General features: G+C 45.0%; 1 protein-coding gene across 1 annotated transcript; it reads left to right on the top strand.

Annotated features, from left to right (window-relative positions):
* The first annotated feature begins 26,961 nt into the window (after window positions 1-26,961).
* Window positions 26,962-98,527, top strand: PROKR1 (prokineticin receptor 1). Its single transcript, XM_077292262.1, has 3 exons — window positions 26,962-27,089; window positions 48,495-49,073; window positions 95,717-98,527. The coding sequence occupies exons 2-3, from the start codon at window positions 48,655-48,657 to the stop codon at window positions 96,411-96,413; spliced, it is 1,116 nt and encodes a 371-aa protein (XP_077148377.1). The 5' UTR covers window positions 26,962-27,089; window positions 48,495-48,654; the 3' UTR covers window positions 96,414-98,527.
* Window positions 98,528-144,179: the final 45,652 nt, after the last annotated feature.

Below are 144,179 nucleotides of genomic sequence, written 5' to 3'. Positions count from 1 at the left end.
TTACTATTATCTTCATCATATTCTACTTCTTCATCATATTCTTATTTGTGACAGGCATTCCCGTAGTTGTTATCTATAAAAGTTTGAAGATTACACCTTCCGTTCTGCCTGTCACAAAAGAGTTACATTTGTCCGCGTTCAGTTTGGCCTGCAGCATCAGGCTTTATCCAGGGGCACCACGAGGAGGAACGGACTCACCCCCATACACTGCTTAGTCTTCTTCTGCTTATAATTTAGATAATATTTTTTGCTCTGATATTTAGTGTTATGCTTAATGTTCTTCTGCTCTTTGTTCTGCAGCCTCTTGTTCTTCTGCTTCTCGGTCTTCCAGGTCGTCGTCGTCTCCAGGGTTGTCGTCTCCGGGGTCGTCGTCATCGGGGTGGTCTTCAGGGTCGTCGTCTCCGGGGTCGTCGTCATCACGGTGGTCTTCAGGGTCATCGTCTCCAGGGTCGTCGTCATCACGGTGGTTGTCGTCTCTGGTGTCGTCGTCATCTTAGGGGTGTTCTTCCGGGTCATCGTGTTTAGTCTCTTGAACTTGGAAATGTAGCAGAAGGTACAAGAAGGCTGAGAAAATGCCGAGAACCAGCTGATGGAACTGGAACTCGGATGGCTACCCGAAGGTCCAAGAGCCAATGGAACTACCGAGGACCAGCTGACGTTACTGGAACCCGGTTACTAAGCAGGAGGTACCCGTGCCTGAAAGCACTACCAAGGACCACCTGACGTTGGTGGAACTCGGATACCCAGAGGGAGGCACCTAAGCCAAAGGCTCTGCCCGGAACCAGCTGACGGTACTGGAACCAGGATGGGGAGCAGAAGGTACAAGAGCAAAAGACACTGCCGAGAACCAGCTGACGGTGCTGGAACCCGGATGGGTAGCCGAAGGTCCAAGAGCCAATGGAACTACCGAGGACCAGCTGACGTTACTGGAACCCGGTTACTAAGCAGGAGGTACCCGTGCCTGAAAGCACTACCAAGGACCACCTGACGTTGGTGGAACTCGGATACCCAGAGGGAGGCACCTAAGCCAAAGGCTCTGCCCGGAACCAGCTGACGGTACTGGAACCAGGATGGGGAGCAGAAGGTACAAGAGCAAGTGTCTGCGTGGCTTTTGCAGGACACGATGCCGGCTGCACAGCAGGGGAACAGCTGGCGGTGCTGAACCCCACTGACACATTGGCTGGTGTTTTTCTCTGTGCAGCTAGCAGTACCGGGCCCCAACTGGCGGTGTTGGAGCCCGGGGTCAGCAGGAGGAGGAGATGGAGCAGAGTGTAGGCCGAAGCCTGCACTGGCGGCAGCTTTTGGGTCTGTTGTGCCTGCGTGGCAGTTGCAGGACACGTTGCCGGCTGCACAGCAGGGGAACAGCTGGCGGTGCTGAACCCCACTGACACATTGGCTGGTGTTTTTCTCTGTGCAGCTAGCAGTACCGGGCCCCAACTGGCGGTGTTGGAGCCCAGGGCTCTGCAGGGGGAGCAGAGTGTAGGCCGAAGCCTAATTGAACCAATTTCAAAGGTAACCTTTAACCCCCCCTCAGGGGTTACAAAGTAGAAGAGCCACAGCTTATGCAGCAGTAGTGCTGCACAAGTCAAAGGTTGCTCTTTTAATTTCGCTCCTTGCACACGCTGAAAGGAACACGTATAACATTTAGCCCTTTATACAGTCAAACTGTGTTGGAGGCGCGAGTTCCCTTTGTAATGAGACGCAGCACAGATGTCAAGAATCCCACCTTGGTGCTGGGTGCAGCCTCCTGAGCGTTGTTATTTGCTGTACAGGAGTCTGCGCTGTCGTGTTATCCCCTGGCCTAGCGCTGTTAGCGCTGCCCATGTTCTGGCATTATTTAATGTCGGCCGGTGCGTTTTGCGATGACCATGAATCCCAGCCCCGCAGTGTCTTAACATTGTTAAAACACTGCGGGGCTGGGATTCAGGGCCTGGCGCAGCACATATGTTCGCCTCTCACACTCGGGTCCTTACACCCGCTTCAGACTGTGCGGCGTCATCTGATCCCTTATCGCATGCCACGGCCATGAAGCCGCACAGTCCGCAGAAGGCGGAAGGAGATGAGGGACAGGCGAAGATATGCACCGCTCCTGCCCATCAATCACACCCTCGCAGTCCCAAGAAATCAGACACCGAGGGGCGTTGTGTGGGTCAGGGCGGCCGCAGAGGCGCAGGCAGCCAAACAATGATGCCAGAAGACGGGCAGCGCTACCAAGGGGGTTGCAGCGTGTCATTACAAAGGAAAGTCACACCACCGGGACGGTTAAATGGTCACACAGAGGACACATTTTAGACGTGTTTTCAGTTCCACATGTGCGAGGAGAATACGTTTATGAGCCACCTTGCACACATGCAGCATTACCGCTGTACAAGGTGGCCTTTAAAACGTACAAACGCCTGGGGGAGGGGGGACAGGTTCCCTTCAATTTCAGTTCTTGTGTCTGCGTGGCTTTTGCAGGACACGATGCCGGCTGCACAGCAGGGGAACAGCTGGCGGTGCTGAACCCCACTGACACATTGGCTGGTGTTTTTCTCTGTGCAGCTAGCAGTACCGGGCCCCAACTGGCGGTGTTGGAGCCCGGGGTCAGCAGGAGGAGGAGATGGAGCAGAGTGTAGGCCGAAGCCTGCACTGGCGGCAGCTTTTGGGTCTGTTGTGCCTGCGTGGCAGTTGCAGGACACGTTGCCGGCTGCACAGCAGGGGAACAGCTGGCGGTGCTGAACCCCACTGACACATTGGCTGGTGTTTTTCTCTGTGCAGCTAGCAGTACCGGGCCCCAACTGGCGGTGTTGGAGCCCAGGGCTCTGCAGGGGGAGCAGAGTGTAGGCCGAAGCCTAATTGAACCAATTTCAAAGGTAACCTTTAACCCCCCCTCAGGGGTTACAAAGTAGAAGAGCCACAGCTTATGCAGCAGTAGTGCTGCACAAGTCAAAGGTTGCTCTTTTAATTTCGCTCCTTGCACACGCTGAAAGGAACACGTATAACATTTAGCCCTTTATACAGTCAAACTGTGTTGGAGGCGCGAGTTCCCTTCGTAAAGAGACGCAGTACAGCTGGCAAAAATGCCACCTTGGTGCTTGGCGCGGCCTCCTGAGCATCGTTATTTGTTGCACAGGAGTCTGCGCTGTCGTGTTATCCCTTGGCCTTGCGCTGTTAGCGCTGCCCATCCTCTGACATCATGTAATGTCGGCCGGTGCGGTTTGCGATGACCATGAATCCCAGCCCCGCAGTGTCTTAACATTGTTAAAACACTGCGGGGCTGGGATTCAGGGCCTGGTGCAGTACATATGTTCGCCTCTCGCTTGGTTTCTTACACCCGCTTCAGACTATGCGGCGTCAGCTGATCCCTTATCGCATGCCACGGCCATGAAGCCGCACAGTCCGAAGAAGGCGGAAGGAGATGAGGGACAGATGAAGAAATGCACCGTTCATGCCCATCAATCACACCCTCGCAGTACAAATAAATAAGACACCGAGGGGCGTTGTGTGGGGCAAGGCGGCCGCAGAGGCGCAGGCAGCCAAACAATGATGCCAGAAGACGGGCAGCGCTACCAAGGAGCTTGTTGCGTGTCAATACAAAGGAAAATCACACCTGAGGGACGTTTTAATGGTCGCAGAGGACTCATTTTAGACGTGTTCAGTTCCCCATGGGCAAGGAGACTAAGTTTCTGAGCCACCTTGCACACATGCAGCATTACTGTCGTACAAGGTGGCTGTAAAACGTAGAAACACCTGGATCCCAGGCCCCCAGTGGGATTAAATCAGAAGACACTGCGAGGCGGGCTCTCTGCCAGCGCGGCCGCACAGGCGCAGCCATCCTGACACCAAATGATGCCAGAAGACGGGCAGCGCTAAGTGTGCCTGGCCACGGGATAACATAACAGCGCAGGCTCCGGGACGGAATCAAACAACGCTGAGGAGCCGGTGCGCGGCGCCGGGGGGGTAGGAATGACGGCTGTGCTGCATCACATTACGAAGGAAAGTCCCACCTCCGGGACGGTGTTACGGTATCAGTGGACACATTTTATAAGTGTTAAGTTCTGCGTGTGCAAGGTGCTAAACAAAAATAGCTACCTTTTCCTTGTGCAGCATTACTGCTGCACAAGGAGGCTCTTTCAGTAACAAACGCCTTGGGGGGGGGGGACAGATTCCCTTACATTTCAGTTGTTGTGTCAGCGTGGCGGTCGCATGACACATTGCCGGCTACACAGCTGGGGATCAGCTGACGTTACTGAAACCCAATAACACTGGGTCGTATGTTTTGACTGTGCAGACGGCACTTCTGAGCCTCAACTGGCGGTGTTGGAGCCCAGGAATTTAAATTCAGGTGGTAGAAAGATGAACACAACAGGAGACCTGGATAACGTATACAGTGACGTAATTATTTAATCAGGAGGAGGAGTGGCAAATTCCTGCGAGATCCAGGCCTTGTTCATTTTTAGGAAAGTAAGCCGGTCAACGTTATCGGAGGATAGTCGCATGCGACGGTCAGTTAGTACACCACCTGCAGCACTAAAGACACGTTCCGATAATACACTGGCCGCAGGGCAAGACAGCACCTCCAATGCATACTGGCTTAGCTCTGGCCATGTATCCAGCTTTGAGACCCAAAACTTGAAAGGGGAAGAGCCGTCTGGGAGTACAGCAAGAGGGCAAGACATGTAGTCTGTCACCATCTGACGGAACCGTTGCCTCCTGCTGACTGGAGCCGTCTGTGATGGTGTAGACTTTTGTGGGGGGCACAGAAAACTGTGCCACAGTTGGGCCATACTGGTCTTGCCTTGGGCAGAGGCACTGCTTCTGCTCCCTCTTTGTGCAGAGCCTCCACCACTGCCTGGACGCACTGAGCTGCTTTGGAATGCACTAGCAGCACTTCTCTCAGTTGGAATGGAGAAGATGATGGAATTGACCAGTGTGTCTTGGTACTCCCGCATTTTTCGCTCCCGGTTCAACGGTGTGATGAGGCTTTCTACGTTGTCCCGGTAGCGAGGATCGAGGAGGGTGAACACCCAATAATCAGACATGTTGAGAATGTGGGCGATGCGGCGGTCGTTTCTCAGGCACTGCAGCATGTAATCCACCATGTGCTGCAGACTGCCAACTGCCCAAGAAACGCTGTCCCCTGCTGGAGGCGTGATCTCTGCCCGCTCGTCATCACCCCACCCTCGCTGTACACACTGAGTACTGGACAATTGTGTAACTCCCTCCTCTGGACGGATGTCTTCCTCCTTCATTGACTCCTCCTCATCCTCCTCACAAACTGTCCCCTGCCTACGCGTTTGTGAGGAACCACGTGGCGCTGACTGTCCAGAAGATGATGGAAATGGTGAATCCTCATCCTCCACCTCTTCCACAACATCATCCCTTAGCACTTGCAGTGATTTTTCAAGCAGGCAGATAAGGGGGACAGTCATGCTGACTAGTGCATCATCTGCACTCGCCATCCGCGTGGAATAATCAAAGGGACGCAAAACCTGGCAGACGTCATTCATAGTGGCCCACTCTGTGGTTGTGAAGTCTGTACGGCGCTGACTGCGACTTTTTTGCGCCTGAAGCAGCTGGTACTCCATTACAGCTTGCTGCTGCTCACACAACCGCTCCAACATATGTAACGTGGAATTCCACCTGGTAGGTAGGTCACATATGATGCGATGTTCCGGCAGGCGGTGTCGGCGCTGCAGAGCCGCAATGCGCGCTTTTGCCGTGCTGGAACGCCGCAAGTGAGCACACTCTAGGCGGACCTTGTGCAGCAGTGCATCAAGATCCGGATAGTCCCTCAAAAAGCTCTGCACGACCAAATTGAGCACATGTGCCAGACATGGGATGTGAGTGAGGTTGCCGAGGCCCAGAGCTGCCACCAGATTTCGGCCATTATCACACACTACCATGCCTGGCTGGAGATTCGCTGGCACAAACCACACATCGCTCTCCTGCTTGATGGCATTCCAGAGCTCCTGCGCTGTGTGGCTACGATTCCCCCAAAAAATTAATTTCAACACGGCCTGTTGACGTTTGGCCACGGCTGTGCTCATGTCGGTCGAAACAGGTACACGTTCATCACGGGTCCATGTGGAGGTGGACTGTGACGGCTCCTGCAGCGATGATTCTGAGGAACTGGTGTAAGAGGAGGAGTCAATGCGTACAGAATGGATTCCTGCAATCCTTGGAGTGGGCAGGACACGTCCTGCGCCACTCGCACGGTCTGTACCCGGCTCAACGACATTAACCCAATGGGCAGTGAGGGAAAGGTATCGCCCCTGTCCATGTTGACTGGTCCACGCATCGGTGGTGAGGTGGACCTTGCTAATGACGGCGTTCAGTAGCGCGTGTTTTATGTGTCCCTCCACATGCTTGTGCAGGGCAGGGACGGCTTGCCTGCTGAAGTAAAAGCGGCTAGGCACATTGTACTGTGGGACTGCCAATGACATCAAGTCACGGAAGCTGTCAGTCTCCACCAGCCTGAATGACAGCATTTCCAGTGACAGAAGTTTGGCAATGCCTGCAGTCAGAGCCTGTGCTCGTGGGTGGTTTGACGAGAAAGGCCGCCTTTTCTCCCATGCCTGTACTACCGATGGCTGTAGACTGGGCTGGGAGTGTGTGGATGACTGGGAAAGTGGCGCTGCGGGTGGAATTACAGCGGGTCTCTGGACAACAGGGCCAGAGGTTCTTCCACGGCGATCCTGGGAGGAAGCCGAACCAGCTGCGTGTGAGCTAGAGGAAGAGGCAACACGAGCTGAAGAGGTGGTAGCTGCCGCTGTTGGTTGGCCTACCTCTTCAGTGTGTTTTTCTAACTCCGCCGGGTGCCTGTTGCGCACATGTTTCCACATGTTGGAGGTATTGAGGTTGCTGACATTTCGACCTCTTTTGACTTTTTGATGACACACGTTGCATCTGACATAGCAAATGTCATCTGCAACTGTGTCAAAAAAGGACCAGGCACTGCAAGTCTTGGGAGCGCCCTTTTTGGCTTTTGGAAGAGACATGCTCCTAACGGGTGCCAAAGCGGAGGCTGCAGGATCCGCAGTCTTCCCCCTCCCTCTCCCTCTTTGGGCCGTACGGGGAATCTCTTCCTCAGAGCTGCTCCCACCACCTTCCTGTCCCTCACGCCAAGATGGGTCGAGGACCTCATCATCTACACTACCCTCTGCCCCCAACTGCTCCTCCTGGGTAGTCTCAGCAGCAGAGCACGCACCAGTAAGTGGCACCTGAGTGTCATCATCAGCTGATGCGGCCTGCGATGTGGTGACCGGAGCCACTGGCCCACCCGCCTCTTCAGAGGAAGACAGAAAAAGCTGTTGGGCATCACTGCACCCTGCCTCTTCTTCCATTTCTCCAATGCTGCTTGGCTGGCCCCCTGTTTCCAAGCCAAGAGATTCAGAGAACAGAAGTAGAGACGGCTCCTGTCCTGGGCTCTCTGTCTGCCTGGGCAATTTGGCAGGTGGTGAAGAGACAGATGGCTGCTCTCCAGTGCTCTGTGTCTGAGAGGATGTGGCACTAATGGAAGTTGATGCATTAGCTGCCATCCATCCGACAACAGCTTCAATTTGTTCTTGACGCAGCAGCGGTGTACGGCGCTCTGACACAAAGCTGCGCATGAACGACTGTTGCCTGGTGAAAGTGGGTGCTGATGAGTCACCGGTGCCCGCAGCAGGCACAGAATCCCCACGTCCCCTCCCTGCTCCGCGCCCACGCCCACGCCCACGTGCCTTACTCACTGCCTTCTTCATCTTGGTTGACTGATAAAGATAAGCAGAAAAGTACTAACGGATTTGTGTGCTTATTCCTGAGCAACTCCTCCTAACAGGTATAAGAAACACTAATTTTCTAAAGTGTGGAATAGACTTTAATATGAGCTAATGTGGCCTACACAAATGTAAAGTGGTGTAACTGGTGTGTTTGGTGAACTTTATTATTTATTTCTTTTTGGGGGGCTGAACTGACAACAGATAGAGCTGCAGTCACACGGAGACCGTGCAGACAGACGTAAACGGCGCTGCAAGGCCCAAAAACCCTCCTCTACGTTATCCTATGTAGTGTTTTTCCACAAGTTAGCTGGAGACGGGTGGAAAGACACTAATAGGATTTTTTTAAATAAATTAGCAGCAACCTACACTACTTGAAAAAAAAAGAAAATTGATTTGGCGGTATGACGCAGTGAACAACCCTGAGCTGGAGACAACCAGGCTATGGCTGCTCACAGACTACAGGGCGAGCTGCAATCACACGGAGACCGTGCAGACAGCCGTAAACGGCGCTGCAAGGCCCAAAAACCCTCCTCTACTTTATCCTATGTAGTGTTTTTCCACAAATTAGCTGGAGACGGGTGGAAAGACACTAATAGGATTTTTTTAAATAAATTAGCAGCAGACTACACTACTTGAAAAAAAATTAAAATTGATTTGGCGGTATGACGCAGTGAACAACCCTGAGCTGGAGACAACCAGGCTACGGCTGCTCACAGACTACAGGGCGAGCTGCAGTCACACGGAGACCGTGCAGACAGCCGTAAACGGCGCTGCAAGGCCCAAAAACCCTCCTCTACTTTATCCTATGTAGTGTTTTTCCACAAATTAGCTGGAGACGGGTGGAAAGACACTAACAGGATTTTTTTAAATAAATTAGCAGCAGACTACACTACTTGAAAAAAAATTAAAATTGATTTGGCGGTATGACGCAGTGAACAACCCTGAGCTGGAGACAACCAGGCTACGGCTGCTCACAGACTACAGGGCGAGCTGCAGTCACACGGAGACCGTGCAGACAGCCGTAAACGGCGCTGCAAGGCCCAAAAACCCTCCTCTACTTTATCCTATGTAGTGTTTTTCCACAAATTAGCTGGAGACGGGTGGAAAGACACTAATAGGATTTTTTTGAATAAATTAGCAGCAGACTACACTACTTGGAAAAAAAAAAAAAAAAAAGAACAGTATGAGGCAATGAACCACCCTCCCTGAACTGAATACAACCAGCTATGGATGGCCTATGTGGCTGCACTCAGACTAGAGAGTGGGCTGCACTCACACACACACACACACACAGACCTTGCAGATCGCTGTGAAAACAGCGCTACAAGGCAAAAGCAAGGTGAATAGTAGGTGAACACAGCGGTTGCTAAATTAGCCTTTGGAAAGCACAAAGAAGCAAATCGCTATCTCTAAACTGTCCCTCAGTCAGCAAACAGCGTCCTGTCACTAACTGAATTCACAGCAGAGTGATCGCAAAATGGCGCCAGCGACTTTTAAACTGCAGCATGACATCATTTCAGCAGCCAATCACAGCCTTGCCAGTACTTTCATGCCCTCCATGCTAAACAGGATGTGCCCACACTTGGAATCATTCTCATTGGCTGAATTTCTGCATTTTGAATCTTGGAACTTCCGATTCCGGTATCCGATACGCGGCAAGTATCGGAATCCCGGTATCGGAATTCCGATACCGCAAGTATCGGCCGATACCCGATACTTGCGGTATCGGAATGCTCAACACTACACATGACAAGGCTACCGCTTCCTGGTACCTGGTGGCATAATCTACTAACGTCAGTACGAAGCGTTTTCCAGAGCTGCTGGGCATGGCCATCAGTCCAGCAAGATTCACAGCCACCTTCTTAAAAGGCTCTTCAATAATTGGCCAAGTTACCAGTGGGATTTTGAGGTGCCACCCTGCCTTCCTCACCCTCTGACAGGTGTTTCACAAACAGCATTAGGCTGCCACATCGGCCCCCATCCTTGGCCAGTAGAAATGCTGAGTTAGCCTGGCCTTTGTCTTAATAATCCCTAATTGTCTGACCATCGGAATCTCATGCATAATACCCAACAACTCTTGCCTGAACAGAGTACCACTAACTGTCTTTCCCTAGACCAGGACCTCCAGTGAATCCTGCTGGATTGTTACCTGGCACAGCCGTTCTTGGTCCCAAGCCACCCTCTCGAGGTCTGAATCAGTGGGAAGTTGGGCCACCTGCTCCTTGAGAGCTTTCAGGCTGTTGTCAGCTTACAACACCACCTGAAACCCCTGACTGTATTTGGCCAGTATAGGTGGGACTGCCACATCTTCTGTCAGTTCCCTGGGACCTGTCTTCTGTCTTCTGTCTAACCCGGCAGCCACTTGGTCAGAAGGGGGGAAGCTATCGGACCCCCCAGAGGCCCCTGGGGCCCCGACACTACCATGACGCATGACAGCAGCCACGGCCGTTGCAACTGCATGTAGTTAGCACTTCCCCTCTGCTTCTAACCAAGTCGCCAGTCCAGAATGACTAACCTGACCCTCTGACTCCCAGTTGCAGAGGAACCATGCAATGAGGCCTTACCTGGCAACCCTACTTCTCCTGGGACAGACCCGCCTTCAATTGCATGTTCTTCCTCCGTAGATGTCTGTCTCCTGTCCATCTCCTCTGAGACAACCTCACAGAACAACTGGTCCCAGCATGCCAGCTGACCACACTTTAAGCTTGCTTGATTGATCTCCCCCTGATTGGAGAGGGGCACAGTACATCACTCACACCTACATGCCCATCAGTAGGCATGTTAATCTCATTGACATCAACACGGGTGGACATTATGTAGTTGTCTGGAGGATCAGGCCTTGGGGGTTCAGTGGCCCCATACAGGGACACTAGCAGCACCAAGTCTGTCCCAAACATTTGTGGGAATATTCGAGTATACAGCCACCTCCCACACGCCCTTCCCAGTGCCCCAGTCCAAATACAACTTGGTGACAGGCAGCATCAGTTTGACTTCTCCAATCCCTTAGACAGCGAGGATTTTCCCGGGTACCAAATCCTGTGAGGCTACGAGCTCAGGCCACACAAGAGTCAACTCAGTGCTGGCATCCTTCAGTCCCATGCCCACAGCCTTACCTAGGGTGATGGGCTGAAAGTTGTCAGGGGACCTCCCAACACCCACACACAAAACAGTGCAAGGTTTCTAGGATGGGGACAGGCCCTTCTGGTGCTGGGGACTCATGGCTTTGAAGTGTCCTGGCTGCTTGCAGAGATGACATAGTCAGAGTTCCCCCACCGACATGGAGTCTGTAGCATGGGCAGGTGCCCCCAAAGGCTTGGAGGCAGGGAAAGCAAGCACTGCAATTGTCTTAATCCCTCTCTAGCTGGCAGGTATCTAGGCCTCTGGAGTTCTGTTGCTGGAGTACTCATCGGCAAGCATCACTGTTGCAGAAGCCCCCTTTGGCTTCTGGTCATGGAGATACTGTTTGAGGTCCCCTGGGCAGTTCCTCAAAAACTGCTCGGTTGCTTTGATCTCTTTTAGCTGATGGATTGTGGTGAGCTCCAATCCTGTGGTTCATTGGTTGACTGTTCTCAGTAGGGCCCACATCTGATCAGCCTAGCTGTCTGCAGTACACTGCTGTATACTCGGAAGCTTCTTCCGGGATATCTCAGGGGTTAAGTTATACTGCTAAACCAGAGCTTGCTTCATATCCACATAGCTAAGCATGGTCTAGCTGGGCACATACCCAAAGATTTATAGGGCCTAACCCCTGAGGTGAGGGGTAAAGAACAGGACCTAAATGCCGGCAAGAAAGTGTCCAAATCCCCTCCTTCGTACAGCAAGGGGAAGTTTTCCATCTGTAGATTTGGGACCAAGATCTCAGGGGACTCGCAAATGACTGGGCTCTGTGGCTGGAGCTGCAGTTTAAGCTGAAGCATTTGTCTCTGGTGGTCACGCTAACACTGATGTTATGCAGCTTCCTTGCAACGTTCTGCTGCCATGAGGGTCTCATAGATTGCCTTGTCTCTAGCCAAGGCAGCTTGCAGGAGGGTATCCTACCCTGACTGGCTGGGGGAACAGGCAGGTGGAGAGCGGCCCACTGCATGACTGACTGCCGGAGACTTGATCCTTGTGGAGCCTGGGCTGGACTCCCCCTCTGCTTGAGCAACATCATCTTCCATTTCTCTCCACCATCCATAGCATTAGCCATCTCCCCTACTCTGCCCCTGGTGCCGCCACATGTTATGAACATGCACCTCGCCACCCCACCTGACGTCATTATTACGTCATAGGGATCATGTGGAACTGTCTCCTCACTTGCACCAACTTGATGTTTTGCACCTCCTGGGTACACATAACGTCGGCTTGGCACAGTTTTACACAGACACTCCCTGTCCATATGGGCCCAGGGAGGCACGTGGACTGAGAGGATGTGGCCCACGCAGTCGCTGACATGGCACCATGCTTGCTCACAACCCTGACAGGCTGAGAGGCCCTTTCACTAACACGGGTGAAACAGTCTTATCAGCCTAGTGGGACTGCCATCAGTTCCTCGTTAGATATAAACCCGATCCATTAATGGGATTATATTGGGCCAGAAACCAGCCCCGGTAGCCTGAAAAGTTAAAACTGAGAACACGGGCATGTGGATTCCTGGATCAAGACAAATGAGCAGTCCAAGGTTAAATTATATATTTAATCACATTAAGGGCACTCTAGACGATACACTATATACACAATGGTTATACATATAAAAATGGTCAGATATGCAAATACGGGTGATGTACAAAAGATATAAGCAAATTAATCATGTCAATTACCGATTTAATGTTCGATCATGTGTGCTGGGTAGCATGGAGGCATGGGATGCCAGCTGGTTCCTGTTCCTCGCAGCACGTTACTCGACGTGGTCCCCCTATAGAAGTGAACAGCAAGCATGACAAAGAGAGAGCATTTGGCCTTACACAAGCCTTTTATCTCTTGCTGGTCGCACCCTCTTTGTCTCTGGCATGAGCCTTATAACCCTCCCATAGGTGCTTGTAGCTAAAACTCCAAAATCATATGGTTCTGGTGCCATAGGATCCGGCCGGGTCGCCATTACACTTGGAGACCAAGCATAGCTTTGATCCCTACCTTCTACTAGCCGTTCTGTGTATTTCCCCACCCTGGGGTGCTAGAAGAAATCAAGATCCTTTCTGTCCATTCCAGATATCTCGAAAATGTAACTGGTGTGTGGTTAGGAAGTACAATAACTCCATATTCTCCTTAAATCTCCATATGAAATTCTACCTGACTGGAGGAAGTTTAAATGCAGTCATACAGCGTAGGTACCAGAAGTGGTTATCCTGTGTGATACTGGATACTAGTTGGTGGGGCTGGACCACATGCTGAGCCAGGTGTCCTGTTACAGCTACAAATGCTGAAGGAGGACTGTAAGCTGCCATTAAATCTCCCCATATTCTTCACAAAAACTGTAAATGCTGTCAGGTATGAGCAGTTCTTACGTCTCCCGTTCAGATTATTGTTGTGACCTATGGACTGGGTTATGCAAATCGATTTGCAATAACTCTGACATACAAAACTGAGCAACAAAATTAGACAAGTGTGAAAAAAATGCTTCAAAGTAAGAATGCTTTCAAAATAAGCAGTTTTAATAGTTTAGTTTTCTCAATTAACAAAATTAAAAGTGAATTAGCTCAAGATCTAAATCAAGTCAATATTTGGTGTGACCACCCCTTGTCTTTGAGACAGCATCAATTATTCTAGGTACACTTTCACATAGTCAGGGATTTTGTAGGATTATAGTCAGGTGTATGAGTAACCAATTATCTCAGCAAGTGATTATGATCATCATCATTTTCATATGTAGATTCCATATAACATAGTAACATAATTAGCAAGGCCGAAAAAAAGACATTTGTCCATCCAGTTCAGCCTATATTCCATCAGAATAAATCCTCAGATCTTTGTCCTTCTAAAAAACTTAATAACTGTAGGATACAATATTGTTACGCTGCAGGAAGACATCCAGGCCCCTCTTGAACCCCTCGACTGAGTTCACCATCACTACCTGAGGAGGCAAGGAATTCCAGATTTTCACTGCCCTAACAGTAAAGAATCATCTTCTATGTTGGTGGAAAAACCTTCAATCCTGGTGGAATGCCCTCTTATGACCGCCACCTTCTTTGGTATAAACAGATCCTCAGAAAGATATTTGTATTGTCCCCTTATATACATATACAGGTCCTTCTCAAAAAATTAGCATATAGTGTTAAATTTCATTATTTACCATAATGTAATGATTACAATTAAACTTTCATATATTATAGATTCATTATCCACCAACTGAAATTTGTCAGGTCTTTTATTGTTTTAATACTGATGATTTTGGCATACAACTCCTGATAACCCAAAAAACCTGTCTCAATAAATTAGCATATCAAGAAAAGGTTCTCTAAACGACCTATTACCCTAATCTTATGAATCAACTAATTAACTCTAAACACATGCAAAAGATACCTGAGGCTTTTAAAAACTCCCTGCCTGGTTCATTACTCAAAACCCCCATCATGGGTAAGACTAGCGACCTGACAGATGTCAAGAAGGCCATCATTGACACCCTCAAGCAAGAGGGTAAGACCCAGAAAGAAATTTCTCAACAAATAGGCTGTTCCCAGAGTGCTGTATCAAGGCACCTCAATGGTAAGTCTGTTGGAAGGAAACAATGTGGCAGAAAACGCTGTACAACGAGAAGAGGTGACCGGACCCTGAGGAAGATTGTGGAGAAGGACCGATTCCGGACCTTGGGGAACCTGAGGAAGCAGTGGACTGAGTCTGGTGTGGAAACATCCAGAGCCACCGTGCACAGGCGTGTGCAGGAAATGGGCTACAGGTGCCGCATTCCCCAGGTAAAGCCACTTTTGAACCATAAACAGTGGCAGAAGCGCCTGACCTGGGCTACAGAGAAGCAGCACTGGACTGTTGCTAAGTGGTCCCAAGTACTTTTTTCTGATGAAAGCAAATTTTGCATGTAATTCGGAAATCAAGGTGCCAGAGTCTGGAGGAAGACTGGGGAGAAGGAAATGCCAAAATGCCTGAAGTCCAGTGTCAAGTACCCACAGTCAGTGATGGTGTGGGGTGCCATGTCAGCTGCTGGTGTTGGTCCACTGTGTTTCATCAAGGGCAGGGTCAATGCAGCTAGCTATCAGGAGATTTTGGAGCACTTCATGCTTCCATCGGCTGAAATGCTTTATGGAGATGAAGATTTCATTTTTCAGCACGACCTGGCACCTGCTCACAGTGCCAAAACCACTGGTAAATGGTTTACTGACCATGGTATTACTGTGCTCAATTGGCCTGCCAACTCTCCTGACCTGAACCCCATAGAGAATCTGTGGGATATTGTGAAGAGAAAGTTGAGAGACGCAAGACCCAACACTCTGGATGAGCTTAAGGCCGCTATTGAAGCATCCTGGGCCTCCATAACATCTCAGCAGTGTCACAGGCTGATTGCCTCCATGCCACGCCGCATTGAAGCAGTCATTTCTGCCAAAGGATTCCCGACCAAGTATTGAGTGCATAACTGAACATTATTATTTGATGTTTTTTTTGTTTGTTATTAAAAAACACTTTTATTTGATTGGCCGGGTGAAATATGCTAATTTATTGAGACAGGTTTTTTGGGTTATCAGGAGTTGTATGCCAAAATCATCAGTATTAAAACAATAAAAGACCTGACAAATTTCAGTTGGTGGATAATGAATCTATAATATATGAAAGTTTAATTGTAATCATTACATTATGGTAAATAATGAAATTTAACACTATATGCTAATTTTTTGAGAAGGACCTGTACATGTTTATTAGATAGCGCCTCAGTCATCTTTTTTCTAGACTAAATAATCCTAATTTTGCTAATCTCTCTGGGTATTTTAGTTCCCCAATCCCCTTAATTTTGTTGCCCTCCTTTGTACTCGCTCTAGTTCCATCATGTGTATCCAGTCCTCTTTTAATGCACCCTATGATCCAGTTTGCCTTGACAGCCGCTGCCTGGCACTGGCTGCTCCAGGTAAGTTTATCATGAACTAGGATCCCCAAGTCCTTCTCCATGTCAGATTTACCCAGTGGTTTCCTATTCAGTGTGTAATGGTGATATTGATTCCTTCTTCCCGTGTGTATAACCTTACCTTTATCATTGTTAAACCGCATCTGCCACCTGTCAGCCCAAGTTTCCAACGTATCCAGATCCATCTGTAGCAGAAAACTATCTTCTCTTGTATTGACTGTTTTACACAGTTTTGTATCATCTGCAAATATCGATATGTGTAAACCTTCTACGAGATTGTTAATAAATATGTTGAAGAGAATAGGTCTCAACACCGACCACTGCTGTACCCCAATGGTCACAGTGACCCAGTAAGAGAATATAACATTTTTAACAACCCTCTGCTTTCTATCACTAAACCAGTTACTTACCCATTTACACACATTTTCCCCCAGACCCAGCATTCTCATTTTGTGTACCAACCTCGTCTGTTGCACTGTATCAAACGCTTTTGAAAAATCAAGATATAAAACGTCCAATGACTCACCTTGGTCCAGTCTATAGCTTACCTCTTCATAAAAACTTATTAGATTGGTTAGACAGGAGCAATTCATCATAAACCCATGCTGATATTGTTAGGGCTAGCGGAACGCACCTAATGAATGTATATATTTTATTAGGATAGATGCGTTCACAGCCCGGGGTCCACCGTGCAGGAGAACCTGCTGCTAGCAAATAGCGGAACTAAATGGCGGTGTTAGCTAACTCTGTTACTTCACAGAGCAGCCATGAACTCAAAGCACTGCGCCCTGTTAGACACCACAGAGGCACAGGCTAACTGTCTAAACAAGAACAGTCAGTGGTCTTGCATGCACACGAAACTCCTCGCCGGAGGTGCCAGCATTCTAGGGGCTTATTTCGGCCAGGTCCCTGAACACACAAGCATACAAACTCCTCGCCGGAGGTTCCAGTATTCTAGGGGCTTATTTCAGCCGGGTCCCTGAACACACTCATACAAGACCACACTGGCGCAAAGTACATAAATGAAAGCAATACTAGTGCATGGCCGTGCGGCCATGCGAGCCTTAAATAGTTGCAGCACATACATGACCTTCCAAGAAGGACCAATGAGAGGCTGCCACAGAGCGTGAGCACCTAGAGGACCTTAGCTGCAGTGTCTGATCATGTGACCGTCGATCTCCACTGAGAGATCTTACTCTGGGCATGCTCAGAACGAGAAAAGCAGGACTTAGTCCCAGAAGCGTCTGCTCGCTGCTGCCCAGCACTGACTTCAATGGCAGAAGCAGGAAAAACAGCAGCAACTCTCTGTACAGAGTCAGACTGAGCGAGACGCTGGGACCGACGTCTCCGCTGAGCAGACTCCACTGCGGCAGGAGAAGAATGGGAGACCACAGTGGAGATGGCCCGAGATTCCCCCTGTGCAGAGACGGGAAATCGACCACTAACATTACCCCCCTCCTTGGGCCTCGCTATGCTCGAAGGCAGCAATGAGCTGCAGAGCCCGAATGCGCTCAGCAGGCTCCCAGGACCTATCCTCAGGACCGTAACCCTTCCAGTCCACCAAATAAAACTTTTTGCCACGAACCACCTTGCACCCCAAAATAGCGTTCACCTCGTAATCGTCCGTAGACGAACCCGATGTCCCGGCAGATGACTCGGAAAACCGGGACATGTATACAGGTTTCAAGAGGGACAAATGGAAGGTGTCGGTGATACCCAGGCGTGGCGGAAGGGCTAAACGATAGACCACAGGGTTAACCTGTTCGAGGACCTTGAAAGGGCCCAAGTAGCGAGGTGCAAACTTAGTGGACTCAACTCGCAGCCTGATGTTATGGGTGGAAAGCTACTCTAAGTCGCCGGGAGCAAAAGTCGGAGCGGGGCATGAGGAGGACCTCATTCTCCCCTTGGAGACCTGAATGGCATCCTGAGTGTGGTCCCAAATATCCCATGCTTCCACAGCTCAGTCTGCCACCCTGGAGTCGGCAGAAGACACGGGCATAGGCACAGGTACCCGCGGATGCTGACCATAGTTGAGGAGGAATGGGGTTTGTCCAGTGGAGTCGGCAACCGCATTGTTCAGCACAAACTCTGCCCACGGTAGCAAGGATGCCCAGTCATCCTGCCTGGCTGAGACAAAATGTCGTAGATATGTGACCAAGGTCTGATTGGCCCTCTCTACCAATCCATTAGTCTCGGGATGATATGCGGAAGAGAGATTTAACTCAATGCTGAGAAGACGACAAAGCTCTCTCCAGAACCGAGATGCAAACTGGGGACCCCGGTCACTGACAATCTTGTCTGGCATACCGTGTAGGCGAAAGATGTGCTTTATGAACAACACTGCCAAGGCCCGTGCCGAAGGTAACCGCGGAAGTGGTACCAAATGCACCATTTTGGAGAAGTGATCGGTGATAACCCAAATGATGGTACAGCCCCGAGACTTGGGCAAACCCACCAAAAAGTCCATCCCGACCATCTCCCAGGGCCTGTCTGCCACCGGCAATGGATAGAGTAACCCAGCTGGCCGTTGTCGGGGAGACTTATTTTTGGCGCAGGAGACACACGCCAGAATATAATCCCTGACATCATGGACCATATGTGGCCACCAATACGTCCTTGCCAACAGCTCAGATGTCCTTTTTGTCCCAAAATGTCCACCCACCCTGGACGAATGAGCCCACGAGAGAACCTCCGGTCGCAAATTGGATGGTACAAAAGTCTTGCCCGGAGGCACAGACTCTAGCGAAACCGGAGCTACGGTTCTCAGGCTCTCAGTGGGGACAATAAGCTGAGGCTCCTCTTCCTCCTCCACAGATGACACAACAGAGCGAGAGAGAGCGTCGGCATGAATGTTCTTCTCCCCAGAAAGAAAATGGAGGGTGAAATGGAACCGGGAGAAGAACAAGGACCATCTAGCCTGGCGAGAATTTAACCGCTGGGCTGTCTGCAGGTACACCAAATTTTTATGGTCTGTGAAGACTTGGAAAGGAAAACGAGCTCCCTCCAAGAGATGTCTACACTCCGAGAAGGCCAACTTCATGGCCAGAAACTCCCTGTCCCCGATGGAATAATTCCTCTCTGCTGGTGAGAAGGTCTTTGAAAAGAAGAAGCAAGGATGCTTCCGACCTTGAGCATCTTTTTGGAAGAGGACTGCTCCAGCACCAACAGATGAGGCATCCACCTCCATGATAAATGGTTTGTCTACATCTGGGCGATGTAGGATGGGAGCGCTAGTGAAGTGTGACTTTATGGAATTAAAGGCCTTGGAGACCTCCTCAGACCACAATTTGGGATTTGCTCCCTTCTTGGTAAGGGCAACCAAGGGAGCTACCAACGTTGAGAAGTGTGGAATGAACTGTCGATAGTAGTTAATGAACCCCATAAAGCGCTGCACCGCTTTAAGAGAATGGGGTTCCTGCCAGTCCATCACAGCCTGTAGCTTGGCAGGATCCATAGCCAAACCCTGAGCAGAGATGATATAACCAAGAAATGGCAAGGACTCCTGCTCAAACACACACTTCTCCAACTTGGCGTTGAGGGAGTTTGCCCGTAAGAGGTCAAAGACTTTGCGAACATCTCTCCGATGGGAGTCGATATCTGGAGAGTAGATGAGAATATCATCCAGATAGACTACGACCGAGGTGGAGAGCATATCCCGGAAGATGTCGTTCACAAAGTCTTGGAAAATGGCTGGGGCATTACAGAGCCCGAAGGGCATCACCAGATACTCATAGTGCCCATCCCTGGTGTTAAAAGCCGTCTTCCATTCGTCCCCCTCACGGATGCGAATCAGGTTGTAAGCACCCGGCAGATCTAATTTTGTAAATACCCTTGCTCCCCGTAGCCTATCAAAAAGCTCAGATATCAGGGGTAATGGGTATTTGTTCTTAGCGGTGATGGGGTTAAGACCCCTGTAGTCTATACATGGACGCAGTTCCCCATTCTTCTTTTGAACAAAGAAGAACCCAGCCCCAGCAGGTGACACTGACTTCCTGATGAACCCTCTTGCCAGATTTTCTTGGATGTACTGAGACATAGCCTCCATCTCCGGGAGAGATAACGGATAAACTCGACCCCGGGGAGGCTCAGCACCAGGCAAGAGATCAATAGGACAGTCATAGGGGCGGTGAGGCGGTCTCCGCCACGTTTTTGGAGAACACGTCCGCATGAGAACAGTATTGTTTGGGGAGAGAGGATAGATCTGCGGGTACCTCTGTAGTAGCAACCTGAACGCACTCCCTTTGACACCTACCCTCACAAGACTCACCCCATCCCAAAATTTTGCCTGAAGACCACTCGATATGTGGAGAGTGGTACCGTAACCAAGGTATCCCCAACAGGACCTCATCAATACCCTCAGGTATGACGAGCAGAGATATTGCCTCCTGATGGGATGGCGATATGGACAGAGTAAAAGGAATGGTCTGGTGAGTTATCTGTGAAGGCAGTGTCGACCCATTCACCACTCGTACCGTAACTGGTTGCGCTAGCATAACCAGGGGTATTGCGTGATGTTGGGCAAAGGCGGAAGACATGAAATTGCCCTCCGCCCCAGAATCCACGCAGAGCTCTACTGAGTGGGAAGATGAGCCAATAATAATTGTCCCCTTAAAGGACAATTTTGAGGCAAACGTCGCCGTATCTAGAGTACCTCCACCGACTACCACTAGAGGCTGACGTCTCCTCGACCGCTGGGAACATCTGGTTGCAAGATGTCCAGACTGCTGGCAAACATAACAGACCTTGGATGCCCAAGCGGTCCGGGACTTAGAATCCGCTCGTGACACCTCCCTGGCCTCATGTGACTCAGGAACCAGGACCGGAGATTCCAGAGGTCTGGCGAAGGTGGGAGCCAGCCGAAACCTCTGCCTACACTGGGCTCGCTCTAACCTCCGCTCATAAAAAACGGAGGTCAATACGGGTAGAGACAGTTATTAACTCCTCCAGTGTGGCTGGAATCTCCCTAGTGGCCAGAGCGTCCTTAACGTGATCAGCCAGCCCCCTCCAAAATATGGGGATAAGGGCTTTATCCAACCACTCCAGCTTTGAAGCTAAAGTTTGGAAACGGATGGCAAATTGACTGACCAAGGACTCACCCTGAGTTAATGCCAGCAGTTGGAGCGCCGTATCATGGGTGATTTAAGGTCCTAGGAAGACCTGTTTCAGAGTGCTCAGAAACAACGGAGCACTCTGCACCACATGATCGCCACGCTCCCACAGCGGCGTAGCCCATTCCAATGCCCTGTCCGACAAGAGGGACACAATAAATCCCACCTTAGCCTGCTCTGTGGGAAAACGTGCAGCCAGAAGCTCAAGGTGTATAGAGCACTGACTCACGAATCCCCTACAAAATCTGCTTTCTCCAGAACATTTTTCTGGGAGCGGGAGGCACGAAAATGTCGGAACAGGGGAGGTAGTGGACAAGGTTGCTGCAGCCACGCTAGCAGCCTGTACAGCAACTGCGGAAATATCCACAGCTGAGGTTGAGCTCTCGAGAGCCGCCAACCTACCCTCCAGCTGCTGGATATACCGCAAAGATTGCTGTATGTCCACCATTTACTAGCCGGACCCTGGCGCTAGTATTATGTTAGGGCTAGCGGAACGCACCTAATGAATGTATATATTTTATTAGGATAGATGCGTTCGCAGCCCGGGGTCCACCGTGCAGGAGAACCTGCTGCTAGCAAATAGCGGAACTAAATGGCGGTGTTAGCTAACTCTGTTACTTCACAGAGCAGCCGTGAACTCAAAGCACTGCGCCCTGTTAGACACCACAGAGGCACAGGCTAACTGTCTAAACAAGAACAGTCAGTGGTCTTGCATGCACACGAAACTCCTCGCCGGAGGTGCCAGCATTCTAGGGGCTTATTTCGGCCAGGTCCCTGAACACACAAGCATACAAACTCCTCGCCGGAGGTGCCAGCATTCTAGGGGCTTATTTCAGCCGGGTCCCTGAACACACTCATACAAGACCACACTGGCGCAAAGTACATAAATGAAAGCAATACTAGCGCATGGCCGTGCGGCCATGCGAGCCTTAAATAGTTGCAGCACGTACAGGACCTTCCAAGAAGGACCAATGAGAGGCTGCCACAGAGCGTGAGCACCTACAGGACCTTAGCTGCAGTGTTTGATCATGTGACCCTCGATCTCCACTGAGAGATCTTACTCTGGGCATGCTCAGAACGAGAAAAGCAGGACTTAGTCCCAGAAGCGTCTGCTCGCTGCTGCCCAGCACTGACTTCAATGGCAGAAGCAGGAAAAGCAGCAGCAACTCTCTGTACAGAGTCAGACTGAGCGAGACGCTAGGACCGACGTCTCCGCTGAGCAGGCTCCACTGCGGCAGGAGAAGGATGGGAGACCGGTGCAGAGCACTATATGGCACAGCTATGGGGCAATGATGAACGGTGCAGAGCACTATATGGCACATCTATGGGGCAGTAATGAACGGTGCAGAGCACTATATGGCACATCTATGGGGCAGTAATGAACGGTGCAGAGCACTATATGGCACAGCTATGGGGCAATTATGTACGGTGCAGAGCACTATATGGCACAGCTATGGGGCAATAATGAACGGTGCAGAGCACTATATGGCACAGCTATGGGGCAATAATGAACGGTGCAGAGCACTATATGGCACATCTATGGGGCAATAATGAACGGTGCAGAGCACTATATGGCACAGCTATGGGGCAATAATGAACGGTGCAGAGCACTATATGGCACATCTATGGGGCAATAATGAACGGTGCAGAGCACTATATGGCACAGCTATGGGGCAATAATGAACGGTGCAGAGCTCTATATGGCACATCTATGGGGCAGTAATGAACGGTGCAGAGCACTATATGGCACATCTATGGGGCAGTAATGAACGGTGCAGAGCACTATATGGCACATCTATGGGGCAGTAATGAACGGTGCAGAGCACTATATGGCACAGCTATGGGGCAATAATGAACGGTGCAGAGCACTATATGGCACATCTATGGGGCAGTAATGAACGGTGCAGAGCACTATATGGCGCAGCTATGGGGCAATAATGAACAGTGCAGAGCACTATATGGCACATCTATGGGGCAGTAATGAACGGTGCAGAGCACTATATGGCACATCTATGGGGCAGTAATGAACGGTGCAGAGCACTATATGGCACATCTATGGGGCAGTAATGAACGGTGCAGAGCACTATATGGCACAGCTATGGGGCAATTATGAATGGTGCAGAGCACTATATGGCACATCTATGGGGCAGTAATGAACGGTGCAGAGCACTATATGGCACAGCTATGGGGCAATAATGAACGGTGCAGAGCACTATATGGCACAGCTATGGGGCAATAATGAACGGTGCAGAGCACTATATGGCACAGCTATGGGGCAATTATGAATGGTGCAGAGCACTATATGGCACAGCTATGGGGCAATTATGAACGGTGCAGAGCGCTATGGGGCAATTATGAACGGTGCACAGCTTTCTATGGCACAGCTATGGGGCAATTATGAACGGTGCAGAGCGCTATGGGGCAATTATGAACGGTGCACAGCTTTCTATGGCACAGCTATGGGGCAATTATGAATGGTGCAGAGCGCTATGGGGCAATTATGAACGGTGCACAGCTTTCTATGGCACAGCTATGGGGCAATTATGAACGGTGCAGAGCACTATATGGCACAGCTATGGGGCAATAATGAACGGTGCAGAGCACTATATGGCACAGCTTTCTATGGTACAGCTATGGGGCAATAATGAATGGTGCAGAGCACTATATGGCACAGCTATGGGGCCATAATGAACGGTATGGAGCATCTATTTTTATTTTTGAAATTCACCGGTAGCTGCTGCATTTTCCACCCTAGGCTTATACTCGAGTCAATATGTTTTCCCAGTTTTTTGTGGCAAAATTAGGGGGGTCGGCTTATACTCGGGTCGGCTTATACTCGAGTATATACGGTAGTTTTACTCTCCTTAGCAATGTGCTTCTCTGTTTCCATTTTAGCAGCTTTACTTAGTTTTTTAGATAAAGTATTTTTCTCCTTATAGTTTTTTAGAGCTTCAATGGTGCCATCCTGCTTTAGTAGGTTAAATGCTTTCTTTTTACTGTTAATTGCCTCTCTTACTTCTTTGTCTAGCCACATTGGGTTTTTCCTATTTCTAGTCCTTTTATTCCCACAAGGTATAAATCGCTTGCAGTGTCCATTTAGGATGTTCTTAAACATTTCCCATTTATTATCTGTATTCTTATTTCTGAGGACATTGTCCCAGTCAACCAGATTAAGGGCATCTCTAAGCTGGTCAAACTTTGCCTTCCTAAAGTTCAGTGTTTTTGTGACTCCCTGACAAGTCCCCCTAGTGAAAGACAGGTGAAACTGTACAATATTGTGGCCCCTATTTTATAGATGCCCGACCACCTGCAGATTTGTTATTCTATTGGGTCTATTAGATAGTATTAGGTCTAAAAGTGCTGCTCCTCTGGTTGGATTCTGCACCAATTGTGAAAGATAATTTTTCTTGGTTATTAGCAGAAACCTGTTGCCTTTATGGGTTTCACAGGTCTCTGTTTCCCAGTTAATATCCGGGTAGTTAAAGTCCCCCATAACCAGGACCTCATTATGGGTTGCAGCTTCATCTATCTGCTTTAGTAGTAGACTTTCCATGATTTCTGTTACATTTGGGGGTTTGTAACAGACCCCAATGAGAATTTTGTTACTATTTCTCTTTCCATGTATTTCGACCCATATGGACTCGATATCCTCATTCCCTTCGCTAATATCCTCTTGACTTGAAACACAAGTCATTAACTGAAACAGAAATAGATATGTAGAAGCTTAAAACTGAGTGAGGAACAGTCAAACTCTACTATAAAAGTGAGGTTGTGGAGACAGTTTAAAGTCCAAGGTCATACACTATGGCAAGACTGAGCACAGCAGATGGTGCAGGATGGCTACGATGGAGACAGATGGGGCAGGATCATTGGGCAGATGGGGCAGGATCATGGGACAGATGGGGCAGGATGAAGGGACAGATGGGGCAGGATCATGGGACAGATGGGGCAGGATCTCCTGTGTATAAGGGCACTTATGGTGATATTAGTATTGTGTTTTTTTTATTAATGATCAATATTATAGTATTCAGTCATTATGTGGTGGTAATATGTTGTCCGGCCATGGTGTGGCAGTATTTGTTCCTTGTATGTGCTATTATTTGGTCACTGTTTGGTGGTAATATGTGGTCTGGTCATGGTGTGGTGGTATTTGTTCCTTGTATGTGGTATTATTGGTCATCATGTGGTGGTAATATGCGGTCTGGACATGGTGTGTGGGTATTTGTCCCTTGTATGTGATATTATTCGGTCACTGTGGTGGTAATATGAGGTCTGGACATGGTGCAGTGGTATTTGTCCCTTGTATATGATATTATTGGTCATTTTAAAAATTGAAAAATAAAAATATACCTAAATTGTATTGGATATTTTAACAAATGATTAATAGAATAGAGTAGGGCCCGGCCAAAAGTCTACCTTGTCGTGGTGGCGGCTTAAAAAATCTTTTGACTGTGGACAGTTTGAGGGGTGGCGCCTGGACAGAGTCTCAAGGGGGCCCCTAACATTTTTCCAGTATGGGGCCCCGAAATTCCTAGTGGCAGCCCTGAGTAGGAAAATAGGTGCCTGACATTCATAAAATGCTTTTCTTTGGGAGAATGCACATGGTTTCTCAATAGATGCTTCATTTCTATTCTTTGATGTCCCTGTATCACAGGTAGGTTGACTCTTTTTGTTAGCCATGTGTTGTGAATTCCGTTCTGGAGCTCCCTCCTGTGGTCGCTAATGGTATTTTTGTGGGTTCTGCCCTTGGGCTCCCTCTGGTGGTTTCGAGTGGAACTGCTGCTCCGTTAGGTAGCTGAAGCAGCTGCCATCACTGATCGCCTTGCCTGGGTTTGTTATTTAAACCTGCTCTGGGCTTTAGTTCATGCCAGCTGTCAATGTCTTAGGTTGGATTTGGTTCTCTCCTTGGATTTCTCATATGGCCTGTCCTTGTCAGCAAAAGATAAGTTTCTACTAGTTCTTGTTTGTCCATTTGCTTTGGACACTATTGCTTTGCAAATTATGTCTCTTTTTGTCCAGCTTGTCACTAGGTCATATTCAGGCTAGCTGGAAGCTCTGGGAAGCAGATTTGCCCCTCCACACCGTGAGTCGGTGTGGAGTTCATTTTTGTAAACTCTGCGTGGATTTTTGTAGTTTTTAATACTGACCGCACAGTATCCTTTTCTCTCTGTCTATCAAGTTTAGTATTGGCCACCTTTGCTGAAAACTGATTTCATTTCTGTGTATGTCATTTCCCTCTCCACTCACAGCCAATATTTGTGGGGGGCTATCTTTCCTTTTGGGGTTTTCTCTGAGGCAAGATAGCTTTCTATTTCCTTCTTTAGGGGTAGTTAATTCTTAGGCTGTGAAGAGGTGTCTAGGGAGAGTCAGGAACATCCCACGGCTATTACTAGTGTTGTTGTTAGGATTAGGGACTGCGGTCAGTAGAGATACCACCTCCTCTGAGCTCATCCCATGTTGTGTTTTAGCCACCAGGTCATATCAGTGTGGCCTCTTAACCACCAGGTCATAACAGCCATGGCTAGGTCAATAAATAAGCATTCTATACATAATGGCATTACATGCCCAAACAGGCAAAATGTTGCATCCTTTTAGAAAGAAAAGAAATCTGCCTGGAAAACAATCTGGCTATTGTTTCATTAGCTGCATGACATTTACATTTATTGCTCAGTATGCAGTATGGGGATATGTTTCAGTATCATTTGTTAATTTCTTGACGTACACTGTTACATAGTGTTTCATTTTAATAACAGCCTCTAGGAATTGGATCTTGCTTGCTGGACAATTATATCCACAGTTAATAATAATAAAAATTACCCTCAAGCAGAATATGCTACATGGTAGAATAGAGAAGAAGAAGCTCTCCTACCGTGTATTGATTCCTAAGCCATGCTTATAGCTGTGTGTGACAGAGTTACTTCCAAGTGCTCTGCAGCTCTTCTATGGTGAATTCTGCAAAGACAACAGCAGGGGGCGCCAGCATCTCCAGCTCTAAAGCAGGCTGACCATAAGATTTACTATAGGGAGGTACTTGGAGTTTTCTCAATACACAGAAGCAGAATTTAGAAGCCCACATTGTATCACTGACAAGGGAAGGAGCTGAACAAGAGGAGAGGAAAATCTATTATTTATTTACTCGCAGATTTGTTTCCCATGGATGACAAAGAAACTTTTATCACAGTTATTTTCAGACAGGTAAGGACTTCGGTGTTTGTGTAATTCCCTTCTAAGCCTTTAACTTTGTTTTATGATCAGCTTTGTAAACCTTGCTCTTTTATGGATGGAAAACAGCCACGTGTCCTGCTACCTGAAATCATTCCTAATGAATATTTAAAGAAATGTCTGGGGACAATGTGTATGGATGTACTGTTTAATAGATGACAGATAGCTAGGTAGATAGATCAGTTGATCGATCAATAGATAGATAGATATAGATAGAAAAAGATAAAGCAGCATTCTGTAAGAGCTAAGATGTATGCAAACATTTCATATAAAACATTTGGGCTGAATTACTGCTATATAGAATATACTTATAAATTGAAGGTACTTAGTGCACAAATTGACCAAATAATGAGAGCCCACCTGCAACGACAAGGTGTTCCTTTACTGGGACCTTGAACCTAACATTTAGATAGATATCAAAGGGAAAAAAAGTCAGAACACACAATACTGAGCTTTTTTTCCCACGATTGTTCAATAAACACAAGTCCACCGTTTTTTTACTTAAAGATGGAGCACTGCCCAATTTTGTTTTGCATTATAATTCTCTAGACAACTGGATATTTGTTTAGAGGCGAGCAGCCACATTGCTTTATACCAGTGCTGCTTTAATTTGTGATAGATAGATAGATAGATAGATAGATAGATAGATAGATAGATAGATAGATAATGGACAGATAGATGATAGATAATGGACAAATAGATAGATAGATAGATAGATAGATAGATAGATAGATAGATAGATAATGGACAGATAGATGATAGATAGATAATGGACAAATAGATAGATAGATAGATAGATAGATAGATAGATAGATAGATAGATAGATAATGGACAAATAGATAGATAGATAGATAGATAGATAGATAGATAGATAATGGACAGATAGATGATAGATAGATAATGGACAAATAGATAGATAGATAGATAGATAGATAGATAGATAGATAGATAGATAGATAATGGACAAATAGATAGATAGATAGATAGATAGATAGATAGATAGATAGATAGATAGATACGTAGATAGATAGATAGATATAGATAATGGACAGATAGATGATAGATAGATAATGGACAGATGAAGATAGATAGATAGATAGATAGATAGATAGATAGATAGATAGATAATGGACAGATACATACATAATGGACAGATACATAGATAATGGACAGATAGATGATAAATAGATAGATAGATAGATTAATAGATAGATAGATAGATAGATAGATAGATAGATAGATAGATAATGGACAGATACATAGATAATGGACAGATACATAGATAATGGACAGATAGATGATAAATAGATAGATTAATAGATAGATAGATTAATAGATAGATAGATAGATAGATTAATAGATAGATAGATAGATAGATTGATAGATAGATAGATTAATAGATATAGATAGATAGATAGATAGATAGATAGATAGATAGATAGATAGATAGATAGATAGATATCTGTGCTATGACTGAAATATGACTGTTTTGCCTCGGAGTCCACACTGGTGGAGCGCTGCTATTTCTTTATTTTACTTTTGAATTTGGACTAAGATCACATCCTGCCCGGTGGTAATGGGGCTAAATCTGTTTTTCATGCATGTGCTGCTTTTTCTGTGAAGTATTATGAGACTGATAGCTGAATACATTGTTGGCCTTGAGAAGGACAGACTAGATTTTATTCTAGCTCGTGTAATTTGTGCCTATAAGGCTGGTCATGGTCAGTTAACCTTTAGCTCTAAGGAAAATCATTTCAGCATTTTGCGAGTTGTGCTAAAATGAGGAAGTCTGAGAAACCTATACAGGTCCTTCTCAAAAAATTAGCATATAGTGTTAAATTTCATTATTTACCATAATGTAATGATTACAATTAAACTTTCATATATTATAGATTCATTATCCACCTACTGAAATTTGTCAGGTCTTTTATTGTTTTAATACTGATGATTTTGGCATACAACTCCTGATAACCCAAAAAACCTGTCTCAATAAATTAGCATATTTCACCCGTCCAATCAAATAAAAGTGTTTTTTAATACCAAACAAAAAAACCATCAAATAATAATGTTCAGTTATGCACTCAATACTTGGTCGGGAATCCTTTGGCAGAAATGACTGCTTCAATGCGGCGTGGCATGGAGGCAATCAGCCTGTGACACTGCTGAGATGTTATGGAGGCCCAGGATGCTTCAATAGCGGCCTTAAGCTCATCCAGAGTGTTGGGTCTTGCGTCTCTCAACTTTCTCTTCACAATATCCCACAGATTCTCTATGGGGTTCAGGTCAGGAGAGTTGGCAGGCCAATTGAGCACAGTAATACCATGGTCAGTAAACCATTTACCAGTGGTTTTGGCACTGTGAGCAGGTGCCAGGTCGTGCTGAAAAATGAAATCTTCATCTCCATAAAGCATTTCAGCCGATGGAAGCATGAAGTGCTCCAAAATCTCCTGATAGCTAGCTGCATTGACCCTGCCCTTGATGAAACACAGTGGACCAACACCAGCAGCTGACATGGCACCCCACACCATCACTGACTGTGGGTACTTGACACTGGACTTCAGGCATTTGGTCATTTCCTTCTCCCCAGTCTTCCTCCAGACTCTGGCACCTTGATTTCCGAATGACATGCAAAATTTGCTTTCATCAGAAAAAAGTACTTGGGACCACTTAGCAACAGTCCAGTGCTGCTTCTCTGTAGCCCAGGTCAGGCGCTTCTGCCGCTGTTTATGGTTCAAAAGTGGCTTTACCTGGGGAATGCGGCACCTGTAGCCCATTTCCTGCACACGCCTGTGCACGGTGGCTCTGGATGTTTCCACACCAGACTCAGTCCACTGCTTCCTCAGGTTCCCCAAGGTCTGGAATCGGTCCTTCTCCACAATCTTCCTCAGGGTCCGGTCACCTCTTCTCGTTGTACAGCGTTTTCTGCCACATTGTTTCCTTCCAACAGACTTACCATTGAGGTGCCTTGATACAGCACTCTGGGAACAGCCTATTTGTTGAGAAATTTCTTTCTGGGTCTTACCCTCTTGCTTGAGGGTGTCAATGATGGCCTTCTTGACATCTGTCAGGTCGCTAGTCTTACCCATGATGGGGGTTTTGAGTAATGAACCAGGCAGGGAGTTTTTAAAAGCCTCAGGTATCTTTTGCATGTGTTTAGAGTTAATTAGTTGATTCAGAAGATTAGGGTAATAGGTCGTTTAGAGAACCTTTTCTTGATATGCTAATTTATTGAGACAGGTTTTTTGGGTTTTCAGGAGTTGTATGCCAAAATCATCAGTATTAAAACAATAAAAGACCTGACAAATTTCAGTTGGTGGATAATGAATCTATAATATATGAAAGTTTAATTGTAATCATTACATTATGGTAAATAATGAAATTTAACACTATATGCTAATTTTTTGAGAAGGACCTGTATGTGCTATATGTGCTGACTGATATCCAAGGATCTAGAATAGACAGATACATATAGTAATACATCATAATAACAAACCTCCTAATCTTTACCCTCAGACTATACATTGTGCCAAAAGGCAACCTTGTCTCTGCTCCTCTATACACAGCCTGGGATGAGTAGTAATGACCACATGGAACTTTCTGATAAATGTTCATTAAGTGCACAATTGTGAAGTGCGATAATACATATATACAGCACAGTCCTAAGGATTGGATACTATCCAGTTGTATTTATGTTTCATTATATTTTTTCTTACAGCCAGAGAAAGTATTGGATATTCTCTCTCCAGATTTCTAGATAATAGATCCCATACTTGTAGCAATGACCGTTCTATTGTTTTGCCTGGAAATACCGATAATAGGATTTGATTATGTAGAGAATTGTAACTACCTGCTACTTAATACAATAGATCGCCATCACTACATTTTCTATTATACATACAGTTTAGTACGGTGCATTGCTTGTGACATTTGAGCAGCGTTTCGCTGTGACTGTCCTGTACCTATAATATAACACATCGCCCGAGGGGAGAGTTTTATGAGGTTTTCTAAGTGCTAGAATGCGAAGCTCAAATTGTGTTATGTCGCCAAGTAGATTAAATGGGACATTTTGCTTCACATTTGATTAATGTATTCTGAAGCCTTGTTATAATTATAATGTACAATCTACAAATTATACACAATGTACGAACAAGCTGAGGGCCACGATAAATCCTTCTATACACCACGAAATCATCTAAGTGGCTCCAGGGTTTATAAAGAGCCGGATATCAATCTTCTCTCTCATATATGTATCTGCTAGCTCTCTATGTATCTATCTATATCATATCTGTCTATCAATCTATTTATCTTGGTCCATCCATCCCATATCTTGTGCTTACATATCTCATATTCTATAATTCTATTATAAATCTTTATAGATTTATCATTTCATATCTATTAATCTGTAAAATTTCCAATTATAGATCTATTTATGTATCTATCTATCTATCTATCTATCTATCTATCTATCTATCTATCTATCTATCTTTCATCTACTGTATAGTATACGGCTCTGGCAAAAATTAAGAGACCCCTGCAAATGTTCAGTTTCTCTGATTTTTCTCTTTATAGGTATATTTTTGAGTAAAATGTAAATTGTTCTTTTATTCTATAAACTACTAACAACATGTCTCCAAATTTCCAAGCAATACATTTTGTTTTTGTTTTTTCTGAAAAGGATAAATGGTCAAAATTTAAAAAAAATGGTTTGAGACCTCAAATGATACAAAGAAAACAAGTTCATAATCATTTAGAAACAACAATACTGATGTATTAACTCAGGAAGAGTTCAGAAATCAATATTTTGTGGAATAACCATGATTATTAATCACAGCTTTCATGTGTCTTGGCATGCTTTCCACCAGTCTTTCACACGGCTCCTGGCACAAAAATGTAAGCAGTTCTTCTTTGTTTGATGGCTTGTGACTATCCATCATCCTCTTCATTACATTCCAGAGGTTTTCAATGGGGTTCAGGTCTGGAGATTGGGCTGCCTGTTGTGAAATTGGATTTTGGGCTCCCCCGGTGGCCACTGGTGGAATTGAACTGGTGTGCATCATCCCCTCTGTTCACCTGTTTCCATCAGGATGTGGGAGTCGCTATTTAACCTTGCTCCTCTGTCACTTCCATGCCGGTCAACATTGTAATCAGAAGCCTTTCTGTGCATGTTCCTGCTGCTAGACAACTCCCAGCTAAGTTGGACTTTAGTCCTCGTTTGTTTTTGCATTTTGTTCCAGTTCACAGCTGTAGTTTCGTTTCTGTGTCTGGAAAGCTCTTGTGATCTGAAATTGCCACTCTGATGTTATGAGTTAATACTAGAGTCTTAAAGTTATTTCAGGATGGTATTTTGATAGGGTTTTCAGCTGACCATGAAAGTGCCCTTTCTGTCTTCCTGCTATCTAGTAAGCGGACCTCAATTTTGCTAAACCTATTTTCATACTACGTTTGTCATTTCATCTATAATCACCGCCAATATATGTGGGGGCCTCTGTCTGCCTATCGGGGAAATTTCTCTAGAGGTGAGCCAGGACTATATTTTCCTCTGCCAGGATTAGTGAGTCCTCCGGCCGGCGCTGGGCGTCTAGGGATAAAAACGTAGGCAACGCTACCCGGCTACTGTTAGTTGTGCGGCAGGTTTAGTTCATGGTCAGTTTAGTTTCCATCCTTCCAAGAGCTAGTACTTATGTTTGCTGGGCTATGTTCTCTTGCCATTGAGAACCATAACAGTTTGACCGGCCTCAAAGGGTTAAATTAATTGACAGAGAAAGGAGAGAAAAGAGAAGTCTGCTGAAGATTTTTTTTTTTTTTTTTTTTTTCCCCTTCCCTTCAGTTCTGAGTGTGCTTGTAATTGAATCTCTTGCAAGTCTGCCTATATTGCAGCCTTTCTCTCTCTCTCTCTCTCCTTCTAATCCTGGAATGGCTCTGTGTTCACCTGTTTAAAATGGATATTCAGAGTTTAGCTGCAGGTTTGAATAATCTCACCACGAAAGTTCAAAATTTACAAGATTTTGTTGTTCATGTTCCTATATCTGAACCTAGAATTCCTTTGCCTGAATTTTTCTCGGGGAATAGATCTTGCTTTCAAAATTTCAAAAATAATTGCAAGTTGTTTTTGTCCCTGAAATCTCGCTCTGCTGGAGATCCTGCTCAGCAGGTCAGGATTGTGATTTCCTTGCTCCGGGGCGACCCTCAGGATTGGGCTTTTGCATTGGCTCCAGGGGATCCTGCGTTGCTCAATGTGGATGCGTTTTTTCTGGCCTTGGGGTTGCTTTATGAGGAACCTCAGTTAGAGCTTCAGGCGGAAAAGGCCTTGATGTCCCTATCTCAGGGGCAAGACGAAGCTGAAATATACTGCCAGAAATTCCGTAAATGGGCTGTGCTTACTCAGTGGAATGAGTGCGCCCTGGCGGCGAATTTCAGAGAGGGTCTCTCTGATGCCATTAAGGATGTTATGGTGGGGTTCCCTGTGCCTGCGGGTCTGAATGAGTCCATGACAATGGCTATCCAGATCGATAGGCGTCTGCGGGAGCGCAAACCTGTGCACCATTTGGCGGTGTCTACTGAGAAGACGCCAGAGAATATGCAATGTGATAGAATTCTGTCCAGAAGTGAACGGCAGAATTTAAGACGAAAAAATGGGTTGTGCTTCTATTGCGGTGATTCAACTCATGTTATATCAGCATGCTCTAAGCGTACTAAGAAGCTTGATAAGTCTGTTTCAATTGGCACTTTACAGTCTAAGTTTATTCTATCTGTGACCCTGATTTGTTCTTTATCATCTATTACCGCGGATGCCTATGTCGACTCTGGCGCCGCTTTGAGTCTTATGGATTGGTCCTTTGCCAAACGCTGTGGGTATGATTTGGAGCCTCTTGAAACTCCTATACCCCTGAAGGGGATTGACTCCACCCCATTGGCTAGTAATAAACCACAATACTGGACACAAGTAACTATGCGGATTAATCCGGATCATCAGGAGATTATTCGCTTTCTTGTGCTGTATAACCTACATGATGTGTTGGTGCTTGGATTGCCATGGCTGCAATCTCATAACCCAGTCCTTGACTGGAAAGCTATGTCTGTGTTAAGCTGGGGATGTAAGGGGACGCATGGGGACGTACCTGTGGTTTCCATTTCATCATCTATTCCCTCTGAGATTCCTGAATTCTTGACTGAATATCGTGACGTTTTTGAAGAACCTAAGCTTGGTTCATTACCTCCGCACCGGGAGTGCGATTGTGCCATAGATTTGATTCCGGGTAGTAAATACCCTAAGGGTCGTTTATTTAATCTGTCTGTGCCTGAACATGCTGCTATGCGAGAATATATAAAGGAGTCCTTGGAAAAGGGACATATTCGTCCTTCGTCATCTCCCTTAGGAGCCGGTTTTTTCTTTGTGGCTAAGAAAGATGGCTCTTTGAGACCGTGTATTGATTATCGGCTTTTGAATAAAATCACGGTTAAATATCAATATCCGTTGCCACTGCTGACTGATTTGTTTGCTCGCATAAAGGGGGCCAAGTGGTTCTCTAAGATAGATCTCCGTGGGTCGTATAATTTGGTGCGAATTAAGCAGGGGGATGAGTGGAAGACCGCATTTAATACGCCCGAGGGCCACTTTGAGTATTTGGTGATGCCTTTTGGTCTTTCAAATGCCCCTTCAGTCTTTCAGTCCTTTATGCATGACATTTTCCGTGATTATTTGGATAAATTTATGATTGTGTATCTGGATGATATTTTGATTTTTTCGGATGACTGGGACTCTCATGTCCAGCAGGTCAGGAGGATTTTTCAGGTTTTGCGGTCTAATTCCTTGTGTGTGAAGGGTTCTAAGTGCGTTTTTGGGGTTCAAAAGATTTCCTTTTTGGGATATATTTTTTCCCCCTCTTCCATCGAGATGGATCCTGTCAAGGTTCAGGCTATTTGTGATTGGACGCAACCCTCTTCTCTTAAGAGTCTTCAGAAATTTTTGGGCTTTGCTAACTTTTATCGTCGATTTATTGCTGGTTTTTCTGATGTTGTTAAACCATTGACTGATTTGACTAAGAAGGGTGCTGATGTTGCTGATTGGTCCCCTGCTGCTGTGGAGGCCTTTCGGGAGCTTAAGCGCCGCTTTTCTTCCGCCCCTGTGTTGCGTCAGCCTGATGTTGCTCTTCCTTTTCAGGTTGAGGTCGACGCTTCTGAAATCGGAGCTGGGGCAGTTTTGTCGCAGAGAAGTTCCGATTGTTCCGTGATGAGACCTTGTGCCTTTTTCTCGCGTAAATTTTCGCCCGCCGAGCGGAATTATGATGTTGGGAATCGGGAGCTTTTGGCCATGAAGTGGGCTTTTGAGGAGTGGCGTCATTGGCTTGAGGGGGCTAGACATCAGGTGGTGGTATTGACTGACCACAAAAATCTAATTTATCTTGAGTCCGCCAGACGCCTGAATCCTAGACAGGCGCGCTGGTCGTTGTTTTTCTCTCGGTTTAATTTTTTGGTGTCCTACCTGCCGGGTTCTAAGAATGTTAAGGCGGATGCCCTTTCTAGGAGTTTTGAGCCTGACTCCCCTGGTAACTCTGAACCTACAGGTATCCTTAAGGATGGAGTGATATTGTCTGCCGTTTCTCCAGACCTGCGGCGGGCCTTGCAGGAGTTTCAGGCGGATAGACCTGATCGTTGCCCACCTGGTAGACTGTTTGTTCCTGATGATTGGACCAGTAAAGTCATTTCTGAGGTTCATTCTTCTGCGTTGACAGGTCATCCTGGAATCTTTGGTACCAGGGATTTGGTGGCAAGGTCCTTCTGGTGGCCTTCCCTGTCTCGAGATGTGCGAGGCTTTGTGCAGTCTTGTGACGTTTGTGCTCGGGCCAAGCCTTGTTGTTCTCGGGCTAGTGGATTGTTGTTGCCCTTGCCTATCCCGAAGAGGCCCTGGACGCACATCTCGATGGATTTTATTTCGGATCTTCCTGTTTCTCAGAAGATGTCTGTCATCTGGGTGGTGTGTGACCGTTTCTCTAAGATGGTCCATTTGGTTCCCCTGCCTAAGTTGCCTTCTTCTTCCGAGTTGGTTCCTCTGTTTTTTCAAAATGTGGTCCGTTTGCATGGTATTCCGGAGAATATCGTTTCTGACAGAGGAACCCAATTCGTGTCTAGATTTTGGCGAGCATTCTGTGCTAGGATGGGCATAGATTTGTCTTTCTCGTCTGCTTTCCATCCTCAGACAAATGGCCAGACCGAGCGGACGAATCAGACCTTGGAGACATATTTGAGGTGTTTTGTGTCTGCAGATCAGGATGATTGGGTTGCTTTTTTGCCTTTAGCGGAGTTTGCCCTCAATAATCGGGCCAGCTCTGCCACCTTGGTGTCTCCTTTTTTCTGTAATTCGGGGTTTCATCCTCGATTTTCTTCTGGTCAGGTGGAATCTTCGGATTGTCCTGGAGTGGATGCTGTGGTGGAGAGGTTGCATCAGATTTGGGGGCTGGTAGTGGACAATTTGAAGTTGTCCCAGGAGAAGACTCAGCTTTTTGCCAACCGCCGGCGTCGGGTTGGTCCTCGGCTTTGTGTTGGAGACTTGGTGTGGTTGTCTTCTCGTTTTGTCCCTATGAGGGTTTCTTCTCCTAAGTTTAAGCCTCGGTTCATCGGCCCGTACAGGATATTGGAGATTCTTAACCCTGTGTCCTTCCGTTTGGACCTCCCTGCATCTTTTTCTATTCATAATGTTTTTCATCGGTCATTGTTGCGCAGGTATGAGGTACCGGTTGTGCCTTCCATTGAGCCTCCTGCTCCGGTGTTGGTTGAGGGCGAGTTGGAGTACGTTGTGGAAAAAATCTTGGACTCCCGTGTTTCCAGACGGAAACTCCAGTATCTGGTCAAATGGAAGGGATACGGTCAGGAGGATAATTCTTGGGTGACTGCCTCTGATGTTCATGCCTCCGATCTGGTCCGTGCCTTTCATAGGGCTCATCCTGATCGCCCTGGTGGTTCTGGTGAGGGTTCGGTGCCCCCTCCTTGAGGGGGGGGTACTGTTGTGAAATTGGATTTTGGGCTCCCCCGGTGGCCACTGGTGGAATTGAACTGGTGTGCATCATCCCCTCTGTTCACCTGTTTCCATCAGGATGTGGGAGTCGCTATTTAACCTTGCTCCTCTGTCACTTCCATGCCGGTCAACATTGTAATCAGAAGCCTTTCTGTGCATGTTCCTGCTGCTAGACAACTCCCAGCTAAGTTGGACTTTAGTCCTCGTTTGTTTTTGCATTTTGTTCCAGTTCACAGCTGTAGTTTCGTTTCTGTGTCTGGAAAGCTCTTGTGATCTGAAATTGCCACTCTGATGTTATGAGTTAATACTAGAGTCTTAAAGTTATTTCAGGATGGTATTTTGATAGGGTTTTCAGCTGACCATGAAAGTGCCCTTTCTGTCTTCCTGCTATCTAGTAAGCGGACCTCAATTTTGCTAAACCTATTTTCATACTACGTTTGTCATTTCATCTATAATCACCGCCAATATATGTGGGGGCCTCTGTCTGCCTATCGGGGAAATTTCTCTAGAGGTGAGCCAGGACTATATTTTCCTCTGCCAGGATTAGTTAGTCCTCCAGCCGGCGCTGGGCGTCTAGGGATAAAAACGTAGGCAACGCTACCCGGCTACTGTTAGTTGTGCGGCAGGTTTAGTTCATGGTCAGTTTAGTTTCCATCCTTCCAAGAGCTAGTACTTATGTTTGCTGGGCTATGTTCTCTTGCCATTGAGAACCATAACAGCTGCCCATGACAGGGTTTTTATGTGGTGGCCTCTTAATTTTTGCCAGAGCTGTATATTATATGTTCCAACATTCTATCTCATATTTTTATATCTTTGTTTTATTTAGTCATATCTATCTATAAAACATATCTGTCTTATACCTACCCATTTACAAAAGATAAATTTGTATAGGTTGTGTCATCCCTACATAAATAGTTAAGATAATGCACATCCATCTATCTATCCATCTATCTATCTATCTATCTATCTATCTATCTATCTATCTATCCATCTATCTATCTGTCTATCTACATGTGCTTCTCACAATATTAGAATATCATCAAAAAGTTAATTTATTGCAGTTCTTCAATACAAAAAGTGAATCTCATATATTATATAGAGGCATTACAAACAGAGTGATCTATTTCAAGTGTTTATTTCTGTTAATGTTGATGATTATGGCTTACAGCCAATGAAAACCCAAAAGTAATTTTCTCAATAAATGAGAATAATTAACAAAAAACACCTGTAAACACTTCCTAAGTGTTTAAAAAAGTCCCTTAGTTTGTTTCAGTAGGCTCCTCAATCATGGTGAAGACTGCTGACTTGACAGATGTCCAGAAGGCAGTCATTGACACACTCCCCAAGGAGGATAAGCCACAAAAGGTCATTGGTAAAGAAGCTGTCTGTTCACAGAGTGCTGTATCCAAGCATATTAATGGAAACTTGAGTGGAAGGAAAAAGTGTGGCAGAAAAAGGTGCACAAGCAACTGGAATACCGCAGCCTTGAAAGGATTGTTAAAAAAAAGGCATTCAAAAATTTTGGGGAGATTCACAAGGAGTGGACTGCTGCTGGAGTCATTGCTTCAAGAGCCACCACACACAGATGTATCCAGGACATGGGCTACGAGTGACACATTCCTTGTGTCAAGCCACTCATGACCAATAGACAACGCTAGAAGTGTCTTACCTGGGCCAAGGAGAAAAAGAACTGGACTGTTGCTCAGTGGTCCAAGATGTTGTTTTCAGATGAAGTAAATTTTGCATTTCATTTGGAAATCAAGGTTCCAGAGTCTGGAGGAAAAGTGGAGAGATTTCGAAGCAAATTGGGGTATTAAAACTAAGCTTTTAATGTATACATGTTAAAACCTAACAAAAAAGGTGCAAAGAGTGTTGAAGTGCAGGTGCAAAAAAGTGCAAGTAAAAATAGCAACTAAGCAGTATACCGGTTTCTAGTCTTTATCATTATCAAAATGACCTGCCACCATTTCAGTGGTATGAGGTTCTCAGCTGAGAATAATGTGTACTGCTACACCAAAAATAGCTATCCCCAATTGTTGTCTGGGTAGCTTAAATATATAGTATATTTTGTAGCATATCATCTAGATGGATACCCTACACCTTTAAAGATCCAAATTGCATAGGTAAATACAATGTCAGAGGGCATTCGGCCCTTTAAGCCCTAGCAATAGATCATATATAAGTATAGGCTGTTATTCATATGTTAGAGGCGGTATCATTAATGCAAACTTCTTATCAAATAGCATATAGCCTGGGACCTATTATTTACTTTGTCCCATTCTTAAATACCATATATTCGCTCACTCATAGAGGCCCTGAAACAAAGCATGCCAAGTCTTTCAGTTAAGGCGTACGTTCAGTTTGTCCTCATAGTACGTTCCATACAAAAAAAAATTCCTTACTTATACTCATCTGAAGGTTCGGGAATGGATGCCGATTCTTGCATACGAGTTAAAGGGTCCCAGCCTCAGTGGAGTATATGGCTCATTGCTTTGCCAAGTGGCCTCTATCTATATATATAATCGTCTAAGGTCCATTTCCGTCTTTTTGTCTGTAACAGAAATCCCGCGTCACTGATTGGTTGCTCCAGCCAATCAGAGACAGGCTGGCGCGACCAATCAACAATGTAGGATTTCTGTTACAGACAAACAAACAGACTGTAATGGAAATCCCGTGTAGCTGATTGTTCGCCCCGGCCGGCCGCGACCAATCAGCGACAGACTTTACTATTGATGCTGCCTATGCAGCATCAATAGTAAAAAGATATAATGTTAAAAATAATTTTTTTTAAAAATCGTGCTATTCTTACCTTCCGGCGGACCCTGAAGCCTTTCCCATCCTCGCGATGCTCTCAGCAGCTCCGTTCCCAGTAATGCTTTGCGAAATGACCCCAGATGACGTAGGATCACACGCGACCGCTACGTCATCACGGGTTATTGCTGCAAAGCATCACTGGGAACGGACCTGGCGAGAGCATGGCTAATTCCTGGGCTGGATCCGGGGGCCGCCGGAAGGTGAGTATATAACTTATTTATTTTAATTAATTTTTTAACAGGGATATGGTGCCCACACTGCTATATACTACGTGGGCTGTGTTATATACTCCGTGGCTGTGCTATATACTACATGGCTGTGCTATATACTACGTGGCTGTGCTATATACTACGTGGACTGTACTATATACTACATGGCTGTGATATATACTACATGGACTGTACTATATACTATGTGGATTGTGCTATATACTATGTGGACTGTGCTGTATACTACCTGGCTGTGTTATATACTACGTGAACTGTACTATAAACTACGTGGGCTGTGTTATATACTATGTAGGCTGTGTTAGATATTACATGGCTGTGCTATATGCTATGTGGGATGTGTTATATGCTACGTGGCTGTGCCATATACTACGTGGGCTGTTATATGCTACGTGGCTGTGCTATATGCTACGTGGCTGTGCTATATGCTATGTGGCTGTGCTATATACTATGTGGGCTGTTATATGCTACATGGTCTGTGTTATATACTACGTGGCTGTGGTATATGCTATGTGGCTGTGCTATATACTAAGTGGCTGTGCTATATACTACGTAGCTGTGTTATATACTAGGTGGCTGTGCTATATACTACGTGGGCTGTTATATGCTATGTGGCTGTGATATATGCTATGTGACTGTGTTATATACTACGTGGCTGTGCTATATGCTACGTGGGCTGTGTTATATGCTACGTGGCTGTGCTATATGCTACATGGGCTGTACTATATGCTACGTCGGCTGTTATATGTTACGTTTACGTTTACTGAACAAGTTCTGTCATACATATTCTAGAATACCCGATGCGTTAGAATCGGGCCACCATCTAGTCTACTATATAATCGCCTAATTCTGCCTGTTTGTAACGGAAATACTGCGTCGCTAATTGGTCACAACATAGTTCACTCACGTTAACAAGTTCTGTCAGTCACAGTGCCACGTAGTTCAGTCACGTTTACTGAACAAGTTCTGTCAGTCACAGTTCCACGTAGTTCAGTCACATTTACTGAACAAGTTCTGTCAGTCACAGTGCGAAATAGTTCACTCATGTTTACTGAATAAGTTCGGTCAGTCACAGTGTGACGTAGTTCACTCACGTTTAAGTAACACGTTCAGGCAGTCAATGTGGTGTACAAAACTATTTTAGGTTGATATTGTTAATAAATATATTATAGTGTCGATGTACTTCTTTCGTCCGATGATTTATTTAAATACAGTTAGATATTCATGTAATGGTTTATATATTTTGATGATCTGTTTAATACTTTTGTTCAGTTGTACTAAGTTCTGTGAGCAATAAAATTTAATAATAATGTATATATTTTACCTGGAAAATCCTGTGTATTCATTGCATTATTCTTAAATCTTCATAAATAAACTACATACATATTCTAGAATACTCGATGAGTTAGAATCGGGCAACCATCTAGTAGTGAATAGTGTCTCCCAACGTTTTTCATCATACCTTGAATCATCAGGGGAACCGTGACATCTATCCTGCTGTATGCGAGTGGCATGTTTACTGTCATATTGCTTGCCTTATATCTATTAAAGATATTGGAACACAAGCATTATGCCATGGAATGCTAGCGTCACTTTCTGTACCTGGCACACAGTCGGTCTATCATGGACCACTCGTGTAACATCCGGAGCAGTCATATCACCACGCATACAGCGATGCATATTAAATGGTGACGTGCATTAACCCCTTTCTGACCTCGGATGGGATAGTACGTCCGAGGTCAGAACCCCCGCTTTGATGCAGGGTCCGGCGGTGAGCCCGCATCAAAGCCGGCACATGTCAGCTGTTTTGAACAGCTGACATGTGCCCGCAATAGCGGTGGGTGAAATTGCGATTCACCCACCGCTATTAACTAGTTAAATGCCGCTGTCAAACGCAGACAGCGGCATTTAACCGGCGCTTCCGGCTGGGTGGCCGGAAATGAGCACATCGCTGACCCCCCTCACATGATTGGGGGTCAGCGATGCTTCTGTATAGCAACCATAGAGGTCCTTGAGACCTCTATGATTACTGATCCCCGGTAGCTGTGAGTGCCACCCTGTGGTCGGCGCTCATAGCACATCTGCATTTCAGCTACATAGCAGCTATCTGATGATCGCTGCTATGTAGCAGAGCCGATCGTGTTGTGCCAGCTTCTAGCCTCCTATGGAGACTATTGAAGCATGGCAAAAGTAAAAAGAAAAGTAAAAAAAAGTGAAAAAAATATAAAAGTTTAAATCACCCCCCCTTTCGCCCCAATCAAAATAAATCAATAAAAAAAAATCAAACCTACACACATTTGGTATCGGCGCGTTCAGAATCGCCCGATCTGTCGATAAAAAAAGGCATTAACCTGATCGCTAAACAGCGTAGTGAGAAAAAAATTTGAAACGCCAGAATTACGTTTTTTTGGTCACCGCGACATTGCATTAATATACAATAATGGGCGATCAAAAGAACATATCTGCTGCACCAAAATGGTATCATTAAAAATGCCAGCTCGGCACGCAAAAAATAAGCCCTCATGCAACCCCAGATCATGAAAAATGGAGACGCTACGAGTATCGGAAAATGGAGCAATTTTTTTTTTTTTTTTTTTTTTTTTAGCAAAGTTTGGAATTTTTTTTCACCACTTAGATAAAAAAATAACCTAAACATGTTTGGTGTCTATGAACTTGCACTGACCTGGAGAATCATATTGGCAGGAGAGTTTTAGCATTTAGTGGATCTAGCAAAAAAGCCAAACAAAAACTGCACTTTTTTTACAATTTCACCGCACTTGGAATTTTTTTCCCGTTTTCTAGTACACGACATGCTAAAACCAATGATGTTGTTCAAAAGTACAACTTGTTTTGCAAAAAATAAGCCCTCACATGGCAATATTGACAGAAAAATAAAAAAGTTATGGCTCTGGGAATGAGGGGAGCGAAAAACGAACACGGAAAAAATCCCAAGGTCATAAAGGGGTTAAAGCAACTCTCTCTCTATGTTCGGACCAAACATAATTTAATTCATTCCTCAGGAGATTGCTAGATGGATACATCAAAATAATCTATCCATCAGGAGCATACATTTAAAAAGTTGTGTCAAAACTGTAAAGTGCCCTTACAAGACATTTACAGGTATTCTGAAATCCAAATTCACAGAGAATCTATTGAGTATTGTCAATAGGAGGATGAGAGGCACCAGACCCAACAATGCAGACGAGCTGAACGCTGCTATCAAAGCAACCTGGGCCTCCATAACACCTCAGCAGTGCCACAGGCTGATTGTTTCCATGCCATGCCGCATTGATGCAGTAATTGATGCAAAAGGAGCTCGGACCAAGTATTGAGTGCATTTCTGAACATACATTTCAGTAGGCCAACATTTTAAAATCATTTTTTTTGGTGTTATAAAGTATTCTAATTTACTGAGATAATGACTTTTGGGCTTTCATTGGCTGTAAGCCATAATCATCAATATTAACAGAAATAAACACTTGAAGTAGATCATTCTGTAATGACCTTATATAATATAAGAGTTTCACTTTTTGAAATAAATTAACTTTTTGATGATATTCTAATGTTGTGAGAAGCACCTGTATCTACTGTATCTATCTATCTATCTATCTATCTATCTATCTATCTATCTATCTATCTATCTATCTATCTACTGTATCTATTTATCTATGCATCTATCTATAATCTTCTAGACATCTATCTATTATCTATCTATCTATCTATCATCTACTAGCTATCTATCTATCTATCTATCCATCATCTATCTATTATCTGTCTATCTATGCATCTATCTATTATCTATCTATTATCTCTATCTATCTATCATCTACTATCTATCTATCTATCCATTATCTATCTATATATCTATCTTAGCACTTACAGAGTGCCGTTCCATTCTTTTGTTTGTGTATTGTGCATTGCACCTGTTCACACTTGCTTTATTCTGTATAGAGGGGCTGGTAAGTTTTTGCTATATACTATTAGAGGTGGTAGGTAGCTTCTTCCATATTTGGCTGAGCTCTTCCTCCTATCGGCCTGAAACTGTTGTTAATTAATGCTGGATCCCTCCTCCTCTTTAATTTTGTAGGTGTTTTGCCCAGGAGATGCATGTCTGATACTGATAAATATTAGGTTTAGGGTTCCATCAAAAGGTACGCCTTGTCGTGGCTGGTGGGCTATCATGACTTGGTCAATTTATGAGCTATGTACCTTCATTTTATAAGTATATTCTATATAGCAGTAATGCAGTCTAAATTTGATATATTCAATGTTTTCATACATCTTAGCTCTTACAGAGGCTGCTGTTTTCTTTTGTATCTATCTATTTAGGTCACCATATAAACACACTGTAATAAAATAATTCAGATATTGTATTTTTGCACTTACCACTGTTTTTAAGTTTTGCTCATTCACACTGTTGGGCCACGTTGACACGTTGAGTATTTGGTCAGATTTTTACATCAGTATTTGTAAGCCAAAACCAGGAGTGGGTGATAAGCAGGAGTGGTGACTTGTTTCTATTATACTTTTCTGATCAGATACTGAACGTGTGAACGTGGCCTTAGCGTTCCAGTAGAAGTCCAGAGGTCAATTCAAAGTGGTGAAGAAACATCTAGATCCTGAAGACTTGCAAGTAGGGTTGAGCGAAACGGGTCGTTCATTTTCATAAGTCGCCGACTTTTGGCAAAGTCGGCGTCTCATGAAACCCGACCTGATCCCTGTGCGGGGTCGGCCATGCGGTACGCGATCATGGCGCGAAAGTCGCATTTCGTATGACGTGATTAGCGCCATTTTTTCAGCCAATGAATGAGCGTGGGCAGAGTGATGACATAGGTGTTAGGGGAGTGAACGCCTATCGTCATGTTATCGCTTGTGCGCAGTAGGGATTTGGAATGTGCAATACGAAATTTTCTGTGCTGGGACGGAGGAGGAGGAGGAGGAGGAGGAGGAATTTAAAAAAAAAAAAAAAAATTTCCTTCATTGGGTTTCGTGTTTCGGCCGAAACCCGACTTTTAACGGTGGTCGGCCGATTTCACTCGACTCGACTTTTAAGACAGTCGGGTTTCACAAAACCCGACTCGACCCTAAAAAACTAAAGGTCGCTCAACCCTACTTGCAAGGTGTTCTGTTTTAATTATTGTTGTTAATATTGTCTGTTTTTGTATTACTATTATGCTATTTTTTTATTTTTTCCTATCTGTTCTGTTTCTTATGATGTTTAATTCTTTTAAATGAGCAGAACACCATTTTAGATACAGACATCTCGCTGACGATCTTGTTTACTGTGTTGGTCTGCAGAAAATCAAACTCCATCAGTTCTGTCTGGGAACGATGGAAGAAGCAATAACCTTCCATAGGGTTTCCCTCTCAAAACTATTAATTAGTGCCAAAGCATAGTCCCCAGATTTCTCCTGCAAGCCGTTAGTTTACTGAATGCTCCCATGAATAGGGATTGGAACTATGATGATCACATTCCGTGTGCATAAAGTTCAGACTTAGCCCAAGTTATTAGAGAAGTCTTGTAGAAATAAAGCAAAATCATACATGTTGTTACAAGCCACAGTAATGGCTCAATATTATAATGAATAGCTTCTCTGCGGAATTCAAGCCAATTGTTGGAGTCATCTATGTAAAAAAAATAATTCAATCTGCATCTGTCACCCAAAAAAAGAACAAAGTTTATAGAGCACAATTGTTACCGCAAAGTTAAAGGAATTGTCACCAGTTTTTGAGCCTGTGAACAAATGGAACTACCTTTAGCTCCTGGTTGGTAGACATGTCTTTCTATATCCCAAAGACATGTCTACCAACTCCCGACTGTATACACCAAAAACCAAAAAATACCATTTGATATGCTCCTGCTCTGTACGTACTGTAAATGAGGGTGGTCTGGTCCGATGGACGTTCTCGCTGGGGCGTCAGTGCCTCTTCTCTGCTCCTAATCGCGCCCTCATGATTTGATTGATGTGGACGAATCATCCACATTGAAAACCGAGATATTGCACTTGCGCAGAAGCCTCACTGGACCGCGCAGGCGCATTCTGTTTTGTCCTACTGTGAGCAGAGCATTAAACAGCACTGACCAAGCTCCTAGATTTTATTGATGTGAATGATGCCGATGACATCGCTATGCGCTTGCGCAGTGCTGTTTTATGCTCTGCTCACAGTAGGGAAAATCAGAATGTGCCTGCACAGTCTTGTTCGCAATGTGGATGATGCAGGACACATCATACACATCAATCAAAGCAGGAGGATGTGATTAGGAGAAGAGAGGAGGGACGCACGTCGCAGCGAGATCGCCCACCGGACCAGACCACCCTTATTTACATGCAGTACAGGAGCATATCAAATGCTATTTTTGGACAATACAGGGTAATTTGGGAGCTGATAGGCACATTTGTGGGATGCGCACAGGAGCAGTTAAAGATGGTGCCATTTGTTCACAGGCTCAAAAACTGATTGCGGGTTCCCTTTAATGAGAGACAAAACTTACAGACAGTGGTTAGTGAAGGAGGTCGCCAACACTTTCCCTCTTATCATTGGATTAATTGTCAATGAGTTTCCACTGCAGTTACTTTCATTACTTATATACATGATCAAAGTTAATTTAGGGGCTTGAAAATTTTTTAATTATTAAGACCTAAAAAAAATGACAAAAGATTGGGACTTACAGTTACAATCAAAATAATTCGACTCCCATTGCAAATTCGAATTATTAGCAGAATGTACAAACGTTTTGCTGTTTTCAATAAGCTAATCAAACAAGATTAAGTTAAATTGCTGAACATGAATTACCGTATATAATGAGAGGTTTCAGTAAATTCAGCACCAATTACACTTTTAATGATTACTTCAGTCTTAGAATTATTTCCTCCTTCATGACAAGCATCTTTTAATACTTAGTTGAGCACTTCTGGCTGTTGTGACCTGCTGCAAATGTAATGATGTAATGTATAGCAGCCTGGCGTCAGCTTCTGGCAACGTTCCTGAGGAATCTTAGTCCACTCTTTATAATCATTCGCCTCCAATTTACTAAAATTCTTCCTATTCCAGAATCTTGCTGGACATGTTCAGAAGCCAATGCTTTGCAGTCTTTGAGGAATGCCTGGGATAATTTTCTTGTTTGAAGGTCTATTGAGACCCAGATTCAACTGCCTCACATAAGGCAGGATGTTTTCGTCTATAATTTCCTGACACCTGATAGAACCCATCTTCCCCCCACAAATTGCAGATTTTAAGTGGCCGAGGAAAAATTGCATTTTGTGTAGAATTTAGTGAAGCCACTCGTTATATTACCGTAGGTTTGTTGAGCTACTTAAAGGTAGCCTGTCACAAGATTTTCCCCATATAAAGTACAGCCTCCACCATTAGGGCCTTTATTTACAGCATACTGGAATACTGTAAAAAAGTCCCTAATCCCCATTCGTACATCATCCCCACAGTGTCGTCCATCGTGCTCCTGCACAGGTGCGCTTCTCTCTGCCCTGCCAAGGGCAGAGCAAAGTACTGTAATGCACATGCACAGGCTTTACTTCCAGGTCATTGCCATTCTTTAGCCTTTCCCGGCGCATGCGCACTACAACACTTTACTCTGCCTCGTCAGGGCAAAGATATGTCTACTCAGGAGAGAGATGGGTGACACTTTGTAGATCATGTAGGATGCATCATCTGAAGGGAAGGAGGACAGCAATCATAAGAAGAGAGGAGGCACCGGTTTAAGACCAGAGACGCCCATCGGACCGGACTGCACCATCTGTAAATATAATAAGCGGTATTTTTTGTATCTGCCTACTGGATTGGGGACTTTTTTTTTTACAGCATTCCAGTATGCTTTCTAAAAAGACCCTAATGGTGGCGGTCATACTTTATATGGGAAAAACCTGATGACAGGTTCCCTTTAAATTATTTTTGGTCTATTGTAACTATTATTGGAAAGTTAGTAAATTTTGGTGCTAAATCTAATTTGCACAAAGAGTTGAATAATTTTGATTGCATCTGTACAAATGCAAACCCATTCATTTGTTCGCCCATAGAATGAAACTTATTATGTTCTTTTGGCAAATGATCCTGTCTCGTGGAGGAGGCTAAGTTTACTCTACAATCTAATGCGAGTTTTAAACACCGATTATGTGTTTCTCTGCATAAAACTAGCAATCCCTTTAAGCTGACATTTTTTTTCCTTTATCTCTCATAGGAAAATGGTGGTAAGATATTATGGTATTTGAGTTGCTTGGAGATGTAGCTTGCTATGTCAGTAACTTGTATTTTTCTTTTACTTGTGATCATAGGTGATAAATGCAATTAACTGATGATTTTTTTTGCAGATTATTTTCAGATCGAAACTCATAACTCTGGTATTTCTCATGACATTCACTAAAGAAATGATCTGGAATTTCAAGACTACTCCCAATCATCTGTTATCTCAATCAAAGTGACAACTTGTGTCTTCTTCAACCAATTCTCCATACACTATTTATTGCTCCCATGACGTCTCTGACTATGGACTACAACAAAAATTTAACCCTCCTACCAGATTACAACTACAGCGACTACGAATTAGACGATGATGATGTCACCAAAACCAGGACTTTTTACGCTGCTAAAATTGTCATCGGGGTGGCTCTTGTCTGCATTATGCTGATTTGCGGCATTGGGAACTTTATATTTATTGCAGCATTGGCAAGATACAAAAAGCTACGAAATTTAACCAACCTTCTGATAGCCAACCTGGCCATTTCTGATTTCATCGTAGCCATAGTTTGCTGCCCTTTTGAAATGGACTATTATGTTATAAAGCAGCTTTCTTGGGAGCATGGTCACATCTTATGTGCCTCTGTCAATTACCTAAGGACTGTTTCCCTCTATGTCTCAACCAATGCTCTGCTGGCAATAGCTGTTGACAGGTAGGTCCTACCCATCTTTTCTACAAGCTTTACTCACGTGTTCAGTAGTAATAATCACATTAGGATTTAAAGACTGGAGGTTTACAAGACCAAAACAATTTCATTTCCATATATTCTATTAACTACATAGACAGGTTATTTAGATTGTGAGCCCTGATGGGGACAGTGATGATAATGACTGTAAAGCACTGTGACATATGTTGGCGTAATAAAAGAAAGTAAAGTAAATAAGTTATATGGACATAATGGAGGGACGTTTACCTGTTTGGGCTTGCCCTCTATTGGGCAAGGGGCAGACGAGCATGTTTTGTCATCCCAGAAAATTGGATCACAGATGATCAGAGTGTCAGCATGGTGTTATCCTATTCTCTCAGATGAGGAGAAGAAGGAGAATAAAAATTCTCCATCTTCTCCATTGTGTCAGTCCATGGAAATCGCACTAAAAATTCTCCATCGTGTCAGTCTGTGGAAATCGGACTAAAAATTCTCCATCTTCTCCATTGTGTCAGTCCATGGAAATCAGACACCCTCAAATGTCATCTAAGTGCAGTCTTATAATTTCAATGAACTCATTGACTTGCATGTCCGAGTGAGATCTGAATATCAGATCAAACTCAGAAATGAAGCAATTTTTTTCTTTTGGCGGACAGATTGATTAAAAAAATCACACATGAACACGGTCCCATAGCATAACATTGCTTCTGTGATGCTAGTCACATCTCACGGCCAAGCCGTCAGTCAGAGTGGTCAAGAAGTACAAGGTGAGAAGCCAGGGGGGTACGTCATAAACAGAAGGAAGAGACAAAAGCGTGGTCAGGTAACGATCAGAAGTCAGAGTACCGGGCGGATAACGGGTCAGAACTGAAGTGGTTAAATATGTGGATGTTCAGAACAAAGTCCAATGTCAGGCAACAGATCAAGCAAACAAAACTCAAGGCACAGGAAAGCACAGCACAAACCTCACAAGCTGAATGTATGCCTGGCTTGTTCTGGGAGACACAGCTCAGTTAAGAAGCATGGCAATTAACTAGAATAGTGGACACTTGGAGACAGCTGATGCCTCACAGTCTTAGATTGGATAGTTGAGCTGTCAATCAACACACTGACAGCTCAGCACACACCTGTACTTGATTGAATGGCCAAGCTGTCAATCAAAGTACTGACAGCTTCAGCACGCCCCTAAACTAGATTGAACGGTCGTGCTGTCAGTAGCTGCATCCCGGACACACTGAGGAGTGGAATCGTGACAGCTTCGAGCATGATCTCATGTTCGGTCGAATCGCACCTGGACTGGTAATGTAGTTGTCTGCATGAACCCTTAGCCACCGTAAAGAGTCAGTAACAAAGAATGTCTCTCATTCATTCCAGCTACAACTTCATCTCATGATCACAGTTGAGTAGTGGGGAGTTTGGGAGCTGAACCTGCTTTGACCAGCTCGCCAATTTCAATATAATGCTTTTAAAGTATCGTATTGTCAGTGCAATGTGTGGCAGAAAATGAAAGAATTTCAATTTGTGCAAAGAAAGTTATTATAATGAATTATGCGTATATTCATTTGTACAATCATTATACAAAGCGACTCAATCTCATTAGATAATGTTACCAATAAATAATTTGTAAACCTTTTAAAAATATGTTACCTTAAACAAATAGAATCACTTTGAAGTGACAACCTCTCACTGTCTCCCATCTTTTACACTTGCTGTCCAATGTTATCAACAGGTTTTTGCTATTTAATCTCACCGCAGCTTGATATAGAGGTACAGATTTCAGCGATGGGTCTCTTATTGAGTTGCTTGTTGTAGTTCCAGTAAAATCATTTTTTTATCAGCAGAAGATTATCAATAGAGGACGGGTTCACTTGTGCCATGCCCTGTGTATCCTCACCCCCAGCATTGATTGGCAGCTTTCTGCCTATGCACAGTGTACACAGAAAGCTACCAATTGGTGGTGTGGGTGGGGTTATACAGCGCTCATCATTCAGCAGATATGCAGTAGAGAAAATAGTAATGTTATTAAAACTGCATAAAGCAGACTAGTAATTGATACATAACTGGAGCCAGGGTCTCTGTTCCTACATCATGCTGCTCTCAGATTAAAAAAACACAAACCTGATTACAGATTCCATTTATGTGTAATCTGTCATAAGTAGTGTTGAGCATTCCGATACCGCAAGTATCGGGTATCGGCCGATACTTAGAGGTATCGGAATTCCGATACCGAGATCCGATACTTGCCGCGTATCGGATACCGGAATCGGAAGTTCCCAGGATTCAAACTGCACAACTTTGTACGAAATCAGCCAATGAGAATGATTCCAAGTGTGGGCACATCCTGTTCAGCATGGAGGGCCTGAAACTACTGGCAAGGCTGTGATTGGCTGCTGAAATGATGTCATGATGCAGTTTAAAAGTCGCTGGCGCCATTTTGCGCTCACTCTGCTGTGAATTCAGTTAGTGACAGGACGCTGTTTGCTGACTGAGGGCCAGTTTAGAGATAGCGATTTGCTTCTTTGTGCTTTTCAAAGGCTAATTTAGCAACCGCTGTGTTCACGTACTAATCACCTTGCTTTTGCCTTGTAGCGCTGTTTTCACAGCGATCTGCAAGGTCTGTGTGTGTGTGTGTGAGTGCAGCCCACTCTCTAGTCTGAGTGCAACCACATAGGCCATCCATAGCTGGTTGTATTCAGTTCAGGGAGGGTGGTTCATTGCCTCATACTGTTTTTTTTTTTTTTTCCAAGTAGTGTAGTCTGCTGCTAATTTTTTCCAAAAAATCCTATTAGTGTCTTTCCACCCGTCTCCAGCTAACTTGTGGAAAAACACTACATAGGATAACGTAGAGGAGGGTTTTTGGGCCTTGCAGCGCCGTTTACGGCTGTCTGCACGGTCTCCGTGTGACTGCAGCTCTCTCTGTTGTCAGTTCAGCCCCCAAAAAATAAATAAATAATAAAGTTCACCAAACACACCAGTGACACCACATTTGTGTAGGCCACATTAGCTCATATTAAAGTCTAGTCCACACTTTAGAAAATTAGTGTTTCTTATACCTGTTAGGAGTTGTTCAGGAATAAGCACACAAAGCCGTTAGTACTTTTCTGCTTATCTTTATCAACCAAGATGAAGAAGGCAGTGAGTAAGGCACGTGGGCGTGGGCGCGGAGCAGGGAGAGGACGTGGGGATTCTGTGCCTGCTGCGGGCACCGGTGACTCATCAGCACCCACTTTCACCAGGGAACAGTCCTTCATGCGCAGCTTTGTCGCAGAGCGCCGTACACCGCTGCTGCGTGAAGACCAAATTGAAGCCGTTGTCGAATCAATGGCAGCTAATGCATCAACTTCAATTAGTGCCACATCCTCTCAGACACAGAGCACTGGAGAGCAGCCATCTGTCTCTTCACCACCTGCCAAATTGCCCAGGCAGACAGAGAGCCCAGGACAGGAGCCGTCTCTACTTCTGTTCTCTGAATCTCTTGGCTTGGAAACAGGGGGCCAGCCAAGCAGCATTGGAGAAATGGAAGAAGAGGCAGGGTGCAGTGATGCCCAACAGCTTTTTCTCACTGAGTCTGAAGAGGCGGGTGGGCCAGTGCCTCCGGTCACCACATCGCAGGCCGCATCCGCTGATGATGACACTCAGGTGCCACTTACTGGTGCATGCTCTGCTGCTGAGACTACCCAGGAGGAGCAGTTGGGGGCAGAGGGTAGTGTAGATGATGAGGTCCTTGACCCATCTTGGCGTGAGGGACAGGAAGGTGGTGGGAGCAGCTCTGAGGAAGAGATTCCCCATACGGCCCAAAGAGGGAGAGGGAGGGGGAAGACTGCGGATCCTGCAGCCTCCGCTTTGGCACCCGTTAGGAGCATGTCTCTTCCAAAAGCCAAAAAGGGCGCTCCCAAGACTTGCAGTGCCTGGTCCTTTTTTGACACAGTTGCAGATGACATTTGCTATGTCAAATGCAAGGTGTGTCATCACAAAGTCAAAAGAGGTCGAAATGTCAGCAACCTCAATACCTCCAACATGTGGAAACATGTGCGCACCACGCACGCGGCGGAGTTAGAAAAACACACTGAAGAGCTAGGCCAACCAACAGCGGCAGCTACCACCTCTTCAGCTCGTGTTGCCTCTTCCTCCAGCTCACACGCAGCTGGTTCGGCTTCCTCCCAGGATCGCCGTGGAAGAACCTCTGGCCTTGTTGTGCAGAGACCCTCTGTAATTCCACCCGCAGCACCACTTTCCCAGTCATCCACACACTCCCAGCCCAGTCTACAGCCATCGGTAGTACAGGCATGGGAGAAAAGGCGGCCTTTTTCGTCAAACCACCCACGAGCACAGGCTCTGACTGCAGGCATTGCCAAACTTCTGTCACTGGAAATGCTGTCATTCAGGCTGGTGGAGACTGACAGCTTCCGTGACTTGATGTCATTGGCAGTCCCACAGTACAATGTGCCCAGCCGCTTTTACTTCAGCAGGCAAGCCGTCCCTGCCCTGCACAAGCATGTGGAGGGACACATAAAACACGCGCTACTGAATGCCGTCAGTAGCAAGGTCCACCTCACCACCGATGCGTGGACCAGTCAACATGGACAGGGGCGATACCTTTCCCTCACTGCCCATTGGGTTAATGTCATTGAGCCGGGTACAGACCGTGAGAGTGGCGCAGGACGTGTCCTGCCCACTCCAAGGATTGCAGGAATCCATTCTGTACGCATTGACTCCTCCTCTTACACCAGTTCCTCAGAATCATCGCTGCAGGAGCCGTCACAGTCCACCTCCACATGGACCCATGATGAACGTTTACCTGTTATGACCGACATGAGCACAGCCGTGGCCAAACGTCAACAGGCCATCTTGAAATTAATTTATTTGGGGAATCGAAGCCACACAGCGCAGGAGCTCTGGAATGCCATCAAGCAGGAGAGCGATGTGTGGTTTGTGCCAGTGAATCTCCAGCCAGGCATGGTAGTGTGTGATAATGGCCGAAATCTGGTGGCAGCTCTGGGCCTTGGCAACCTCACTCACATCTTATGTCTGGCACATGTGCTCAATTTGGTCGTGCAGAGTTTTTTGAGGGACTATCCGGATCTTGATGCACTGCTGCACAAGGTCCGCCTAGAGTGTGCTCACTTGCGGTGTTCCAGCACGGCAAAAGCGCGCATTGCGGCTCTGCAGCGCCGACACCACCTGCCGGAACATCGCATCATATGTGACCTACCTACCAGGTGGAATTCCACGTTACATATGTTGGAGCGGTTGTGTGAGCAGCAGCAAGCTGTAATGGAGTACCAGCTGCATCAGGCGCAAAGAAGTCGCACTCCGCGCCGTTCAGACTTCACAACCACAGAGTGGGCCACTATGAATGACGTCTGCCAGGTTTTGCGTCCCTTCGATTATTCCACGCGGATGGCGAGTGCAGATGATGCACTAGTCAGCATGACTGTCCCCCTTATCTGCCTGCTTGAAAAATCACTGCAAGCGCTAAGGGATGATGTTGTGGAAGAGGTGGAGGATGAGGATTCACCATTTCCATCATCTTCTGGACAGTCAGCGCCACGTGGTTCCTCACAAATGCGTAGGCAGGGGACAGTTTGTGAGGAGGATGAGGAGGAGTCAATGGAGGAGGAAGACATCCGTCCAGAGGAGGGACTTACACAATTGTCCAGTAGTCAGTGTGTACAGCGAGGGTGGGGTGATGACGAGCGGGCAGAGATCACGCCTCCAGCAGGGGACAGCGTTTCTTGGGCAGTTGGCAGTCTGCAGCACATGGTGGATTACATGCTGCAGTGCCTGAGAAACGACCGCCGCATCGCCCACATTCTCAACATGTCTGATTATTGGGTGTTCACCCTCCTCGATCCTCGCTACCGGGACAACGTAGAAAGCCTCATCACACCGTTGAACCGGGAGCGAAAAATGCGGGAGTACCAAGACACACTGGTGAATTCCATCATCTTCTCCATTCCAACTGAGAGAAGTGCTGCTAGTGCATTACAAAGCAGCTCAGTGCGTCCAGGCAGTGGAGGAGGCTCTGCACAAAGAGGGAGCAGAAGCAGTGCCTCTGCCCAAGGCAAGACCAGTATGGCCCAACTGTGGCACAGTCTTCTGTGCCCGCCACAAAAGTCTACACCATCACAGACGGCTCCAGTCAGCAGGAGGCAACGGTTCCGTCAGATGGTGACCTCTTGCTGTACTCCCAGACGGCTCTTCACCTTTCAAGTTTTGGGTCTCAAAGCTGGATACATGGCCAGAGCTAAGCCAGTATGCATTGGAGGTGCTGGCTTGCCCTGCGGCTAGTGTATTATCGGAACGTGTCTTTAGTGCTGCAGGTGGCGTACTAACTGACCGTCGCATGCGACTATCCTCCGATAACGTTGACCGGCTTACTTTCCTGAAAATGAACAAGGCCTGGATCTCGCAGGAATTTGCCACTCCTCTTCCTGATTAAATAATTAGGCCACTGTCTACGTTATCCAGGTCTCCTGTTGTGTTCATCTTTCTACCACCTGAACTTAAATTCCTGGGCTCCAACACCGCCAGTTGAGGCTCAGAAGTGCTGTCTGCACAGTCAAAACATACGACCCAGTGTTATTGGGTTTCAGTAACGTCAGTTGATCCCCAGCTGTGTAGCCGGCAATGTGTCCTGCAACCGCCCCGCTGACACAACAACTGAAATGTAAGGGAACCTGTCCCCCCCCCCCCCAAGGCGTTTGTTACTGAAAGAGCCACCTTGTGCAGCAGTAATGCTGCACAAGGAAAAGGTAGCTATTTTTGTTTAGCTCCTTGCACACGCAGAACTTAACACTTATAAAATGTGTCCACTGATACCGTAAAACCGTTCCGTAGGTGGGACTTTCCTTCGTAATATGACGCAGCACAGCCGTCATTCCTACCCCCTTGGCGCCGTGCCCCGGCTCCTCAGTGTTGTTTGATTCCGTCCCGGAGCCTGCGCTGTTATGTTATCCCTTGGCCAGGCACACTTAGCGCTGCCCATCTTCTGACATCATTTGTGTCAGGCTGGTTGCGCCTGTGCGGCCGCGCTGGCCGAGAGCCCGCCTCGCAGTGTCTTCTGATTTAATCCTACTGGGGGCCTGAGATCCATGGACATGCGCAGTGCATATCTGAACCTCCACCTCTCACTCATCTCCCTACGGCTTCTTCAGACTGTGTGGTGTCAGCTGGTCCCTAATAGCATGCCATGGCCGTGACACCGCACAGTCTGAAGAAGCCGTAGGGAGGGGAGTGAGAGGCGAGGATATGCACTGCGCATGGCCATGGATCCCAGGCCCGCGGTGGGATTACATTAGACGACACTGCGAGGCGGGCTCTCGGCCAGCGAGGCCGCACAGGCGCAGCCAGCCTGACACCAAATGATGTCAGAAGATGGGCAGCGCTAAGTGTGCCTGGCCAAGGGATAACATAACAGCGCAGGCTCCGGGAAGGAATCAAACAACGCTGAGGAGCCGGGGCACGGCGCCAAGGGGGTAGGAATGACGGCTGTGCTGCGTCATATTACGAAGGAAAGTCTCACCTCCGGGACGGTCTCACGGTATCAGGGGACACATTTTATAAGTGTTCAGTTCTGTGTTTGCAAGGAGCATAATGAAAAGAGCCACCTTTTCCTTTTGCATCCTTTGTGCTGCACAAGCTGGCTCTTTCAGCTACAAACGCCTTGGGGGGGGTTAAAGGTTCCCTTTAGACTTTCTCCAATCAGGCTTCGGCCTACACTGTGTTCCTCTGCTCCTCCTGCTGTCCCTGGGCTCCAACTCGGCTAGTTGCTGTCCAGAAGTGCTGTACGCACAGTCAACAGTCGCTCCTCTGTTATTGGGGTTCAGTAACGTCAGCTGTTCCCCTGCTGTGTGTGTGGCAATCCCTCCTATCTCCTCCACCACCTCCTCCTCCTCCTCCTGTCCCTGGGCTCCAACACCGCTAGTTGTTGCCTGGTAGTGCTGTACGCACAGTCCCAACAGTCCCTCCTCTGTTATTGGGGTTCAGTAACGTCAGCTGTTCCCCAGCTGTGTGTGTGGCAATCCCTCCTATCTCCTCCACCACCTCCTCCTCCTCCTCCTGTCCCTGGGCTCCAACACCGCTAGTTGTTGCCTGGTAGTGCTGTACGCACAGTCCCAACAGTCCCTCCTCTGTTATTGGGGTTCAGTAACGTCAGCTGTTCCCCAGCTGTGTGTGTGGCAATCCCTCCTATCTCCTCCTCCTCCTCCTCCTGTCCCTGGGCTCCAACACCGCTAGTTGTTGCCTGGTAGTGCTGTACGCACAGTCCCAACAGTCCCTCCTCTGTTATTGGGGTTCAGTAACGTCAGCTGTTCCCCAGCTGTGTGTGTGGCAATCCCTCCTATCTCCTCCTCCTCCTGTCCCTGGGCTCCAACACCGCTAGTTGTTGCCTGGTAGTGCTGTACGCACAGTCCCAACAGTCCCTCCTCTGTTATTGGGGTTCAGTAACGTCAGCTGTTCCCCAGCTGTGTGTGTGGCAATCCCTCCTATCTCCTCCACCTCCTCCTCCTGTCCCTGGGCTCCAACACCGCTAGTTGTTGCCTGGTAGTGCTGTACGCACAGTCCCAACAGTCCCTCCTCTGTTATTGGGGTTCAGTAACGTCAGCTGTTCCCCAGCTGTGTGTGTGGCAATCCCTCCTATCTCCTCCACCTCCTCCTCCTGTCCCTGGGCTCCAACACCGCTAGTTGTTGCCTGGTAGTGCTGTACGCACAGTCCCAACAGTCCCTCCTCTGTTATTGGGGTTCAGTAACGTCAGCTGTTCCCCAGCTGTGTGTGTGGCAATCCCTCCTATCTCCTCCACCACCTCCTCCTCCTCCTCCTGTCCCTGGGCTCCAACACCGCTAGTTGTTGCCTGGTAGTGCTGTACGCACAGTCCCAACAGTCCCTCCTCTGTTATTGGGGTTCAGTAACGTCAGCTGTTCCCCAGCTGTGTGTGTGGCAATCCCTCCTATCTCCTCCTCCTCCTGTCCCTGAGCTCCAACACCGCTAGTTGTTGCCTGGTAGTGCTGTACGCACAGTCCCAACAGTCCCTCCTCTGTTATTGGGGTTCAGTAACGTCAGCTGTTCCCCAGCTGTGTGTGTGGCAATCCCTCCTATCTCGTCCTCCTCCTCCTCCTGTCCCTGGGCTCCAACACCGCTAGTTGTTGCCTGGTAGTGCTGTACGCACAGTCCCAACAGTCCCTCCTCTGTTATTGGGGTTCAGTAACGTCAGCTGTTCCCCAGCTGTGTGTGTGGCAATCCCTCCTTTCTCCTCCTCCTCCTGTCCCTGGGCTCCAACACCGCTAGTTGTTGCCTGGTAGTGCTGTACGCACAGTCCCAACAGTCCCTCCTCTGTTATTGGGGTTCAGTAACGTCAGCTGTTCCCCAGCTGTGTGTGTGGCAATCCCTCCTATCTCCTCCACCTCCTCCTCCTGTCCCTGGGCTCCAACACCGCTAGTTGTTGCCTGGTAGTGCTGTACGCACAGTCCCAACAGTCCCTCCTCTGTTATTGGGGTTCAGTAACGTCAGCTGTTCCCCAGCTGTGTGTGTGGCAATCCCTCCTATCTCCTCCACCTCCTCCTCCTGTCCCTGGGCTCCAACACCGCTAGTTGTTGCCTGGTAGTGCTGTACGCACAGTCCCAACAGTCCCTCCTCTGTTATTGGGGTTCAGTAACGTCAGCTGTTCCCCAGCTGTGTGTGTGGCAATCCCTCCTATCTCCTCCACCACCTCCTCCTCCTCCTCCTGTCCCTGGGCTCCAACACCGCTAGTTGTTGCCTGGTAGTGCTGTACGCACAGTCCCAACAGTCCCTCCTCTGTTATTGGGGTTCAGTAACGTCAGCTGTTCCCCAGCTGTGTGTGTGGCAATCCCTCCTATCTCCTCCTCCTCCTGTCCCTGAGCTCCAACACCGCTAGTTGTTGCCTGGTAGTGCTGTACGCACAGTCCCAACAGTCCCTCCTCTGTTATTGGGGTTCAGTAACGTCAGCTGTTCCCCAGCTGTGTGTGTGGCAATCCCTCCTATCTCGTCCTCCTCCTCCTCCTGTCCCTGGGCTCCAACACCGCTAGTTGTTGCCTGGTAGTGCTGTACGCACAGTCCCAACAGTCCCTCCTCTGTTATTGGGGTTCAGTAATGTCAGCTGTTCCCCAGCTGTGTGTGTGGCAATCCCTCCTATCTCCTCCACCACCTCCTCCTCCTCCTCCTCCTGTCCCTGGGCTCCAACACCGCTAGTTGTTGCCTGGTAGTGCTGTACGCACAGTCCCAACAGTCCCTCCTCTGTTATTGGGGTTCAGTAACGTCAGCTGTTCCCCAGCTGTGTGTGTGGCAATCCCTCCTATCTCCTCCTCCTCCTCCTCCTGTCCCTGGGCTCCAACACCGCTAGTTGTTGCCTGGTAGTGCTGTACGCACAGTCCCAACAGTCCCTCCTCTGTTATTGGGGTTCAGTAACATCAGCTGTTCCCCAGCTGTGTGTGTGGCAATCCCTCCTATCTCCTCCTCCTCCTCCTCCTGTCCCTGGGCTCCAACACCGCTAGTTGTTGCCTGGTAGTGCTGTACGCACAGTCCCAACAGTCCCTCCTCTGTTATTGGGGTTCAGTAACGTCAGCTGTTCCCCAGCTGTGTGTGTGGCAATCCCTCCTATCTCCTCCACCTCCTCCTCCTGTCCCTGGGCTCCAACACCGCTAGTTGTTGCCTGGTAGTGCTGTACGCACAGTCCCAACAGTCCCTCCTCTGTTATTGGGGTTCAGTAACGTCAGCTGTTCCCCAGCTGTGTGTGTGGCAATCCCTCCTATCTCCTCCACCTCCTCCTCCTGTCCCTGGGCTCCAACACCGCTAGTTGTTGCCTGGTAGTGCTGTACGCACAGTCCCAACAGTCCCTCCTCTGTTATTGGGGTTCAGTAACGTCAGCTGTTCCCCAGCTGTGTGTGTGGCAATCCCTCCTATCTCCTCCACCTCCTCCTCCTCCTGTCCCTGGGCTCCAACACCGCTAGTTGTTGTCCAGAAGTGCTATCCGCACAGAGCCAAACACCTCGCCAATGTGTTAGTGGGGTTCAGCACCGCCAGCTGTTCCCCTGCTGTGTATACGGCAACGTGTACTGCGACCGCCACGCAGGCACAACAAGTTAAATTTAAGGGAACCTGTCCCCCCCCCCCCAGGCGTTTGTTACTGAAGGAGCCACCTTGTGCAGCAGTAATGATGCAAAGGGAAAAAGTGCCTCTTTTCGTGGTGCTCCTTGCACATGCTGAACCTAACACTTATGAAATGTGTCCCCTCCTACCGTGATACCGTCCGGTTGGTGGAACTTTCCTTTGTCATGTGGCGCAGCACAGCCGTCATTCTTACCCCCTTGGCGCCGTGCGCCGCCTCCTCAGCGTTGTTTGAATCAGTCCCGGAGCCTGCGCTGTTAGGTTAGCCCTTGGCCATGCACACATTTTGCGCTGCCCGTCTTCTGACATCATTTGGTGTCAGACTGGCTGCGCCTGTGCGGCTGCGCTGGCCGAGATCCCACCTCGCAGTGTCGTCTAATGTAATCCCACCGCGGGCCTGGGATCCATGGACATGCGCAGTGCATATCTGAACCTCCGCCTCTCACTCATCTCCCTACGGCTTCTTCAGACTGTGCGGTGTCAGCTGATCTCTAATAGCATGCCACAGCCGTGACACCACACAGTCTGAAGAAGCCGTAGGGAGGGGAGTGAGAGGTGAGGATATGCACTGCGCATGGCCACGGATCCCAGGCCCGCGGTGGGATTACATTAGACGACACTGCGAGGCGGGATCTCGGCCAGCGCAGCCGCACAGGCACAGCCAGTCTGACACCAAATGATGTCAGAAGATGCGCAGCGCAAAATGTGTGAATGTCCAAGGGCTAACCTAACAGCGCAGGCTCCGGGACTGATTCAAACAACGCTGAGGAGGCGGCGCACGGCGCCAAGGGGGTAAGAATGACGGCTGTGCTGCGTCACATGACAAAGGAAAGTTCCACCAACCGGACGGTATCACGGTAGGAGGGGACACATTTCATAAGTGTTAGGTTCAGCATGTGCAAGGACCATAATTAAAAGAGCTAAGTTTACCTTTTCCAGCATTAGTGCTGTACACGATGGCTCTTTCAGCTACAAATGCCTGGGGGGGGGGGGTTAAAGGTTCCCTTTCAACTTGCTCCAGTGCAGGCTTCGGCCTACACTCTGCTCCCTCTCCTCCTCCTGCTGACCCTGGGCTCTAACAACGCCAGTTGGGGCCCAGATGTGCTAGCTGCACAGAGAAAAACACCAGCCAATGTGTCAGTGGGGTTCAGCACCGCCAGCTGTTCCCCTGCTGTGTAGCCGGCAACGTGTCCTGCAACAGCCACGCAGACACAAGAACTGAAATTGAAGGAAACCTGTCCCCCCCTCCCCCAGGTGTTTCTATGTTTTACAGCCACCTTGTACGGCAATAATGCTGCATGTGTGCAAGGTGGCTCAGAAACTTATTCTCCTTGCCCATGTTGAACTGAACACATCTAAAATGAGTCCTCTGCGACCATTAAAACGTCCCTCAGGTATGATTTTCCTTTGTATTGACACGCAACAAGCTCCTTGGTAGCGCAGCCCGTCTTCTGGCATCATTGTTTGGCTGCCTGCGCCTCTGCGGCCGCCTTGCCCCACACAACGCCCCTCGGTGTCTTATTTATTTGGACTGTGAGGGTGTGATTGACGGGCATGAACGGTGCATTTCTTCACCTGTCCCTCACCTCCTTCCGCCTTTTTCGGACTGTGCGTCTTCATGGCCGTGGCATGCGATAAGGGATCAGCTGACGCCGCATAGTCTGAAGCGGGTGTAAGAACCCAAGCGAGAGGCGAACATATGTACTGCGCCAGGCCATGAATCCCAGCCCCGCAGTGTTTTAACAATGTTAAGACACTGCGGGGCTGGGATTCATGGTCATCGCAAAACGCAACGGCTGACATGAAACGATGTCAGAGGACGGGCAGCGCTAACAGCGCAAGGCCAAGGGATAACACGACAGCGCAGACTCCTGTGCAACTAATAACGATGCTCAGGAGGCCGCACAAAGCACCAAGGTGGCATTTTTGCCAGCTGTACTACGTCTCTTTACGAAGGGAACTCTCGCCTCCAACACAGTTTGACTGTATAAAGGGCTAAATGTTATACGTGTTTCATTCAGCGTGTGCAAGGAGAAAAATTAAAAGAGCAACCTTTGACTTGTGCAGCACTACTGCTGCATAAGCTGTGGCTCTTCTACTTTGTAACACCTGAGGGGGGGTTAAAGGTTACCTTTGAAATTGGTTCAATTAGGCTTCGGCCTACACTCCGCTCCCTCTCCTCCTCCTGCTGACCCTGGGCTCTAAAACCGCCAGTTGGGGCCCAGATGTGCTGGCTGCACAGAGCCAAACACCTCGCCAATGTGTCAGTGGGGTTCAGCACCGCCAGCTGTTCCCCTGCTGTGTAGCCGGCAACGTGTCCTGCAACAGCCACGCAGACACAACAGACCCAAAGCTGCCGCCAGTGCAGGCTTCGGCCTACACTCCGCTCCCTCTCCTCCTCCTGCTGACCCTGGGCTCTAACACCGCCAGTTGGGGCCCAGATGTGCTAGCTGCACAGAGAAAAACACCAGCCAATGTGTCAGTGGGGTTCAGCACCGCCAGCTGTTCCCCTGCTGTGTAGCCGGCAACGTGTCCTGCAACAGCCACGCAGACACAAGACCTGAAATTGAAGGGAACCTGTCCCCCCTCCCCCAGGCGTTTGTATGTTTTCCAGCCACCTTGTACAGCAGTAATGCTGCATGTGTGCAAGGTGGCTCATAAACTTATTCTCCTCGCACATGTGGAACTGAACACGTCTAAAATGTGTCCTCTGTGTGACCATTTAAACGTCCCGGAGGTGTGACTTTCCTTTGTAATGACACGCTGCAACCCCCTTGGTAGCGCTGCCCGTCTTCTGGCATCATTGTTTGGCTGCCTGCGCCTCTGCGGCCGCCCTGACCCACACAACGCCCCTCGGTGTCTTATTTATTTGGACTGCGAGGGTGTGATTGATGGGCATGAGCAGTGCATAAGTTCGCCTGTCCCTCATCTCCTTCCGCCTTCTTCAGACTGTGCGGCTTCATGGCCGTGGCATGCGATAAGGGATCAGCTGACGCCGCACAGTCTGAAGCGGGTGTAAGGACCCGAGTGTGAGAGGCGAACATATGTACTGCGCCAGGCCATGAATCCCAGCCCCGCAGTGTTTTAACTATGTAAAGACACTGCGGGGCTGGGATTCATGGTCATCGCAAACCGCAACGGCCGACATTACATGATGTCAGAAGATGGGCAGCGCTAACAGCGCAAGGCCAAGGGATAACACGACAGCGCAGACTCCTGTACAGCAAATAACAACGCTCAGGAGGCTGCGCCCAGCACCAAGGTGGGATTCTTGACATCTGTGCTGCGTCTCATTACGAAGGGAACTCTCGCCTCCAACACAGTTTGACTGTATAAAGGGCTAAATGTTATACGTGTTTCATTCAGCGTGTGCAAGGAGAAAAATTAAAAGAGCAACTTTTGACTTGTGCAGCACTACTGCTGCATAAGCTGTGGCTCTTCTAGTTTGTAACACCTGAGGGGGGGTTAAAGGTTACCTTTGAAATTGGTTCAATTAGGCTTCGGCCTACACTCCGCTCCCTCTCCTCCTCCTGCTGACCCTGGGCTCTAACACCGCCAGTTGGGGCCCAGATGTGCTGGCTGCACAGAGCCAAACACTTCGCCAATGTGTCAGTGGGGTTCAGCACCGCCAGCTGTTCCCCTGCTGTGTAGCCGGCAACGTGTCCTGCAACAGCCACGCAGACACAACAGACCCAAAGCTGCCGCCAGTGCAGGCTTCGGCCTACACTCCGCTCCCTCTCCTCCTCCTGCTGACCCTGGGCTCTAACACCGCCAGTTGGGGCCCAGATGTGCTAACTGCACAGAGAAAAACACCAGCCAATGTGTCAGTGGGGTTCAGCACCGCCAGCTGTTCCCCTGCTGTGTAGCCGGCAACGTGTCCTGCAACAGCCACGCAGACACAAGACCTGAAATTGAAGGGAACCTGTCCCCCCTCCCCCAGGCGTTTGTATGTTTTCCAGCCACCTTGTACAGCAGTAATGCTGCATGTGTGCAAGGTGGCTCATAAACTTATTCTCCTCGCACATGTGGAACTGAACACGTCTAAAATGTGTCCTCTGTGTGACCATTTAACCGTCCCGGAGGTGTGACTTTCCTTTGTAATGACACGCTGCAACCCCCTTGGTAGCGCTGCCCGTCTTCTGGCATCATTGTTTGGCTGCCTGCGCCTCTGCGGCCGCCCTGACCCACACAACGCCCCTCGGTGTCTTATTTATTTGGACTGCGAGGGTGTGATTGATGGGCATGAGCAGTGCATAAGTTCGCCTGTCCCTCATCTCCTTCCGCCTTCTTCAGACTGTGCGGCTTCATGGCCGTTGCATGCGATAAGGGATCAGCTGACGCCGCACAGTCTGAAGCGGGTGTAAGGACCCGAGTGTGAGAGGCGAACATATGTACTGCGCCAGGCCATGAATCCCAGCCCCGCAGTGTTTTAACTATGTAAAGACACTGCGGGGCTGGGATTCATGGTCATCGCAAACCGCAACGGCCGACATTACATGATGTCAGAAGATGGGCAGCGCTAACAGCGCAAGGCCAAGGGATAACACGACAGCGCAGACTCCTGTACAGCAAATAACAACGCTCAGGAGGCTGCGCCCAGCACCAAGGTGGGATTCTTGACATCTGTGCTGCGTCTCATTACAAAGGGAACTCTCGCCTCCAACACAGTTTGACTGTATAAAGGGCTAAATGTTATACGTGTTTCATTCAGCGTGTGCAAGGAGAAAAATTAAAAGAGCAACTTTTGACTTGTGCAGCACTACTGCTGCATAAGCTGTGGCTCTTCTACTTTGTAACACCTGAGGGGGGGTTAAAGGTTACCTTTGAAATTGGTTCAATTAGGCTTCGGCCTACACTCCGCTCCCTCTCCTCCTCCTGCTGACCCTGGGCTCTAACACCACCAGTTGGGGCCCAGATGTGCTGGCTGCACAGAGCCAAACACTTCGCCAATGTGTCAGTGGGGTTCAGCACCGCCAGCTGTTCCCCTGCTGTGTAGCCGGCAACGTGTCCTGCAACAGCCACGCAGACACAACAGACCCAAAGCTGCCGCCAGTGCAGGCTTCGGCCTACACTCCGCTCCCCCTGCTGACCCTTTGCTCCAACACTGCTAGTTGGGGCTCTAGGAAGACAAGCTTGAATAGGTCCCCATCCTGGTTCCAGCACCGTCAGCTGGTTCCGGGCAGAGCCTTTGGCTTAGGTGCCTCCTTTTGGGTATCCGAGTTCCACCAACGTCAGGTGGTCCTTGGTAGTGCTTTCAGGCACGGGTACCTCCTGCTTAGTAACCGGGTTCCAGTAACGTCAGCTGGTCCTCGGTAGTTCCATTGGCTCTTGGACCTTCGGCTACCCATCCGCTTTCCAGTACCGTCAGCTGGTTCTCGGCAGTATCTTTTGCTCTTGTACCTTCTGCTCCCCATCCTGGTTCCAGTACCGTCAGCTGGTTCCGGGCAGAGCCTTTGGCTTAGGTGCCTCCCTCTGGTATCCGAGTTCCACCAACGTCAGGTGGTCCTTGGTAGTGCTTTCAGGCACGGGTACCTCCTGCTTAGTAACCGGGTTCCAGTAACGTCAGCTGGTCCTCGGTAGTTCCATTGGCTCTTGGACCTTCAGCTACCCATCCGGGTTCCAGCACCGTCAGCTGGTTCTCGGCAGTGTCTCTTGCTCTTGTACCTTCTGCTCCCCATCCTGGTTCCAGTACCGTCAGCTGGTTCCGGGCAGAGCCTTTGGCTTAGGTGCCTCCCTCTGGGTATCCGAGTTCCACCAACGTCAGGTGGTCCTTGGTAGTGCTTTCAGGCACGGGTACCTCCTGCTTAGTAACCGGGTTCCAGTAACGTCAGCTGGTCCTCGGTAGTTCCATTGGCTCTTGGACCTTCGGGTAGCCATCCGAGTTCCAGTTCCATCAGCTGTTTCTCGGCATTTTCTCAGCCTTCTTGTACCTTCTGCTACATTTCCAAGTTCAAGACCCTAAAGACGATGACCCGGAAGACCACCCCTAAGATGATGACGACACCAGAGACGACAACCACCGAGATGACGACGACCCTGGAGACGATGACCCTGAAGACGACCCCGATGACGACGACCCCGGAGACGACGACCATGGAGACGACGACGACCTGGAAGACCGAGAAGCAGAAGAACAAGAGGCTGCAGAACAAAGAGCAGAAGAACATTAAGCATAAGACTAAATATCAGAGCAAAAGATATTATCTAAATTATAAGCAGAAGAAGACTAAGCAGTGTATGGGGGTGAGTCCGTTCCTCCTCGTGGTGCCCCTGGATAAAGCCTGATGCTGCAGGCCAAACTGAACGCGGACAAATGTAACTCTTTTGTGACAGGCAGAACGGAAGGTGTAATCTTCAAACTTTTATAGATAACAACTACGGGAATGCCTGTCACAAATAAGAATATGATGAAGAAGTTGAATACGAAGAAGATAATAGTTAAATAAAAAGAATATGAACAATGTAAGAAAAAAAATAATAGGTAGAAGATGAAGAAGAAGATGAATAGGGTGAAGAAGTTGATGTCAAAGAAGCTGATGATGAGGATAATGAAGAAGAAAGTGTGGGAGAAGTAAAAAAGAAGGTGAAGGGCGTGGAAGTAGTGAAACATCAATATCTGGCAAAATAAATAAAAAATTAACATAGTAAAAATCTTTCTAACGCCGAACGTCATAAAAAAATATAAAAATCCTGCTATTCTATTTGATTGGGCTAAACCTCTGTGCCTTTAATGTCTATGCCACCTCCCCCAATACATCCTACATTACTCTTAGTTGTTTTCCTTCATGTAGAATTAACCTACAAGGAAAGAAAGGGTTTATTTTAATTCCGATATTTTCGTCCCATTGACTTGCATTGGGATCGGGTATCGGTATCGGATTAGATCCGATACTTTGGCGGTATCGGCCGATACTTTCCGATACCGATACTCTCCGATATCGGAAGGTATCGCTCAACACTAGTCATAAGCATCAGAGACTTAGAGACTGATTATAAGAAGTGAGGATGGGTCTTCGTCCCTTTACTGGGAGTGGGAGCAGCTCTTTATCTTGCTTCTTCTGGGCTCCTGTCTGTCAAGTTACATACCAGCATAACACAGAGATGGACTTTCAGCTCAGAACAAGCACCTCTTTGGACACTGACAGGAGCAGTGCATGCTGGGAAGTGAGGAAGATGGAATTTCCAGCACCTGTAGTGCTAACATAATGCTAAAGAGAAGCTTCCCACTAAAAAGAGTGGGTGCAAGTTGCAAAGCAGAAGAAGAATTGCCCCTAGTGACATCCTGCCGTGTCCCCAGTATGAAAGTTTCCTATGCAGTATGACACCCCCACAGAGCTTTCCTCTAAACAATATTACATCTCCATAATGTGCCCCGACTGTGTCCCCCAATACAGTATGATACCGCCAGTGCTCCAGAACCATATGATGCCTCCACAGTGCCCCAAATACAGTACGATTTCCCCAATGCAGAATGATGCCCTCACAGGCCCCTCAATATAGTACAGGGTCTCTCCTTCCATCACAGAAAAATGCACTGACACAGTAATAAAAATGCACTGACACAATAGTACAAAAAATATTCACCTACCTCTAGTCTCAATGTTAACCCTCCATGGACCCAAACTTATTAATCTCCAATTCCTACAACTGAAAACCGAAAAACCATATTTTTGGCTTACAAAATACAAATAACTGAAAAACATGATGAGGTCATACAGTGACTAGTGATGAGCGAATTTACTCATTACTCGAGATTTTTTGAGCACGCTCGGGGGTCCTCAGAGTATTTTTTAGTGCTCGGAGATTTAGTTTTTCTTGCCGCAGCTGAATGATTTGCATCTGTTAGCCAGCATAAGTACATGTGGGGGTTGCCTGGTTGCTAGGGAATCCCCACATGTAATCAAGCTGGCTAAGAGATGTAAATCATTCAGCTGCGGCAAGAAAAATGAAATCTCCGAGCACTAAAAAATACTCGGAGGACTCCCGAGCATGCTCGAAAAATCTGGAGTAACAAGTATATTCGCTTATCACTAACAGTGACATCATACCAATAGGACAACCCACTAGGGTCAGCAAATGGGAACATTTACCACCTTAACCCTTTCGCGACATGCGCCATACATGTACTGCGCATGACGGGTCCCCTGCTTTGATGTGTGCTCCGGCGGTGAGCGCACATCAAAGTCGCGACATGTCAGCTGTTTTGTACAGCTGACATGTGCGCGCAATAGCGGCGGGTGAAATCGCGATTCACCCGCCACTATTAACCTGTTAAATGCCGCTGTCAAATGCAGACAGCGGCATTTAACTACCGCATCCGGCCGGGCGGCCGGAAATGACGTCATCGCCGACCCCCGTCACATGATCGGGGGTCGGCGATGCATCAGGAAGGTAACCATAGAGGTCCTTGACCCCCTGTGGTCGGCGCTCACAGCACACCTGCATTTCTGCTGCATAGCAGCGATCTGATGATCGCTGTTATGTAGCAGAGCCGATCGGGCTGTGCCTGCTTCTAGCCTCCCTTGGAGGCTATTGAAGCATGGCAAAAGTGAAAAAAAAAAGTTTTTAAAAATGTGAAAAAAATATTAAAAATATAAAATTTTAAATCACCCCCCTTTCGCCCCATCCTAAATAAAACAATAATAAAAAAAAAATCTACACATATTTGGTATCGCCGCGTTCAGAATCGCCCGATCTATCAATTAAAAAAAAGCATTAACCTGATCGCTAAACAGCGTAGCGAGAAAAAAATCCGAAAAGCCAGAATTACGTTTTTTTGGTCGCCACGACATTGCATTAAAATGCAATAACGGGCGATCAAAAGAATGCATCTGTGTCAAAATGGTATCATTAAAAACATCAGCTCGGCACACAAAAAATAAGCCCTCACCCGACCCCAGATCACGAAAATTGGAGACGCTACGGGTATCGGAAAATGGCAATTTTTTATTTTTTTTATTTTTTTTTAAGCAAAGTTTGGAATTTTTTTTCACCACTTGGATAAAAAATAACCTAGACATGTTAGGTGTCTTTGAACTTGTAATGACCTAGAGAATCATAATGGCAGGTTAGTTTTAGCATTTAGTGAACCTAGCAAAAAAGCCAAACAAAAAACAAGTGTGGGATTGCACTTTTTTTGCAATTTCACGGCACTTGGAATTTTTTTCCCGTTTTCTAGTACACGACATGGTAAAACCAATGATGTAGTTCAAAAGTACAACTTGTCCCGCAAAAAATAAGCCCTCACATGGCCATATTGACGGAAAAATAAAAAAGTTATGGCTCTGGGAAAGAGGGGAGCGAAAAACGAAAACACAAAAACGAAAGAGGGCCGCGGCATGAAGGGGTTAAAAGGGGAGATGAGAATATTGGGTACACCCCTTACATGTACATGCTACATTATTTTATTGTTGTTTTCTTTTCATGTTTCTGCTATAATACTCCTCACTTATCCTTTTCATTAGATTTTGGAATATGGTTGGGTGAATTAGCATTAAACTGCATAAATAGTGAGGAGACCCCTGATGGGGGAGTGATGCCTGGTGCTTAGTTTAATACTAATCATATAATGTAAGGGGTGACTATCTATTTGGGGAAATATATTTTATGTAGATGCAAACAAATCATCAACGGAATCCAGCTTATTAAGAAGATCCCCTGCAGATGTAACCAATGCTGGATTGTCATCTGCCTTTATAATCTTACATATCATAGTGGTTATTGCCACCTGCTGACAATATATGCCAGGCAGTCAGTATCGGCAATCAAACGTGATGGCATCACACTGCAGTGCTGAATAACAAGACACAATTATAACTATATATCTGCTAGGATAAAAAACTATTTGTACACTTCTATGGGAAAATTATGTTTTGTTGCATATAAAGCCTAATAATATACTCATCGTTTGTTTAGTTAAATCAGGAGTGCATTGGTCATGAATAGTGTTGAGCGATACCGTCCAATACTTGAAAGTATCGGTATCGGAAAGTATCGGCCGATACCGGCAAAGTATCGGATCTAATCCGATACCGATACCCGATACCAATACAAGTCAATGGGACACCAAGTATCGGACGGTATCCTGTATGGTTCCCAGGGTCTGAAGGAGAGGAAACTCTCCTTCAGGCCCTGGGATCCATATCAATGTGTAAAAGAAAGAATTAAAATAAAAAATAGGGATATACTCACCTCTCTGATGCGCCCTGGACTTTACCGCCGTAACCGGGAGCCGTTGTACCTAAGAATGCGCGCTTGAAGGGCCTTAGATGAGGTCACTGCGCTCTGATTGGTCCGTAGCGGTCGCGTGACCGCTACACGACCAATCACAAAGCCGTGACATCACCTAAGGTCTTTCAAGCACTTGAAATACCTTAGAAGACGTCCGCAGCTTCTGATTGGTCGCGTAGCGGTCGCGTGACCGCTACGCGACCAATCACAAAGCCGTGACGTCACCTAAGGTATTTCAAGCGCTTGAAAGACCTTAGGTGACGTCACGGCTTTGTGATTGGTCGCGTGGCGGCCACATGGGCCGTCGCGACCAATCACAAAGCCGTGACGTCATCTTAAGGTCCTTCACGCGCTGATTCTTAGGAAGGAAGGCTGCCGGAAACAAGCAGGGCGCGTCCGAGGGTGAGTATATTCCTATTAGGTATATACTCACCCTCGGCTTCTTTCCGGCAGCCTTCCTTCCTAAGAATCAGCGCGTGAAGGACCTTAAGATGACGTCACGGCTTTGTGATTCGTCGCGACGGCCCATGTGACCGCTACGGACCAATCAGAGCGCAGTGACCTCATCTAAGGCCCTTCAAGCACGCATTCTTAGGTACAACGGCTCCCGGTTACGGCGGTAAAGTCCAGGCTGCGCCGGAGAGGTGAGTATATCCCTATTTTTTATTTTAATTCTTTCTTTTACACATTGATATTAATCCCGATACCGATTCCCGATACAACAAAAGTATCGGATCTCGGTATCGGAATTCCGATACCGGCAAGTATCGGCCGATACCCGATACTTGCGGTATCGGAATGCTCAACACTAGTCATGAATTGTGGTTTTGTGTTGTAAAGTAAAAAAAATCATCTTAAAGGGAACATGTCATTATGAAAAAGCTGTCTAATCTGCAGTCATCATAACATCGAGCAGGGGAAGCTGAGTCGATTGATAAATAGTTTTGTGAGAAATATTCAGCAGAACTTGTGTTTTCAATCATTAAAACCTTCGCTCTTTCTGGGATCTCTGGTCCAGTAAGCGGTCCTATCAGTGACTGTCGTTATATCTGCATGCATGTTTATAGAAAGAAAGCTGCCAGTCACTGATAAGACTGCACACTGGACCCAAAACCCCAGAAATAAACAAAGCAGAGGTTTAAATGATTAACCCCTTCATAATGGAGCCCTTTTTCATTTTTGCATTTCTGCTTTCCGCTCCACTTCTTCCCAGCGCCAAAACTTTATATTTTTCCGTCATTATGGCCATGTGAGGGATTGTTTTTTGTGGGACGAGTTGTACTTTTGAACGACACCATTGGTTTTACCATATAATGTACTCGAAAACATGAAAAAAATTCCAAGCCAAGTGTAGTGAAATTGCAAAAAAAGTGCAATTCCACAACTGTTTTGTGGAATTTTTTGTTCACCATTTTGGTTCAGATACGATCTTTTGATCGCCTGTTATTGCATTTTAATGCAATGTTGCGGCAACAAAAAAAACATAATTCTATAATAATAAAAATAATCTTTATTTTTATATAGCGCTAACATATTCCGCTGCTCTTTACAGTTTGCACACATTATCATCGCTGTCCCCATTGGGGCTCACAATCTAGGTTCCCTATCAGTATGTCTTTGGATTTCTGGGGTTTTGACTTTTTTTTTGCTACACCGTTTACTCATCAGATTAATTATTTTTCTAGCTTGATAGATCAGGCGATTCTGAATGCGGCAATACCAAATATGTGTATGTTTGATTAATTTATTGTTTTATTTTTAATTTATATTTTATTTTTTTATATTCTTAAAAACATTTTTTGATTACTTTTTGCATGATTCAATAGTCTCCATGGGAGACTAGAACTACAGTTGTCCGATTAGCTCTGCTGCACACAGGCATTGACCAGACCTGTATGTAGCAGAAATCCTCACTTGAAATGAGTGCTGACCACCGGGCAGCACTCATAGCAATCCGGCTAAATGTCACGGGGATACAAGGAGGGCCCCTGCAATTTCCCTCAGACTAGGGAAATTCTGTCTGACCCTCTACCTGAAGTTTACACTGAAGGTGTGCATGTTCAGGCCTCCACCCTCACCCTGACTCCTGATTCAGCCCTAGACTGAACACCACCACCCACCACCCAGTGAATGCAATAGACCAATACCCACAGTTATAACAAACAAGGATAAAAGAAAATATACACCACGCCGCAGTCAATCAGGAATACACTATAAAGGTGCAGGGCAAAATAAATACAAATATAGGAAGGAGTAAATAAGACAAAGGAAAATACACCACCAGCAACGATTCTCCAACAACCAGCTCTCCACTCCGGACCGAGATAACTACGGATAAGACAGAAGCTATAATCGGCGACGCCCAAAGATCAGGAGAACCATTTAAAGGAAATGGGCATGGCCCCGCTTCCAATCCGAGGATCAGATAAATTAACCCCGGAGCAGCCAGACGAAAACTAGCCGACGCCAATGAGCAAACAGTGGTCAAACGCGGAATTACCGCTGTCTGTCAGACGACCTGGTCTGAACAGTGTCCGACATGACAGTACCCCGCCTTCTACGAGGGACCCCAGGGCCCTCACGGCTTATAGGACCCGGCTTGTCTGGATGGCGACGATGAAAACACCTGACCAGCCGATCCGCATGAATGTCCGAGGCTGGTACCCAGGACCTCTCCTCAGGCCCATAACCACGCCAGTGTACCAAATATTGTAAAGTGAGGCGCACCACACGAGAGTCAACCACCCTGGAGACTTCAAATTCTAGGTTACCATCCACCAAGACTGGAGGTGGCATAGGCGCCGCGTCCACAGAACCCACCACCTTCTTAAGAAGAGACCTGTGGAACACGTGTATTTTATACACCGTAGGGAGCTCCAGTCGGTACGCTGCTGGGTTAATGACGGCGGTGACCCTAAATGGACCAATAAACCGTGGAACCAATTTAAGGGATGGTATCTTGAGTCTTATGTTTTTTGTGGATAACCAAACCCAGTCATCCACACTCAGGTCCGGACCTGGCACACGCCTACTGTCAGCCACACGTTTGTACCTAGCACCCACACTCAACAGGCGCTGTTTCACTCTCCTCCAGACTGTTGACAATTGTGTTCCTAACTGGTCTTCCTCCGGAACGCCGGAAGAGCCTCTCTGACTCAACGTACAAAACTGAGGATGTAGCCCGTAAATAGTGTTGAGCATTCCGATACCGCAAGTATCGGGTATCGGCCGATACTTGCCGGTATCGGAATTCTGATACCGAGATCCGATACTTTTGTTGTATCGGGAATCGGTATCGGGATTAATATCAATGTGTAAAAGAAAGAATTAAAATAAAAAATAGGGATATATTCACCTCTCTGGCGCAGCCTGGACTTTACCGCCGTAACCGGGAGCCGTTGTACCTAAGAATGCGCGCTTGAAGGGCCTTAGATGAGGTCACTGCGCTCTGATTGGTCCGTAGCGGTCGCGTGACCGCTACGCGACCAATCACAAAGCCGTGACGTCACCTAAGGTATTTCAAGCGCTTGAAAGACCTTGGGTGACGTCACGGCTTTGTGATTGGTCGCGTAGCGGTCACGCGACCGCTACGGACCAATCAGAGCGCAGTGACCTCATCTAAGGCCCTTCAAGCGCGCATTCTTAGGTACAACGGCTCCCGGTTACAGCGGTAAAGTCCAGGCTGCGTCGGAGGGTGAGTATATCCATATTTTTTATTTTAATTCTTTCTTTTACACATTGATATGGATCCCAGGGCCTGAAGGAGAGTTTCCTCTCCTTCAGACCCTGGGAACCATACAGGATACCGTCCGATACTTGGTGTCCCATTGACTTGTATTGGTATCGGGTATCGGTATCGGATTAGATCCGATACTTTGCCGGTATCGGCCGATACTTTCCGATACCGATACTTTCAAGTATCGGACGGTATCGCTCAACACTACCCGTAAACACAAAAAAACGGAGACTCCCCAAACGACTCCTGGCGATGATTATTGATGGCAAACTCAGCCAAAGGAAGAAAGGTAGACCACTCCTCCTGGTTATCAGAGACAAAGCAGAGCAAGTACTGCTCCAAATTTTGGTTCATACGCTCGGTCTGACCATTTGACTGGGGATGAAACGCAGACGAATGAGACAACTTGATCCCCAGCCGTGAGCAAAATGCTTTCCAAAATTTTGCTACAAACTGAGTACCCCTATCTGACATGATGTCAGACGGAACTCCATGAAGCCTGACCACCTCCTGCACAAACACCTGAGCAAGAGTCTTAGCGTTAGGTAAAGAAGGCAAAGACACAAAGTGCGACAATTTTGAAAACCGATCCACAATCACCAAAATGACCGTGTTCCCAGCTGAGGGAGGCAAATCAGTGATGAAATCGATGGAGATTTCCGTCCATGGCTTACTAGGTACCTCCAGAGGAAGTAGTGTGCCAACAGGACGGGAGCGGGGCGTTTTCGCCCTAGCGCACGTGGTGCAAGCTGATACATATGAGACCATGTCCTGTCAGATTTTGGGCCACCAAAACCGACGTGACACCAACTCCAAAGTACCTCTAACCCCTGGGTGACCAGCCAGGACAGTATCATGATGCTCCGCCAACACCTTTAGGCGGAGATGAAGCGGTACAAAAAATTTGTTGATGGGAAGCTCAGATGGTACCTCCTCCTGAGCCTCGGCAATCTCAGCCTCAACCTCGGTAGTGAGGGCTGAAACCACAACACCCTTTTGGAGAATGGGTACTGGGTCTTCCCGAGGTTCTCCCCCCGGAAAACACCTGGACAGAGCATCCGCCTTAGTGTTTTTAGACCCTGGTCTGTAAGTGACAACAAAGTTGAACCGCGTGAAAAACAATGCCCAGCGAGCCTGCCTGGGAGACAGACGCTTGGCAGACTCCAAATACAGCAGATTCTTATGGTCGGTAATAACAGTGACCTGATGTACCGACCCCTCCAAGAAGTGTCGCCGACTCGCCATTCCTCAAAGGCCAGCTTAATAGCCAACAACTCCCTGTTGCCGATATCGTAGTTACGTTCAGCGGACAATAGTTTTTTGGAGAAATAGGCACACGGACGCAAATCACTCAAGGATGAGCCTTGAGATAGTACCGCCCCCACACCAACCCCAGACGCATCGACTTCCACGACAAAGGGTTTAGATACGTCTGGCTGCACAAGAATGGGGGCTGAAACAAAACTGTTCTTGAGAAATTCAAATGCGCGAACAGCAGCCTCAGGCCAAACGGAGAAATTGGTACCCTTTTTTGTCATGTCAGTTAGCAGTTTAGCAATGATAGAAAAATCCTTGATAAATTTCCTATAGTAGTTAGAAAACCCAAGGAACCGCTGAAGTGCTTTCAGGTTATCAGGACGTTCCCAATGCAGCACCGCTTGCACCTTAGCGGCGTCCATTTTAAAACCAGAAGCAGACACAATATAACCCAAGAACGGCAACTCTTGAGCAAAAAATACACATTTCTCAAGCTTAGCATACAGCTTATTCTCTCTGAGAAGCTGTAACACCTGCCTGACATGATCTAAATGAGCATCACGGTCGCAAGAATATATGAGGATGTCATCTAGGTACACGATAACGAATTTCCCCAAAACATGCGAGAACACATCATTGATGAAATGTTGGAACACTGCAGGTGCGTTAGTTAACCCAAAAGGCATCACCAAATTTTCAAAATGACCCTCAGGGGTATTAAAAGCCATCTTCCACTCATAACCTTGACGGACTCTTATGAGGTTGTGCGCCCCCCTGAGGTCAAGCTTGGTAAACCACTTAGCACCTGCCACCTGGTTGAACAAGTCAGGTATCAGTGGCATAGGGTATGGATCACGAACCGTAATCTGGTTCAACTCCCTGAAATCCAAACACGGGCGTAATCCGCCATCTTTCTTCTTCACGAAGAAGAACCCTGCTGCCACCGGCGAGGATGACGGCCTGATGTGCCCTTTGCTCAAACTTTCAGAAATGTAATCCTTGTCTCTCTGGACCGGAGATGTTGAACATCCTTGCTTTAGGCAACTTGGCCCCTGGTTTAAACCTGATAGAACAGTCATAGGAGCGGTGTGGCGGCAACTCTGAACAACCCTTCATAGAGAACACATCCGCATAATCCTGAAGTGACTCAGGAACGCTTGAAGTCACAGCGGACACACATGTGGCCAGGCAATTCTCCTGACAGAAATCACTCCACTGGATTATGTCCTGAGTAGGGTTGAGCGAAACGGGTCGGCAATTTTCAGAAGTCGCCGACTTTTGGCAAAGTCGGGTTTCATGAAACCCGACCCGACCCCTGTGGGGGGAATTCCGATACCGATTCCCGATATGTTTAAGATATCGGGAATTGGTATCGGAATTCAGATTTAAGTGTAAAATAAAGAATTAAAATAAAAAATATCGCTATACATGGGCGGCCGCGCGACCAATCACAAGCCGCGACGTCACTGTGACGTCACCGCAAGGTCCTGGAAGGCTGATTCTAAGGAAGGAAGGTTCCCGGTTAGTACCAGGGCCCGTCAGAGGGTAAGTATGGCGATATTTTTTATTTTAATTCTTTATTTTACACTTAAATATGGATCCCAGGGCCTGAAGGAGAGTTTCCGCTCCTTCAGACCCTGGGAACCATTGGAAACCCAATGCACTGCATTGGGTTTCGAGTTTCGGCCGACCCCGACCCCGACTTTTTTATAGGATCGGCCGATTTCACTCGACCCGACTTTAGAAAAAGTCGGGTTTCGTGAAACCCGACCCGATCTTATAAAAGTAAAGGTCGCTCAACCCTAGTCCTGAGTTTTCCAGTCAATAACCGGGTTGTGTGTAGACAACCATGGAAAACCCAGAACCAATTGTGCCGGAAGACTCTTGAGCACCTTACATGTGACCTGCTCGAAATGAAGAATCCCAATGTGGAGTTTAACCTCAGCCACGAACTCAGTAATCTCCCCCTGTGGAAGAGGAGCAGAATTGATGGTGACCACACTGATAGGATGAGGCAGTTTTTCAATCTTAAAACCAGCAGTGCGCGCAAACTCCTCATCAATGAGATTTGTGGCGGAACCACTAGCCACAAAAATAGTGATTGGTATCTCTCTGCCAGCGACAACAACTTTGGCAGGGAGCATGCACTGAGAAATCATCATGGAGGATAAACATAAGCGCAGATTGGACTCCTCCACACCCTCTGAGCTCAGAAGTTTTCCGCCCTTGAGTTTTTCTTTAACAGCAGAGGACAGATATTAATAAAATGACCAGTTTTACCGCAGAAAAAACAGGCTCCCGCTTCCTGAGTACAGGGGTACGATTCTTAATATGTGACACCCCTGCGATTTGCATAGGTTCCGTGGGCTCACCTGCAGCAACCTCACGTGAACCTAAACCTTCACCCACAGGCGGCGTCTCATGATTCCCCTGACCCAAACGGCGATCAATGCGGACAACAAGACTCATAGCGGAATCTAGTGAAGCAGGAGTCTCGTACATCAGGAGGGCTTTTTTAACCCTATTAGAAACTCCATGAATAAAGTGACTCCGCAATGCTGGCTTATTCCACTGAGTGTCAACTGTTATGATCCTTAGTGGTTGAGGATCACAAAATACTCCAGCTAAGTAACCAAACATAGGACTAGCTCTAGGGAGGTGGTAAACTGGACTGACCGCAAATCTGAACCAATCCAACACACTAGAGGTAGCCGGTGAACGTGACTAAAATCCTAGACGTCTCGAGCCAGCCTGAGGAACTAACTACCCCTAGAGAGAAAGAAAGGCCTCACTTGCCTCCAGAGAAATAATGCCCAAAGAAATAGAAGCCCCCAACAAATAATAACGGTGAGGTAAGAGGAAGGCACATACACAGGGGTGAAAGCAGATTCAGCAAATGAGGCCCACTAATACTAGATAGCAGAAAATAGAAAAGGGGTCTGTGCGGTGAGTAAAAAACCCTTACAAAATATCCACACTGAGATTTCAAGAACCCCCGCACCAACTAACGGTGTGGGGGGAGAAACTCAGTCCCCTAGAGCAACCAGCAAGCGAGGAAATCACATTTTAGCAAGCTGGACAAGAAACATGATGAATGCTGATAATCAAAAAATAAACAAACAAAAACTTAGCTTGTCTTGGAGAGACTGGGAGCAAGGTAGTCACAAGGAATCTGAAGAGCACTGAATGCATTGAGAGCAGGCAAGGAACTGAGTATCCAGGTGAGCTAAATAGGAAACCAACCAAGGATAACGAACCAGCTGATGCTGCCAACCTGCAGAAAGACAACACTACACAGTACCGCTTGTGACCACTAGAGGGAGCCCAAAAATAGAGTTCACAACAGTACCCCCCCCTTGAGGAGGGGTCACCGAACCCTCATCAAGACCCCCAGGGCGATCAGGATGAGCCGCGTGGAAGGCACGAACCAAATCGGCCGCAACCCAGGCGACAACTCAGGAATTATCCTCCTGACCATAGCCCTTCCACTTAACCAAATACTGAAGCCTCCGTCTAGAGATACGAGAATCCAAAATCTTCTCCACCACGTACTCCAATTCGCCCTCGACCAGCAGCGGAGCAGGAGGCTCAACAGAAGGAACCACAGGTACCACATACCTCCGCAACAAAGACCTATGGAACACATTATGAATGGCAAACGATGCTGGGAGATCCAAATGAAAAGACACCGGGTTAAGGATTTCCAAGATCTTATAAGGACCGATGAAGCGAGGCTTGAATTTAGGAGAGGAGACCTTCATAGGAACATACCGAGAAGACAGCCACACCAAATCCCCAACACGAAGTCGGGGACCCACACCGCGGCGGCGGTTGGCAAAGCACTGAGCCTTCTCCTGTGACAACTTCAAATTGTCCACCACATGGTTCCAAATCTGCTGCAACCTATCCACCACAGAATCCACCCCAGGACAGTCAGAAGGCTCAACCTGACCCGAGGAAAAACGAGGATGGAAACCAGAATTGCAGAAAAAAGGCGAAACCAAAGTAGCAGAACTAGCCCGATTATTAAGGGCAAACTCGGCCAATGGCAAAAAAGTCACCCAATCATCCAGATCAGCAGAAACAAAACATCTCAAATAAGTTTCCAACGTCTGATTAGTTCGCTCGGTTTGGCCATTAGTCTGAGGATGGAAGGTCGACGAAAAAGACAAATCAATGCCCATCTTAGCACAAAAAGTCCGCCAAAACCTGGACACAAACTGGGATCCTCTATCAGACACAATATTTTCAGGAATGCCGTGCAAGCGAACCACATTCTGAAAAAATAGAGGAACCAAATCGGAGGAAGAAGGCAACTTAGGCAAGGGCACCAAATGGACCATCTTGGAAAAATGATCACACACCACCCAGATGACAGACATTTTCTGAGATACTGGAAGATCCGAAATAAAATCCATGGAAATGTGCATCCAAGGCCTTTTCGGAATAGGCAAAGGCAAAAGCAAACCGCTGGCACGAGAACAGCAAGGCTTAGCCCGAGCACAAATCCCACAAGACTGCACAAAGGAACGCACATCCCGCGACAAGGAAGGCCACCAGAAGGACCTAGCCACCAAATCTCTGGTACCAAAAATCCCAGGATGACCCGCCAACACCGAAGAATGAACCTCGGAAATAACTCTGCTGGTCCATCTATCCGGGACAAACAGTCTCTCTGGTGGACAACGGTCAGGTCTATCCACCTGAAATTTCTGCAGCACTCGTCGCAAATCTGGGGAAATGGCAGACAAAATCACTCCCTCTCTGAGAATACCAGCCGGCTCAGAAACTCCCAGAGAGTCAGGCACAAAACTCCTAGAAAGTGCATCAGCTTTCACGTTTTTCGAACCAGGCAGGTATGAGACCACGAAGTTGAAACGGGAGAAAAACAATGACCAACGAGCCTGTCTAGGATTCAGGCGCTCGCTTGGCAGATTCAAGGTAAATCAGATTTTTGTGATCAGTCAAGACCACCACACGATGTTTAGCTCCTTCGAGCCAATGTCGCCACTCCTCAAATGCCCACTTCATAGCCAACAACTCCCGATTACCAACATCATAATTCCGCTCGGCAGGCGAAAACTTTCTTGAAAAGAAAGCACATGGCTTCATCACAGAGCCATCAGAGCTTCTCTGCGACAAAACAGCCCCTGCTCCAATCTCAGAAGCATCAACCTCGACCTGGAAGGGGAGAGAGACATCTGGCTGACATAAGACTGGAGCTGAAGAAAACCGGTGCTTCAGCTCCCGAAAGGCCTCCACGGCCGCAGGAGACCAATTAGTCACATCAGAACCCTTCTTGGTCAAATCCGTCAAAGGTTTAACCACGCTAGAAAAATTAGCGATGAAACGACGGTAAAAATTAGCAAAACCCAAGAACTTCTGAAGACTCTTAACAGACGTGGGCTGAGTCCAGTCATGAATAGCCTGGACCTTGACTGGGTCCATCTCCACAGTAGAAGGAGAAAAAATAAAACCCAAAAAGGAGACCTTCTGTACTCCGAAGAGGCATTTTGAGCCCTTCACAAATAAAGCATTAGCACGCAGGACCTGAAACACCATCCTCACCTGCTTCACATGGGACTCCCAATCATCAGAAAAGACCAAAATGTCATCCAGATAAACAATCATAAATTTATCCAGATATTCTCGGAAGATGTCATGCATGAAGGACTGAAACACAGGAGGAGCATTAGAGAGTCCAAAAGGCATCACCAAGTACTCAAAATGGCCTTCAGGCGTAATAAATGCTGTTTTTCATTCATCTCCCTACTTAATGCGCACAAGGTTATACGCACCACGGAGATCTATCTTGGTGAACCAACTGGCACCCTTAATCCGAGCAAACAAATCAGACAATAGTGGTAAAGGATACTGAAATTTGACTGTGATTTTATTCAGAAGACGATAATCTATACAAGGTCTCAAAGAACCGTCCTTCTTGGCCACAAAAAAAAATCCTGCACCAAGAGGGGAAGAGGATGGGCGAATATGTCCCTTCTCCAAAGACTCCTTTATATAACTCCGCATCGCGGCATGCTCTGGTATAGACAGATTAAAAAGTCGTCCCTTAGGGAATTTACTACCAGGAATTAAATTTATAGCACAGTCACAATCCCTATGAGGAGGCAGGGCACTGGACCTGGGCTCATCAAATACATCCTGGTAGTCAGACAAAAACTCAGGGACCTCAGAAGGAGTGGAAGAAGCAATAGACACCAACGGAGCATCGCCATGAATTCCCTGACAACCACAACTTGACACAGACATAGCTTTCCAATCTAAAACTGGATTATGAGCCTGCAGCCATGGCAGACCCAAAACGACAACATCATGCAAATTATGCAGAGCAAGAAAGCGAATCACCTCCTGATGTACGGGAGTCATGCACATGGTCATTTGCGTCCAATACTGAGGCTTATTCTCAGCCAATGGCGTAGCATCAATTCCCCTCAGAGGAATAGGAAATTCCAAAGGCTCCAGGACAAAACCACAGCGCCTGGCAAACGACAAATCCATCAGATTCAGGGCAGCACCCGAATCCACAAAAGCCATAACCGGGTAGGACGACAAAGAACAAATCAAAGTAACAGACAAAATAAATTTAGGCTGCATAGTACCAATGGTGACAGGTTTAGCGATTTTTTTTAAGCGTTTAGAGCATGCTGAGATAACATGAGTAGAATCACCACAGTAAAAGCACAACCCATTTTGACGTCTATGACTTTGTCGCTCAATTCTGGTCAGAGTTCGGTCACATTGCATAGACTCAGGTCTCTGTTCAGAAAATACCGCCAAAGGATGAGCAGATTTGCGCTCCCGCAAACGCCGATCAACCTGAATGGCTAAAGCCATAGAATCACTCAGACTTGTAGGGGTGGGAAACCCCACCATAACATTCTTAACGGCCTCAGAAAGACCTTCTCTGAAATTTGCAGCCAGGGCACACTCATTCCATTGAGTAAGCACGACCATTTCCGAAATTTTTGACAATACACCTCTGCTTCATCCTGACCTTGAGAGATAGCCAGCAACGCCTTTTCTGCCTGATTCTCAAGATTAGGCTCCTCATAAAGCAGTCCAAGAGCCAGAAAAAATGCATCTACATTAAGCAATGCAGGATCTCCTGCCGCCAGAGAGAAAGCCCAATCTTGAGGGTCGCCACGCAACAAGGAGATAACAATTTTAACTTGCTGAGCGGAATCACCAGAGGAACGAGGTCTCAGAGATAGAAATAACTTACAATTATTCTTAAAATTTAGAAACCTAGATCTATCTCCAGAAAACAACTCAGGAATGGGTATCTTTGGTTCTGACATAGGGCTATGAATAACAAAATCCTGAATACTTTGCACCCGTGCAGCAAGATAATCCACACTAGAAGCCAGAGTCTGAACATTCATGTCTGCAGCTGAGCTCAAAACCACCCAGAGTTCAAGGGGATGAAAGAAGCTAAACAGACTGCAGCAAAGGAAAAGCGGGAGGAAAAAAAAAATGTACTCAGGTCTTTTTATCCCACTTCTGCAATGCATTAAACACTTCTTGGCCTGCTCTACTGTTTTGATCCTTAGTGGTTGAGGATCACAAAATACTCCAGCTAAGTAACAAAACATAGGACTAGCTCTAGGGAGGTGGTAAACTGGACTGACCGCAAATCTGAACCTATCCAACACACTAGAGGTAGCCGGTGAACGTGACTAAAATCCTAGACGTCTCGAGCCAGCCTGAGGAACTAACTACCCCTAGAGAGAAAGAAAGGCCTCACTTGCCTCCAGAGAAATAATCCCCAAAGATATAGAAGCCCCCAACAAATAATAACGGTGAGGTAAGAGGAAGGCACATACACAGGGGTGAAAGCAGATTCAGCAAATGAGGCCCACTAATACTAGATAGCAGAAAATAGAAAAGGGGTCTGTGCGGTGAGTAAAAAACCCTTACAAAATATCCACACTGAGATTTCAAGAACCCCCGCACCAACTAACGGTGTGGGGGGAGAAACTCAGTCCCCTAGAGCAACCAGCAAGCGAGGAAATCACATTTTAGCAAGCTGGACAAGAAACATGATGAATGCTGATAATCAAAAAATAAACAAACAAAAACTTAGCTTGTCTTGGAGAGACTGGGAGCAAGGTAGTCACAAGGAATCTGAAGAGCACTGAATACATTGAGAGCAGGCAAGGAACTGAGTATCCAGGTGAGCTAAATAGGAAACCAACCAAGGATAACGAACCAGCTGATGCTGCCAACCTGCAGAAAGACAACACTACACAGTACCGCTTGTGACCACTAGAGGGATCCCAAAAATAGAGTTCACAACAGTCAACCGCCCAGCGGCGAAATTCAGAACAGTAATCCTCTGCAACACGCTGCCCCTGGCAAATAGTGCGTAACTTAGATTCTGCTAGAGCCATTCTGTCTGGATCGTCGTAAATGTGTCCTAGACCAGAAAAGAAACTCTCCACTGAGTTAAATGCAGCAGAATCAGATGGCAACGAAAATGCCCATGCTTGGGGATCCCCGCTTAATAAAGACAACACCAGGCCCACACGTTGAGCCTCATTACCAGAGGAGATCGGGCGCATATGGAAATACAGTTTGCAAGCTTCACGAAAAGAAACAAATTTACTGCGCTCCCCAGCAAATTTTTCAGGCAAAGGAAACTTGGGCTCATTAACTCCTCCTGTCGCTCCAGCCTGTATATTAGATACTGCTAGTCCCTGTTGCTGCACTGCTCCCCTCAACTCAGTGACCTGTAGGGACAGCACCTCCAACTGGCGGGTTATGGAAGTCTTGGGGTCCATGACAAAACACAGAGAAGAAAAAAAAAGGAAACCCCCTTTTTTTTTGTTTTTTTTTGTTAGGCCAATTATAATGTCACGGGGATACAAGGAGGGCGAGAGCTAATAACCCGGGCCCCTGCAATTTTCCTCAGACTAGGGAAATTCTGTCTGACCCTCTACCTGAAGTTTACACTGAAGGTGTGCATGTTCAGGCCTCCACCCTCACCCTGACTCCTGATTCAGCCCTAGACTGAACACCACCACCCACCACCCAGTGAATGCAATAGACCAATACCCACAGTTATAACAAACAAGGATAAAGGAAAATATACACCACGCCGCAGTCAATCAGGAATACACTATAAAGGTGCAGGGCAAAATAAATACAAATATAGGAAGGAGTAAATAAGACAAAGGAAAATACACCACCAGCAACGATTCTCCAACAACCAGCTCTCCACTCCGGATCGAGATAACTACGGATAAGACAGAAGCTATAATCGGCGACGCCCAAAGATCAGGAGAACCATTTAAAGGAAATGGGCATGGCCCAGCTTCCAATCCGAGGATCAGATAAATTAACCCCGGAGCAGCCAGACGAAAACTAGCCGACGCCAATGAGCAAACAGTGGTCAAACGCGGAATTACCGCTGTCTGTCAGACGACCTGGTCTGAACAGTGTCCGACATGACATATAACAATCATAGAGGTCTGCTGGAGACCTCTAGTAGTCATGCCAACCCATCGGTCACCCGCGATCATGTGACGGGGTCACTGATGAGAAGGATTTCCGGCGAGCTTCCCGGAAGTGCGAGTTAAATGCCGCTGTCAGAGATTGACAGCGGCATTTAACTAGTTAACAGCCGAAGGTGGATTGCGATTCCACCCGCGGCTGTTAGAGGCACATGTCAGCTGTTCAAAACTGCTGACATGTGCCGGGAAAGATGTGGGCTCAGCGCCGGACACCACATTAAAGGGGGAGAAATTACAGGTGCAGTACATGTACAGCTCATGAGGTGAGGGGTTAAAAACACAGGTTATACTGAATCTTTTCAGAGAAATCTAGATATCGATCTGCTTAGCTCCCCCTGCTCTATAATATGCTGTCTGCAGATTAGACAACATTTTCATAGTGACAGATTTCCTTATAAGGGGCATATGGCATTCAAAAAAATGTTTTTCGTTGTTTTTATCTTGAAACCGTGAAGTAAAACGATTTTGTCTGGTATTGCAATTTATCTAATTTCACTTATAGAGAGATTAACTAGATTGTCAGGCAAAACTCAATTTTCTTTTAATTCTTACAGCATGTTATATAAAATGTGTCATCCAAAAATGGTCTATAGTTTAAATAATGCATTTTACGTTCTGTGATGTTTTTTCCAAATCATAAAAAAAAATCCTGAAATCTTGCAGTTTTCACAATTAACACTGAGCCTTCAATTCTCAGAAATTACTGTATCTGATGGATATCAGAGGGAGGAATACAATAAAGAGTAAAACCTCCATATGTGTATCCATAACATTGGATCCATCTTTTAAAATCTGTAATGTCACAGCTCACCTCCTGCCTCTCCCTGCACACTGGCCTCTGCACAGGTCACAGAGCATGCCCACACCACTTTTCCATAAAAGATAATGAACATCTCCAGACTATTATTTCAAATGGTCAATGTAGCTGATGTAAAACACATTGGACCATCCCTCCAAATAAAATGAATGGGGACTTTTGAAATTGGAGGCATATGGGTGTACAGTACCAGTATGAAAGGGGTCGTCTGGTCTAAAATGAAAAGTTGGCAGTCACTGTGTACTGCGAGGTTTTGCCAATCTCTGGAACTTAGGTCAGGTATGCAATATGCATACTCCTTGGCAAAATCCGTCTAGTGGGCGCTGCCTTGCTCAAAACAAGATTATTGAGCGAGGCCTTTTAGTGGGCGCGGCCACCTAGTTCATGCGACCATGTAGAGGGCACGGCCTCTGCACAAGAAGTTTACTGAGCAAGGCTGCACCCACTAGCCAGTTTCTCCCTGGGAGTATGCATATCACATGCACGTCTTCTGTTCCTGGGTCAGTGAATGGCGAATCCTTACAGTGAACAGTGCATGTGTTGGAAGGATTCATAAGTCTGCATGATAAAATAGATAATAAATCAAATTAAATCTACTCTCATAAACTTAATGATAATTAGTGATGAGCGAATATACTCGATTTCTCGAGCATGCTCGGGGGTCCTCCAAGTATTTTTTAGTGCTCGGAGATTTAGTTTTTCTTGCCGCAGCTGAATGATTTACATCTGTTAGCCAGCATAAGTACATGTGGGGATTCCCTAGCAACCAGGCAACCCCCACATGAAGGAAAAACGAAATCTCCGAGCACTAAAAAATACTCGGAGGACCCCCGAGCATGCTCGAGAAATCTTGAGTAACGAGTATATTCGCTCATCGTCATCACTAATGATAATCCTTTCTCTACAGGAAAGAAATATATCTTGGTACCGTGTTAGCCAGTAGATAGAAAAATATTTAGAATTGAGAGTCCTCAGTGGTTGATACCTTTTAATGGCTAACTGAAAAGATGGTAACAAATTGCAAGCTTTCGAGACTACATAACCTACAACCTATAACCATAACTACATAATCCTTTCTCTATCACTGCACAGTAAAAAGTGACCACATTAAACCTGCAGATACTTATTTACTATCTTTAAACTTTACTTTCATGTAGAGTTGACAGTCATTCCAAAATTCCTGGAGAGTCTGTAAAAAGAGAGCACTTTTTTTCCAGCACCAATGAAAGAAATAAATTATTTTTACGAGGTTGGTGTCACTTGAGTAGGTCAATTGTAATCATTGGAGATGTGCAAATTCTCCTCGATTTTACAAAAAATTGAATTTGCCAAATTCCAAATTTAATTTTCCAACTTGCTACAGATTAACTCAGTAAAATGGTAAGGCTTTTATGTAATTAAAGCTCCACTCCAGTGTGTTAGGCGTCGACTTCCTGCCACTGCACAGGGGGAATCTCGAGCCATGTCCACTGTGGTCTCCCATTCTTCTCCAGAAACAGTGGAGCCTGCTCAGCGGAGATGTCGGTCCCAGCGCCTGGCTCGGACAGATACTGCACGTTTGGTTACTGCTGCCCTTCCAGGTCCAGCCATTATAACCAGTACTGTTTGGCGGCGAGCAGGCGCTCCGGGGACTAAGACCTGCTTTTCTCCTCCTGAGCATGCTCAAGGGAAGACCTCTCATTGGAGGTGGGGGGTCACACGCTCAGGTCCTGTAGCAGCTTCTATTGGTCCACTAGGAAGGTCCTGAGCTGCTACAGCTATAAAAGGTTTGCATGATCGCACAGCTATGTGCTAGTATCATTTGTGTTTGGCAGTTGCCAGTGGATACTCTGCCACACTGTATATAAGTGGTGTGTCTGTTTAACCTTGGGGCTGTACACTCAGGCAGGCAGCTAGCGTCAGTGGGAGCAATTAGCATTGGCTTAGCATCTGGTTCCTTCAAGTGTGCGGTTAGCACAGAAGAGTGCCAGAGCAAGCACAACTTTTAGTTAGGGTTTTAGTCCCTGTGTACAGCATGACTCTGTGAGGCAACAGAGCTCGCTTTCATTTCACACGGGGTGAAGTTTAACCCACGTGTGAGCTCAGTGTCCATCCACCATTACTTGCAGCAGGTATCTCTGCACGGTGGACCCCGGGCTGCAAACGCACCTCGTATCTATCACCCTATTACTTGGTGCGTTCCGCTAGCCCCAACAGTATACTAGCGCCAGGGTCTGGCTAGTAATGGTGGACGAACAGCAACTGATGCGGTACATCCAGCAGCTGGAGGGTAGGTTGGTGGCTCTCAAGCGCACAACCTCAGCTGTGGATGTTTCCGCCGTATGTGTTCAGGCTGCAAGCATGGCTGCACCAAGTTTGTCCACTGCCACCCCTGTTCAAACCTTATCTCACCTCCCGCTGCCAGATAAATACTCTGGTGATAGCACATCTTGTAGGGGTTTCGTGAGCCAGTGCGCAATACACCTCGAGCTCCTGGCTGCATGTTTTCCCACAGAGCGGGCAAAGGTGGGATTCGTTATATCTCTTCTGTCGGACAGGGCGTTGGAGTGGGCTACGCCGCTGTGGGAGCGTGGTGATCATGTGGTGCAGAGTGCTCTGCTGTTCTTGAGCACTCTGAAACAGGTCTTTTTGGGACCTTGAGTCACCCATGATAAGGCACTCCAACTGTTGGCATTGACTCAGGGCTCGTCCATGGTCAGCCACTTTCCTGTCCACTTCCGGACATCAGCATCTGAGCTGGAGTGGTCGGATAAAGCCCTCATCCCTGTATTTGAAGGGGGCTGGCTGACCATGTGAAGGATGCTTTGGCCACTAGGGAGATTCCCGCCACACTAGAGGAGCTAATAGCTGTTTCCACTCGCATTGACCTCCGTTTTAATGAGCGGAGGTTAGAGTGAGCCCAGTGTAGGCAGAGGTTTCGGCTGGCTCCCACCTTCGCCAAACCTTTGGAATCTCCAGTCCAGGCGCCCGAGTCACATGAGGCCATGGAGGTGTCACGAGCAGGATCTAAGTCCCGGACCGCTCGTGCACTCAAGGTCTGTCATGTCTGCCAGCAGTCAGGACATCTTGCCACCAGATGTCCCCAGCGGTTGGGGAAATGTCAGCGTCTAGTGGTAGTAGTTGGAGGTACACTAGACACGGTGATGTTTGCCTCCAAACTGTCCTTTAAGGGGACAATTACCATAGGCTCATCCATTCATTCGGTAGAGCTTTGCGTGGATTCCCGGACGGAGGGCAATTTTATGTCATCTGCCTTCACCCAACGACACGCAATACCCCTGGTGATGCTCACCAAACCAGTGACCGTACGAGTGGTGAATGGGTCGACACTGCCCTCACAGATAACACACCAGACTATCCCATTTACTCTATCTATGTCGCCATCTCATCAGGAGATTATATCTCTGCTCGTCATTCCTGAGGGAATTGATGAGGTCCTGTTAGGGATACCTTGGCTACGGTACCACTCTCCTCATATTGAGTGGTCCACAGGCAGAATTTTGGGATGGAGTGAATCTTGTGGGGGTAGATGTCATAGGGAATGCGTTCAGGTTGCTACTACTGAGGTACCCGCAGATCTTTACTCTCTCCCCAAGCAATATTGGCCCTATGCGGACGTGTTCTCCAAAAGGACTGCGGAGACCCTTCCACCTCACTGCCCCTATGACTGTCCTGTTGACCTATTGCCTGGTGCTGAGCCTCCCCGGGGTTGAGTCTACCCGTTGTCTCTCCCGGAGACAGAGGCAATGTCTCAGTACATCCAGGAGAATCTGGCAAGAGGATTCATTAGGAAGTCAGTGTCACCTGCAGGGACTGTGTTCTTCTTCGTGCAGAAGAAGGGCGGAGAGTTAAGTCCATGCATAGATTACAGGGGTCTTAACGCCATCACTGTTAAGAACAAGTACCCATTGCCCCTGATATCTGAGCTTTTTGGTAAGCTTCGGGGAGCAAGGGTATTTACTAAACTAGATCTGCGGGGTTCTTACAACCTGATTCTCATCCGTGAGGGGGACGAATGAAAGACGGCTTTTAACACCAGGGATGGGCACTATGAATACCTGGTGATGCCATTCAGGCTCTGTAATGCCCCAGCCGTTTTCCAAGACTTTGTGAATGATATCTTCCGGGATATGCTCTCCACCTCAGTTGTAGTCTACCTGGATGATATGGATGATATTTTCATCTACTCTCCAGATATATGGAGCGGCCCCCAAACGCAGGACGGCGGGGTACTCGGTACCGGGTCTATCGGTTCTGAGGATGTCACGGTGGCCCGACCCGGTCCGTGGTCCTGCTAAGGGGTGCCCAATAAAAGGTGTAGGTGGTGGTGTAGGTCGCAGTAAATAATGAGGACACAGGGTTGCAGTCTCTTTACCTCTTTACTGAAGGCTTCGGCATCCGCAATCCAGAGCACTGCTAACAGGGCTGGCTGAGACCGGCCGGTCCAAAGGCACATCCAGAGTTCCCTTGGCAGGTGGAAATCAATGCCTACCTACTAGCGCCTGGGTGTTGTAGTACTTCCCTGCTGAGCACCACGGGATAGTCCTCACAATTGTCGTGTATGTTTCTGTTCTTTCTCTCCGTCCCCCAGATGATATGGATAGGACGCACCCGTATGACGGAGTAGGCCTGGAGTTAGTTTATAGGGACCCTAGAGACGCCCCTCTCCCACAATTGCCTCCATTGTCTTCATTAGGTGATTAAGGTGAGACAGCCAACCTAAAGTTAACTGCCCGGCCGTAGTTCAAAGTAATGCGTAGAGTCTATTACTTCCTCGGCGTTCCGGCTGCCGGCTATGCACCTCAGAAGGATGTTGCTGATCTTGAGGCACGACTCCTTCTGGTTCTATCTCCTTTGTGCTGTGATCCCGTTTCTCACTTCTCCACAATATACTTCGCTTCGTGTCCTTTCTTAGGAGTCTGCCGCTATAAGGCACAGGCACGGCTCCGTAACGATCTGTCCTTTTCTAGGCCTCTGTCAGGATCCCACCCCTGACAGGTCCTCTCTCAAGCTCTCCCCAGCTACTTTCTCCCTGACTTCCTATCCAACCCTCAGTTTTACCCATGTGTGAGGAGTGGCCTAGTAGATAGGACCTTTTGCTCCCCCTGGCGGCCGGAGTGTGAAGTGTCATGTGTGTCTGTGATACCTGCAAGGTGAACTCTTTTAGTGCAATCAGACATACCATCACTCCCTTTAGTGGCGGAGCGACAGTACTGCAATGACCAGGACTCTGGGGCGCTGCATATAGACTCCCAATGGAGAGATGTTTGCAAAGTCTTCGACCTCCTACGGGCAAACACCCTCTATGCCAATTTGGAGAAGTGTGTGTTTGAGCGGGAGTCTTTGCCTTTCTTGGGCTATATCATCTTGGCCCAAGGATTGGCTATGGATCCCGCCAAGCTACAGGCTGTGTTGGACTGGCAGGAACCCCATTCTCTCTAAGCGGTGCAGCGCCTTATGGGGTTCATCAACTATTATCGCCAGTTCATTCCCCACTTATCAACTTTGGTAGCTCCTCTGGTTGCCCTCACCAAGAAAGGAGCTAATCCCAAATTGTGGTCGGAGGAGGTCTCCAAGGCCTTCTTCTCTATTAAGTCACACTTCGCTGGCGCTCCCATTTTCCATTTTTTAGGGCTGTACACTCAGGCAGGCAGCTAGCGTCAGTGGGGGCAATTAGACTTGGCTTAGCATCTGGTTCCTTCATGTGTCCAGTTAGCACAGAAGAGTTCCAGAGCAAGCACAACTTTTAGTTAGGGTTTTAGTCCCTGTGTACAGCGCGACTCTGTGAGGCAACAGAGCTCGCTTTCATTTCACACGGGGTGAAGTTAACCCACGTGTGAGCTCAGTGTCCATCCGCCATTACTTGCAGCAGGTATCTCTGCACGGTGGACCCCGGGCTGCAAACGCACCTCGTATCTATCACCCTATTACTTGGTGCGTTCCGCTAGCACTAACACAGTTTTTTTTTTATTGCACCGCTGGAGTGGTGCTTTAAATGTTAGCACTCTGCCCCATGTCTCATATTCACCTGTTTTCATAATTTTCCAGCGTCTGTCTCTATGACAGCCTTGTTCTGGCCTCATAGACTGAGAGATTGTGACATAGCTTCTGAGTTCCGGCTAGTCAGAAGCTATGCTCACAATATGGAATCGTGGGACGGGAGCAGTGCCAAAAAAAGGTGAAGATGCCGGAGAGTGAGTATATGATCAGGGACAAGGAACTTACACTTAAAGCTCCACTCCAACGTTGAAATAAAAACTGCTGGAGTGGAGCTATAAATAGGAACAGGAAGGTGTTAAAATGATTATATACTCACCTCTCTTATGGCCTTCCTGTATATTTCCAACCCTTGTTGATCCTCCAATTGGCTTTTCTGTCTTCCAATTTCTGCTTTCTATTTTTGTTCTGGTCCTTCCAATCATTTCCGTCAATGCGTGTTCCATTAAATAGGCCTCAATCCATATGTGGCTCATGTCCTATGTGACGACATGGGACCTAATGGATGGAATACCGGATCGAAGTGACCGGAGGCTCGGAATGAAAAAAGAAGATAGAAGAGCTAATCGGAGAACTAACATAGGTGGCTCAGGTACCGGGAAGGTTTAATAAGTTTTTTTTTTTATTTTCCTAGCCATTTCAGTTGCCTCAAGCTTGTTCAATACAAATCTAATTTTCCTCTAAATTTAGCAAATCTTCATTACTCGAATTTAAGGGGATTTGTTCAACTCACTCAAATTAGTGTATTGAGTTACAAACATGGATTATATATAATCTTTATTAGTCATTATTATTTTTCATTTCGTCCATAAAAAATTAATGGTGGTCTTAGATGAGATGTTCAGAAAAGGAAGAAAAATTCAGGTTTGAAACACTAACGTTATGTATTTCTTTGTGTCTTCCTACTCTATTCTTTTTCGAACCTCTATCCTATTTCATATTTGCTATAAGAGTGTGCAAAGGTAATTTAGCTGGAAAAGTAAATGGAAGCATTATTCAGTATGTTAAGCAATAAAATGTACAGAGCTTTCATGCTTCATGAATAGAAATATGGAATTACCAGTAATATTGTCATTTACAGGATTACTTTACTTTTGATCCGTAAAAATAATTCAGGGTCATTTAAACAGAATATATGGGAATAAAAAAAATAGGCTTCTTTGCTTTCGATAGAACATTTACTGCTTTACATCTTTGTGCTTTTCATACTTTAGTGATTGATTAAAAAATATTTTGAGGTTTTGATGTTCTCTTTTGTAGTATTTTCCTTTTTTAGCAACTTTATACTGTATTATGTCAATTCACACAATTGCTCTATATGACTCAAAATTTTTACAATTGTTCAGAACTCGGCACTCAAATGTTTGTGAAAACGAAAGATTCAATTTATTTTGCGTCCAGACATAGAACCAGTTAAACGTTTTCGGTCAAACATAGACCTTCCTCAGAACAGTTCAAAATTATCTGGAGTGTAATGGCAATGCGGATGGCCAGCTTGGGGGTCCCCTGGTTATTTTTAGAGGGCTGTCCCCAATAGAATGTGCTAATACATGGACCCGGGGTAGATGGCATGCTATGCCTTTAAGGAGTTACGTGGTCCTTGCTCGTGTTGAAGCTCCAGCGCTGATGGCGTGCTCTGTTTAACTGGTTCTATGTCTGGACGCAAAATAAATTGAATCTTTCGCTTTCACAAACATTTGAGTGCCGAGTTATTCTGAACAATTGCTATTTAGGGTGGGATACCCTACTCGAGCACCAATAACCACTTCTCCACAGAGTGCCGTGTTGCATCTATTCAAAATTTTTACAAGTTACATGATCATTCCGTTTGCCGTGTTTTCCGCTGACCCCTTTATGACTAATGGTACGCCTTATTACAGCTGCCGCTAATGGTCTTTATTCTAAAACGTCATATATTTTTAATATAAAAGCTGAGCAGGATATCATGCAACCATGGCTTGGGAGCCTGGCTGTCAGAAACAGCATTTTACCACTAATTAGAATTCAGTTAATGATTTGCAAGACCTTGATCTAGCTGACACATCGGTATCCCATGGTAGACAGAGCACCACGAATTTCCTACTTCCTGCTGGCATGTGAATTTCATACTACCAAGGTCATGATGTTGCAGTGTCCTTGTTAGAATAAAATATTATCTTTATTTAAATTTTATTATTTTATTTCATTAAAACATTTGTTTGATCATGATGAAAAAGGTATTTGCTGAAAACTTAATAATGCACTATTGGGGCCACATGATTTATGTGCATGCCACTGCATTGTCACTGCTTGTGATTTCTGTACCGGAAAAATCAATGCCTGTGTGATCAGTGTTCCATGCCCGTGTGCCAACCGTGTGACAGTGTGCTACATCCATGTGTCCGTATGTCCATGCCTGTGTGACATCCGTATGTCTCTGTGCAATGTCTGTGTGCCATCTGTGTGTCATCCGTGTGTCCATGTGCAACATCTGTACTTTGCCCAGGAAAAAAATGCATGATAGTTAAACAATGGATTTCATCAGTGTAAGCTGAGGGAAATTGCCTAGGAATTGTTTTTATTTTTTCCTGTACTTGAATTCATTCGATAAATAAATATTTTGCACTAAAAAAATGGTGTAAGCTCCCGCATATTTTTCATAACCAGCAGAGAGAAAGTCGACTGCTGGGGGCTGATGTTAATAATCTAAGAAAGGGGGCATTAGCCCTAAATGTTGCCAGGCTATTAATAACAGTTCACAGATGTTTGCTTAGCATTTACTAGTTAGTTTGCAGGGGACCCCAGAAAAAAATGATGTAGGGTTCCCCTATAAATTCTAACCAGCAAAGGCTAATATTAATAGCCAGTGAATGAGCAATGGATATTGGCCCCCCCTCCCAGACTAAAAACACGAGCACTCAGCAGCCCCAGAAATGGCGCATCAATAGGATGTACCCATCCTGGTGTTTAGCCTCACAAGTACAATGATGCCATGGCAAGTAGGGTTATAGGGTTTGGGTTGATGTCAGCTTTTTTATGGCCACTGACATCAAGCCCAGGGATAAGCAATGGAGAGGAGTCTGTAAAACACCCCCATTACTAACGCCACAGTAATATTGTAAAAAATACACAGCCAGAATAAAGTCCGTTAATTGAAAGATAGACACAGACTCCTTTAATTGAAATAAACACTCCCACTCTTTTTTTACCTATTTATTAGTGTAAAATTAAAAATAAAAACACCATATTCCTCACCTGTCCAACGATAATCCATTTATCCTGAGAATTCCTGACGGTGCTAGCTGTGATCTCATTCAGATCACCGCAGTTTATTGGACCTCTCACAATGAGCTGCCCGTGGGAACCGCAGCTTCAGTGACCTGCGGTAACCTCTATTACGCTCAGCTCAGTGTCTCCTAATGTCAGGCTGAATGGTCGCATCATGCCAACGTTCAGTGAAGCATCCAGATGACGCAGAGATGGATTACATTTAAGAAAACAGCCGCACTCAGATTTTGGATTTTTGAATGCATAACAAGAGCAAAAGTTTATTCAAGTCACCACAGTATTAGGGCAATTTAGAGAAGGTCTCCGTAGTAGGTCTAAAGTAGGTAACGTTTCGACCCCGTGGTGGGTCTTTATCAAAGATAAAGTGGTGGGTCTTTATCAAAGATGGATTAAGGCATGGGACAATTGGACTTTTGTTGGGCTGGTGTCAAATATGGTGTTTTTTTTTTGTTTTTTTTTCATTTTTAATTTTACACTAATAAATAGAGAAAAGAGGGTGAAGAGTGTTTATTTCAAATAAAAGAGTTTGTGTCTTTCTTTCAATTAAACTGCTAGAGTCCTAGCTCTAGAAATTAGATGTCATTTTCCCTGTGTTTGCAAAACTGGCACGGAAGGAAAACTGCTGAAATGTGTAGTGTTAAGTCCTTTTTGATTTGGCTTTTAAATTTTAAAACTTTTTTTTTCTTGCAGGTACTTGGCCATAGTACATCCTCTGAAACCTCGGATGAATTATCAAACGGCCTCATTTCTGATTATGTTGGTCTGGATTATATCATTGCTCATAGCCATCCCATCGGCATACTTTTCTACAGAAACTGTGCTCTTTATTGTTGACAATCAAGAAAAGATATTTTGTGGTCAGATTTGGCCAGTTGACCAACGGATTTATTATAAATCTTATTTTCTTTTCATTTTTGCCATTGAGTTTGTTGGCCCAGTTTTAACAATGACTTTATGCTACGCCAGGATCTCTAGAGAACTTTGGTTTAAAACAGTTCCTGGGTTCCAGACTGAGCAAATTCGTAAACGTCTGAGATGTCGAAGGAAAACAGTTTTGGTCCTGATGTGCATCCTCACCGCATATGTCTTGTGCTGGGCACCATTTTATGGATTTACCATTGTTCGTGATTTTTTCCCAACGGTTTTTGTAAAAGAGAAGCATTTTCTTTCGGCTTTTTACATTGTGGAATGCATCGCTATGAGTAACAGCATGATTAATACCATGTGCTTTGTGACTGTCAAAAATAATACCATGAAGTATTTTAAAAAAATCATGTTTCTGAAATGGAGATCCACTTACAGTGCAAGTAAATGTAGTACTGAGATTGATATCAAAACTAGTGCAGTGCCTATTACAGAAGAGGTTGATTGTATCAAACTGAAGTAATTTATTGATAAGGTTAGATTCACTGAAAGGACAACATCACAAACATTACATTTGATACATTGGTTGGATGGATCCAATAGGTGGTCTCCTTCAAATACTGTTCTTTTTTCCAGTAATGTTAATTACAGCTGAATGAATCGATTTTGCACAAACTGAGTTTGATACAAATTTTTCTAAATTTGTTGAAGCTTGTTCATCTGAATCATTTGTAATCTGGTGACACCATGTTACAGACAGTATCAGATAGAAAAGAAGGATCACATAATCTTATGTGATGCCCAGCAAGCCTCCCCATAATGCGTTGCAGTCTCCCATCACATCCACTCATGAGGGGCCATAGTTCAGGGGTCACAGATGAGTTACAGCCACTATAAAAGCCCAAGCAGGAGATGCTGGTGCCATTTTGTAAGACATGTGGATATTAGAGAGTACCTCAGAGCTTAGTGAGTGAGATGTAGTACACATTATGAGGATTAGAGGGTGAGAAGAATACAATTGCAAGAATTTGATAGAGAGTGAGTGAGATAGAAGTTTGCTCTTGCACCTCACTCAATGTTTGCACCTGCCCAGTGTCTGTTTTACTACACCCAATACCCAATATTGATGTATTTTCTCCATCAACATTTAAATACTGCACAATTGGTTACAGTTGGTTCTAGTCCAGTTTGTGAAAAATTAGTGATTAGTGAGGTACTGCACTTATTGTTTGAACTTGTGTGGTATTTGCTTTTTTCCCACATCAAATACTACTGTATTTTGGACTCAAACTAATAGAATTTAGACACCATCGCGTCAATTATTTAAGTTCAGTCTATGATAATTTAGTAAGCACACCCAATAGCTAGCGCATGCTCAGTGGTGCCTCATGAAAAAAATGGATAAAAAATGGCAATGGCTGTGGTAACGTAAAGGAAACTTGATCGCCCCCCAAGGGCCGTGGGGTACTTGGTACCGGGTACTTCAGTTCACGGAGATGTCACAATGGCTGACCTGGTCTGTAGCCCTGGGACGTCCGTATAAAAGGGAAAGGTCTTTAAAGGGATAAAGTTTATCTTTGTAATGCCACCTGTGGTATTTGGTCAGGGTGACCGCCGCTGCTTTAAGGGGTCCGCTGGGGTGATGTTATGGCAGCTAGATGGTATACCTTCCCACAAGGTAAAGTATGTCACCAGGGCTTCCCAGTGTGTAGATATTGGTATGGTGAGAGGCGCAGAGAACAACGAGGACACAAGGTTGCAGTCTCTTTACCTTTACTGAAGACTTCAGCATCCACAGTCCAGGGTACCAGATCACAGGGCAGGCAGAGTCTGGCCGGTTTGGAGGCAAGTCCAGAGTTCCCTTGTCCAGGTGGAAATCAGTAGCCTTCCCTTGCGCTGCGGTGGTGTAGTCCTTTACTACCTATGGCTTCACATAAGGGTCTCACAGATGCGATGTTTTGCTCTCTCTGTCCCCCCTATAGGACAAAACCCGTATGACTGGTGACTGGTGAGCCTGTTTATAGGGTCTCTTAGATAACCCAGCTCTGTAGGTATCACCGTGCCTACTGGGTGTAGGTGCGGACAGGTATCCTGCAATTAGCTGTCCTACCGGTCTCTGAAATAAGGTGTAGAGGTCCTTACTCCCTCAGTGTTCTGGCTACTGGGATTTTGCACCTCAGAAGGAGGCAGCCTGAGCAGGGCTGGTCCCCTTCTGGTATCCTCTCCTTTGCTTCGACTTCCTTCACGCTCGCTGCAATAAAATTCTGCCTTTCAATGTCTCTTTCTGGGAGCTGCAGCTCTGAGGGTATGCACAGCTCCTTCAACCTTCTGTCCTCCTCAGACTACTGTCTGGAACTGTACTCCTACAGAACTCCTGTCTGGAGCTCTGTCTGGGACTAACTCCTTTCTGGAACTGACTAACTCTCCTTACAGACTACCAGTTATATATCTATATGGGGAGTGTCCTAATACTAGGAGCAGAAGCTCCCCCTGGCGGCATGGAGTATGAAATGTGTTGCAAGTTTGTGATACCTGGATGCAGCTATCCTTCTTTGCCTCCAAACGTAGCATCACTCTCCCCGAGAGGAAAGCAATACCACTGCGATGACCAGGACCCTGAGGCGCCACACTCCCCCCCCCCCCGTTAAATTCAGTACTCCCGGACTGGGAAAAGAAAACAACAGTTACAGGTTAGCAAAGACATACAATTTTTTTGAAATGCTATAAAACAAGTTTGGGAGGTGAGGTCACTTGAATGTTGCATGAACTATGTACATTGTATGCATACTTTCACGAATATAAAACTTTAATTAAACAATATAATTATTAACTGACTATTAAGTGCTACGAGGTATACACTCACTGGCCACTTTATTAGGTACACCTGTCCAACTTCTTGTTAACACTTAATTTCTAATCAGCCAATCACATGGCGGCAACTCAGTGCATTTAGGCATGTAGACATGGTCAAGACAATCTCCTGCAGTTCAAACCGAGCATCAGTATGGGGAAGAAAGGTGATTTGAGTGCCTTTGAACGTGGCATGGTTGTTGGTGCCAGAAGGGCTGGTCTGAGTATTTCAGAAACTGCTGATCTACTGGGATTTTCACGCACAACCATCTCTAGGGTTTACAGAGAATGGCCCGAAATAGAAAAAAAATCCAGTGAGCGGCAGTTCTGTGGGCGGAAATGCCTTGTTGATGCCAGAGGTCAGAGGAGAATGGGCAGACTGGTTCGAGCTGATAGAAAGGCAACAGTGACTCAAATCGCCACCCGTTACAACCAAGGTAGGCCTAAGAGCATCTCTGAACGCACAGTGCGTCGAACTTTGAGGCAGATGGGCTACAGCAGCAGAAGACCACACCGGGTACCACTCCTTTCAGCTAAGAACAGGAAACTGAGGCTACAATTTGTACAAGCTCATCGAAATTGGACAGTAGAAGATTGGAAAAACGTTGCTTGGTCTGATGAGTCTCGATTTCTGCTGCGACATTCGGATGGTAGGGTCAGAATTTGGCGTAAACAACATGAAAGCATGGATCCATCCTGCCTTGTATGGAGCATCTTTGGGATGTGCAGCCGACAAATCTGCGGCAACTGTGTGATGCCATCATGTCAATATGGACCAAAATCTCTGAGGAATGCTTCCAGCACCTTGTTGAATCTATGCCACGAAGAATTGAGGCAGTTCTGAAGGCAAAAGGGGGTCCAACCCGTTACTAGCATGGTGTACCTAATAAAGTGGCCGGTGAGTGTTTATCTGCTAAGTGCAAAACGGTTACTTTTCGACTTTCTCCTTTAAGTGCAGACCTTTATTCAAATACAGAACTATCTATCAACCCCCACGGGCTATTTTATTCTCTTTACTTTATCAAAAGTGCATCAGGATATCAGTACTCACTATCGGCTATATTGAAACACCATTCCAACTAAATTCAAGTTTCAGCTTTCAGTACTATTAACTATATTAATTCTTTAATATATTCTAGCAAAATGTAACGATTAAACATCCCCTTAAGGGTTCAAACAATATTCAAGTCTTTTTAATGAGGCAGTGCAAATGTATCAATCGCGTTAATATTCAAGTCAATCAAAACTTTAGCACAGCAGCAACGAAGCGAGGGACCTATCATTAACCCTCAAAGTTGGCTTGGGCGGGCTACAAGGCTTGTATCCAGACACGGAATCCTGCCGCGCCAAATGGGTTTTTCTTCAGGTCTCTGGAAAACAAAACAATTTCAAGCAACATTAGAAGCAGTCTCCTTAGAAGCAGTCTCTTTAAAACTTCTTTAAAAGCTCCTTTTGTAAAACCAGTAGGAAGCACCTTTAAGAAGGTGCAAACTATTTACAGTGGAAAATTTTTGACCATGCACAGTTCATGATTCCCAGTTCGTTAAGGCAACTTGTACAAACACGTGCAAAACTAAGGATCCTCTTAAAACTGAGGACCCCTTTAAGGAATAACCCTGGCCAGGTTCAATAAACTTTAGCAGCAAAGAGTTTAACAGTGAACTATTTACAGTCATTGTTCAAGATTTCCTGTGGTTTACTGGGGTAGCACGGGTAATGGCAGTCCCTTAGGATACAGGCGGCTACCAGGTAGTACATACGGTGCGCCTGCACTCCTAACAGGGGTTTGGGTGCCTACTGACCTCTGTTCCACAACAGCTTGGGTGCAGGTGATGGTTGGCCTAGTTGCTACTGCATTCTCCGTAGTGGTGATGGTACATACCATAGTCTTAGTGGTGGAGCAAGCAGGGGTGTCAGTGGGAGTAGTAGTGGTTGTAGCCACTTTGGCACAAGGGGGCGCTGTTACTTCATGAGGTGGCATGGCTGGTGTCTTGGAGCTAGGCGGCTTGGACATGGAGTCTTTGTACTTGTGGACGTTTAAAGCATACCACCCTTTTGCGCCAAAGTGTCTGGTGTATGTGACACGATCTCCGGGGTAAAGATCCCTTTCCGGGAGTCCCTCCCAAAGGTGGGACTCCACGTCCCTCCTGTTAACGAAGATTTCAGCATACAGTCCCTACTCTTTTATGAAACCCCAACCTCCTTTTAGCTTGAAGGTTATCACGATACCCTGCTTAAGCGGGGCATGGTTGACATGGCAGTCCTTGCGGGCCTGGGCCTTGGCCTGCAGATCCCTTTTATCAAAGGCTCTGCGCTGGGCCTGGTGTTCTTCCTCCCTTTCCTCCCATTGGCGGGTGAGCTGCTGCTGGTACACGTCCCAGCTCAGGACCTCCAGGGTTTCTCCCTCACTCTCCTTCCTCCCAGGGAACCCCATGAGATCAGGTCCAGGATTGACCCAGCGGTAAACTGTCTTTTCCGCGTAAACCTCCCCAGGTAAGTTGGTGGGTTGAATTGGGGCCTTTAAAAACTGCTCCATCCCCGTAGGCTGGTCCCATTGCCCAAGTTTTGGATCCGGCTGGACCCATAGGGAGGTGGCACTGCAACGGGGCCTATCAACAGTTCATCGGCTACCGGGGCAGGGTTGGTATCCTTACCTGCTGCTGCGGTATCTCTGGTGCCGGTCTTCCCCCTCAGTGTTGGAGGCTGTTGGACAGGAAGCAGGGCTGGCAGGTCTTCCACGGGTATCGTCTGACACGTGGCTTTGGCGCTCAGCTGCATCTGTAGGAGCTGGTCGATGAGCTCTTCCACTCCGGCCTGCAGGAATTCAGGGCTGACTGATGGCTGGGGGAGTCCCCTGCTTCCACCCCACACTCTGGTTCCGTGCTGCTGGCCATGGCGTCCTCCACGCGGCTCTCTGCGTCCAGGCCTCTTTCCCGATCTCTCCTTCGGGGGCCGTTCCTTCTTCTTGGTCCCCTCCCACCATTTAGGTTCAGAGGGTGGATCTCTGTTGCTGACAGACACGCCCTCAGGGAACAGAGATACTTGGACTGGGCGGCCAATATTTTTCGCACTTCTCAGTTAGTTCCCGCCCACGATGGCACGACCTTCTTCTCCAGCGCTCCTCGTGGCGCTGTAATGGTGGCGGTTTTGGCAGAAATTTTGTCTGTCTTTTGCAATACACAGTCTTTCAATAAATCACAGTTCAGGCACAGTTCTGGCACAGTCTCTAGGTGCACATGACCCGATTCATGGGGTTTAGTAGATCCTGTTTGTGACGCCAAGTTGGATCGCCCCCCAAGGGTCGTGGGGTACTCGGTACCGAGTCATTTGGTTCACAGGGGGATGTCACGATGGCTGACCCGGTCTGTGGCCCTGGGACATCCATATAAAAGGGAAAGGTCTTTAAAGGGATAAAGTTTATGTTTGTGACGCCACCTGTGGTATTCGGTCAGGGTGACCGACGCTGCTTTAAGGGGTCCGCTGGGGTGATGTTATGGCAGCTAGATGATATACCTTCCCACAGGTGAAATATGTCCCCAGGGCTTCCCGGTGTGTAGATGGTGGTATGGTGAGAGGCGCAGAGAACAACGAGGACACAAGGTTGCAGTCTCTTTACCTTTACTGAAGACTTCAGCATCCACAGTCCAGGGTACCAGATCACAGGGCAGGCAGAGTCCGGCCGGTTTGGAGGCAAGTCCAGAGTTCCCTTGTCCAAGTGGAAATCAGTAGCCTTCCCTTGCGCTGCGGTGGTGTAATCCTTTACTGCCTATGGCTTCACATAAGGGTCTCTGTCATGGTTCTCAATGGCAAGAGAACGTAATTAAGCATACAAAAGGACTAGCTCTTGGAAGATGGGAACTCGAGCTGACCATGAGCTAAACCTACCGCACAACTAACAGTGGCCGGGTAGCGTGCCTACGTTTTATCCCTAGACGCCCAGCGCCAGCCGGAGAACTGACTGACCCTAGCAGAGGAAAATACAGACCTGGCTTACCTCTAGAGAAATTTTCCCCAAAAGGCAGACAGTAGCCCCCACATATATTGGCGGTGATTTTAGAGGAAAATGACGTACGAAGTATGAAGATAGGTTTAGCAAATTGAGGTCCGCTTACTAGATAGAAGGAAGACAGAAAAGGGAACTTCAAGGTCAGCTGAAAACCCTTTCAAAATACCATCCTGAAATTACTTTAAGACTCTAACATCAACTCATGACACCAGAGTGGCAATTTCAGCTCACAAGAGCTTCCAGCCTCAGAAATATTCAATCACAGAGAACTGGAACAAAAATGCAAAACAAACTTAGGACAACAAGTCCAACTTAGCTGATAGTAGTCTAGGAGCAGGAACATGCAACAGAAAGGCTTCTGGTAACATTGTTGGCCGGCATAGAAATGACTGAGGAGCAAGGCTAAATAGAAAACTCCCACATACTGATGGAAAACAGGTGAACAGAGGAGATGAAGCACACAAGTGCAGTACCACCAGAAACCACCGGGGGAGCCCAGAAACCAAATTCACAACAGTACCCCCCCCTCAAGGAGGGGGCACTGAACCCTCACCAGAACCACCAGGGCGATCAGGATGAGCCCTATGAAAGGCACGGACCAAATCGGAGGCATGAACATCAGAGGCTGTCACCCAAGAGTTATCCTCCTGACCGTAGCCCTTCCACTTGACCAGATACTGAAGTCTCCGTCTGGAAACACGGGAGTCCAAGATCTTCTCGACAACGTACTCCAACTCACCCTCAACCAACACCGGAGCAGGAGGCTCAACGGAAGGCACAACCGGTACCTCATACCTGCGCAACAATGACCGATGGAAGACATTATGAATAGAAAAAGATGCAGGGAGGTCCAAACGAAAGGACACAGGGTTAAGAATCTCCAATATCTTGTACGGGCCGATGAACCGAGGCTTAAACTTAGGAGAGGAAACCTTCATAGGGACAAAACAAGAAGATAACCACACCAAGTCCCCAACACAAAGACGAGGACCAACACGACGACGGCGGTTGGCAAAATGCTGAGTCTTCTCCTGGGACAACTTCAAATTGTCCACCACATGCCCTCAAATCTGATGCAACCTCTCCACCACAGCATCCACTCCAGGACAATCCGAAGACTCCACCTGACCAGAAGAGAAACGAGGATGAAACCCCGAATTACAGAAGAAAGGAGAAACCAAGGTGGCAGAACTAGCCCGATTATTGAGGGCAAACTCCGCCAAGGGCAAAAAGGCAACCCAATCATCCTGATCCGCAGACACAAAACACCTCAAATAAGTCTCCAAGGTCTGATTAGTTCGCTCGGTCTGGCCATTAGTCTGAGGATGGAAAGCAGACGAAAAAGACAAATCAATGCCCATCCTAGCACAGAACGCTCGCCAAAATCTAGACACGAATTGGGTTCCCCTGTCAGAAACGATATTCTCCGGAATACCATGCAAGCGCACCACATTTTGAAAAAACAGAGGAACCAGCTCGGATGAGGAAGGCAATTTGGGCAAGGGAACCAAATGGACCATCTTAGAGAAACGGTCACACACCACCCAGATGACAGACCTCTTCTGAGAAACAGGGAGATCAGAAATAAAATCCATGGAGATGTGAGTCCAAGGCCTCTTCGGAATAGGCAAAGATAACAACAATCCACTAGCCCGAGAACAACAAGGCTTGGCCCGAGCACAAACATCACAAGACTGCACAAAACCTCGCACATCTCGCGACAGGGAAGGCCACCAGAAGGACCTAGCCACCAAATCCCTGGTACCAAAGATTCCAGGATGACCTGCCAACGCAGAAGAATGGACCTCCGAGATGACTCTACTGGTTCAATCATCAGGAACAAACATTCTACCAGGCGGGCAACGATCAGGTCTATTCGCCTGAAACTCCTGCAAGACCCGTCGCAAGTCTGGGGAAACAGCAGATAATATCACTCCATCCTTAATGATACCTGTAGGTTCAGAATTACCAGGGGAATCAGGCTCAAAACTCCTAGAAAGGGCATCCGCCTTCACATTTTTAGAACCTGGTAGGTAAGAAACCACAAAATTAAACCGAGAGAAAAATAACGACCAGCGCGCCTGTCTAGGATTCAGGCGCCTGGCAGACTCAAGATAAATCAAATTCTTGTGGTCGGTCAATACCACCACCTGATGTCTAGCCCCCTCAAGCCAATGACGCCACTCCTCAAAAGCCCACTTCATAGCCAAGAGCTCCCGATTACCAATATCATAATTTCGCTCAGCGGGCGAAAATTTACGAGAAAAGAACGCACAAGGTCTCATCACGGAGCAGTCGGAACTTTTCTGCGACAAAACCGCCCCAGCTCCGATTTCTGAAGCGTCAACCTCAACCTGAAAAGGAAGAGTAACATCAGGCTGACGCAATACAGGGGCGGAAGAAAAGCGGCGCTTAAGCTCCCGAAAGGCCTCCACAGCAGCAGGGGACCAATCAGCAACATCAGCACCCTTCTTAGTCAAATCAGTCAACGGTTTAGCAACATCAGAAAAACCAGTTATAAATTGACGATAAAAATTAGCAAAGCCCAAAAACTTCTGAAGGCTCTTAAGAGAAGAGGGTTGCGTCCAATCACAAATAGCCTGAACCTTGACAGGGTCCATCTCAATGGAAGAGGGGGAAAAAATGTACCCCAAAAACGAAATCTTCTGAACCCCAAAAACGCACTTAGAACCCTTTACACACAAGGAATTAGAGCGCAAAACCTGAAAAACCCTCCTGACCTGTTGGACATGAGAGTCCCAGTCATCCGAAAAAATCAAAATATCATCAAGATACACAATCAAAAATTTATCCAAATAATCACGGAAAATGTCATGCATAAAGGACTGAAAGACTGAAGGGGCATTTGAAAGACCAAAAGGCATTACTAAATACTCAAAATGGCCCTCAGGCGTATTAAATGCGGTTTTCCACTCATCCCCCTGCTTAATTCGCACCAAATTATACGCCCCACGAAGATCAATCTTAGAGAACCACTTGGCCCCCTTTATTCGGGCAAACAAATCAGTAAGCAGTGGCAAAGGATACTGATATTTAACCGTGATTTTATTCAAAAGCCGATAATCAATACACGGCCTCAAAGAGCCATCTTTTTTAGATACAAAGAAAAAAACGGCTCCTAAGGGAGATGACGAAGGACGAATATGTCCCTTTTCCAAGGACTCCTTAATATATTCCCGCATAGCAGCATGTTCAGGCACAGATAGATTAAATAAACGACCCTTTGGAAACTTACTGCCCGGAATCAGATCTATAGTACAATCGCAATCTCTGTGCGGAGGTAGTGAACCAAGTTTAGGCTCCTCAAAAACGTCACGATAATCAGATAAAAATTCCGGAATCTCAGAGGGAATAGATGACGAAATGGAAACCAAAGGTACGTCCCCATGAGTCCCCTGACATCCCCAGCTTAACACAGACATTGCTTTCCAGTCGAGGACTGGGTTATGAGATTGCAGCCATGGCAATCCAAGCACCAACACATCATGTAGATTATACAACACAAGGAAGCGAATAATCTCCTGGTGATCCGGATTAATACGCATAGTTACTTGTGTCCAGTATTGTGGTTTGTTACTAGCCAATGGCGTGAAGTCAATACCCTTCAGAGGTATAGGAACTTCCAGAGGCTCTAAATCAAACCCACAGCGTTTGGCAAAGGACCAATCCATAAGACTCAAAGCGGCGCCAGAGTCGACATAGGCGTCCGCGGTAATAGACGATAAAGAGCAAATCAGGGTCACAGATAGAATAAACTTAGACTGTAAAGTGCCAATTGAAACAGACTTATCAACTTTCTTAGTAGGTTTAGAGCATGCTGATATAACATGAGTTGAATCACCACAATAGAAGCATAACCCATTTTTTCGCCTAAAATTCTGTCGTTCGCTTCTGGACAGAATTCTATCACATTGCATAATCTCTGGCGCCTTCTCAGTAGACACCGCCAAATGGTGCACAGGTTTGCGCTCCCGCAAACGCCGATCAATCTGAATAGCCATTGTCATGGACTCATTCAGACCTGTAGGCACAGGGAACCCCACCATAACATCTTTAATGGCATCAGAGAGACCCTCTCTGAATTTCACCGCCAGGGCGCACTCATTCCACTGAGTAAGCACAGACCACTTACGAAATTTTTGGCAGTATATTTCAGCCTCATCTTGCCCCTGAGACAGGGCCATTAAGGCTTTTTCAGCCTGAATCTCTAAATGAGGTTCCTCATAAAGCAACCCCAAAGCCAGGAAAAACGCATCCACATTGAGCAACGCAGGATCCCCTGGTGCCAAAGCAAATGCCCAATCCTGAGGGTCGCCCCGGAGCAAGGAAATTACAATCCTGACCTGCTGTACAGGATCTCCAGCGGAGCGAGATCTCAGAGACAAAAATAATTTACAAGTATGCTTGAAATTCTGGAAGCGAGATCTATCCCCAGAGAAAAATTCAGGTAAAGGAATTCTAGGTTCAGATGTAGGAGCATGAATAACGAAATCCTGTAAGCTTTGAACCTTCATAGCGAGATTATTCAAACCTGTAGCTAAACTCTGTGGATCCATATTAATCAGGTGAAATCAGAACCATTCAAGGATTAGAAGGAGAGAGAGACGAAGGCTGCAGTAAGCAGAGATGCTAGTGAATCAACTAATGAGCAAACTCAGGAAAAAAAAAAAAAATTCTCTGCAGACTTCTTTTCTCTCCTTTCTTCTGCCAATTATTTTAACCCTTGGCCGGCCAAACTGTCATGGTTCTCAATGGCAAGAGAACGTAATTAAGCATACAAAAGGACTAGCTCTTGGAAGATGGGAACTCGAGCTGACCATGAGCTAAACCTACCGCACAACTAACAGTGGCCGGGTAGCGTGCCTACGTTTTATCCCTAGACGCCCAGCGCCAGCCGGAGAACTGACTGACCCTAGCAGAGGAAAATACAGACCTGGCTTACCTCTAGAGAAATTTTCCCCAAAAGGCAGACAGTAGCCCCCACATATATTGGCGGTGATTTTAGAGGAAAATGACGTACGAAGTATGAAGATAGGTTTAGCAAATTGAGGTCCGCTTACTAGATAGAAGGAAGACAGAAAAGGGAACTTCAAGGTCAGCTGAAAACCCTTTCAAAATACCATCCTGAAATTACTTTAAGACTCTAACATCAACTCATGACACCAGAGTGGCAATTTCAGCTCACAAGAGCTTCCAGCCTCAGAAATATTCAATCACAGAGAACTGGAACAAAAATGCAAAACAAACTTAGGACAACAAGTCCAACTTAGCTGATAGTAGTCTAGGAGCAGGAACATGCAACAGAAAGGCTTCTGGTAACATTGTTGGCCGGCATAGAAATGACTGAGGAGCAAGGCTAAATAGAAAACTCCCACATACTGATGGAAAACAGGTGAACAGAGGAGATGAAGCACACAAGTGCAGTACCACCAGAAACCACCGGGGGAGCCCAGAAACCAAATTCACAACAGGTCTCACAGACGCGATGTTTTGCTCTCTCTGTCCCCCCTATAGGATGGGACAAAACCCATATGACTGGTGACTTGAGCCTGTTTATAGGGTCTCTTAGATAACCCGGCTCTGTAGGTGTCACCGTGCCTACTGGGTGTAGGTGCGGACAGGTAACCTGCAAATAGCTGTCCTGCCGGTCTCTGAAATGAGGTGCAGAGGTCCTTACTCCCTCGGTGTTCTGGCTACCGGGACTTTGCGCCTCAGAAGGAGGCAGCCTGAGCGGGGCTGGTCCCCTTCTGGTATCCTCTCCTTTGCTTCGACTTCCTTCACGCTCGCTGCAATAAAATTCTGCCTTTCAATGTCTCTTTCTGGGAGCTGCAGCTCTGAGGACATGCACAGCTCCTTTAACCTTCTGTCCTCCTCAGACTACTGTCTGGAACTGAACTCCTACAGAACTCCTGTCTGGAGCTCTGTCAGGAACTAACTCCTGTCTGGAACTGACTAACTCTCCCTACAGACTACCAGTTATATATCTATATGGGGAGTGTCCTAATAAATAGGAGCAGAAGCTCCCCCTGGTGGCCTGGAGTGTGAAATGTGTTGCATGTTTGTGATACCTGGATGCAGTTATCCTTTTTGCTTCCAAACGTAGCATCACTCTCTCCGAGAGGAAAGCAATACCACTGGGGTGTCGCTAAACTTCCTACCACAGCATCTGCTAGTAAGAATGTGGGAGGCTATAGCACAAAAGTCAGCACCAGCCGTCTGGCCAATAGTAGCATTTGCAGGCAACAGTTGTCTGTGGTATCCGCTAGGCATATTATTTAATAAAAATGTAATATATTAAAAAATGTATGTTTTGTTTAGAAAAAGTAAAAATCAATATTAGTTACCAGGTTAATGTTTTTAATTTAAAAAAGAATAAAATATCTGACAGTGCAGTATATTATTAAGCAGCCTGTTTGTTACCACCTATTTACCCATAACTATATATGATGACATCGCTTTGACATTACTAAGGATGTCTTTACATACCAGAGCTTGAAATGTGTTGGACTCAGTCATAGAAGGCCTTAGTTTTATACTTATCTTGTCAAGAAAATTGGAGGCTTTGGAAAACTTCTGATTCGTGACGAAGAGATTTAGACCAAATTGAATTTTTCAGACTGATTGGTGACACCTGAAGAAACTTCAGGAAATTCGTTAATCTTGAATATTCAGCCTTTTTTGAAGATGCAGGTGTCTGAAACAGCTTACAAATCCATCATAAAACCTATCAATCACTAATGATTAGTTGTATATTAAAAGTTTTATTTAAAAAAAAGGTCAAATATGATTGCAGGGTCAGCATCAACACCATCCTTAAATTGCTCCTTAGCCTTTTCAAACCAGAAACTAAACTGATAATGCCAGTCCTGCGTGATCAATCCAATTTCCAATTTTAGAATTGTAGAAGGACCTCAGGTGACATCATGATCGTTTGACCAAAAGTACTTCAACCTTCTCGAGTATAGAGAAACTGAAGTGAAAACAGACTAAAGGAACTGAAGAGAGACTTGTATGTCCTCTACACTCTGTGTGTGTGTGTGTGTGTGTGTGTAGCATGCAGTATGTGTGAATAATGTGTGAAATGTATATACAGTAATATGAATTTTGTGCTTGTTTGACATGAAGTGTGTGTTTACCATACAGTGTGTCTGTAGCATGCGGTGTGTGTGTGTACCATACAGTATGTTACATGCAATGTGTGTATATATATATATATATATATATATATATATATATATATATATATACACTGTATATATGTTTGTATGTGTGTGTAGAAGATGCAGAAAAGTATATGTAACATGCAGTGTTTGTGTCTAACATGGTGTGTGTATGTGTGTAGCAGCAGTGTGCATGTAACTTGCATTGGGTGTGTATGGCATGCAGCGTGTGTAACATGTAGCGCATGTAATATACAGATTGTTTTGTGTAACATGCAGTGTGATGTAATGTAACATGGAGGGTATTTGTGTGTGTATATATGCATGTACGTAACATGCAATATGTGTGCAACTTTCAGCATTAGTGTAACATAAAATGTGCTATACATGCAGTGTGTGTTTGTGTGTAACATGTCATCATGTGTAAATGTGTGACATACAGTGTGTGCATTTGTGTAACATACAATATGTGTCTAACATATAGTCTGCATGGTTTACATGCAATGTGTGTAACATGTCGTGTATGTAATATCCAGTGTGTATGTCACATGCAGTGTGTGTATTGTGTGTAATGGAGCGCCCCCAGATGCAGGGCCGTGGGGTACTCGGTACCGGGCCTCTCTGTCTCTGTCTTGGGGTCTTCACGGTGGCTAGACCCAGCCCGTGACCCTGCTAAGGGGCGTCCAATGAAAGATGTGATGGTGATGCGTGGTGCAAGTCGCGATGAATAACGAGGACACAGGGTTGCAGTCTCTTTACCTCTTTACTGAAGGCTTCAAGGTCCTCAATCCAGAGTACTGCTAACAGGGCTGGCTGAGACCGGCCGGTCCGAAGGCACATCCAGAGTTCCCTTTGCAGGTGGAAATCTGTGCCTACCTTCTAGCGCCTGTGTGTTGTAGTACTTCCCTGCTGAGCACCACGGGATAGTCCGCACAACTGTTGTGTCTGTTTCTGATGTTCTTTCTCACAACTTATATCTGTTCTGATGTTCTTCTCCATCCCCCAGATGATATGGCTAGGATGCACCCGTATGACGGGTAGGCCTGGAGTTCTTCCGGGACCCTAGTGTCGCCCCTCTCCCACAGTTGCCCCCTATGTCTGCTTAGGTGATTTAGGTGAGACAGCCAACCTATAATTAACTGTCCTGCCGTTGGTTTGAAGTAATGCTTGGAGCCCAATACTTCCTCGGCGTTCCGGCCACAGGCTACGCGCCTCAGTAGGATGTTGCCTCGATCTTACGGCACGACTCCTAATGGTGTTATCTCCTTTTTGCTGTGATCTCGTTTCTCACTTCTCCACAATAAACCTCGCTTCTTGTCCTTTCTTGAGATACCGCCGCAATGTAGTGCAGGCGCGGTTCCTTAACGCTCTGTCTTGTTTGCTAGGCCTCTGTCAGGATCCCACCCCTGACAGGGACCCCCCTGAATCTTTCCCTGCAACACCCTCTGCCACAGGATGTTGCCTGGTTCCAACCCAGTCAGCTTCTAACTAACTTCCTATCCAGCCCCCAGTTTTACCAGAGTGTGAGGAGTGGCCTAATACATAGAACCCTTTGCTCCCCCTGGAGGCCAGACTATGAAGTGTATTGGTGTCTGTGATACCTGGTCAGGTGAACTCCTTAAGTGCCATCGGACATACCATCACTCCCCTTGGTGGCGGAGCAACAGTACTGCAACGACTAGGACTCTGGGGCGCTGCATGTAACATACAATGTGTTTATATGTGTGTGTGTTTGTATGTGTGTGTGTGTAACATCCACATTTTAAAATACCAACACTGCAGATGAGGGTTTGTAGGAGCAAACATGTTGGCCATCACCCAAAAAGCAAGCTAAACAGTCATTCACTGGATTTATGTCCAACAAAAATCTTAAATTTCGGCATCAAATCACCAAGTACAAACAGGACATGTGCTTCTGATAACATGTAACTATATGAGGTCAGAACAAGTATATTAGTTATCTTTCTGTTGCAATCATTCTTCGTCAGCTTATGTAAAAAGGCTGATAAACGCTAAAAGCGCTGATCGACCTGAATATAGTAAGACGGTGCTAGTTTGAACATCTAAAATCGGCCTCTGTAATTGTACCCTAAATTATTCTATATGATGGTGCAATATGTTATCAATTGAGGCCCCTTTTTTATTTTCTGTGTCTAAAACTGTCCCTGTGTGGAGAGCATGGTTTTATTGTAATGGAGAATTGAGAAAATCATCATCAAACAAAAGAACAGATCTCCAATAAATCCTTAGGGACACCAACCAGGTACATCTCTGATTTCTCAAGTTTTACTTGTAGGCATGAGCCATTAGAATGAATTGTCTGTCATGAACTCATGATCCATGAACAAAAGCAGTAATGCAATCGATAATAGCAGTCTGTGAAGAATGTAAATACATTGCTATGTTGGTCATTAAAAGGCAAGTTCTGATGTAGATTTCTTACCCCACAGTGTTGTTCCATTGAAGAAAAAATCCAGACTTAAAGGGCTTATCTGTGACTTTGGCTATTTTTTCCCACGGGACTAAGAACTGACAGTCAGGTAGTTGCCAACTACTTTCCTGTTGTGTTCGTTCAAGCGGTGATTATTCCACTTCATCTCATCTCACGTTGATGGAGCATCACTGCCAACATCTTGATGATTCAAGGCCAACTCCCCGCAGTTAAGCAGCAGGGAGCTAGCTGTCAGTTAGCATGACATTGGCAGTGATGCCCCGTTGACATAGCAGTGCAGAAAAGAAGCTGGTCTGTCCTGTGATGTCACCGGAAGCATGAAAATAGTTGGCAAGATTGGTCTAAGCCAGCATAGATCATCAATGGTAATTAGCAACTACCTTACTGTAAGTTCCATAGGAAAAAATATCTAAAATGATGGATGACTGACATAACCATTTTGAAAATTAAGCTGAAAGTGCATCGACAGTGGGTCAAATCTCTTTTAGAGCATTGATGCACCTCAGTCTTTCCTAACCAATATGTTATGAGGTTTGCCTGTAAAATTTAGCACATTGCCTCTTGGTATCTCTACTTGGGGAATATACACATTGTCTCTTCAGAGAGGAAGAGGACTAGAACTCTAGCACCACCTACAGGAAGTGGCAATCCTAACAGTCAATGTCTACCATTTAACGAGCCTTGTCACATGACTTAGGATAAAAGACAAAACAAGAATAAAATATACCAATTCCTTTGCCCACAGAAGATAGAGAAATACATAGACGATGACCGGACAATACCACAGACATAATGATAGTGATAAGTTGTCAACCTACACTTAGATGTGGTGAGAAGACGCAAATATTGAGACTATACAAAGCAATAGCTATGCTTCAGCATACTTTCAATCTACTTCCATCCTTTCATTCATTTACTTTCTCAATGGAAAATATCTTTGATGCAGGAAAGGTTCCATGGAACTTGTCTTTTAATACTCTATATATCAATGCATTTAGTTTCTAATTCTTTATTTATTGATAGTGTCCTAACATTTAATAAAAAACATAAATCAAATGCAATATGAAATTTCTTATTAAAGAGTAGTTTTAATCTTCAATATTCAGGAGCGCACCGCTTCCCTGACTTCCAGCCCAGCTTCTTGCATGCCAGAAGACGGTGCGCTCTTGTAGATTAATTGTTCGGACCAAGCTGTTTAGCAAAAAGCTCACAAGTACGCACTCTTTACCTGGGAAACCTATGGAGGATTGCGGAGAGGATTTGTAAAAATAAGTAAATTGCAAAGTTGCTTGTTTAATAAGTGCTCTGCAATTGTAAACATGTATCATATTAATAAAAACACCTTTATTAAACTTAAACAAGCACTCCTATCAAAATTGTTATCCTCTTATATTGCAATCATATCATAAGGCACTGTGCACTACCAATTGCTCATGTTGCCTTTCTACCCAGTTAATTCTTCTCTTTTCCATTCGGTTTCTGACATCACCTGATTAGAAACTGACTAGCTGAATCATTCTAAGCTCTATGTAGAAACAGGAGGTCAATTTTCCCTGCACAAGTCATCGCTGCAAAAGTCCCTGGCAGGGAACAGGAGTGCAGCAGCTGGGTCAGGAGTTGAAGAGGGGGATAATAAAGGAATGGACAAGAGATTTCCTTTTTCTACATAGAGCACAGAAAAGAGAAGAATTATCTGGGTAGAAAGGAAAATGAGCAATTGTAAGTGCAAAGTACTATATAATTTGATGATTGCAATATATTAAGAGGATAAAACAATTTGATGTTAAGAGTGCTTCTTTAAGGTCTTTTATATTTTTGTACATCAGTGGATTATACAAAAAACTACACTTTTTTGTTAGGAATGGAATTTCTTTTAATGTAAATTGTGCAATATACAGTATTATCTGAACTTTTATGGTGTGCCAAATGTAAAAAAAAAATAATTCCAAACTCTCTATATATTAAATGTCTGAAAATGACTATATGTAACTTGCACTTTGCAAAACATATTTTAAATATGGTGTTTTTGCTGCACATTCACAAACCATAGTAAATGTGATCTCATAGATTGCTGTGCTGTACTTCTTTTAGATTAGATATAAATGCTACTATTTCATTGCTTATGAAATGTGCACACTGGGACTTGTTTTAGTGGATGGAGGTTAAAACAGGTTTCTTGAAAGGGTTAGACTGATATAATGGTTTATTACTGTAATAAAATGGACAATTTTCTAATTAAATATGAAAACATACATTGTCTTTTGACCATTTCTTTGTCGCCCCCATTGTTTATGCTGCTGATCAGCTCATTGTAGTAAGGATTGTAGCAGCAAGAATAACAATTCTGATCATGTTGTGTATGATCTACTTCTCTCCTGTCACTGCACACTTGTCTTGACGGGAGATTTCCACACACAGAATCACAACAAGATGTGAAACCATCAAAGATCCAATTTACTTAAATGGTAAGTTTAAAAAAAAGCAGCAGCAAAATACAACTGACTCCTCAGTTACACCCCCAATATACTGACTCCATATACAGTGCTATGCACAGAGCTCTCACAAAAATACAAGCCACGAGTCACAATGTCCCTGAATGTTACAAGTCAAAGAGCCCTTTTGTACTTTTGGAGAAGTTTATAAATTGACATTGGGGCATTATCATTCCCATTGTTAAAGGGATGTGTCCCTATGCAGTGCAGAACTGTCTCACTCCTATGGAAGATGAACAGTATCCCCAAGCTGTCAATTTATTCAATAGTAATGAGCGTTGCCGAGAACTCAATCTGCGCATGCGCCGCCTCCGGCCATGTGGCCATTTTCGCGGAGGCCACAGCATCAAGGCAATAGAAGCGTGGGGGCTTTCACAAAATGTCACCGTAGCCCCCCACACCGCTGAGCATCGCTGAGCCTGCGCACCAGTCTGGGTCATATTATCGCTTGACCACCAAACACCCCCTGTGACTCCGCTCCACCAGCGCTGCTGATCCCCCTGGGTAACCTGAATTCGGGACTATAAGATGGACCCCCATTTGACGCATTAATTTTTTTCCTCCATTTTCCTCCTGAAAATTTGGAGTGCGTCTTATGGTCTGATGCATCTTATAGTCCAAAAAATACGGTATATAATTAAGATTAAAAAAATGTCAAAAATAGAAAAAAAATATGCATAAACTGTATATAAGTAAAACAAGTCTCACAAGATCTTAAAATGAGTGGACAAACATTTAAGTGCACCTTCCCAACTTATATGTTGCATCTATCTGTACCCCTCTCTACAGATCACCGATCGCCCATAGGTGGTTTGAACAACCATTCTGTGCTGACAGAGTCCCTTTAAGGCTTTAGCTAAAAACAGATCTAGGGGTTGCCTGGTTGCTAGGCAACCCCCACATGTACTTATGCTGGCTATCAGATGTAAATCATTCAGCTGCGGCAAGAAAAACTAAACCTCCGAGCACTAAAAATACTCGGAGGACACCCGAGCGTGCTAGAGAAATCTCGAGTAACGAGTATATTCGCTCATCACTAGTAGACATGTGATTTTCAACATACCATCATTAAATAGTGTATTTTCAACAATACTTGAACCATGATTAAGGCTTTGGAACTGACCCAAGTAGGTTTGTTCTCACAATGGAGGCACTGATTTTTTAATGCAGATATAAATGTGAAGTTTTAAATCTACAAATTCTGTCATCGCTGGAGAATTTCCTTTCTTGCTCTGATTGCTGATTGTTAAGCCTGGACCTGGGCAGTTCAGCGCGATGTATACATTGTGAACGTCGCTACAGTCTTATTGGTGAGATGACTCCCACTCTCCTCTCTTCCCATTTTTTTCACTTGACTTTTACAGTCATTAAACCAAGAAGGAAACAAAGCTATCTAATTAATCAAAACCCTCTTTGTGACCAATAAGTTATCCTTTGCCCTTCTTCTTTACCAGTATTCATTTCACATAGCTGGCTTTTGCACCAAGCAGGACCTCATCTACACCACTGAATTTTAAGTAATAAATTAGCACCACATTGTTTTTTATCATCACTTTAGTAAGGACTAGAGATGAGCGGATCAATCTGAGTAAGTTCAAGTTCAAATTGAATCTCCTGAAATTTGTGGTTTCAAGCAAAATCGAACATTTTTAAGATTCATTTTGTCATTCGCAAAAAGAAAAAACGTGCCTGGCACCATTTCCTGACATTAAACACATATGTGTAAAATTATTTTATTGCATTAGAGTCCAAGAAATGATGAATCAAATAATTTTTTAGCTGTGTTACTTTAGCATGCAATGGGAGAAAAATGAATGTGAGATCCCTGCCAAGTGTTATCCATGATGTAAGTTGTTTCTTGGTACATTCAGCTATTTATACACTAAGTAAAAGAAGTATTTAAAAGATTCCTCTATGTCTGGAAAGTTTGCTTTCCAGATTTTTCTTGGAAGTTTTTTTCAATTACAGTATTATATGTAGTATATAACCAACTGGTTAATGGAATTAGTAGAGATGGGAGGACACCTGGATGTTCAGGTCCAGCTCAACAGTACCCATACCTGAACCCGGACCCCATTCACTTGAATGGAGGACAGAACATCCAGTGTTTGCCGTGCTGTCATGTGCATGACAGCGTGGCAAACACCGCTTCTGATCAGCAGTTAAAATCATCACCACTGATCTGACAGCCCCGGTTCCCATGCTGTCAAAAGACATCGTGAGCAGCTGTGTTCGGAGGTACAGTGGGTACGGAAAGTATTCAGACCCCTTTACATTTTTCACTCTTTGTTTCATTGCTGCAATTTGGAAAATTCAAAAAAGTTCATTTTTTTCTCATTAATGTATACTCTGCACCCCATCTTGACTGAAAAAAAAACAGAAATGTTGAAGTTTTAGCATATTTATTAAAAAAGAAAAATGGAAATACCACATGGTCATAAGTATTCAGACCCTTTGCTCAGACACTCATATTTAAGTCACATGCTGTCCATTTCCGTGTGATCCTCCTTGAGATGGTTCTACATTGGTGTCCAGCTGTGTTTAATTAAACTGATAGGACTTGATTTGGAAAGGCACACACCTGTCTATAAAAGACCTCACAGCTCACAGTGTGTGTCAGACCAAATGAGAATCATAAGGTCAAAGGAACTGGCCAAGGAGCTCAGAGACAGAATTGTGGCAAGGCACAGATCTGGCCAAGGTTACAACAGAATTTCTTCAGTACTCTAGGTTCCTAAGAGCACAGTGGTCTCCATAATCCTTAAATGGAAGAAGTTTGGGACCACCAGAAGTCTTTCTAGACCTGGTTGTCCAGCCAAACTGAGAAATCATGGGAGGAGAGCCTTGATGAGAGACATAAAGAAGAACTCCAAAATCACTGTGGCTAAGCTCCAGAGATTGAGTGGGGAGATGGGAGAAAGTTCCACAAAGTCAACTATCACTGCAGCCCTCCACCAGTCTGATCTGATGAGACAAAGATAGACCTTTTTGATGATAATTCTAAGTGGCATGTGTGGAGAAGACCAGGCACTGCTCATCACCTGCCCAATACAATCCCAACAGTGAAACATGGTAGTGGTAGCATCATGCTATGGGGGTGTTTTAAGCTGTAGGGACAGGACGACTGGTTGCCATTGAAGGAAACATGAATGAGGCCAAGTACAGAGATATTCTGGATGAAAACGTCTTCCAGAGTGCCCTGGACCTCAGACTTGGCCAAAGGTTCACCTTCCAACAAGACAATGATCCTAAGCACGCAGCTAAAATAACAAATGAGTGGCTTCAGAACAACTCTGTGACCATTCTTGACCAGCTCAGCCAGAGTCCTGACCTAAACCCAATTGAGCATCTCTGGAGAGACCTAAAAATGGCTGTCCACCAACGTTCACCATCCAACCTGATGGAACTGGAAAAGATCTGCAAGGAAGAATGGCAGAGGATCCCCAAATTCAGGTGTGAAAAACTTGTTGCATCATTCCCAAGAAGACTCATGGCTGTACTAGCTCAAAAGGTTGCTTCCACTCAATACTGAGCAAAGGGTCTGAATACTTATGATTATGTATGTAAAAAATTTTAAAATGCGCGCGTGTCCAGCCTCCCGGCTTGTGATTGGTTGACCGCGACGCAACCAATCACAAGCCGGGACGTCACGGGAGGCTGGACAAGCGCGCATTTTAAAATGCGCGCGTGTCCAGCCTCCCGGCTTGTGATTGGTTGACCGCGACGCAACCAATCACAAGCCGGGATGTCACGGGAGGCTGGACAAGCGCGCATTTTAAAATGCGCGCGTGTCCAGCCTCCCGTGACGTCACGGCTTGTGATTGGTTGCGTCGCCCATGTGACTGCGACGCAACCAATCACAAAGCCGGGACGTAATTTTAAAATCCTTAAGGACCTGAAATTACGTCACGGCTTGCTGTGATTGGTTGCGTCGCCCATGTGACTGCGACGCAACCAATCACAAAGCCGGGACTTCACGTAAGGAAAGAAAAGCGCGAATTTTAAGCAAACAACGCTGCCGGTTCCCTCGCTGAGGTTCAGGCTGCGTCGGAGAGGTGAGTATAGCAATATTTTTTATTTTAATTCTTTCTTTTACACAGTAATATGGTTCCCAGGGCCTGAAGGAGAGTTTCCTCTCCTTCAGACCCTGGGAACCATCAGGAATACCGTCCGATACATGAGTCCCATTGACTTGTATTGGTATCGGGTATCGGTATCGGATTGGATCCGATACTTTGCCGGTATCGGCCGATACTTTCCGATACCGATACTTTCAAGTATCGGACGATATCGCTCAACACTAGTATTCGCTCATCACTATTCCTGTTGCTTTGTGGTCTTATTATGACACTGTGAAGGGAACAGCAGCCATTGTTCCTGTATACTGCTCCTTGTAAGCAGCCTGCTCAAAGCATAGTTGGCGAGTCACCATCAATGTTACAGTCCTGTGTTTATCAGTACTTTTGCTGTATTAATAGGTAATCATCAGCTTGTAGTACCTCTTGTTACTGTGTATTGAAGACTATCTGTATTCTATGCATTGTACAGTTATATATTCTGAAATGCTATCGTTATTGCATCTCATAGTTTCACCCTTTCCAGCCTCTTTTTCTTAAAGAAGATAGGGGGTTTAGCTACATCTCATTGCAGACCCTGCCAACGTGTATGCGGACAGTATAGATAGATATTTTGAATACAATGTAAGCAATCAAAACTTAGGTTGATATCTATATTTGTGGTCATACACAATGAATGGCATATCATCACTATAGCTAATCACACTGATAGCTCCCATTTTTCAGAGCAATATGTGATATTAATTTTGGGGGAAAAAAACTTGAATTACCTCACCATTGTCACACCAATATCTCATATATTGTGTGTTTCTGTATATATACTATCATTGTTACTATTTTCTACAGATGCTTGTGTTTCCTTTTATAAAATTCTGTGAAGCATCTGGAGGTTCAAAGTGTTCGCCACACATCTAAATAAATTCCTTGAAGGGTTTATTTTCCAAAATGGGGTCACTTGTGGGGGTTTTCCAGTGTTTAGGCCCATCAGGGGCTCTTCAAACACAACATGATGCCCACTAATGATTCCAGCCACTTTTGCGTTTCAAAAGTCAAAGTTCCATCCAAGCCCTCCTGTGAGACTAAACAGTAGTTTTCCACCGCATATGGGGTATCGGCATACTCAGGAGAAATCACACAACACATCTATCGTGTATTTTCTTCTGTTACCCTTGTGAAAATACAAAATTTTGAGCTAAAGTTAAATTTTTGTAGGAAAAAGTTAAATTTTCATTTTTTCCTTCCACATTGCTTTAGTTCCTGTTAAGCACCTGACTAAAGTTCTTGGATGTGGTTTTGAGCAGTTTGAGGGGTGTAGTTTTTAGAATTGTTTTACTTTGGGGTATTTTTTGTCATATGGGTCCTTCAAAAACATTTCAAGTGTGGTCACTAAAATAACGGTTTTGTAAATTTTGGTGGAAAAATGAGAAACTCCTGATAAACTTTCTAGTCCAAGAGCAGAAAAATAAAAATTTGATAATTGTTAAATTTTCAAAATTTTCTCAAAATTTCTGATATTTTCACAAATAAACCCAAGTTGTAGAGAACAAATCAAATTTTACTACCATCATAAAGAACAATCTGACTTGAAAAAACAATCTCAGAATCACTGGATACAATTTTACAATATATGAAAGCCTACATCTTTGGGCTCAGGTCAGATTATTACTAGTGTTACATTTTTTTCTATCTACATAGCCTTTACTGGTGGCTTTTTACAACATTGCATCCTAAAAATGTTTCCATTTAGGATAGAATATTCATAATTATTATCAAGAATTGCTTAGATAGCGCTATCATATTCCGCAGTACTTTACATACTTTCTCGTTGCTGTCCGCAATCTAACTTACCTATCAGGAAACTGAAGAACCCGGAGGAAACCCATACAAATACGGTGAGAACAAAGAAACTCCTCGCAAATGAAATCCTTGGTGAGATTTAAACCAAGGACCCCAATACTGCAATAGTGCTAACCACTGAGTCACCATGCTGCATGATAGTTGTGTCTGATATTACAGCTTGAGATACTGTTTTTGGAAGAATTCAGTAATGTTTTCCTAATTCTAGGTGACGAATTAAAAAATAGCACAATGGTGAACAGAAATAATCAATGCAAACTAGTAAGATGTAACATTATACCTTAGAGTTAATGATTTCCTTCAGCTTGCCGCACTCGAGACCTAGGTATTTAATGACTTTATATTATTCAGGACTAATCTAATTTCCTTTTGATATTATACATAATTAGCTATGTTGTTGAAATACAGCAAGAAGTAACTTATATGGAAACTGAAGCAATAATTATAATTTGGAAATCTTCCCACATTTTAGATTTAATAGCAAATAGTTAACCTTTTGACAGATCCAGAATACATTTACTTTAACTAAGATGTTGCATGTCTTTGATAACATTAACTACATTAAGAGCAATTTAGTGACTTGAGTCATGGTCTATGTAACACTGGCATTCAAGGGAATTAATTTCAAGTTCCTTGAAGCTTCTGACACACCAAGGAGACAAACCAGCTTTGTTACAACACTGGGTAACTCTGCTAAACCGCTGGCAAGTTCTACATTAAATCTTGCAATAAATACTGCCTTACCAATGCTAGCTCAGAATTTGACTCTGTGACAAACTCAGCTCTGTAAGATCGTTGAGCAAGCTTTGCCATATTGCAATGTCAGCTCCAGTCCTTTGTAACACAGTTCTGCTATGCCATTTCTTTATCACTAGGTCTACTTAGTTCCTTCATAAACTACAGCTCTATTACACCAGCTGTCATTGCCTTGACTCATTTTCATTGTATCCCATGGTTCCAGTTCTACTCCATCTGTTGCCGTTCAGACACTACTGCCTCCATTGTTACAACTGGGCCGTCTTGCTGTACCAATGCTATCAGTCCGTGCTGAATTACCACTGCTCATACAGAACAATGACTTTAAGGCCAGAGTCACACTAGAGAGGAATACGGACAAGTGCTATGCGATAAAACATCGCAGAGCACTCGGACCAGTATTCCTCTATGGGGCAGCTCCCATCACCGAGTCTCAGCTCACTCGCACTCAAATATGCCTATGGCTGCGAGTGACACAATGCACATCACTCGGATATCATCCGAGTGATGTGCGTTATAGGCTGACCCCGGTAATGGAGAAGATGGAGAAATTCATTTCTCTGCTTCCTCCGCAGCTGTGCTCCGATCCGCTCTGTGCGAGAGGCTTGGAGCACAGATGCACAACACTCGGCTCCTGCTCGCAGCAGAGCAGGAGCCGAGGTTCATTAGCATATAGCATCCGATGCTCTCACATCGCATGCCATACGCTAGTGTGACCCCAGCCTAAGGATCCACCTCATCAGGTGAGACCTAACACCCATGATTAGCTGGGATGCAGTGCAGTTGTGGACATCATTATGGGCAATTACCTGCTCTCATATGATGTGACACTGTTTATTATAATATCTCTTTAATAGATGCAATATTCCATTACTGTGGATTGTGAATGTTCTCTTATTATGGTATACAAACTATCTGAATGTTATTCACCAAAAATATGTATAAGATTTATGGAGTGATTGGTTAACTTAAAATCACTGGATCCCTATGTACCTGGTATTAACCATGCATTATACAGTGCCTTGCGAAAGTATTTGGCTCCCTGGAACTTTTCAACCTTTTCCCACATATCATGCTTCAAACATAAAGATTCCAAATGTAAATTTTTGGTGAAGAATCAACACCAAGTGGAACACAATTGTGAAGTTGAACGAAATGTATTGGTTATTTTACATTTTTGTGGAAATTCAAAAACTGAAAAGTGGGGCGTGCAATATTATAAGCACCAATAATAAACCCTGTTTAGAAGCACATTAAAGGAAAAATTAAGCATTTTTATAAGTAGGTAATTCACACAGTTATAATAGAATGGATCTATTGGGTTTCCACAAAGGAAATCTTAAAGTAATGTTTTAATGATGGACACATGTTTCCAAGAAAAACAACGGAGAAACAGTTCACCATTGCAAGGTCTATACTCAGGTGGGGTGCATGGAAAAGAGAAGCCCCTAGTCAGGTCTTAGGTATACATAGCGAAGTACCGTAATTTAAAATAGTACAAAATCCAGTATAAACAAAAATGCTAAAAAGTGACTTTTAATTGTAGCAAAGTTAAACATATTATGAAAAAAAATGAGCAGACTTAAAAAATGATAATTCACCACAAGAAAATAGGGCTGGCTGGGATTCCACATTAAAAATAAGTGGTGCTCTGTGCTGAGAGATGCAACAAAATCCTTTATGAAAAGAGTTATATTCACGACACTGGCTACAAAAATTTTCATCCAAGATTTCGGTTCATTTACATAAGGTGCATACAGTATATTATATAGGAGGGACAAATGTGCAGTAGCAGCTAACAGTTGTTTCACATCATGCTTTCTCATTCTTGTTGTGGGTGTCGTCAATATACCTCTTTTCATGAAGATTTTAAAAAATGATAATTGTATGCATTTTGGATTATACATGGATCCTTAGTCATATATAATGCACAAAATAGAGATGGGAAACTTAATGGGGTTGTCCAGCATTGAGGTCAAGTCTGCAGTGGATTTATATGACTTTATGTGACTATAGACTTGTGAATCCTCACATCCTACGCACAGTCATACTGTTAGGATTTTCCTATGCCGGCCGGGAGTATGCACTGTACCTAGTTTTCCCCTCATTTGCCCCATTAAAAATAAAGAAAAAAAAAGCTAAAAATTACACATAATTAGTACCACTGCGTTTGTAAAAGTCTGATCTATGAAAATATAAAATAAATTAATCCCAACGGTAAATAATGTAATGTGAAAAAATCAAGAGTCCAGAAGTACGTTTTTTCCCACTGCAACCTTGAAATAAAATGCAACAAGAGGTGATCAAAACATTGCATCTACCCTAAGATGTTTTCAGTAAAAGTGTTAGCTCAGGGCACAAAAAAATAAGCCATCACACAGCACTATATGCCAAAAATGTATAATGTTATTGGTCTCTGAACATGATGACACAAGTAAAGGAATTTTTTTTTTACAAATTTTTTAATTTTTTTTCACAACCTAAATAATAGAAACTTGCCATCTTCAAAATAGTACTGACCTGGAGAATCATATTGCCAGGTCAGTTTTTACCAAATAGTGAACATGGTACATCCCCACTTCCCCGCCCCCCACCACATGCCCCCAAAAATCTATATTTTTGCATTTTTTTGCAATTTCAGCGCAGTTGGAATTTTTTCTACTGTTTTCCAGTGCATGATAAAATGAATTATGTGATTCAAATGTACTACTCGGACCACAAAAATTAAGACCTCATACAGCTATGGGAACGGGAAAATGAAAAAGTTATGGCTCATGGAAGAAAGGGAAGAAAAACTTAAAACATTGAAAATTGATCAGGGGTAAATGGGTTATAAGGGTTGTTGCTGTTTTTTGTTTGCTCCATATTTTTCATTCTATATAGGAGAATGTAAAAGCAGCAAAAATGCTCAAAGCATTTACAAACTGAAATCTGGAAAAAGTAGAAACAACTAATATCAAAAAATTTTCTTCTTAGTCATTAAATTTAAAGTGGCAGAAATAACTCATTGGAAGTCAAATATGTGCATCTATGCAAACAATCCAATATAATTTGCGTTAAATTTGCATTTGATCTAATTCATCCAATGCAATGTGTTAATATCCTCATGAGCTGCAGTATGAGGCACAGCTGTGGCACAGATTTAGCCATTACTGTTTTAGCTATGTAAAGATGATTGATGGTGGACTGTTGTGAAATTGGATTTTGGGCTCCCCCGGTGGCCACTGGTGGAATTGAACTTGTGTGCATCATCCCCTCTGTTCACCTGTTCCCATCAGGATGTGGGAGTCGCTATTTAACCTTGCTCCTCTGTCACTTCCATGCCGGTCAACATTGTAATCAGAAGCCTTTCTGTGCATGTTCCTGCTACCAGACAACTTCCAGCTAAGTCGGACTTTTGTCCTTGTTTGTTTTTTGCATTTTGTTCCAGTTCACAGCTGCAGTTTCGTTTCTGTGTCTGGAAAGCTCTTGTGATCTGAAATTGCCACTCTGATGTTATGAGTTAATACTAGAGTCTTAAAGTAATTTCAGGATGGTGTATTGATAGGGTTTTCAGCTGACCATGAAAGTACCCTTTCTGTCTTCCTGCTATCTAGTAAGCGGACCTCGATTTTGCTAAACCTATTTTCATACTACGTTTGTCATTTTCATCTTAAATCACCGCCAATATATGTGGGGGCCTCTGTCTGCCTTTCGGGGAAATTTCTCTAGAGGTGAGCCAGGACTATATTTTCCTCTGCCAGGATTAGTTAGTCCTCCGGCCGGCGCTGGGCGTCTAGGGATAAAACGCAGGCTACGCTACCCGGCTACTGTTAGTTGTGCGGCAGGTTTAGTTCATGGTCAGTTTAAGTTTCCATCCTTCCAAGAGCTAGTTCCTATGTATGCTGGGCTATGTTCTCTTGCCATTGAGAACCATAACAGTGGACATGCACACATATTATTTTTATCATTTCTTTTTACATGGGAGACTGTGGGTGATGAATGGTGGCTGGATGGTCAATGGATAGCATCCTTCCAATGGATGTATATATTTTTTACTGTGCCAGAAAAAGAAAACGTTTTAACACTGTTAGTAGATTATTAATAACATAGTAACATAGTAACATAGTAAGGCCGAAAAAAGACATTTGTCCATCCAGTTCAGCCTATATTCCATCATAATAAATCCCCAGATCTACGTCCTTCTACAGAACCTAATAATTGTATGATACAATATTGTTCTGCTCCAGGAAGACATCCAGGCCTCTCTTGAACCCCTCGACTGAGTTCGCCATCACCACCTCCTCAGGCAAGCAATTCCAGATTCTCACTGCCCTAACAGTAAAGAATCCTCTTCTATGTTGGTGGAAAAACCTTCTCTCCTCCAGACGCAAAGAATGCCCCCTTGTGCCCATCACCTTCCTTGGTATAAACAGATCCTCAGCGAGATATTTGTATTGTCCCCTTCCTTATATACTTATACATGGTTATTAGATTGCCCCTCAGTCGTCTTTTTTCTAGACTAAAAAATCCTAATTTCGCTAATCTATCTGGGTATTGTAGTTCTCCCATCCCCTTTATTAATTTTGTTGCCCTCCTTTGTACTCTCTCTAGTTCCATTATATCCTTCCTGAGCACCGGTGCCCAAAACTGGACACAGTATTCCATTTGCGGTCTAACTAGGGATTTGTACAGAGGCAGTATAATGCTCTCATCATGTGTATCCAGACCTCTTTTAATGCACCCCATGATCCTGTTTGCCTTGGCAGCTGCTGCCTGGCACTGGCTGCTCCAGGTAAGTTTATCATTAACTAGGATCCCCAAGTCCTTCTCCCTGTCAGATTTACCCAGTGGTTTCCCGTTCAGTGTGTAATGGTGATATTGATTCCTTCTTCCCATGTGTATAACCTTACATTTATCATTGTTAAACCTCATCTGCCACCTTTCAGCCCAAGTTTCCAACTTATCCAGATCCATCTGTAGCAGAATACTATCTTCTCTTGTATTAACTGCTTTACATAGTTTTGTATCATCTGCAAATATCAATATTTTACTGTGTAAACCTTCTACCAGATCATTAATGAATATGTTGAAGAGAACAGGTCCCAATACCGACCCCTGCGGTACCCCACTGGTCACAGCGACCCAGTTAGAGACTATACCATTTATAACCACCCTCTGCTTTCTATCACTAAGCCAGTTACTAACCCATTTACACACATTTTCCCCCAGACCAAGCATTCTCATTTTGTGTACCAACCTCTTGTGCGGCACGGTATCAAACGCTTTGGAAAAATCGAGATATACCACGTCCAATGACTCACCGTGGTCCAGCCTATAGCTTACCTCTTCATAAAAACTGATTAGATTAGTTTGACAGGAGCGATTTCTCATAAACCCATGCTGATATGGAGTCAAACAGTTATTCTCATTGAGATAATCCAGAATAACATCCTTCAGAAACCCTTCAAATATTTTACCAACAGTAGAGGTTAGACTTACTGGCCTATAATTTCCAGGTTCACTTTTAGAGCCCTTTTTGAATATTGGCACCACATTTGCTATGCGCCAGTCCTGCGGAACAGACCCCGTCGCTATAGAGTCCCTAAAAATAAGAAATAATGGTTTATCTATTACATTACTTATTTACGAAAGATCGTTCTTAAAAAACTACATCTGCGATCTTCTTCTACTTCTGGAATATCCGACCCAATTGAATTGGAAGTACTACAAAACCTTGAAGATCTGGAGCAGGAGTCCAACATTGCTGGGGTGAGTGCCTCTCCACTTAATATTTCTGCCAGATGTACCACTTTTCCCCCTCTGTCTCTTTGTCCTCAGGTGGAAATTTTCACCAAATTGGTATTAGAAGATTTTAAGGGGATTAACAATTACAAAAAAATGGATAATTTAACTCAAGAGCAGAGGCAGGCTTTGCAGGAGATAAAAACGTGGGATGATGTTGTTATTAAGCCTGCGGACAAGGGGGGAAATGTGGTCATCTGGCCTGTGGAGAGGTACGAAAAAGAGGCCTTTAGGCAATTAAAAAATAAAGATACATATACCCAGCTGGCACAAAACCCTCTTTGTTATGATTTTCCCAATGGCAGGGAAATCAAAATAACAACGGACTAGCTCTCGGGTGATGGGAACTAAAGTGACCGTGACCTGAACCTGACACGACACTGGAAGTAGCCGGGGAGTGTTTCCTACGATGCCCTAGACACCACGCGCCAGCCGGAGATCTAACTACCCCTATCAGAGGAATATACAGGCCTGCCTTACCTCCAGAGATGACCCCCAAAAGGAGATAGCAGCCCCCCACAGATATTGACGGTGAGTCAAGAGGAAAAGACATACGTAGGATGAACAGCAGATTTAGCACAGTGAGGTCCGCTTTCTAGATAGCAGAAGTACAGGAAAGAGTCACTTCACGGTCAACTTCAAAACACTACTCAAAAACACCATCCTGAAATTACTTTAAAACTCCAGTGACAACTCATGCCACTGGAGTGGCAATTCCAGTCCACGAGAGCTTCCAGCTACAGAGAGTCACATTGCAAATAGCTGGACAAAAATAGCATAAACTAGAAACAAAATTCAACTTAGCTGAACAGGATCTTGAGGCAGGAGAATGCAACAGAATGCTACTGATACATTGTTGGCCGGCATCAGACCAGCAGCCAAGCAGCCTTAAATAGGAAACTCCCCTAATGGGTGTTAACAGGTGATCAAGGATAGAAGAAGGCAAATAAGTGGCACTACCATAAAACACCACCGGGGGAGCCCACAAACAGAATTCACAACAGTACCCCCCCCTTAAGGAGGGGGCACCGAACCCTCACCAGAACCACCAGGGCGATCTGGATGAGCACTATGAAATGCACGAACCAAATCAGGAGCATGAACATCAGATGCTGTCACCCAAGAATTATCCTCCTGACCATAGCCTCTCCACTTAACCAGATACTGAAGTTTCCGTCTGGAAACACGGGAGTCCAAGATCTTTTCCACCACATACTCCAACTCACCCTCAACCAGCACAGGAGCAGGAGGATCAGCAGACGGAACAACCGGCACCTCATACCTCCGCAACAATGACCGATGAAAAACATTATGAATAGTAAAAGATGCTGGGAGGTCCAAACGAAAGGACACAGGATTGAGAACCTCCAGAATCCTATAAGGGCCGATAAACCGAGGCTTAAACTTAGGAGACGAGACCTTCATAGGAACAAATCGAGAAGACAACCAAACCAGGTCCCCAACACAAAGACGAGGACCGACACGCCGATGACGATTAGTGAACTGTTGAGTCTTCTCCTGGGACAACTTCAGATTGTCCACAACCTGTCCCCAAATCTGATGCATTCTATCAACCACAGCATCTACTCCAGGACAATCCGAAGACTCCAATTGACCGGACGAAAAGCGAGGGTGAAACCCTGAATTACAAAAAAATGGAGAAACCAAAGTGGCAGAACTGGCCCGATTGTTAAGGGCAAACTCTGCCAATGGCAAAAAATCAAGCCAATCGTCCTGATCAGCGGACACAAAACACCTCAAGTAAGTCTCCAAGGTCTGATTAGTACGCTCAGTCTGGCCATTAGTCTGAGGATGGAATGCAGACGAAAAAGACAAGTCGATGCCCATCCTGGCACAGAACGCCCGCCAAAATCTAGACACAAACTGAGTACCCCTGTCAGACACTATATTCTCAGGAATACCATGCAAACGCACAACATTCTGAAAAAATAGAGGGACCAGCTCAGAGGAGGAGGGCAATTTGGGCAAAGGTACCAAGTGAACCATCTTGGAAAAACGGTCACACACCACCCAGATGACGGACATCCTACGAGAAACAGGAAGGTCAGAAATAAAGTCCATAGAGATGTGCGTCCAAGGCCTCTCAGGAATAGGCAAGGGCAACAACAACCCGCTGGCCCGGGAACAGCAGGGCTTAGCCCGAGCACAAACATCACAAGACTGCACAAAAATACGTACATCTCGAGACAAGGAAGGCCACCAGAAGGACCTAGACACCAGATCCCTGGTGCCAAAAATTCCAGGATGACCTGCCAACGCGGAAGAGTGAACCTCCGAAATAACTCTACTGGTCCAGTCATCAGGGACAAACAGTCTACCAGGCGGACAGCGATCAGGCCTATCCACCTGAAACTCCTGCAAAGAGCGCCGCAGGTCTGGGGAGACAGCTGACAATATCACCCCATCCTTCAGGATGCCAGTAGGTTCGGAATCACCAGGCGAGTCAGGCTCAAAACTCCTAGAGAGGGCATCCGCCCTCACATTCTTAGACCCAGGCAGATATGAAACCACAAAGTTAAATCGAGAGAAAAACAACGACCAGCGCGCCTGTCTAGGATTCAGACGCCTGGCTGACTCAAGATAAATTAGATTTTTGTGGTCAGTCAAGACCACCACCTGGTGTCTAGCACCCTCAAGCCAATGACGCCACTCCTCAAATGCCCACTTCATGGCCAAGAGCTCCCGATTTCCAACATCATAATTTCGCTCAGCGGGCGAAAACTTTCGAGAGAAGAACGCACATGGTCTCATCACTGAGCAGTCAGGACCTTTCTGCGACAAAACTGCACCTGCTCCGATCTCGGAAGCATCTACTTCAACCTGGAACGGGAGCGAAACATCAGGCTGGCGCAACACAGGAGCAGAAGAAAAGCGGCGCTTAAGCTCCCGAAAGGCCTCCACAGCCGCAGAGGACCAATTAGCAACATCAGCACCCTTCTTGGTCAAATCAGTCAAAGGTTTAGCAATGGCAGAAAAACCCGCTATGAATCGGCGATAGAAATTAGCAAATCCCAAGAATTTCTGAAGACTCTTTAGAGAAGTAGGTTGTATCCAATCACAAATAGCCTGAACCTTAACAGGGTCCATCTCCATAGATGAAGGGGAAAAAATATATCCCAAAAAGGAAATTCTCTGAACCCCAAAGCCAGAAAAAACGCATCTACATTTAATAACGCAGGATCCCCTGGCGACAATGCAAATGCCCAACTTTGTGGGTCACCCCGCAATAGAGAAATAACAATTTTAACCTGTTGCGTAGGATCACCAGCAGAGTGAGATTTCAAAGACAAAAACAATTTACAATTCTCTCTGAAATTCAAAAAACGGGATCTGTCTCCGGTAAAAAATTCAGGCATAGGGATCTTAGGTTCAGACATTGGAGCATGTATAACAAAATCTTGTAAGTTCTGGACCTTTGTAGCCAGGTTATTCAGACCTGCAACCAAACTCTGTGGATCCATGATTCAAACAGGTGTAACCAAAGCCATTCAGAGATTAAGAGGAGAGGAGGAAAAAAAAAAGGCTGAAGACTGCAGTTTAAGCAAGGAGTACAAATAATCACTAAGGTGCACTTTCCAAACACAGAAGGAAAAAAAACCTTTTCATATCCTTTCCTGCTTTAGTGCATAGTTTTAACACATGTGGGCCGGCCAAACTGTTATGATTTTCCCAATGGCAGGGAAATCAAAATAACAACGGACTAGCTCTCGGGTGATGGGAACTAAAGTGACCGTGACCTGAACCTGACACGACACTGGAAGTAGCCGGGGAGTGTTTCCTACGATGCCCTAGACACCACGCGCCAGCCGGAGATCTAACTACCCCTATCAGAGGAATATACAGGCCTGCCTTACCTCCAGAGATGACCCCCAAAAGGAGATAGCAGCCCCCCACAGATATTGACGGTGAGTCAAGAGGAAAAGACATACGTAGGATGAACAGCAGATTTAGCACAGTGAGGTCCGCTTTCTAGATAGCAGAAGTACAGGAAAGAGTCACTTCACGGTCAACTTCAAAACACTACTCAAAAACACCATCCTGAAATTACTTTAAAACTCCAGTGACAACTCATGCCACTGGAGTGGCAATTCCAGTCCACGAGAGCTTCCAGCTACAGAGAGTCACATTGCAAATAGCTGGACAAAAATAGCATAAACTAGAAACAAAATTCAACTTAGCTGAACAGGATCTTGAGGCAGGAGAATGCAACAGAATGCTACTGATACATTGTTGGCCGGCATCAGACCAGCAGCCAAGCAGCCTTAAATAGGAAACTCCCCTAATGGGTGTTAACAGGTGATCAAGGATAGAAGAAGGCAAATAAGTGGCACTACCATAAAACACCACCGGGGGAGCCCACAAACAGAATTCACAACACCTCTTCCAAAGTTTCAGAGTCAGCTCCAGACTATTCTGGAGTTGGCCTTTGAGAGAGGATTAATATCAAAGAAAACTTTGGGTGGACTCTTACCCCAATATCCAGTGATACCCACTTTTTACCTCCTCCCCAAGGTCCACAAAGATCCGGTCTCTCCGCCTGGGCGTCCGATTGTCTCTGGCATAGGGGGACTATGCGATATGACTTGTAAATTTATTGAACATTATCTGAAACCACAGGTCGAAACGCTACCCTCCTATGTCACAGGGACACCACGGACGTCCTGAGACGTGTTGATGGCCTTGTCGTGGAGAGGGATATGGTGTTGGTAACAGCCGACATCGAATCTCTGTATACGAGTATCCGACATGTGGATGGCACACGGGCGGCGAGGTTTTTTCTTGAATCAAGTAATTTGGAGGCTGACCTCCATGAGCTGATTTTGGAGTTACTGGATTTTGTTTTGACGCATAATTTTTTTGTATTTAAGGACCGTTTTTTTCTTCAGAGACAGGGCACTGCCATGGGGGCGGCCTGTGCGCCGTCGTATGCTAATTTGTTTTTGGGGTATTGGGAGAGAGAGATCTTCTCTGGCGGAGCACAGGCCGCCCCCCAAATACTTGGTTGGTATCGTTACATAGATGACGTGCTTTTCATTTGGCAGGGCCCTGTCTCTGAATTAGTTATGTTTATGGCTGAGCTTAATCACAATGACTCCAATATCAGACTCACTTACACATACCATCAAACAGAGATTCCCTTTCTGGACATCATGCTGCGGGTGCAGGATGATGGGGTAATCCATACAGATATGTACAGGAAAGAAACCTCTGTCAATGCCCTGCTGCACTCCACTTCTTCTCATCCACCCTCCACGATCAGGGCCATCCCTACTGGACAGTTCCTTCGGGCCCGTAGGATCTGTACTTCAGATTCCATGTTTGAGAGGCAGGCTGTGGACCTTGGGGAGAGGTTCAAAGCACGCGGGTATAGTGGTCATGTGATCAAAAAGGGATATATGAGAGCAAAAAAGACTAGAAGAAATGAACTATTGGCTGATGGGAGGAAAGAGAGGGGAAAGAAGAAGGAATGGGACGGGCAACCAAGGTTTGTGTCAACATATAACCATAGATGGGATATGATGCGATCCATTACCAACAAACATTGGCCTGTCTTATTGACAGATACGGTATTGCGTAAACATCTGTCGGACAGACCTCTGATGACGGCGCGCAGAAGCACCAATATACGCGATATTGTGGTGCATAGCCACTATGTCGCAAAAAAACTCCAAGTCTTTTTGGAGTGGGACAACAGAGGAATGGTTTCTTTCCATGCGGTACCTGTCTCGCATGTAAAAACTTGGTGCGGTCCACATCGTTCACGTCATCAGGTGGAAGAACTTTCCAAATAAGAGAGCATATTACGTGCAGTTCTACTCACGTGGTGTATTATGCGATATGCACGTGCAATTTGATATACGTGGGACTAACTTCACGTGAATTGCGTATACGCGTCCGTGAACATATACGTGACATTGAGGGAGCACGTGATGTGGACGATGTGGAGAGTTTAAAACCGATACCCAGACATTTTCGTCTGCACCATCAATGTAATTCTAAACACTTGAAAGTCTGGGGTATTGACAAGGTGCGCTCCGGCATCAGAGGAGGTGATTTGAAACGCAAACTTGCTCAATGTGAATGTAGATGGATAAGCCTATTGGACACGATTTCCCCATTAGGGCTTAATGAACATCTCAGTTTTAGTTCCTTCCTATAGTAATATGGTCTCCTTTTTATTATTTGTCTTTTATTCTTGTGTTGTGATTTGTATTGTGTGTTAATTTTTTTATTTTTTCCTTACCTTTATACAGTTGTCTTTCTGCCCTTCATCGCATATGTGTGTCTGTATTGAGTAGTCCGGATTGGATGTTCTGGAGGAATATGGCACGATTCCTGAGTTAATACCATCTTCAGGACTTTTTTTGTATGAATTATTAAGAAATTGGATATCTTCTGACCTGCAAGAAAAAGTGATGATTTCTACACTTATAATATTTGTCTTTAGTATTGTCAGCTTATTTATTATCTATTTTATCACTAATTGCACAATATTGGTGGTTTGTAACCATGTTGGGTCAATATGGCTCTCTGGCTTTTATATATTGTTATGCACAGTTATTGCATTTTTTTCTTTTTTTATATCTATTATTTTTCTATTTATTATTTTTTTGTTGTCACTAGTGGGCAATGTTCTATTGCTCTTTTGCTAATATGTGGAGTATTGATACTCCGTATATGCGGTAGTAACTGGATTTTTTGTCACATATATATATAATGTATATTGCACTCACCAAATATTTATTGCACGGTGCGTTTTGCAGATATTCTATATAGCCGGCGGCCCTTTAATTCCTCTGGATGAGTCAGTATTAGCTGAAGGTGCCTAGTGCGCATGTCCTTCGCGGTCAGTTGTTGGGGCATTGTGGGCGGCGCACTGTGGTGACGCTTGCGGTCCAGTGGCGTCATTAGCGCGCGGCGGTGAACCGCGGCGCCATCTTGGATGCCGTCTATGATGTAATTCCCGGCGCGACCGTCGTATTACATGCGCCGTAATTAGGCACACATTGTTTCCGGTCTATACGGGCATTATATATTCTAGCCCAATACATCGCACTACACGCCCCCTGACGAAGCCGACGCGAAACGCACGTTGGGGCTGCGGCGGTGATCCCCTCTGCATCTGACTTATGGGTAAGAGCTATTTGAACCATGTCTCATATATATATACATGCCGACTAGGCAAAGGGCACCCTAATGTGGGCCAGTTGTATGGATTTAGTGTTCTAAAGCTCTTGCACCCTGTAAAATCTTGCACTATAGCACTTTAGGTAAATATATTGTCAGGATGTCATTGGAGTCTTCACCGTTGTAATTATTCAGTGTTTTCCCTAGTTTTCCTTACTGGTTCTACAAATTGTTATGATTAAATTGTCTTTGATGTTTCTATAAATAAAAACGGATTTTTATCTTGATATGGGACGTATACTCCATGTGTTTTTCTCTGGTTTTCATTATGCATGTTTTGGGGTGTCCTTGATTAATATAATTGATCTCTTTTGTGATAATTAGTACACGATACAACGAGTATGTGTGAGAGATCTAAAATATTATGGTCCATTGTGGGATGTCTTTATTATTACATTACTTAGTTCTCTTAGTACTCGTGGGTGTATGCCATCCGGACCCGGAGATTTATCTATTTTAATCTTATTTAGCCGGTTTCGCACCTCTTCTTGGGTTAGATTGGTGACCCTTAATATAGGGTTTTCATTGTTTCTTGGGATTTCACCTAGCATTTCATTTTCCACCGTGAATACCGTGGAGAAGAAGGTGTTTAATATGTTAGCCTTTTCCTCGTCATCTACAACCATTCTTTCCTCACTATTTTTTAAGGGGCCTACATTTTCAGTTTTTATTCTTTTACTATTGATATAGTTGAAGAACAGTTTGGGATTAGTTTTACTCTCCTTAGCAATGTGCTTCTCTGTTTCCTTTTTGGCAGCTTTAATTAGTTTTTTAGATAAAGTATTTTTCTCCCTATAGTTTTTTAGAGCTTCAATGGTGCCATCCTGCTTTAGTAGTGCAAATGCTTTCTTTTTACTGTTAATTGCCTGTCTTACTTCTTTGTTTAGCCACATTGGGTTTTTCCTATTTCTAGTCCTTTTATTCCCACAAGGTATAAACTGCTTACAGTGCCTATTTAGGATGTTCTTAAACATTTTCCATTTATTATCTGTATTCTTATTTCTGAGGATATTGTCCCAGTCTACCAGATTAAGGGCATCTCTAAGCTGGTCAAACTTTGCCTTCCTAAAGTTCAGTGTTTTTGTGACTCCCTGACAAGTCCCCCTAGTGAAAGACAGGTGAAACTGTACAATATTGTGGTCGCTATTTCCTAGATGCCCGACCACCTGCAGATTTGTTATTCTGTCAGGTCTATTAGATAGTATTAGGTCTAAAAGTGCTGCTCCTCTGGTTGGATTCTGCACCAATTGTGAAAGATAATTTTTCTTGGTTATTAGCAGAAACCTGTTGCCTTTATGGGTTTCACAGGTTTCTGTTTCCCAGTTAATATCCGGGTAGTTAAAGTCCCCCATAACCAGGACCTCATTATGGGTTGCAGCTTCATCTATCTGCTTTAGAAGTAGACTTTTCATGATTTCTGTTATATTTGGGGGTTTGTAACAGACCCCAATGAGAATTTTGTTACCATTTTTCCCTCCATGCAATATCCTAAACAATATCTTTAATTTAAAATTATTTTTAAAGGTATCAGTTAGGGAATTGAGTTAGTGTTGGATATCTCCCAGGACACAAAATCATATAAATCAAGGTAGCTCTTTATTCTTATCTTGCGGCAAGTGGAGAAGGCATTGGTCGGCATTGGTCATAAGCATTGTCCAATTTATTGTACATCACCTGACTTTTTATACTGTTACATTATAATAGATATACTTGTCTATTTTCATTGGTTAATGTCTATTTGTATAATCAACTTCTCGGAATCTTATTTATCATACAAAATATACTTGCTGTCTATACACACTGTCTTGAACTGTCTCCACCAAATGCGCATGCTGATCCAACCCACAGGATTCGATAACACAAGTCCTGTATGAATCCAGTCTCATTCTATCCCAGAAACAGATGTTTGATAAGTACAAACCTGCAAACATTATTTTGTCCCTGCCATGAAAACATCTTTTAGAAATACATTTTGCTATAACTTGATTTTGTCTCTTGATTTTCCTAACAGTTAGCGAACTAATTACTCTCTGTGAGCTAAAGTTGACAACGTTTTGCGCTTTGTGAACTACTTTTTTTTCAGGATCTTGACTCTGTTTTAGATTTGAGTACATTCAGTGGTGAAAGATTTGATGAAAAATGAAGGGAAGGTTGAATTAGCACAAGACCACATTACTAAAGACAATTTTATTATTAACTGCTAATTTAATGTAACTAGTGGCCAAACTGTTATATTTTCTTATTATATTTCATTTACATAGTTATATATTCTTTATTTTAAATGTATAATTACATTGAAAACATTGTATTTTTCTACCTTGCATATTTAGATTAGATATAAATTTACCATATAATCTATTAATTTGTTATTCTGTTTTCAATGCTGATATTATCAAGAATATCGCAATGATTCTACACTCGATCATGATTTTAGTTGGATACAAAGGTTAACTTCGCTTTCTTTAGCCACAGTCTCTAATTTCTCTCCATGTTGTGTTCTGCTTGTGTGACAATGCACCTTTCAGAACAAGATGTTCTGAAACTAACCAATAAAACGTCAATTGCCACCTGGAAACATAAAGCATATGTGAAAAACTGAGATTGACCCTTTGTCAGTGAGATTATAACAATGGAGAATGTGGCTATATACAGAAATATCAAGTTGTTCACAGTTTACCTCTAAAGAACTGGAAAAGAAACTCCAGAAGATGATAACGCTCTTATGGAATGTTGTTTTACAACTTACTCTCAAAATGTTCTACAGTGTCTGCAGATATTTGTATTTGGGCGAAATGAAAAATAAATACTAGAGACCCCCTCCATGCATTATAACAACTTGCATCCTTAGAGATCTGAGGTTAGTTATATTGAAATGACTTTGCTTGCATCGAGACAGCACCTAATGAGTTTTCCAAACCTCTACCAAGTTTAAGGAAAATGCAGACCAATGATTAAGTATAAAAACTGTAATATTTATTGGAATAATAAAAAAGAAATAAAAATTCTAAATACAATATGTAGTGCAAGAAGAGAGAAGGGCAAAATAGGAAAAGAAAACATTCTTAAAACAGTAGAACACACCCCCTATCTGAAGCCACTAAGGTATTAGGGTGCAAAAGAGTAAATAAATACACAATGGTAAAATATGTATTGATCACATTTCAAAAAGGTCCATTTGTTGATCCGATAGTAATAAACTGCAGATTTTATGAAAGCACATCAAATAGAAAGTATGGGGAATGTCCATGAGTTCTGATAGATATACTAGGATTAAATTTGTTACACCTTTGCTTCTATTGAACAGATGGTAGCATAAAAAATAATAAATTCCCAAATATACCATAAGACATCCAGCTCCATATGTGGAGTAAGCATATACTGTACTTCTTCTACACATGTTTCGTCGATACACCGCGGCTTCATCACGAGTTATGAGACAGGGATGAATAAGAGACTATATAGCCAGTCCAGTGATGCCAATAATTGAAAGATAAATCAGCACAGATGATTGGTGGCAAATCTTCAACTGAGCGCCACAGCGCTTGAGGAGTAACATCCATATCTCATCATCTGAACACAACGAGCTAGGTGATAATGAGTGTGACATCATTATGAATTTGCCACATGGAGGGGGTGTACGCAGAGCTGTAACACAGCTGTAACATTTAAATTACATTGCAAATTTTGAATCATTTGGTTCCAACAGCCTGTATATTTCACTGCATGTAGCCAGCTGAAGAAAGTGTTAACCATGGAGACAAGTTGATCTAACATATTTCTCAATCGCCAAATCACACAGATTTTCCCAGGAAATTTGACTCACAGCAAAGTTATTCTCTGTCGTCAACTGTATGTCCCTTTTTATGCACAAAGTTTCTCCAGACCATTGAGCATAATAAATGTAAGATGTTAAAAAAGGCAACTTTTACTCATCTCACTGCTCAGCTGTCCAGTCACTTTGCTGATCACTGCCCAACTTCTGGTCTTCAAAGCTGTCTCCTCTTTTCTCCATTGCAAGCTGCATGTGTCGGCCTGTTCAATCTAAGTCAGAACTTCCTGCCTTGGAGGTCATTGCACATGGCACATCCTAACATCAAGGATGTGTGATGCGCAGTGTTCCCAAAGGCCTGGTCATGGCTGCAAGTCCCAGCCTAGAGTGAGGACCAGAAGGCATGCAGCAAGAGGCAGTGCCTGCCTTCTGGTCCTCTCTTTCTGCTGTCACATGTTCAACCATAGATTTCCTGTTGCAACCAGGCCTCGGAGGTCAAGATGCATTGCAGTTCAATTTCATTGAATACATTTGTTAAATAGCACTGTGTTTAATTCATATTCTATATATATTTTTTAAATTTATGGCTTAAATCATTTTCAATTATGATGCACTAACTAATATTTTTATACATATATAGTATATGAGATATTTGTACAGTAAATGCCTCCAGTGAACCCTTTAAAAAAATATTTAACTGAGGCTTTATTTGCACAGAACAATCACAGCTATTAAACGATTGGCCTCACGTAAGCCGATTGGTGAAAATTTAATAGCTTGGTTATGCAGGCCAACTCCACTTCACTGCTCACAAAACAATCATTATTATGATCATTCTGTGACCATAGAATATGATCGTTCTCGGCAGCATATATCCTGTTTATACAGAGTGATGTGCTGCCGAGCAAGTTGACTCTTAAGTCTAAAAATCATTTCACCCAACGAACGAGTGTTTTGCTCATTTTCCAAGTGATTGGCAGGCTGATAATTTGGAGTAAGCATTTCTAGGAACACTCATTCCCGATACCCAACCTGACTAAACAGATTCTTAGGAACACTAAGCTCCCATTATTGCCAATGTATATGTATAAATAGCCAAAAGGCATAAAAAGGGGTAAGTAGCAAAGATGAATGATTAATTCAACCTCAGCCTGGTTGTTAGTCTATTTCCACATTGATGATCTCACGTGTACAGCTGTTTGTACTGTGCGGTCATGTAGACATGCTGGGTGGCATCTGCCCAAGATAAACAAATGTAAAAATTAGAATAGATTGATGCTAAAATAATTACATTAAATATTTTAATGTAAATTGATAATTATTTAAACAAGACTACAAAGCACAATGTTACATACAAAGGTCGCAACTGGACATCTCAGCTTTACATGAACAATCTTACGTGATAATATCCATTGCCATAGAAACAATGAGCATAGCCCAATTTGTTTCCATCGTTACGTATGGTACTATGAACTGTCAGTAATTTACAACACATCTGTCAGTGGCAGCTAAAGTGAGTTTCCCAGATTTATCAGGCATCAGATTTATTAACGTGTCAAAAATGTTTTCTTCTGCATGTGATGATTGCATTTGACAATTTTAGGCAACATGACAACATCATCTTATAAAAAAAAAAAATATTTACACAAAAGTTTGATTTTCTACCATTTTGGTGTTTATTTTTACTAAATGCTGAATAAGGATTTTTGACAAATATACAGTGGGGGAAATAAGTATTTGATAACTTGCTGATTTTGTAAGTTTGCCCACTGACAAAGACATGAACAGTCTATAATTTTAAGGGTAGGTTAATTTTAACATTAACGTTTTAAGTGATCATGCCAGCACAAAGTAGCAAGTATCTGTGAAGTGTAAAGTAGATGATGCATGGTTTTCTTATTATATTAAAATATAAATCTGGAAATTGTGACATGCATTTGATACCACTAATAAAATCCTGAGCAACCAATTGCCTCCAGAAGTTACATAATTAGTCAACTGAGTCCATCTGTATGTAATGTATTCTCAGCATAACTACAACTGTTGTATGAAAACCTCAGAGGTTTGTTTTAGAACTTTAAAGCATCACACCAAACAGGTCAGCGATAAAGTTGTAGAGAAGAGTAAAACAGTTATGATCAATTTGGACTAATAAAATTTAACCTTTATTTGTACCAATTAAAATTCCTATTCGTATATAAGAAAAAGTGCGAAAGTGCTAGTGCAAATACAAATAGTGCAAGTCAAAAACATAAGATGCGGAATACCGCCATGGAAATTACCATACTATCAAAAAGGCCCTGCCATAATAGTTAATAAATCTGGGTCAACTGTGTAGTATGTTAACAACTCTTATATAGGTCCTCAAACATCACCAATAACCTATATTCTCAATTGCAGATTGCATATACAGAATACTCTATTAATTTATCAAAAATTAATCAATATCACAGTTGACCTATTGACAGGTTAAATACTCTTGTGTAACCGTGATCTCAAATTCCACCCGCATATCATAGGTAAATTCCACTGCATGGGAGAGGCATATGACATTTCTTTCCCAGGAATTATATAACCATCAATATATGCTACTAAAATGGCATTATTACCGCTGCAACAAATTATAAAAGAGTATAACAAATGAGTCTTTACTTTTCAGTTTGTCCCATTCTAATAGCAACAGATATGGTCACATATAGGAATGCACGATATATCTATGCCTTCTTGACAGTTTCTCTTATGGCATATGTTTCATCCATTCCCGTATTGAATACCATTAAACATTAATTATTAATCATCTATAGGACCGGAACATTGCCACCGATTCCTGCAGTCGAGTTTAGGGGGTCCCAGCCTTAGCAGTGTGTGCAGCCCATTACATTGCCAAGTGGCCTCTCTTAAGAATAATGTTTCCCTACACTTTTCATTTGAATTAGAATCATCAGGGGAACAAGGACATCTATCCTATTTCAGATATGAGCTGTTGCGCTGAATCGGTGGCAATTCACAGGAGGCCGTTCATTGGTGAACAGTACATGTTTAACCCCTTCATGACATATGATGTATATTTATGTCATATTTTGTGTCCCCGATTTTGATGTGGGATTCAGCGCTGAATTTACGTCATTCCCCACACATGACAGCTGATTTCATCAGCTGTCATGTGCCTCTAATAGCCACAAGTGGATCAGCGCTCCACCCGCGGCTGTTAACCAGTTAAATCCTGCTGTCATCCTCCGACAGTGGGATTTAACATGCGCTGGCCACAAGAGCGTCACAAATCCTGCCCATCAGGGCACTGTCACATGATCAGTGGGTGCCGATGGATTGTCATGACAGTGAGGGGTCTGCAGAAGACTCCCGTGCCTGTCATTGCAGAACACCTGTAAACGCTGGCTCATGGCCGGCATTCATAGGAGATTGTGATTTTGCTATATATAGCAATGCTGAAGCCCTACTATGTATAGCATAGGCAATTGGTCGATCATAGCTTCAAGTCTCCTAAGGGGACTATTAAATAAAGTAAAAAAAGTTTTTAAAACTATGAAAAAAATAAAAAACACAAAAGATGAAATTACCCCTTTTTGCCTCATTGAAAATAAAACAATTTAAATTTTTTTTTACACATATATGGTACCACTGCATTCAGAAATGTTCAATCTATCAAAATATCAAAACAATTAATCCAATTGGTAAATGGCGTAAAGAGAAAAAAAAATCAAAACAACAGAATTGTTTTTGGGGGGCTTACACAACATTAAAATAAAATGTAATAAAAGGTGATCAAAACATTGTATCTACCCTAAAATGATATCAATAAAAATATCAGCTCAGGGTGCAAAAAGTAAGTCATCAACCAGCCCCAGATCCTGAAAAATGAAAATGCTATGGGACTTGGAAAATGGCGACAATAGAAAACTTTTTTTCATATAAATTTCTGAATTATTTTTCACCACTATAATAAAAAATAAACGATACATCATTGCCTACTCATCTTGACCTGTGGAATTATATTTCCAGGTCAGTTTTACCATATAGTGAACATGGTACATAAAAACACCCAAAAACAATTGCCAAACTGCACTTTTCTTGCAATTTCATCACATTTTTTTTCCAGTACCTGATGTGGTAAAATCAATCTTGTCATTCAAAAGTACAACTCATCCCACAAAAAACAAGCCCTCATATGTCCATATTGACAAAAAAATTTAAACATTGGAAGAAGGGGAGGAAAAATTGTAGATGAAAAAAAAATGGTAAATGGCCATGGCTTGAAGGGATAAATATCTCAGCCTTCTCTTCATCCTCATTGAGATGATCATCTTTTATGGGGGGGATGATGCCAACAGATTTTCTTTTCTTTCTCTGTTGCTAACTTTGCCAGCTTGATATCTTTTTTACATTTCCTATTGAGATCTTTATACTCCTAGAATGCTATGTTTACATTTCAGCCTTCAAGGTTTTAAATGTATTTATCTTATTATACTTAATACTGCCCTATTTATCCTTCATGGTTTCTATTTATTCCTGAAAATTTTGTTAGCAGTGGGTAAAAGCTTTCTACAAGATTCTAAAAGAAAATGTCCTTGGCCAAGAGCATCTGAAATGAAGAAATATTAAATAAATGAAGAAAGTGTGGTTACATAAACATATGGATTACATTGTCAATGTAATGTTCAATGCAAATAACATACAGTTGTAAGTTTGCCCACTGACAAATACATGAACAGTCTATAATTTTAAGGGTAGGTTAATTTTAACATTGACAGATAGAATGTCAAAAATAAAATCGAGAAAATCACATTGTATAAATTATATAAATTTATTTGCATTTTGCAGTGAGAAATAAGTATTTGATCCCTCTGGCAAACAAGATTTAATACTTGGTGGCTAAACCCTTGTTGGCAAGCACAGCAGTCGGACATTTTTTGTAGTTGATGATGAGGTTTGCATTCATGTCAGGAGGAATTTTGTTCCACTCCTCTCTGCAGATCATCTCTAAATCATTAAGATTTTGAGGCTGTCGTTTGGCAACTCGGAGCTTTAACTCCATCCATAAGTTTTCTATGGGATTAAGGTATGGAGACTGGCTAGGCCACTCCATGACCTTAATGTGCTTCTTTTTGAGCCACTCCTTTGTTGCCTTGGCTGTATGTTTTGGGTCATTGTCTTGCTGGAAGACAAAGTGACGACCCATTTTTAATGTCCTGGTGGAGAAAACGAGGTTGTCACTCAGGACTTTACAGTACATGGCTCCATCCATTTTCCCATTGATGCGGTGAAGTAGTCCTGTGCCCTTAGCAGAGAAACATCCCATAAACATGTTTCTACCCCCATGCTTGTCAGTGGGGATGGTGCTCTTTGGGTCATAGGTGGCATTTATCTTCCTCGAAACACGGCGAGTTGAGTTAATGCTAAAGACCTCAATTTTTGTCTCATTTGACCACAGCACCTTCTCTCAGTCACTCACAGAATCATCCAGGTGTTCACTGGCAAACTTCAGATGGGCCTGCACATTTCCCTTCTTTAGCAGGGGGACCTTGCGTACACTGCAGGATTTTAAACCTTTACAGCAAAATGTGTTACCAATGGTGTTAAGCGATACCTTCCGATATCCAAAATTGGATTGGATTGGATCGGTCGATATCAAAAAAATATCGGATATCGCCGATACCGATACCCGATACCAATGCAAGTCAATGGGACACAAATATCGGAATGTAAATAAGCCCTTTCTGTGCTTCTACATCCTGTTCCGCAGGGGGGAAGAGGGTGGGCGGTGCGTGGGCGGACACTGTGCGTGTCTGTGTGTGTGGACGGGGTCTGTGCGGGCTTCCTGGGGCTCTGTATGTGCTGC

Source organism: Ranitomeya variabilis, chromosome 2 (assembly GCF_051348905.1).
Source record: "Ranitomeya variabilis isolate aRanVar5 chromosome 2, aRanVar5.hap1, whole genome shotgun sequence".
In the NCBI taxonomy this organism is placed as follows: Eukaryota; Metazoa; Chordata; class Amphibia; order Anura; family Dendrobatidae; genus Ranitomeya; species Ranitomeya variabilis.
The sequence above is the reverse complement of the archived record's forward strand: the minus strand, read 5'-3'. Positions and strand labels throughout refer to the sequence as shown.

What these genes read in the sequence shown, in the direction of transcription:
- PROKR1 (XM_077292262.1), top strand. Translation starts at nt 48,655, where the DNA reads ATGACGTCTCTGACTATGGACTACAACAAAAATTTAACCCTCCTACCA. An exon ending in CTGGCAATAGCTGTTGACAG is followed by an intron (nt 49,074 to 95,716) that starts GTAGGTCCTACC and finishes TTTTTCTTGCAG; the next exon opens with GTACTTGGCCATAGTACATC.